This window comes from Crinia signifera, chromosome 8 (assembly GCF_055691185.1).
Source record: "Crinia signifera chromosome 8, ASM5569118v1, whole genome shotgun sequence".
Lineage (NCBI taxonomy): Eukaryota > Metazoa > Chordata > Amphibia > Anura > Myobatrachidae > Crinia > Crinia signifera.
In genome coordinates, this window is record NC_139224.1 from 108,078,512 (window position 1) to 108,213,514 (window position 135,003).

At 43.8% G+C, this 135,003-nt stretch overlaps 1 protein-coding gene across 2 annotated transcripts; it reads right to left on the reverse strand.

The window, feature by feature from the left end:
• Positions 1–16,941: 16,941 nt before the first annotated feature.
• Positions 16,942–93,129, reverse strand: LOC146027067 (ferric reductase 1-like). 2 transcript variants are annotated; one of them, XM_083158068.1, is made up of 16 exons: positions 92,912–93,129; positions 90,425–90,626; positions 78,218–78,354; positions 47,519–47,610; positions 44,414–44,477; positions 44,096–44,284; positions 41,900–41,998; positions 41,267–41,420; positions 38,575–38,685; positions 38,235–38,347; positions 25,363–25,449; positions 22,336–22,433; positions 21,881–21,939; positions 21,642–21,779; positions 20,267–20,292; positions 16,942–17,605 (listed from the first exon to the last, which is right to left on the reverse strand). In XM_083158068.1, the coding sequence occupies exons 2-16, from the start codon at positions 90,618–90,620 to the stop codon at positions 17,516–17,518; spliced, it is 1,653 nt and encodes a 550-aa protein (XP_083014194.1). In that variant the 5' UTR covers positions 90,621–90,626; positions 92,912–93,129; the 3' UTR covers positions 16,942–17,515. The 2 variants fall into 2 exon arrangements, with proteins under 2 accessions (XP_083014194.1, XP_083014195.1); XM_083158069.1 differs by having other exon boundaries at positions 92,830–92,915.
• Between the last annotated feature and the right edge of the window lie 41,874 nt (positions 93,130–135,003).

The following is a 135,003-nucleotide window of genomic DNA, read 5'->3' on the forward strand; positions in this document are numbered from 1 at the left end:
TGTATCGACGAGTCCCTTATACATTTTAAAGGAAGGGTTAAATTCCGCCAGTACCTTCCCAGTAAGAGGGCAAGGTATGGCATAAAAATGTATAAGCTGTGTGAAAGCACTTCAGGGTACACCCACAGGTTTAGGGTATATGAAGGGAAGGATTCAAGAATTGAACCGCCAGAATGCCCCCCCTCCCTCGTAGGTGTTAGTGGAAAAATTGTCTGGGATTTAGTGCACCCCTTCCTGGATAAAGGTTATCACCTCTATGTGGATAACTTTTACACTAGCATCCCCCTGTTTAAGGCCCTTGGTTCAAGAGGTACAGCAGCTTGCGGTACTGTGCGTAAGAACCAAAGAGGCCTCCCAAAAATGCACATTGCCCAAGTAATGAGAAGGGGTGAAAGCAGGGGAATATGCACCGAAAATATGTTGTTGGTCAAATATAAGGACAAGAGGGATGTCCTTATACTGACAACAATTCATGGAGACAGTACCACCTCCGTCCCTGTACGAGGTACCAGTACCCACACCTCAAAACCTAATTGTATCCTAGATTACAATAGGTACATGGGCGGAGTGGATCTTTCAGATCAGGTACTGAAGCCGTACAGTGCCCTGCGGAAAACAAAAATCTGGTACAAGAAGCTGGCCGTGTATATCATCCAGATGGCACTGTATAACGCTTACGTGCTATTCCGTTCTACCAGCCAGAGGGGACATTTATGCACTTTCAAGAGGAAGTCATAAAGGGCCTAATATTTGGGAACCAGCAGGCAGAGGGCCCCAGTACTTCTAGTACTGGCCCCCGTATTGTACCAGGGCAGCATTTTCCTAACGAAATCCCCTCCACTGCAAGAAAGGGCAGGACACAAAAAAAGGTGCAAAGTTTGCTATAAAAAGGGAATAAGAAAGGAAACTATTTTCCACTGTGAAACTTGCCCCGACAAACCCGGCCTATGTATAAAGGAGTGTTTTAAAATATACCACAAATCTATGGATTATTAGGTTCATCATTTCACCGTGCTTCGGGGGTCTTGCTAATGCCACATAGCACCCACCATTCATTCCACCAGAATCTGAGCTGCAAAATCCAAAAATCACTCCTTCCCTTCTGAGTCCTGCCATGCACCCAACTGGTATTTTTTGGTCACATATGAGGCATTGCCATACTCGGGAGAAATAGGGGCACAGATTTTGGGGTGCTTTTTCTCCTTCATACCTTCTGAAAATGAAAAATTTTGAGCCAGAACTGCATTTTTGTGTAAAAAAATGTAATTTTTCATTTTCATTGCCAAGTTGTATCAAAATGGGTGAAACCCCTGGGGGTTTGAAATGTACACTATACCCCTAGATGAATTCCCTGAGGGGTGTAGTTTGCAAAATGGGGTCACTTGTGGGGGGTTCCACTGTATTGGTGTTTTGGGGGTCTTGCTAATGCGACATAGCACCCACCAACATTCCACCAGAATCTGTGCTGCAAAATCCAAATATCACTCCTTCCCTTCTGAGTCCTGGCACTTTTTGGTCACACATGAGGCATTGCCGTACTCGGGAGAAATTGGGGCACAGATTTTGGGGTGCTTTTTCTCCTTCATACCTTCTGAAAATTAAAAATTTTGAGCCAGAACTGCATTTTTGTGTAAAAAAATGTAATTTTTCATTTTCACTGCCCAATTGTATCAAAATTGGTGAAACCCCTGGGGGTTTGAAATGTACACTATACCCCTAGATGAATTCCCTGAGGGGTGTAGTTTGCAAAATGGGGTCACTTGTGGGGGGCTTCCACTGTATTGGTGCTTTGGGGGTCTTGCTAATGCGACATAGCACCCACCAACATTCCACCAGAATCTGTGCTGCAAAATCCAAATATCACTCCTTCCCTTCTGAGTCCTGGCACTTTTTGGTCACACATGAGGCATTGCCGTACTCGGGAGAAATTGGGGCACAGATTTTGGGGTGCTTTTTCTCCTTCATACCTTCTGAAAATGAAAAATTTTGAGCCAGAACTGCATTTTTGTGTAAAAAAATGTAATTTTTCATTTTCACTGCCCAGTTGTATCAAAATTGGTGAAACCCCTGGGGGTTTGAAATGTACACTATACCCCTAGATGAATTCCCTGAGGGGTGTAGTTTGCAAAATGGGGTCACTTGTGGGGGGCTTCCACTGTATTAGTGCTTTGGGGGTCTTGCTAATGCGACATAGCACCCACCAACATTCCACCAGAATCTGAGCTGCAAAATCCAAAAATCACTCCTTCCCTTCTGAGTCCTGCCATGCACCCAAATGGTATTTTTTGGTCACATGTGAGACATTGCCGTACTCGGGAGAAATAGGGGCACAGATTTTGGGGTGCTTTTTCTCCTTCATTCCTTGTGAAAATGAAAAATTTTGAGCCAGAACTGCATTTTTGTGTAAAAAATGTAATTTTTCATTTGCACAGCCCAGTTGTATCAAAATTGGTGAAACCCCTGGGGGTTTGAAATGTACACTATACCCCTAGATGAATTCCCTGAGGGGTGTAGTTTGCAAAATGGGGTCACTTGTGGGGGCTTCCACTGTATTGGTGCTTTGGGGGTCTTGCTAATGCGACATAGCACCCACCAACATTCCACCAGAATCTGAGCTGCAAAATCCAAAAATCACTCCTTCCCTTCTGAGTCCTGCCATGCACCCAAATGGTATTTTTTGGTCACATGTGAGACATTGCCGTACTCGGGAGAAATTGGGGCACAGATTTTGGGGTGCTTTTTCTCCTTCATTCCTTGTGAAAATGAAAAATTTTGAGCCAGAACTGCATTTTTGTGTAAAAAAATTTAATTTTTCATTTGCACAGCCCAGTTGTATCAAAATTGGTGAAACCCCTGGGGGTTTGAAATGTACACTATACCCCTAGATGAATTCCCTGAGGGGTGTAGTTTGCAAAATGGGGTCACTTGTGGGGGGTTCCACTGTATTGGTGCTTGGGGGGTCTTGCTAATGCGACATAGCACCCACCAACATTCCACCAGAATCTGAGCTGCAAAATCCAAAAATCACTCCTTCCCTTCTGAGTCCTGCCATGCACCCAACTGGTATTTTTTGGTCACATGTGAGACATTGCCGTACTCGGGAGAAATTGGGGCACAGATTTTGGGGTGCTTTTTCTCCTTCATTCCTTGTGAAAATGAAAAATTTTGAGCCAGAACTGCATTTTTGTGTAAAAAATGTAATTTTTCATTTGCACAGCCCAGTTGTATCAAAATTGGTGAAACCCCTGGGGGTTTGAAATGTACACTATACCCCTAGATGAATTCCCTGAGGGGTGTAGTTTTCAAAATGGGGTCACTTGTGGGGGGGTTCCACTGTATTGGTGCTTGGGGGGTCTTGCTAATGCGACATAGCACCCACCAACATTCCACCAGAATCTGAGCTGCAAAATCCAAAAATCACTCCTTCCCTTCTGAGTCCTGCCATGCACCCAAATGGTATTTTTTGGTCACATGTGAGGCATTGCCGTACTCGGGAGAAATTGGGGCACAGATTTTGGGGTGCTTTGTCTCCTTCATTCCTTGTGAAAATGAAAAATTTTGAGCCAGAACTGCATTTTTGTGTAAAAAAATTATTTTTTCATTTTCACTGCCCAGTTGTACCACAATTGGTGAAACCCCTGGGGGTTTGAAATGTACACTATACCCCTAGATGAATTCCCTGAGGGGTGTAGTTTGCAAAATGGGGTCACTTGTGGGGGGGTTCCTAAATTTTAGCATCTTATAGTGCCTAGAAACCTACATGGTGCCTAAAAAATAATCTCATAAAAAGGAGGCTCCAAAATCAAGTAGGTGCTCCTTCTATTATGAAGCCTGTGGTTTGGTCAACGTGCACACTAGGGCCACATATAGGATATTTATGAAAACAAAAGAATTGGGGGAATCAATTTTTAGTCACATTTCTCTAGTAAAATCTACTGTGTTCCTTAGAAAAATGTATTAAAATTGCAAATCTGCAAAAAAAATGAAATTTTGAAATTTTACCTACACTTTGTTTTAATTCCTGTGAAACACCTAAAGGGTTAACAAACTTCCAAAATGCTGTTTTGAATACTGTGAGGGGTGCAGTTTTTGAAATGGCATCATTTATGGGGGTGTCTCACATACAAGTCCCTCAAAGTCACATCAGAACTGAACTGGTCCCTAAAAAAATCAGTGTTTGAAATTTTCTTGAAAATTTGAGAATTTGCTATTCATATTGTAAGCCTCCTAGTGTCCAAAAAAATTAAAAGGAAGTTGAAATAATGATGGAAACATAAAGTAGACATATGGTCTATGTTAGTTATTAACTATTTTGAGTGGTATGATTATTTGTCTCACAAGTAGAAAATTTAACATTTTGCAAATTGCTAAATTTTCCATTTTTTTACGACATTTTGGTATTTTTCACAAAAAAACACAGACTGTATCGACCAAAATTTACCACTAATTTGAAGTACAATGTGTCAAGAAAAAACAATCTCAAAATCACTGGGATAAGTAAAAGCAAAAAAAAGTTATCCCCACTTAAGTGATACATGTCAGATTTGAAAAAAAGGGCTCTGTCAGGAAGGCAAAAACTGGCTCTGTCAGGAAGGGGTTAACCTATTTTTATCGTCTTCTTTTATTTCATGTGTACCTTTTTGTGCTTATCTCTCTATCAGAATATATTTTCATTCTATACCTACTAAGTGTTAAATGTGCCTTTATAATGCCGTGTTTTAATCCACGATCCCTATGTGTTATAGAATTTCTCTATACTATTTCTTGAGAGATATACATCCCTCTCGTGTTCCAAAGTACTATTTACTAAATTGATCCATTCTATTCTTAGGGGGGCAAGCTTGGCCATCCACTTTCTCGCGATATTAACTTTGGCGATGGAGCTTATGTTAATGGCCAACTGTCTATTATCGGCGGTGATTCCCCTCACTGGCCATATTCCCATTATCAATGCTAGAGGCGTGATTTCCTGTCGCGGTATTCCCAACTCCACCAATTTATCCCTGACCCCTCCCCAAAATTTTTGCACCTCGTTACATTGCCACATTAAGTGCCAAAAATTACATTTTTCTTGATTGCACTTTGGGCAATTATCTACCCCATTACCCGAAAACTTACTGATTTTTGCTGGTGATAGATACGTTCGATGTAGAATATTGTATTGAATCTGCTGAATTCTAACAGAATTAGTGGAGACTTTAGGTATTGTCATAGCTCTTCCCCAGTTCTCCTCAGTAACCTCTGGGATATCAATCTCCCATTTTTCCCTCAACGATTCTAACTGATCTTTCTGTATCAGATCCATAATTTGTTTGTAAGATTTTGAGATGCCCTTGGCTGGGCCTATTTTTTTTTTTTTTAATTTTTAATGGGTTATCTTCAATTTTAAGGGGGGTCTCTTTTATATATTCCTCCAGTGCACTCCTTACTTGGAGATACCGGAAAAACATGTTCTTAGGGAGATTAAATTCTTCCTGGAGTTGGGAGAACGATTTAATTCTGAATTGAGCCATTAATTGCCCCATATTTTCTACACCCCAAACGTTCCATTGTGCACCTCCTTGTTGTTCTACTAATTTTTTAAAGGGGGGAAGAGAAAAAATGTTGGTTTCGGGGTCCATCCCCGTATATCCCTTTTCCCTGCTTATCCAATTCCAGATTTTAATTGCCTGGTTTAGGATTTGAGGGTATCTCTTTCTACATTTTTTGGTGAGAATGGCTTGTAGGGGTGAGTGGCCTGATAGGGTCCTCTTGACCATATTTAATAATTCTATGGACTGGTCCTGCTCCCGGAGCCATTCGCATAGGTGCACGAGCTGAGCTGCTATATAATAAATTTTAAAGTTTGGGAAGGCCAGTCCCCCCTGTTCTCTTGGTCTCATAAATGTGGCCAGTTTAATTCTGGGGGTTTTATTCCTCCATATAAAGGAAGTTAAGATTCCGTTTAGGCGCTTGAATGTCGGGTCCCTGATATATATGGGGGAGTGTTGTAATATATATAACAGTTTTGGCAAGATTATCATTTTTATAAGATTGACCCTCCCTATAACTGTCAGGGGTAATTTAAGCCAGCTCTTACATTTAGTTTTTATGTCTACTATCAGGGGTTGAATATTATATATTTCATATTGTCTTGGATCGCATGATATCACAACCCCGAGGTAGTTAAGTTTCTCCACTCTCGGGATGAGTTCTGTTTGTACTAACCCTTGGTTTAAATCTCCTATCTTTCCATCTATCAAAATTTGGGATTTCTCCCTGTTTATTGTTAGCCCTGAAAACTCTCCAAAGGCCCGGAGGGTCTCTACTACTCTAGGAAGATCTCTCCTGTAGTTAGCCATACCCACCAGAATATCATCTGCGTATAACGAGACAAGGCTGCCCATCCCCTCCTCATCTGCCCCACTCCCCTCCGCCAAGATACATCTAAGCTTACTCGCGACTGGCTCAATAGCAATTGCGAATAAAATGGGGGAGAGTGGGCAGCCCTGCCTCGTCCCCCGATATAATGGGAACGAATCTGATACATAGCTGTTGATAACAACTCTAGCCCTGGGGTTGTGGTATATTGCGAATATTCTTTTTATACATTGTGGTCCCATTCCAAAACTGACTAAAGCGTTTTTCACATATGCCCACTCAAGGGAATCAAAAGCCTTATTTGCATCAAACGAGGCCACTGCTGTTTCAAATCCACTTATCTTCCCGGTTTGGAGATATGAGAATACCCTACGGAGATTTATAGCTGTTGACTTCCCCCTCATAAAACCAGTCTGATCTGGGTGTACGATCTCATCTATTACCGAGCTTAATCTTTTTGCCAGAATTGTCGAGAATATTTTGGCGTCGACCGTGAGTAGGGAAATTGGTCTATATGAATCGGCCCGCAATGGGTCTATCCCTTTTTTAAGTATAACAGTAATCACCGCCTCTGTCATTGATTGGGATAGGGTGCCCTCAGCCTCCATTTCCTGAAAGAAGTACAATAAACGTGGTGCCAAAGTGTCACCAAATGCCCTATAGATTTCAGCTGGTATGCCATCTATTCCGGGTGCTTTCCCATTTGATAGTGTTTTTATGGCCTCTACTACCTCTGATAATCTAATTGGCTGTTCTAATAATTCCCTAGATTCATCCGAAAATCTTGGTAAGTCTATAGCCCTCAAGTAGTTTGTAGAGTCCAGACTACCAATTCCTATTTTGGATTTATAAATATCTCTCAAATGCGTCACAAATACCTCCGCCACCTGAGGTGTGTCGGTGAGGATTTCCCCCGCATCTGAGGATATTTTGGGAATTATATTCGAAGGTCTATCCACTCTAGCTAGATATGCCATTAATTTACCTGAACGATCTGAATTTAGGTATATTTTATGTGATTCTTTTATTAACCTACATTTAGCCATGCCTTGAAGGTGAGTTACCCAAGCCCGCTGGGCTAGCTGCCATTCCTGTCTACCAGATTCCGTATGTGTGACTTGATATATTTTCTCTAGGTTCAACATATTACTTTCCAAGGACAGCTCTTTTTTTGGAGCATACTTCTGACCTGTATAGTTTTTTTAATCAGTACCCCTCTTAGAAAGGCCTTGAAGGTTTCCCAAACTCCGGTTTGGCCGAATCGAGATTCGTTCCAAAGAAACCATCCATTTCCATGTTTATTCCATTTAGATCCCCAAACTGGGGTAGCCATGATGATTGGAACCTCCAATACTGAGCACCCCGACAGGGGTTGGAGTCAATTTGTACTACCAAGGGTGAATGATCCGAGATGCCTCTAGCTGTATATTGAATAGTTGAAATTTTACTTAATAGGTCTCTCGATACAAACACCATGTCTATTCTCGAGAAGTTATTAAAGGTAGGTGAATAACATGAAAACTGGCGGTTCCCAGGGAACTTCTCTCGCCAAACTTCATACCATCCCATCTCCGAGGTAAACTTGGCAAACCCACTCCTACCGGTTGGTCTACCAATTCTGGGGCGCCATACATCCAAATCATAATTCATAATCATGTTGAAATCCCCTAAACATATCAAGGGGTTGTCTGGACTACTTGCAATAAAGTCTGTCGCCGCTCTAAGTGCCTCATATCCAAATGGCGGAGGAACGTATACTGCGAGTATGCTAATTCTCATCGAGTTAACCACACCCTCCAGAAAAACATAACACCCGTTCTTGTCTATCTGCATATCTATATGTTCATACGTCACAGTTTTTTTAATCAATATCGACACCCCCCGGGAGGCAGATGTAAATGGTGCATGGAAAGCTCTGGCTAGCCAAGGTCGTTTTAATGAAAGCAATTTATCACCACAGAGATGAGTCTCCTGTAGGCAGATTATATCGGCGTCTAGGGCCTTACATTGTTTGAGCACCAATGAGCGCTTGATCTTACAGTTTAGGCCCCGCACATTCCACGTCATCATTTTAACCATCTCCCACTATCGATATACTTTGTTCACAAATATTCTCACTTATATCCTGGGGTTTAGACAAGGGATCTCGCCTAATACTAGCTGTAGTAAAGCCTTGTTTAATTGTTTTTAGAACTTTACAACCATATGGGTTGGAGATTGGGGCTGAAATGCAACATACAAAAAACACATAAATGCACACAACATAAAACAAGTATATTAAGTAATATATATGATAATAAGTTATCACGCCCCAGTTCTTTTTTTAACCATTCTTCAAGGAACTTCTCAGGTTCTCTCCCCTCTGATCTCTCTTCTAGCCCAATGAACCGTATGTTGTTACGTCTTAGTCGACCTTCCATATCCGTGTACTTAGAGCGCAGCTCCCCGAGCTGATTGGTAATATTAGTGACTTGGGCCTGCAGCGGCCCAACTGTGTCCTCTATGGTTGACTGTCTCTTCTCCAGCTCAGTGACCCTGTCCCTGATTTTCTGTGCGTCATCCCTGATTAGCATAATGTCCGACTGGACTTTGTTAATCTGTTCGGATAGCCTCACCTCGCAATTATTCACGGCCTCTAAAACCTGTTGCAGTGTTACCTCCGGAACCATCCCCTGGCTCGGTACTTTGGAGTGTGTAGTTTAGGGTGTAGTGAGCTGGGAATTATTGGCAGCTTGTGTCCTGGCATACTTTTCCAAGCGAGCAGCCGCTGTGGTGGTCTGCCCTGTTTTGCCCATTTTTAACTTTTAGCTTGTTATCCGCCCACTAAGAGGAGATATATCCCACTGTAAGTCCACACTGAGTCCCCAAGGGAAAATCTGAACCACCACCTGGTTATGTTCACCCCCACGATCACTTTTGAAGCTTAGTGCATCTGGCCCATATTGCATGGGCTGTTCTCTCTCTCTTCTCAAATGGACAAAACCATTTGCACTGCAGGGGGGCAGATGTAAAATGTGCAGAGAGAATTAGATTTGGGTGAGTTATTTTGTTTCTGTGCAGGGAAAATACTGACTGCTTTATTTTTACACTGCAATATAAATCTCACTTTAAAGTAAAACCCCACCCAAATCTAATTATCTGCACAAGTAACATCTGCCCCCCCCCCCCCCCCCCCCCCTGCAGTGCACATGGTATTGTCCATTTGAGAAGGAATTTGCCTTTGCGAGTGACCCCGAATAAGGGCCTAAATGTACTGAACAATATATGAACTAATACTACATTGCTTATTATGGGAAGTATAGAACCTCTGATTTCTATGTAAAAAATGTGCTCACATACTATGTGCATCCTAGATGTAGGAGTGGAAATTGGATTTGAGTAATACCTTTTATATATAGACTTTAAATAGCAAATTCTTCTATTGCTGCCAAATCAGTAATTCTAAGTAACAGCTACAGGCTACATATTAAAACAGGATAAGGTCCTTGTGTACTAAGCCTTGGATAGAGATAAAGTGAAGAGAAATAAAACACCAACCAATCAGCTCCTATCATTTTCAAATACAACCTGTGACATGGCAGTTAAGAGCTGATACTTTATCTCCATGTACTGTATCTTTTCATAGGCATAGTACATAGACCCCTTGGTCTGTTGTAATATGTATCCTGTAGCCCACAATAGGCCCCCAACTAAGGTGCACCATCTCTCTGTATTGTATATAAATAGCTGTATTAGGCATGGACAGCTATAATTATACCTTACTGTTTATGCATTTAAACAAGAACTGGCATTGGTATAATAGTGTGCTTATCTACTGTATGTAAATATATGTGCTACCATAGGTGTACTTATTGACACAAGGAGGGTCAATTCAAGTTGGAAGATAAAGTATAACTGTTAGAACTTAGGCGTACATGTTAGCAGGGATGAGAGCAGTTTCTAAAGTTAGAAGGGTTAAATAACATTCTGGGATGTGATAACACATTTAGCCCATAGTTGCCTACCCTCCTGCATTCTGCTGGAGACTCCCTGAAATAGCAGCAATCTCCCTCTCTCCCTCATTAGTCTAGCAATCTCCCTCATGTCACCTAGCCCACATTACACAGTTCCATTTTTGAGGAAAAAAGGAATGAGAGACAGATACATTTACACTGAATCATCAGCACCATCTCCCAGAACTTTACCAAGTATAGTAGCTTTTACAGTACTAACTGCTTTGGGGCTCATCTACATTTGTATATACTGTATGTCATTTTAAAAGATTCCTCTCAGATGTAGCAGTACACACCCAAGCTTCTAGGTGCCACATTCACAATCTCGTTTCACAATCTCTTCATATATGGAACTAGACACGCCCTTTGGGTGGAGCAGGACGATCCCCCTCAATGGGGCACTGTGCAAAATTCTACTACCAACTATAATCTCCCTGAAACTAGTTTTCAAAAGTAGGCAAGTATGATTTAGCCCTAGGTATTACAGAGAGTTTAACCCTTTGAATTCCAACTTCTCTGTGAGAAATGTGCAAAATATTTGCTAAAAAGGCCAGCATCTCTCACATTTATTATATCAATTAAAATAATAATATATTTAAAAAAAATGATAATTCCTATATAAGGTAAATATTAAAGGTCATTATAATGAATAAAAATGTTTGCTTGCCAATTTTCACACCTATTTTGACAAATGCATTTGGCACTTAAAGGGTTAAATTAATTGGCATGTTAGCATTATTCATTTCGGAGGTGAGTGTTATATTGATAATTAAATAACCTGATTCATAGACTATATATCCTTTAGATCTGTAAATGGTATAAAAACTGTTAATATTATCGAATGCATACTTATCTACCGTGCCAGCATCTCCTCCGGGAGAGGGCAGCAGAGCTGGATCATACTCTAGGGAGCCCAGGATACTTTATTTATCTATTAACAGTTTCTTATATAGCGCACACATATTCCGCGGCGCTTTACAGAGAATATTTGAACATTCACATCAGTCTCTGCCCCAGTGAGAGACATTCACTCTAGGGTTAATTTTGCTGGGCGCCAAGTAACCTACCAGTATATTTTTGGATTGTGGAAGGAAACTGGAGTCCCCAGAGAAAACCCATGCAAGCGTGGGGAGAATGTACAAACTCAGCACGGTTAGGGCCATGGTGCGTATCAAACCATCAATGCTGTGAGTCAGTAATGCTAACCATTACACTGTCCGTACTGCCCCAAGATAAGGGGGGTTCCTAAGGACTAAATAAACACACAAGCAAACATACATACATCAAATGCAAGCACACGCATACCTCCCAACAGTCCCTATTTTAGCGGGACAGTCCTGAAAATTTTGGCGCGCATCAGCAGAGTCCCGGTTCCGGCAACCGGAAAGTTGGGAGGTACTGTATGCACACGCATAGCATACTTATACCCAACAAACATATACATATACAGATAGCGCCGGCCTTATGCTTGCTGGCGAATCGCCAGCAGCATGCTGCTGGCGATCCGCCAGCAACACGGCGCGCCATCTGACTGAGACGCGCGTGCGTCCCCCACGCACGCGCGTCTCAGTATCCGGGCGGCCAGGCGGCGAGGCGGACGCAATACTGTCCGCCTCCCGCTCGAGGGGGGCTGGGGGGACCCGAGGAGGCTGTGGGGGGGTGCGGGCGCCCGGTGTGGGCACCGGGCGACCGTCGGAAGGGGACGGCAGCACCGTCGGAAGGGGACGCGCGCGCACCTCGTGCGCGCGCGTCCCCTACCGACACACAGATGGCGCGGGAGCAGGGAATGGCGATGGCATCGCCATCCCCTGCAAAGATGAGCCCGGCCCCATCTGTATGCATATATATATATATATATATATATATATATATATATATATAAGTTTGCGGTCACCTAGTTAATTTCATATTTTAAATGATGTGGCAGAGACAGCATCTCTCGCATATCAGAGTAATGTGGAGGATCCAGACCAGGTTTTGGAGCAGTAGCAGAAGCAAGGTTGTGTAATCAGCAGCACCTGTGATCTCATGATACTGTTTAAGTCTTTTCAGGGCAGAGGGTAAATGCTCTGGGGCCACACTGGGTACAAATGGAGCATTTTGGAAGAGTCTGTATTGTGCTGTAATTGCCTGTGTGTCGCTTGCTGTAACTATGCTTGCCTGTGGAATTGATCTGGTATGCAGTGACCTAAAGATAAAGACCAAATACTTCATTTGAATCCAGTGTATGTGATCCTTTTCACAATGAAAACTAACTTTTATTTATCAAAAAAGTTGCAAAATGAAGTGAGCATGTAGTCAAGATAAGGCTAGAAATAATGATTTTTGTTGAAATAATAATTTTAGCCTTCAAACTTACTTTTACAAACAATTCTCCTTTTGCAGCAATTACAGCATTGCAGCTGCAATACAGTAGCTGTTAAATGTTGAAGTAATCTGAAGAAATTAGTGTGCCCATAGCATGGCGAGCACAGCAAGCCACGCTAGGGGACGCGGTGCTACGTTTCAGTGTCCATGTCGACATTAAGGACAAAAAAGTGAAAAAACCCATGTCAACCATTTGACTGTCGACCTACAGATATTGTGCTTCTCTTCATTGCAGGGACTGGCGGTGGATTCGCCACACGCCAGACTTCAGAAGGGGGCGCGCACGCACGAGACGCGAGCTCCCTCCGCCACCTCGCCGCCGGTCCCTACCACATTCCCTCACCTCCCGATCTCCCCCTCTAACCCTGCCCATCTCCTGAAGTGGAGACAGGCAGGGTTCCTGTACCAAGCCGACGGGAAACTGGGAAGCGCGTCCCAGTCAGATGTAGTGTCCGCTCCCCAGCGGGGGTGGTCTGGCGAGCCCCGGCGCTGGATGAGCAGCGCTACATCTGTAACCCATGTCGACCTAATGACCCCGTCGACCTAATGACCCTGTCGATCTAACCCACGTTGACCTAGACTCATGTGGAGTTAGACTCATGTCGACCTAAATGCATGTCAACCTAAATGCATGTCGACCTAATGACTGTCGACCAACATTGTGGTGACCTAATGATCTATACCCCCCCAGCTCTACTTATCTGGAATCCTGCTCTGCTGCTATCCAGCTTAATGTCTCCCAGCATTAATTTCAGACCGCATAACTGGGTTTGATCCTGTATATGAAAACATTTCCAAAAACGGTTCTGCCAGGTAAAACCCCTTTCACACCGCATCTGCCACAGTGCCGTTTTTTTACATACCTGGCAGACCTGTTTTTGAAATGTTTTCAAATACAAGGTCAAAGTCAGTGGTCTAAGCACGGTTCCCCCGGCGTACCCATTGCCCGATGCACCCCATATACCTGCTTCCCCACCCAGACGCTGCTGCCGGGTGGTTGAGAGGCAGGACGGATGCTGCTGCCGGGAGGGTGGGTTTTAGCGCGGACGCTGCTGCCGAGTGGGTGGGAGGTAGAGCGGACGTTGCTGCCGGGTGGGAGGTAAGGTGGATGCTGCTGGAGGGACGGCACAACAGCGGTCTAAACCCCCCCCTCTCCTACCTGGGCAGCGCATCGCAGGAAAGGGAATGATCGTGCTGTGGGCAGGGGGTACTAGTACTACTAGTTCCCATCTGCTTTAGGGACCCCGTCACTGATCTAACATACACTGCAGGGGCCCCTGCCCCCAGCGCGATTATTCTCTTCCTGTGCTGCCCAAGTTGGGGGGGGGGGGGACCAATAGTGGTCCGGGCATTAGATATGCACAGAGTGGACCACCATTGGCTGGGTCCTAAATACCGTTTCAGACCCGATTTTGTTGCCAAAATACCGGGTCTGAAACGGGTAGGACCCTGCATTTTAACCATTTAGCAAAAATGGCTGTTTTAAACGGTAAATCAGTTCTGCACCTTTCAAACTGCACATATTACCATTTTAAAACGGTTAAAAATCTGCAAAATATCGTTTTTTTAGTGCGGTCTGAAAGGGGCATTACTTGTCCCATTTTAGGAGCAAGTTCTATATTAAACCCGCTAGTTTCTGTCCTCACTAGTCCAGCCCACTAGCAGCTTATTCTCATCCGGGTTCACAACTAACCTTAGCCCTGACAGTACCATTAGTAGTGATGGTTGCTGGAAATGGTCCTCTATACACTATGACAAGGATCGCATACATAGGGATTTAAGTTAAGACTTTGATCTTTATTTTGTATAGCAGATCACAGCATACCAGATGAATTTCACAGGGAAGCGTAGTTACAGGCAGCACCATACAGGTAACAAACTTGCTACTGTTTCAAAACCTGGTCTGGATCCTCCACATTACTCTCATGTGGAGATATGCTGTCTCTGCTACAACACCTATGTAGATAATATTTAAAAAAAACAGACATTTACAGCTACTATTATTATTATAATTTTATTTATAAGGTGCCACAAGTGTTTCGCAGTGCCGTACAAAGGAACAATACAGGGAGACAAAACATGGCATAACATTGAATAAATAACAAAAATAGAGTACAAATAAAAGGCGCCACAGTTCAATACACATTGCAGCTTAAATATAAGTAGTGAGGACTCAATCAACATACTATTAGAGGCTTGAGGCCAGATGAGTATGCAGATGAAGATGGTCACTGAGTGTTTGAGTACAAGAGAGCTGTGAGTGAAATTTGAAGAGAAGTGTGGCTGAGCTTACAATCTAGTAGAAAGGGGAGACAGATTACAAGAGGTGCAAGCTAGTGGGTGGTGACTAGATAGCAGGATATAAACAGACAAGGGGTAGGAGAACCAGCTACTGTAGTTCACGCAGTGGAAGGGTACGCTTTGGTGAAAAGGTGAGTTTTCAGTGCCCATTTGAAGCTTTGCAAGGTCAGGGAGAGTCTAATGGAGCGAGGGAGTGCGTTCCACTGAAGAGGTGCAGCACGGGCAAAGTCCTGTACTCTAGTCCTGTACTATTGTAATTTACCACATGCACAATGTATAGAGTTTATTTCTGATTCATTTAATGTTATCTCTTCTTTGAAAAAACATATTTTCTTTAAAAAATAAGGACATTTCTAAGTGGCCCCAAACTTTTGAACGGTAGTGTATATATGATGAACAGTGCCCATTTATATGACAGAATTCTTTTCTCCCTGCCTCTCATTATGAAGATCGGGATCACAATTGTAAGAACAACCCAATGCTTTTCATCTCGTGCCCAGACTTCTTTAGGGGTACATCTTTGAAAGAACAGAGAGAAAACCATCAATTGTGAATACAGAACATACTGTAATAACACTATGAGACGATTAAAGGATCTTTAGTTCCTTAACAGTATTGTAATAATAACCTGGTTTCTTAATTGAATCAACAAATGTATAAATCAATCAATCATCCAGCATCAGTAAATAAAGTGTAAATGCAGGTCGACGCTTTGGTCTCTGTGGAGAACTTGCTCAAGACCCCAGTTCACCATCTGACTATCCATGCACCCAGCTATGGGCAATATATACTGTATTGTGCAGGCAATAAAGCAGCAGGGCTACTCCTGGAGTAACACATGGACAATGGATAAAAACATTATCTATCAAAATAGAACACACATACCCATTGACACAACTGGACGTTCACATATCAAGAAAGAAAATATAAGTACAAAGTACCCACGTCCATATTCCAGCATTTCCATAATGCCGCTATAGCCTGGCAGTGTCTGTAATCAGTCACACAGCGGAACTCATAGCACTTCCACCGCTCATAGCTCCGCCAGTGTGTTCTCCACCTAGGTGGAATGCAAAGCCCAGCACCATAGTTAATCGTATTGAACTGCCAATCCCATAGAAATGTATAAACTGAAGAGCCTTCTATCACAGGGCATTCCTGTCAAACAATATAAACAGCTGGAGCACAACATGAAACGTCATATTACCTGATCATACCCAAATAATATATACAAAAAGTCCACACTATTAATATTCTAAATCAACATTATAAATATAAATTAGGTATACCAGTGTGATACAGTCAATCTATAGGGCATATGCTTCTTAGATCTACTTTTTATAAAATTTTGGATTTTTTATGTTCTTTTGTTCTTAAATGTTCTTTCATTGTTAAAGCCACATCCCTAGCTTACACCACATATAATACACAACAACCACAAAAAAGAAGAAATGAGCAAAAAAGAAGAATCAACCCATAACGCATCGTAAATGCAGAAGACTCATTGATGGGTGGGGTGTTCAGAGGCTACGCTGTGGACTCACAACATAACTGCGAAGTGTGAGATACAGTAGGTACACTACAAAATACATCTAGAGACGTATAGGAGAACAAAGTACACCAACAGGTGTCACTTCGCGCTTACACAATTGTAATTGTAAGCGCAAAGTGACACCTGTTGGTGTACTTTGTTCTCCTATAAGACTCATCGACCTTAAAAAAAAATACTTAACTTGGGTCTTGTTTATTTAAACCGATGGATCCATTCAGCCTCATGTCGTAGCAGTTTTTGTAAGAATAGGTGTGAAAATTGCCAAGCCAACCTTTTTTATTAACCCTTTGAGTGCCGCTGGCATTTAGGTAAATGAATGGGGGGGGGGGGGGGGGCACCAGATATTCTTTTGGCAGGGGGGGGTGTAACATTTCTAGTATTGCCATCGGATTATGTGCTATTATCTAAAACCCCAACATAAAATATTGACACTTTTTTAATACTGGTACTGCTTTTATTACTTTTGTGTGATGCTGTTTTTGTGGTACAGTATTACATTTTGTATGGTCCCACAAGAAAGGGAGCTAACAGCTAGTCTATTGTTGTAAATATTGTTTAATATAAAAAAAGGTCACAGATGAGGGACAAAAAAAGAATGTGTCATAGGTGTAACATGCCTTGACAATTGTAACCACAGACTGTATGATACGGGAGATGATCTTAAATTAAAACAAAGTAAACACATCAAAAGCACAAACACAATCAAGTGTTGTCAAAATGTAGCCATGTATTCTACATCCCCTTATTCATGCCCAGGAATCAGTCACTTGTAGGAGTTTCACCTGCATCCTGCACAGTAATCTGGTCACATCAGAGATGGACTTTGGCAATTAGCAAATCAATAAAAAATAAAATGTTTTTCAGTAGTTATCTCCTTCCTTAGTCACAGTTATGCCTTTTGCAGGGAAAGGTTGTATTCCCTCCAGTGGGTAAACAGAGTCGATTATGTTTCTCCAATGCCAACCAGTAGGGCTATCAAAAAGGCCAGATTTCCAGGAATGTATAACAAAATTGCCACAGTCTCCACGTTTATCTGTAATAAACAATTATGTTAATTATTTTTTTGCATGTAAATCAAACATGAGTATAATGATTTCATGTTCTGTTACATTTCTGTGCTATATGTGTGTACACTAAAGGTGGCCATACATCAGAAAGATATTGCACCCAAACAATGGATTGTAAAATGGATTGAATGCAGAGTGTGTGCACATCGTGTGTACACAATCATACAATCACAAAATCTCCCGGCCCCTGGAGATTGAAGGATTGGTCCTCTGATCTGACGTGTTGCAGGTCAGATCAGTTGGGATTGGGAGCAGATTGCATGTTTTTAAGCACATGCAATCTGTCTTTAGATGGCTCATACAACCAGAGTCATGTGACACTCCCTCCCTGACTAGCAGAGAAGAGAGGTGCAGCTTCCGGGCTGCTCGTGGCAGTGAAGATGCTGGGAGCTGCAGAAGTTTCCAGTGGCAGATGGGCGGGCAGCCGAAGCAAGCGGTGGACGTCCTTTTGCACAATTCTGTCACCACTCTGAAAACAGTTTTCAGAGGATTGCTGCATTCAGGCTATTTAATAATGGCCTAACACAGCGGATGTGAGCAGATAGGTAGTTGTGGCAACCTGTAAATTAAAAAAATAAATAAAAAAATGGATTTTTGGTACTCCTATCCTTTTGATCCTAGTAGGCCAGCCTCATATTTAAATGAAGTGCAATCATACAATCATGCAGCAGATAGATTGTATGACAGATTGAGATTGTATGATAGATTTTAAGTACATTGTGTGTCCAAAAACCACCAAGGACTGCCGGGGAATTGAAGGGAAATTGGACACAATCATGATTGTAAGACCGGTCTTTCTGATGTATGACCACCTTAAGCAAGATTGCTTGACCATAAGCATCTTTCATTGATATCCAGGATGTGCTTTGGAATGTCAAGAGCACTGTGCAGTTCATCATGTTAATTTCTGAACAAACGGGAAACAAACATTACTTTTGATGATTAACGTAAATAAATTATTCACAATTGTATTAGTTAATAGACTATTTGAGCAAAAGATCCAATTTTTAACTGTTCAGCTCGATAACTGTTTATGGGACCGATGGCACTCCAAAGCCGCCCACCTACTTCCAGCACCCGCTGTGGCATTGACGATGGCATGTGACATTGGGTTCTGGAAAAAGCACACTGGGCATAACAAGATGCGATGGGACATCGCATTGCGATATCCCATCACATCCAAAGGCATATGTGTATGGGCACCATTACTTTTACTTCAGGAAATTAGTGATCCATTCATCTGATTGCTGAGCTCTCTCTGTGACTCTAGTCATAGGCGCCGAAACCGTGGGAGCTCCGGGGCCCGAGCACCCATGGAAGGTGTGGAGCACCCACGGCAGCGGGTTCCCAGCAGCGGATATGCTGTCATCAGCAGGGGTCCCTGCGGCGGATGGGAACTAGCAGCGGTATTAATACCGCTGCTAGTTCCCATCTTCCGCAGGGACCCTGCTGCTGACAGTATATCCGCTGCTGCTGGGACCCCGCTGTGGCGCTGCTGCTCCCGGACCCCGACAGCGAGAAGAGGGTGAGTCTGGGGGTGGTAATGTGGGGGTGGTGGTTTTGGGGGGGCGTGTGGGGGTGTTGGGAGCACCCACTGAAAAAGAGGAAATCGGCACCCCTGACTCCAGTCATATGCTCTGTGATGTAATTTGAGGTGTCATCCTGTAATTTCACAGCATATCAGTTAATAGTAAAGAACAGATGTCCAGGGGTTACCAAAGGAGCATAGCAATCAGCTGACCGGCTGTGCCTCCCCAGATCACATATCGCTGAATGGAGGTAAAGGTGCCCATACATGGTGCAAGCAAGGGTGCTATGCGATGTGCACTCCTGCGCACATCCCTTCACACAACACATAATGGGTTATTCTGGTTCACTTCTTCTGGCAAATTCCTTCTTAGATGGACAAAACCATATGCACTGCAGGGGGGCAGATGTAAAATGTGCAAAGAGAATTAGATTTGGGTGAGTTATTTTGTTTCTGTGCAGGGAAAATACTGACTGCTTTATTTTTACACTGCAATATAGATCTCACTTTGAAGTAAAACCCCACCCAAATCTAATCTCTCTGCACAAGTAACATCTGCCCCACCTGAACATGGTTTTGTCCATCTAAGAAGGAATTTGCTAGGAGCGAATCAGAATAACCCCCACAAAGTCTGTGCAGCCTGTGCTTTTTGAATTACAGTAGCTTTGGATCGCATCACATGCAAATCGCATGCGACTTGCATGTGATGCGATCCTTCTACTACTCCTTAGGCAGGAGAAGGGGCAGAGGAGTAGTAGAAGAAATGGTAGGGGAAGATTCCGCATAAAACCTCAAAAGATGGCATTATTATCACAAGACATTTGAGACGAAAACTTTTACTATTACAACTGCCAATTTGATTGATTACAAAAAAATGCAAAATTAAAATATTGGAGGATAACTGTGCCAATTACTCTTCTGTACATTTAGGTTTTATGAAGATAATGTGAAAAGGGTGTGAAAACATTTATTTTTAAATAGTTTAGTAAAAATAGTATTGACTAATTATGCCTTAAAGTTTTGGTGTATTAATAATGAGGTTATTTAGCAAGACACAATGCAATATAGTAACAACAACAAAAAATATGAAACAGTTTACCTTAAAATTGGTGTTGTCGTATATATCTGAGGATAAAAAGAACATATACATTTTGTGAGTTTTATTGTTATGCACTAGGCTACATAAATATATATTGATGTCCCAGTCGGACAATTATGGCCCTTATTCTGGTTGACTTGCTTGGACACGTATTCGTACGCATCCGACCGTATGGCACCCACTCACACATGGCCAGCAGATGCACGCTTCTAAGCCACACAAACCCATTCGTTCGCATCCAAAGACAAAGGGGAGTGGCGTTACAATACATGCACACTAAAGAGTTCACCCGTAACTCAGCCTCTTCGCTTGGACATCCAGTGGGCATCCAAGGGAATATGGTCTGGGGGCATTTTACACGCCCCAGCAAAAATGGGCTTGCAAGTCATTAACAACCCATTAACCAATTACCCTAATTTCAGTGTTGTTAATGTTTCACTTCCCAAACTAAATGGCAATGTACAGTATGTGTCCCACAAATGTTTTGATAATTAATGTCATTAATATTTTTTTATATTTTTGTTTAATTGTGGCTAAACCCTGATGCTGATCCTGGAATGTTTGGATGTTTGTATGAAAGTTGCACATGTCGACTTGTTATAATTGTGTCTACTATTGGGTAAACATGACAGGCACATTTGTGTGTTAAGGTTTGAGATTTTAAAATGGCACATATAAGCAGGAAATAATACTAGTGCAATTGTGGGTAAAAACATTGAAAGATGTAAGAGATATGAATGTAGAGAAGTGTAAATGTTTAAACTGCAAAAATGATTGTCGATCTGATTCAGATATACTATTTGTACCATAACCCCCTTGTGTGGCTGGCATGTAGTTAGTTAATTGGTTAATGAGAGAAACTTGTATGCTGCATGGATGTGTATTGTGTGCAGGTGCATGTATTTTAGCTATTGTGCATGTTGATTGCCCGTGCGAATGTGGGGCCGAGAAGCCGACTGGCCTGCGAGGTGTAAGACTTACATTTTCAGACTGTATGAATTTCAGCTCAAACAACCGGAGCACTCACACCATGGAGCGAAGCCACCACCCAGCACTTGTATAGTCACCACCCTTGTATATGCCCCGGTTGCCGCCCAGTTTTGTGGCCACACCCATCAATACGCCCACATTACACTTACTCTGCACAAGCTCATTTGGTAGCCCATTTCTACTCGTAAGGTCATGAGTGTGCACGGCTGGCCAAACCTGCACACGCGCCTTGCCTTACTTAGTGCAGTAAATATGTTACAAAAAATTGCAGTAGTAAAATCTGAAGTGTAGATGAACACATCTAGGTATATTAGTACAAAAGTATGTAGTGTTATGTTCTCAATACAGTATATGGGTACAGTACAAATATCATAGAGTTTCTCACCTTTTGATTTTAGTAGCATATTGGTCTCCAGGATAATATAGAACAGAAATTCCCATGAAAAAAATCCCCCCATCGTCTTGGCCATCCATTGATTTGGAGACACGTCCACAAGAATCAGTCCAAGGAAAATAGTAGCCACTGATAGTGGGCGAAAAGGGATAGGTTTAATTAACAGTCTAAACGAAAAACATAACTGCAGACATATATTTAAAAGAGATACACAAATATTCTAGTATTACCTGCTAGTATCTTTATCACTAGTGCGTTGAGTCTATGCCCCCAGTTAAAGATGAACCGCCTGTTGTTGAAATAAATATTCAGATGGTCACATACCTAACTTTCATCTACTTTTACAGTCACAACATTTAAGATTTAAGAGAAACTAGGGGTGAAATGTAATAGGATGAGAGATTCAGAAAATGAGAGATTTGGAAAGAAATCTCCAGGTTTTTTTTTTTTTTTTTAAAGCGGCGATCATTTACACTGCAAAATCAAACTGGTTTTGCAGTGTATATGATTGCAGCTTTAAAAAAAAAAAACTGGAGATTTCTTACCAAATATCTCACTTTCTGAATCTCTCATCCTATTAAATTTCCCCCATGATATTTGTCCTGTTGTTCGGGTTTAGCACAATTGTGTAACCAGGAAAAAGCCACTGTTGTACCTGAACAAAATGTTTCCCTTGAAACTTTACCTGCTGCTGTCTGGGGCTGGACGAAACAGAGCTAGAATGGGTTGGAAGAATGACAGTATCATGACTATACATCCAAGGACTGGATGGGCCCCTGCGCCCTGTGGAGAAATAAAATGCAGTGTGGTTATAGCACCTAACCAGTTCTACAATCACAGTTGTCACTGATTTGTGGCTTTAATCTTAAAAACTCATCCATCCATAGATTTCAGTACCTCTATACTGCATCAGCAAAGTGTTGATGCAATAGCTAATGACGAGTGAGTGGCTGCATTGTGCATTAAAGTTGTTTAGAGAAAGAAACACAGAGAGAAGTACATTTGGTAAGCTTGTACATGTGCAATCAGTAGAGCAGAAGCATCCTGAAGCAGCATCAGGTTAGTAACCAAGAAACAAATTACACACAAGGTATATTGGGCGCAAAAAAAATATATATATGCAAATAAATACTTAATAATTAATTAATAAATAACCACAGCTCCAATTGATTATTGATTAAGAGAGCGCACTGAGTTGATCCAACAAATATTTAATAAAATCAAAATTTTACATATAAAACCATACACATAAATACCAAATTAATAATTATAAAACCAATTAATGTGTCCAGCATCCAACATAATGTACCTTATCCAATTCATCAACTTTTTATTTAGCTCTAACCCACAATATCTAATATCACAGTCTCCGTTATGGTGGGGAGCCTATTGAATATGAATTAGTGTCCAAATATCTACAGATGTTTAGAACGTGACCCAAAAAAGAAAAACTGGGGCAAACTCCTTAGCAGCAGTATTTCTGATAGTGAACTCATGCACTTTTGAGATTCCCAAATCAAAGGGACCGTCTCTTTTAAAAATAGTTACCAGCTCCGCTTTAAGGGTAAGATGACGTCGGTGAGGTATGCTGTAATGCGGGGATAGTAGATGTTGGTCCGCTTCAACAGGAGCGGCTATGTTGGGGTTAGAGCCTACACCGGGAGCAGACTGTCTAACCCGCACTTCTCGCATTCGTCTCAGATACGAGGATGGACGTCGCACTCACCCAGCCAGTTCTAAGCACTGTAGAGATCGCCGCGGGTGAAACAAATGTTGGGTCCAAATGTAGAGAAGCAGTTTGATGGAGTTAAGGGTGATGCAAGGTACACGATTCAGATGCTTGATGCGTTTCTCCATCCAAATAACCTGATGGTCTCCTCAGAAGCCGTCAGGTTATTTGGACGGAGAAACGCACTGGCCATGCACTCACATTGGCGAAAATGGAGGTATGGCCTCAAACAAGTGCTGCAGTCATGGACCACGCCCCAACATTTCGGGTGCCCAGCATTTGCCTCACGGCCTCAGCAGCAAAAGTTGGGAGGTATGCTTTATCCTCGTAAGACCTTATGCGTTACATGACAAGCAATGTAAACCTCAACTCGTCATTGCTTGCTAATTTGCCATCACTGACTGTGGTGCCATTATTAACTGGAAAAAAAAGGCATCACTGGAAAAAACACCAGGGGCCAAATGTAATAGGGTGAGAGTTCCAGAAAGTGAGAGATTTTGGGAGAGTTTTTCCTTTTTTTTTAAAGTGGCAATCATTTACACTGCAAAACCAGATTGATTTTGAAATGTAAATGATTGCTGCTTTAAAAAAAATTGGAAAACTCTCCCAAAATCTCTCACTTTCTGAAACTCTCACCCTATTACATTTGGCCCCCTGGGTTGCATGGAATATCAAAATTTAGGAAACACCATCTGGGTATTAATAATCCAGGAAGGAAAGGCTTTTCTGAAACCAGCACATGCTGCTGTACAGTATGTGGGGCTGCAGTGTGGCCAGGGAGTCACCTCCCACTATAAAGTACATGGGTCATACCAGTCTCTCTAGTGCCCTGATGCTCACTGCTTCTCTGTTGTCCTTATTCATCATCTTCAGTTTATTTATTTATTTTATTGTATTATTATACACCATTCCAGGTGTTTTATTATGACTCCACCCCCACCCCCCCAGCAACAGGATCCGGCATCGGCAAAGTACATACACACTTACCAAAGCCAGCAGCAATTCTACAATGTCAGCATTGCCTTCGCTAGCAATGTCTTCTGTTGGCTGTGCACTGTAGCACCAATGAAGGATGTCACGAACAGTATGTGGGAGGGCACTTAATCAGTGACATATTGTGTACACACTAGGGGTTCTAACATCCAACTCCCTATATTGCCCCTCTCCACCAGGTACCGCATTGTTAATAATCGCATGTGCTCTATCATCTGAGATTATTAATGCAAAGGACAGCTCTTCTGTTCTTTGGGATGAGGCTCTGGCCCTGGACTTCCTGGTCTGAGACCCGGAGTCCCTCTGCACATGCACAGAGTGACGACTTGGCTGCGGGTCATGCTGGGACGGATCCCTCACACAGCCCTTCGGTAAGAAGCCCGTAGGCTTCTATGGGGAATTGCCTGCAAAAGCTGGCGATTTCCTCCACAGCGCTAACCCGGCGGAGGGGCATTAGGGCATATGGGAAAGTGGTAAAAACCCTATAATGGGTGTTTTGCTTGTAACTGGGTCCCACATACTTTCTGTAGACCCACTGGCTACTGCTCATTGCAGGGTGGGTCGAAGCATCAAAGAGTGGTGAGTACCTTGTATCCCTACTGTACCCCTGTACCATCTCTTTGTAGAACGGGGGCCCCTTCAAAATTTTGCAATGGGGCTCCCAAAGTTCTAGTTATGCCTCTGGTTTGCAGTATATGGTAGAGGGTAGAGGGTTGCAGTAGTTTGACATTTTGCTTAGGGTGCTGAGAAGACTTACACCAGACATGCCAAGATTCAGGACTCCAGAGAGGTGAGAATTGAAATCACCCATAAAGTAAAATAAGGATCAGGTGTAAATAGATGGTAAGCCTTGCAATGCTTTTATTTATTTTTGTATTTACAACAGCAATACTTCAGTAAGCATTTATTTACATTCCAGTTTTTAATTATTTAAAATGACTGCATAATATACAGGGAATGAAAGTAAAAGGCAGAAAATACTGTACTTACATAATTCCAGCCAAGCTGTATTACAAATGCCAAGATGAAGGCAATTATTGTCATAATTACAGTCAGTGTCATGAGAAGGATGTGAATCTGTATGAAACAAAACAGACAGATCTATTTTTTGTATTTACAGTGTTTTTATCATCAAAAACATTCATTTCCAATATTTCTAGTCAATTTTGACCACCTCACAGCTTACAATATTGTTCAACAATATTCAACAATATTGGCCAAAAGCTGGAGTAAGCGGTCTGGCAAAACAAAGCCACAGAGAAGCAGCAAAAACACATGGCAGTTACTTTACAAATATAGCACATCTACAAAGCATTGCGGCACAGCAGTAAAAGACAGGATGGCAATGTAATAAACTATACAACCCATACAGTGTTTTAATTAATCAAGAATTACATACTGTAGTTGTCTACCCTGAAATAGCAGCAATCTCCCTCTCTCCCTCATTAGTCTAGCAATCTCCCTCATGTCACCTAGACCACATTACACTGTTAAATTTTTTTGGGAAAAAAGCAATGAGAGATAGATTCATGTACATTTAATCATCAGAACCATTTCCCAGCACTTTACCAAGTATAGTAGCTCTTACTAACTGCTTTGGGGCTCATCTACATTTGGATATAAGTCATTTTAAAAGATTCCTCTCAAATGTAACAGTACACACCCACGCTTCTAGGTGCCACGTTCACAATGTCTTTTCACAGTCTCTTTTCACAATCTCTCCATATATGGAACTAGACACGCCCTTTGGGTGGCACATGACACGTCCCCTGTGCAAAATTCTACTACAAATTATAATCTCCCTGAAACTAGTTATCAAAGGTAAGCAAGTATGTTAAAGATAAGTCCTCTTGTATTTTTGCCCTTGATTAATTTGCATCATAGACTATAAGTTGAGGCATTGCATATAGTGGCGCATATGTAAGCTACTCTGAGCACAAGAAAAGACACAGCCGGCGTGGGTAACGAGGAGCAATGCTTCCGCTACCTGTGCATATAGAGGGAAGGCTGAAGGAGGTCATTAGCGAGGGGAGCAGGAAGCTATGCTTCCACTACACGTAAATAATGCTAATACTGCTGCTGACACCTACCCAGTTAGATGTCACAGTTATGTCATTTATAGTTTGACATGTACAACTTATACACATAGCTGTAGAGCAATGAATTGTCAGTACAATAAGGCCCTCACCCATTCTTTTCACATTAACATGTGCTGCTCCAGGGCCATCTTAACCCTGGGCAAAGCTGTACAGTGGGCCCCCTACCTACACAACCACTCACAGGAATTAAAATATAAATTATCCAAATAATTAAGCTTATAATTATAGGCACCGGCAACAAAATCAGTGTTTAAACATTAAACAAATATGCTGTCTCTTGCCTTCTTCTTCTGTATTCTTCTCTACTGTCTTCTGACTTATTTCGTCGCAGTCTCTGTGCTCCTTATTGATAACATCAGGCGTGATGATGTCACACCTGACATTCAGTGTGACCACTGGAGGAGGACAATGGAAGGATGGATAATGACCAATGCTGGCCAATGCTAACCTTATTTCCATAATCAATGTTTTATTTTTTATTTGCTCTGCCTATGCTCTGGGGCCCCAATTCTTGTGGGCCTCTTGGGCAGTAGTCCACCAAGCCCAGTGGGAAAGATGACCCTGTGCTGCTCCCTACCTCTGGAATTCTCTACCTGTCCTCATCAAAAACTTTCCACCTCTTTACAAAACTTCAAACCCAGCTGTAGCGCATTGTTAACCTATGTTCAGTGCTCACTGTCTTCCCCATCTGTGTCTCTCATGTCTGTCTGCCCCACATCTTTAGAATGTAAGCTCTCATGAGCAGGGCCCTCTTCTATCATGTGCTTTTCCTCCTCTTACCAGGACCTTGTTTTGTTCATTGGTTTATGTACTTTGTTAGGGTCTGAAGAACCCTTGTGGTGCCATATAAAAAAGGTTATTATTAATATTAAGAATAATAATAATAATAATACAATTAATAAAATGGTATTTTGGAGGCACTGAATAACTTTTTGTTTTACTTCTCGACACAGGTGAAGAATTGTTGCTCTGGTAAAATGGAATTCAGATGGAATTTGGATGCAGATGTAATGCTATTTGAGCAATCATGTCTTCAATGATCCAATGTGTAACCTGTCACCATTGATTCCTCTTACAAATACTTGTGTGACAGTCAATTATTGTTTGAAACTACAGTATTAATCTTTTTGGGCCCATTCTGTGACTAGAAGCACCCACAGTAAAATAATAATAATAATAAAAATAAGAAGATGAATAAGAAGGAGACAACAATAAAGAATTATTTTATAGTGCAGAAAGATAAGTGGTATGTGTATCAGGCAGACACCCTGTGGTAGCAAAGACCAGCTAATATAATATTATATAAGCTGTGTCAGTTAAACTTTAAAATACAGAAACAATTGATCAGCTTCAATATTAACCACTTTGGTGGTATGCCTGGAAAATTTCCGGGCATACCTCGATACAGTATGTAGGTACGCGCCAGTGGTGACTCCAGTACTGGCACGCACCTACATACTGTACACACCCTTGCCGCTCACCTGTCCCCTCAGGGCATTCCCCGCCACCGCCTGCAAAAGGTAGTGGCTGCAGCCAGAGCTGGCCTTAACCAATTTGATGCCCTAGGCAAAGTTTGGCTGGTGTCCCCTAGCACCGCCACCGGTTGCACCTCTGAATAAGCACAACGGCAAAAAATGGTACACCCCAGCTAAAAGTAGACGTCTCAATCCATGTACATTTAATTACATGGATATACACTAGGGAAGGACAGTAGTGGCATGAGCAGGTGGCTGGAAATATACGCTGCTGTCGGTGCTTTTGCATTTGACTATAAATCAGGCCCTAAGATACATTATGCCACTTTGAAGTGTCCCAGGTACATATTATACCCCAGCACCAGTAGGCTGCAGGGGAGAGTAGTTTAGGCAACAGGTTACGGGGGTTTGGGGTATTTCACTAGGAAGGGTTAGGCTGCGAGAACGGAGGGTTAGAGGGGAAACAGTGGGAGGGTAACTACCATTACCTGACAAATGTCGAAATGCTCTGCATTGGCATACTGACATTGGCATGACACTTAAATAAAAAAAAGTATATTAAAGATATTATTTATATATATATATATATAAAATATATATATATATATATATATATATTTATCATTTCTGTCTTCATACCTAATAGAAGCCAGCAGAGGAGGGGGGGGATCAGTCACTCCAGCAGTCCATCATGCTTGCAGGTGCAGTCAGTGGTGGATGCCGGACCTCTCCCAAACATAACCAGCCCCGGTCTTTTTGAGCCGGTCCTGGTTGTAAAAATACAGAAAAAAAATGACTGAGGCCCCCCCTGTATTTCATCAACCAGCACCGGGCTCTTATACCGGTCCTGGTTCTAAAGATGTGAGGTAAAATTTAGGGGTCCCCCATCATTTTAAAACCAGCACCAGGCTCCACTAGCCAAGAAGGTAATGCCACTTTTATGTTGTCCCCTATGGTCACTTTTATGTTGGCCCCTATGGCCATAGCAATACCCTGCCATCGCTGAGTTCCCTGGGAGTGATGACCCCTAATATAAAGTGGTCACCTCCAGGGCAACCTAGGACCAGGGCTGAAGCCTAGGGCTATCCCGGCACCCTTGGTCATCAGAATTGAACTAACAAGACAAGTGACAGTGATTTTGCCATATCAGAATCTGGCGAAGCGGCTAACCAACAGCTGCCTCTGTTTCGGGCCACACCACAAGAGGCCGTCCACCCGCAGGGGCCAACAAAACAAGCAAATTAAGGCACAATCCACCACGCACTCTGATTTTTAATCTATCTGACCATGGCAGTATTGAATAGGGGACTTATGTGCCCACAATTTTTTTTGACCAATTCAACTGGAGGTGTGATCAACACAGATTTATGAGATACTTTGCCTGAAAAAGTTCTACCAACATCGTCCTATGCAAGGATCGAAGTGTGACCGAGTGTGTTAGAATGTTTTTTTATCTACTACCTCTGGTTTTAACCTGTTTCCAGCAACCCATCAATCAAGACCTTTGGCCGTCTATTGGATAACTCTGTTAATAAATTTGTAGCCGCACCTAGTAGGGCATCCAAAAATTTGTCTCTGGCCGAACCTAATGCCCTGAAACAATTGGGTGGCTATGAGGACATTAATATTAGGCCTGCAGATAAGGGCAGAACCCTAGCAATTCAAAATACCAGTGATTACTGGACAGAGATCTACTGTATCACCAACTAGATGAGGTTGCTGTCTACTGTATATTACCTGAAAACCCTATGGTCAAATATTTTAGAAGGAACTTTTGGACATACTATCAGCTGCTGTGTCTGGCGATATACCTGCTAAAATCAGTGACCGCATTTACACTGCATCTCCTGTGGTACATGTGTTATACAAACTCCCTAAAATATATAAGGATGCTAAGAAGTCCCCCCAGGCATCCTATCATTGCTGCCAGAAATTCTCTGTATCAGCCCGTGACACAACTTCTTTGTTATTTGCTTCATGCTCTTTTATCCCATAAAAAAGCCTCTCTCAAAGATATGGCCTTGCTTCCTGAAGTTATTGCTAGATGTAGTACACCCTGGGACTTTGATGTGTTGTGTCGATGTGACTAGTCTGTATACATCTATACCCCACATGGGTGGACTTAGTGCTATGCATTATTTTCTTGTTCAACATTTAGATAGTGCTACATTTCATCATTAATTATTCCTCAAATTATTGAGTTTAACCTTGGAGCGTAATTTCTTTTTGTTTGATCACCATTATTTTCAGCTTCGGGGGTGCACAATGGGGTCAGCAGTTGCACCCTAGTATGCCAACATTTACATGTTTCAACAGGAGGAACAGATGTTCCTCGATCGCCAGGCACCTGCTCTTGTACACCAGTTACATATATTTTTTTCATTCTGTGGACGGGTGGACAGGAGCTGTTTGATACCCTCATGGTAGAGGTTAACTCTAGAGAATCGGCCATCCGTTGATGTCAGCTACCCACCCCTGGTGCCCACGTCACCGGGTGATTTTCATGGGAAAGCCCATGAAATGCTGGGTGTTCCCATGGGCGCGTCCCCCGGCCCGCAGCTCAACATCCTCACCGCCCACTCTATAGGGAATAGCAATTATTTTCAAAATTATTCTAGTGAAGCTGTGCTGCTCCCAGAAGTAGCTGGAATACTGGGGTAGAAGATGCAATCAATTTAGAGAGAGCACTAGAGAGAGGTAGATCAGTAATACATTTATTCAATACATATCACAAATAAAAATAATACTATTAAATAAAATAAAACAATACTGTCACTTTAATTTCTCTGATAGCATGATTTTTTTTTTAATTAAAAGGTAAAGGGCGGTATTTAATGCCTTCGGCGAGGGGGTTTGTATGGCGAGGATGTGTTTTCCTCACTGAAAACAAGCCATTCTCGTCGTCAAACCTTCATGTCATCCCCTTTTCCAGCAATGTTTGCAGCATATTAGCGAGTACGCTGCATTTTGTGGCGAGCCCTGCCCTTTTAATGGCCACACTCGCCTTTTCACTTCGCCTCAGGGATCAGGCAAGGTGGAAACAGCGAATGAACGAGAGAGAGTTGAATACTTCTCGCCATCGATAGCTTGCCATCAGCGCATTGAATATACCTCAATGTCTCTAGCGGTATACTCTACCTACTTAAATAATGCCCAGTAAATTAGATATAGCTGTAGTCCATCTGGCTCTTCATAGAGTTGGGATGGGTCTAAAATTACCAAGGATCTCTTTGCTGTTACCCCAAAACCATCTTTTCTGATGTGGATGGTGGATTTGCCAATTGCTTATGAGGAGCTTTCTATGAAGGTGAACCATAGGTGTGGGTAGAAATGTCACTAGGTGTTAGGAGATAACCAGCGTGTGGAGTGATAATTGGTGCAGGTATTACCAAACGAGATAGGGCAACACTCACCACTCACTGTAAAGGTGTAGTCCTGCTGTAGCAGCCGTGATATCTGCCAGGTAGACTCCAGTAACAGTTGTAGGGGCAGTACGGATGGTGTAATGGTTAGCATTACTGCCTTACAGCCCTGAGGTCATGGGTTTGATTCCCACCATGGCCCTAACTGTGTGGAGTTTGCATATTCTTCCTGTGCTTGCATGTGTTTACTCCAGGCACTCCAGTTTCCTCCCACATTCCAAAAATATACTGGTAGGTTATTTGGCTCCTAGCAAAAGTTAACCCTAGAATGAATGAATATGCGTGTACATGTGGTAGGGAAAATGGTACTTGTGTATTATCACTTTGCCCACTAAGCAAATAGCTTAGTGTTCTATTCTGCGTAGGAAAATCGCATCGCGTAGCGTCTATAGTGCTGTGCGATGCGATGCGATATCCATGTTAACTGCGCAGGAGTGCTTATACAATGAAATATCGCATAGGATCGCATGCCACCAAATGCGATGCGATGCGATATTTCATTGGGAAAGCACCCATGCCATGAGATGTGATGGGTGCTTACTATGACATGTGATGCAAGCACCTCTGGCATTGTTTTGTGTCACCCCCAGTATCCACGAGATCCCAAAGCGTGGCGAGTGCAGCGAGTCCCGCGAGGGGCGGCGGAACGCGTCCTCCGACCCTTTCATACCCCCACTATCCCCCACTACGCATGGAGTTGATTTTATATAGTGTGGCGAGCCAGAAGCGTGGCGAGCCCTGCGAGGGGACGCGGAATACATGTAAAGTAATCCTCGTCCCCTCGCGGGGCTCGCTGCGCTCGCCACACCCCAAGTGTACAGGGATTAAATCTTCTATTTACATTGAGAGCCAGACTTTCATCATCTGCAAAGCTACTCTGTCAGTCACTTTATTGGTTACCTGTATTGTACTGTATTCAATACAAAATCCTTTTACTTACACACAAAGCCATAAACCAAACTACACCAACATACATATATTCTCTTATCTCAAAATATCTTTACTTGCTGCTAAATTGTGGATATGGGCAATGTTTGGGCAGATATGCCCCCACAGTGCCACATATATGCCGTCTCTCCTTCCCCTCGCTCACTGGGCTGTCAGCCAATCAGAGGAGCTTGCAGGCCAGCAGCCAATCAGGAGCCAGCCCGCAAGGCATGAATGGCTGACAGCTTCAGGTACACAGTGAAGGGGAAGGAGAGACGCGCGATGCGCGCCCCTCCCCAGCACCACCACCCAGGGCCACAGTGAGTTGTGCTGCTTCTGGCACTGTGGGGGCATATCTGGCGCATTGTGGGGGCATTTCTGGCGCACTGTGGGGGCATATCTGGCACTGTGGGGGCCATATGTTTGGCACTGTGGGGGCCATATGTTTGGCACTGTGGGGGCATATATGTGGCACTGTGGGGCATATCTGGCACTGTGGGGGCATATCTGGCACTGTGGGGGCATATGTTTGGCACTGTGGGGGCATATGTTTGGCACTGTGGGGGCATATATGTGGCACTGTGGGGGCATATATCTGGCACTGGGGGGGCATATCTGGCACTGTGGGGGCATATATGTGGCACTGTGGGGGCATATCTGGCACTGTGGGGGCATATATGTGGCACTGTGGGGGCATATCTGTAGCACTGTGGGGGAATATGTGTGGCACTGTGGGGGAATATGTGTGGCACTGTGGGGGCATATAGGTATGGCACTGTGGGGGCATATCTGGCACTGTGGGGGCATATTAGTAAACGGCATCAGTTGTACGGCAGCGGTGCGTGGGGCATAATGTGTAATAGGCATTACGGTGTGGGGAGTATTGTGTAATTGCCATCACAGTGTGGGGTCTAATGGGCATCATTGTGTGGGACATAATGTGTAATTGTCATCACGATGTGCAACATAATGTGTAATTGTCATCATGGTGTGCGGCGTAATATGTAATTGTCATCACAGTGTGCGGCGTAATGTGTCTGTCATCACAGTGTGCGGCGTAATGTGTAATTGTCATCATGGATAAATAGTGTATAATGATTTAAGTAGTCTGTCATTGTTTGGCCTTGATCTGTGAGGCGTACTAGGTCACTGTGTGGGCCTTTATATTTTTATGTCACTATGTGGCCTTCAGCCCGCCAACTTAAGTGCGGGAGGACAATGACAATTCCTGCGGTAACCAATGTCTGGACAGGTTGCGAAAGTAAGATGTAAGGTAATTTTTTTCCTGCTAGACCACGCCCTTATATTAAGCCACACCCCTTTTTAAAATAACCCACACCCCCTATTGCACTGCTCGCCAATTTCTTTGGGGCAGGAGGAGGGGGGGGGGGGCGCATCTTTATTTCTTTGCCTTGGGAGCTAAATTGTCTAGAAACGGCCCTGATTTCAGGTTACCTAGCAGGTGCACAGGTGCACTCATTATTCAGACAAAATTAAATTGTGATTCTGGGTGGAGAAATGGAAAATGTGCACTGTTGAGGAATATATAGTTAATTATCTGCTTTGATAGGTATCAGTGTGGTTTCAGTATGTATTACAGCAGGTATATTTCTAAAAATTAGCAAACACTGGAAGTTTATAGCACACGCGCACTGCTTGTAGATTAGCTTCTTATATCAAATGATCAATCGCTTCTGTCACCTAACCCTAATAAATTAGTCCTCTCAATTTAAACAAATATGTTATATGAGGATGGGCAGCCGGTGATAGGTTACACAGGGCCGGTGCAAGGCACCAGAGCGCCCCAGGCAAGTCGGGGTGGGGGCGCCCCGGTGTCTGCCACCCGGGTACCTGTCCTGCGGCCCTGTAAAGCTGGCGGCGGCAGCAGGGGGTCCCTGCAGTCAATAAGAAATAACGAGCGCTATCCGCCAGGCTATGCGGAAGCGCTTCTGTTTTGGAAACACTGGCCGCACGGCGCACGCTGTTTGGCTGAATCTCAGCCAATCAGCGTGCGGCCAGTGTTTCCAAAACAGAAGCGCTTCCGCATAGCCCGGCGGATAGCGCTCGTTATTTCTTATTGACTGCAGGGACCCCCCGCTGCCGCCGCCGCCAGCTTTTATGCACATATACGCCGCAGGACAGGTACCCGGGCGGCTAAATACCGCCCTCCAGTGGCCGGCGCCCTAGGCAAATGCCTAGATTTGCCTAGTGGTGGCGCCGGCCCTGAGGTTACAGCATAGGGCAGTACGGATGGTGTAATGGTTAGCATTACTGTCTCACAGTGCTGAGGTCATGGGTTTGATTCCCACCATGGCCCTAACTGTGCAGAGTTTGTATATTCTCCCCGTGCTTGCACGGGTTTCCTCCAGGTACTCCGGTTTCCTCCCACAATCCAAAAATATACTGGTAGGTTAATTGGCTCCCAACAAAATTAACCCTAGAATGTCTGTGTGTGCGTGTACATGTGGTTGGGAATATAGATTGTAAGCTCCACTGGGGCAGGGACTGATGTGAATGTTCAACTATACTATGTAAAGCACTGCGTAATATGTATGTGCTATATAAGAAACTGTTAATAAATAAATATATCATATATGACATTAAATGAACATAGCACACACATCAACACCGATGTGTTTCACATTGCAGTTTTACCAAGGTGTCAGGAGCGATTGATGAGTTGATATAAGAATCTACAGATGGAGTAGATCTAATCAGAGCGCCTCCCGGTGTGCCGACTGCCATCTGCTGAATGGGGTGCACGCACTTTGAGATGCTTGTGTGCCCCATTCTCGGCAATGGACGTGCAAGCATGTAAGACCCTGGGTATCCCCAAGTGAACGCAGATGACAACACATACTGTTTATTTGTGAAATATTCTTTCCATACATTGTATCAAAAATTGGAGACTGATAGGGACATGGTTCCCACGCTAATGAAATATATGTAAGATACAGTATCCAGGCTCATCACTTGACACACCATACTTATTAGTAGAGACAGGATTATATGCATTTGCGTATTTGCATATGCATTTGCATATTTTGCCCATTCTCACTGGTTATTGCATATTTTACCTAAAATCTAGTAATAGTGCATATTTTGGCCCCACCTCCTTTCCATCCATGAGTCACAGCACTGCTTTGCCCTGCTGCTGCTGCTGGCCAGGTAGTGGTAGAGTGTGCAGGCTGGGGCAATATGTGCATAGTGTGGGGAACCTTGGATGTACGCTATGCCTGACACTGCTCTAGGTTGCCAATCCATGTTGATAAAAGTCAGTCGGGCGGATGACATTACGAAGCTCCTGAACCGTTGCCTGCCCCTGGCCTGGGACTTTACACCAAGAATATGTGCTGGTACCAAGGGAGGTAAAGGGAGAAAAAGAAAAACCCTTTTTGGGGCACTCTTCAATCACAGACCCATAGTGTATGGGTTGATACTGAATATAAGAACAATTTTTAATAGATATGCATTAAAAAGATATATGGAATCCAAGCAGCTTAGATGGTTAACTTAAAAGGCTATTTGCAAAAATATGTGAAGTAATGTTTGGAGATGATGTTCCCTCAGTGTACCCAAATAGTGATCCTCATTTATGTTTTTGTACCAATGTATAGGTAATTTTGGTTTATGTAAAATCATAGGTCACTTGGTACCATGGGGGAACCTTTTACTCTCCACGCAGGGAAGGTAAATATGGATGGCAGTAATATACAAGAAATCAGAAAATAGTATACATAGGTCGCAGTGTATAAGTTGATGTCTGTACTGTCATATTACCAGTCAGGAGTGTTTATGTAATGATAGCGCTATTAAGGAATTGTGCAGTAGGAACAATTGGGAAGCTATGTCCTGTCCTACAATGCGTGATGTCAGAAATGTCAGTGGCACCCCATAGTCAGGATAGCTGGTGCCATCAGACTGAAAACACAGTGCGGATTTGGTATGGATGATACAGAAAGCCGCTGGACAAGTCCAGCGGTTACCTCAGCGGCGTGTGTAGAGCGCCCTGGTAAGTAGTATGAATCCAGCCGTCTGTGTGTGGATGCGCTATAGCTCCTGCGTCTTCCTCGCCTGCTGGAAGCCGGTCGCGTCGGTGCACCACGTGCAATGCTATTTTCGCATTGGAAGGTGATTTTTTGTGTCAGAAAGCAAATCACCCTATTCAACGTGCACTTTTCACCGTCTGGGAACAGTGAATGATGGACAATTCGCTGTCTGATAGTCTCTGCAATTCGCTGTGGTTTTTCAATGGGTTTTTCAATGTGATTCGCCGTGAGTGTATTCAATGAGAAGATGGCGAATTGCTTTCTAAGTGATTTTCGCCGTGTGTCACCGTGTAGCAAACGCCATCTTTTTATGGTGAACTGGAATGTGAACTTTTAAAATAAAGGTTTTTTTTTTTATTTGGTGTAAAAAAATCAGGAATTTTATTATCTGAACGGGCATGCTATTTTTATTAATATGCTTAAAGCACATGAATATATATTTAATTTTTTACACATAACAGCCAGCAGGGGGCCGGGAGCCGAGAGCCGCTCATTACATATTCATATATTCACTGCTCCCGATCATTACATATGCACGATCGGGAGCAGTGCATACCCGGTCCCCTGCTGGCCTCCTGCGGGCTAACACTTCACCTCTAACAGCCACGTTTGTGGGGCCAAATTAGGAACAGCCCAAACCAGTGCCGCCAGGTCTTATGAGGTACAAGGCTGCTTACAAGAGACTTTGGAATTCTGCAATAACCAGTTACTGAGAACCCAGATGTGGGAACAGAACCACAAATGCGACAATGAACAGATGTACCCTGGGTATGAGCCCAAAACCAAAATAGCAGGTGCAACAATGCATAGACGATGGCACAAATCACTAAACCCTATTTACCTGCACCAGGAGGGAGTAACCCTTAACAGACCAAGTCTGACTCCTGTGCAGGTAACTGCAACACTGAAGAGATGGTAATGTAACAAAATAAAAGAAGAAAACACTGCAGGCTTATCTGAAGATGGTACAAAGCAGGCTCAGGCAAAGGGACACTGCAGCAGGACATAAGACACAGAGCTGGAGCAAGGCTGGAACCAGGAACATGCTGACAGAGTAGTACAATGCTATAACCAGCGTCAAACAGTTGGTCTGGCCGGGATTTATTAAAAAAGCCTGCCCCGCTGAATGGTGACATCAGCGGCTGCAGCAGGGAGGAGGACAGAAGCTCGGGGCATTGCCTAGCAATGTCCCAAATGCTTCCTGGCAGGGAGCCGGGCTAAGATGGCCCCCGCTGACCTCCGTTCCTGAGCCTCCAGCACAGTGAGTATCACCGGAGCTTGGGGACAGAGAGGGGAGGCGGCGGTAGCCACACGGCCGCATAACACTCTCTTTCTGTCTCCCTGACACACTCTCTCTCCCCATTTCTCTTCTTGACACCCTTTCTCCCTCTATTTCTCTAACCCCCTTTCTCTCCATTATGGGGCCTACACACATAGCGATGTGTGTAGGAGATCATTCTGCTAGATTGCTCTGATTGTTTAGCACACAGCGCTGCACAGAAACAAAATAGATGACCCCAATCTAACTTCTGCTTACATTTGCCACATCTGCAGTGCAGCATGGTTTCAGGGCTGGCGCCACCACTAGGCAAATCAGCGTGCTGCCAGTGTTTTCACACTAGAAGCGCTTCCGCATAGCCCGGCGGATAGCGCTCGTGATTTCTAATGGACTGCAGGGACCCCCGCTGCCTCCGCCGCCAGATTTAAATACACAGCGCCGCAGCAGGACAGGTACACCCCCCCCCCCCGCACCGGGGCGCCCCCACCCCGACTCGCCTGGGGCGCTCCGGTGCCTTGCGCCGGCCCTGCATGGTTTTGCCCATTTTGAGCACAAATTAGTCCTGCAATCAGGACTCAATTAGGCCCATAGATTCCCCCATCTGATCTCACCTGGAACCAAACAGCCTTCCCAAGGAATGGTTTTCCAGCTGCACTCTTCATGTAACGAGCCATAATCATCCCAATACTACCAGTAGTCATCCAGGCAATCAGCATCAGGGAACCTGAGGAACAGATGATCAATTACTTTAGAATGTGGAGTCTCTATGTGTGCGTTCCAAGTAATATGTAATAAAAGCAGATTGCCGTTTTAGCATCAGGAATTCTAAACATCATTAACAGTTTAAGAATAATACAAAAAAAGAACAAGCTCTTTGGGTATTATTTTGTTGTTGTGCTTATTACTTTCAGATATTACTAAAGGATAAAGTAGATCATTACACATACTCACCGTGAGCAATTGTTAAAGAGTTTTGTTCAGTCAGTGACAAGCCTTGCTGAAAATTTGAAAGGTCAACACTACTGTTGGACATGGTTGTCTTATTGTATTCTGCCATAGTGTCTGGAAAATGAAAGAACATATCTAAATGACAGCAGTGAGTTCTAGCACCCTTTTACAAATGACTTGTTTCAATATCAGTTAAAAAAATGCAAAGTAAATGATCAGATGGGAAATCTAAATCAAATCAATATTTGGTGTAAAAACCCTTTGCCTTCAAAGTGCAACATTTCTTCTAGGTACAATTGTAGTCAGGGATTTTGTAGTATTAAAGAGGCTGATTCAGACCGGGTTGCAGTCCTCGCAAAAATACAGCCCATGGTGGCACTTGTTAAGTCACCGATCTGTTCGCACGGACTGAGGTGGCCCGGGGGCATGGGCCGGCAGAGTCAGGTGTCACTCATGGGTACGCCTAGCATTTTGTGGGCGTACCCAGGGGTGTAACTACATCTTTGTGGGCCCCATAGCTAAACTTTGAAAGGGCCCCCAGCACTTCACCAGAATGAGGGCAGTGGGGGATGGAGGTCAAAATAGCAAAGGGGGATGGATATGATGCAGTACAAGGCATATTTGGCATAAGCACAGGACAATAGGCACAGCACAGGACAAAAGGGAAAGGACAATAGAGACAAGATAGGATATAGTATTCATAAGCAAAGAACAAAAGGTACAGGCAGGACAATTGGGTTAGTCGGGAAAGTAAAGAACAATAGGCACAGAACAGGACAATAGAGACAGGAGAGGACATTAGGCATAAGCACAGGACAATAGGCACAGGGACAGATCAGCTCTTAACTCACCAATGGATCCAGGCCTCGCTGGGAATGCCACTCATACTCTCCAGCATGCAGGCAAGTGCTTTTTCTCCCAGCTGGATCTCCTGCTGATTTGCATGAGGGAAAGGGGGGAGAAGCCCCGGCAAGTGCTGTTCCCCCACTGAGTCTCTCTCCTGCTCACTTGTGCTGGGTGGACGGAGACAGTGCGCTTGGTCTCCCCCTCACACACACACTGGGGGGGTGGAGGGAGACAGGAGGCGCCGGCAAGTGCTAATCCCCTCTGGGTCTCCCCCGCTCACATACACTGAGTGGGCGGAGACAGGACAAAGGAGGTGCAGGTAGCTGCTTATCCCCTTCACACACGTTGTTGGGGGGGGGGGGAGACAGGGGGTGCCAGCAAGTGCTGCTTCCCGCTGGACTTCCCCCACTCACATTAGCCAGAGCAGGAAAAGGCAGGGGAGTGCTTGCTGTCCATTTGCCCTCCTCAGCCGCCGGGCCCCATAGCAGCTGCACCCCCTGCACCCTTGGTAGTTCCACCACTGGGCGTCCCCATAAAATCAAGGTGTTCCCATGGGATTGCAGGCAGGAGGTCACATGACGCCAGCCACCCGCCCTGTCTTTGGCCGAAAGCTCACAACTAGAAGTCAGTCTCTGCTGAATATGCATGATCTGGAGATATCATTCGATGGTCAGTGACCATCAAATGATTTTTCCGGCAGCGGGACATGTGTCTTCATGAGTTTTTTTTAATAATTTACTACCCAAGTGGGCATAGAGTGAGAAAATAATAGTGCACAGGTTCTCAAAGTTGGTCCTCTGGACCCCACACAGTGCATGTTTTGCAGGTCTCCTCAAAGAATCAAGTGAAATAATTAGCTCCACCTGTGGATCTTTTCAAATGTGTCAGTCAGTAAGGAATACCTGAGGACCGAGTTTGAGAACCACTGCAATTGTGTGCCGAGTCCACGTCAAAATAGGTCAACAAAGACACCAAAAAACATAAAAATGTATGTCGACTTTATTCGTTGACGATTTCAAAATAAAGTGTGTGTCGACCTTCTGCCAGTGTCCTAGGTATAGACCTAGTCATTGTCGACCAATAGTGGTCAACCTAGTGACTGTCGAGCAAGACTTTGTCTACCATCTATACCATAACCAGATGGAAGAGCTATTCAGAAGAAAAAAAAGTATAGTATTAAGTGACCCTTTTCCAAATACAGTTGACCGCCGTTGTCACACAAATTCATTGGGGTTGGCTAGAACAACCATTTAGTTGGTTGCTGTTATTTTCTAACCTACAGTAGGAAACTAGAATCTGATTGGGGATATATAGGATATGCCAACAGTCAGGATAGATCCACCCCGGCATCCTCATAAAGAGAATCCCCACAGGGCTCTGTAGGTAAGCTAACCCTCTACCCCTTCCCCTTTAACCTTACCCTTCCTTGCAGCAACCTAACCCTAACCATCCCTAACCCTCTCTGCTAGTGCCTAACCCCTACCCTCACTCCATGCCACCTACACCTAACCTCAGATTCTTAGTGCCTAACCCCACCCCCCCCTCCCCCACCCTGACTGCATGCTAATTTGCACAGACCTTTATCTGATGTCAGGTCAGATACTTAACAACCAGGTTACAATAATCTAATTTAATAGCCATTATCCAAAACATGTGTCCAATGATCCATCATAAGATAGGAAGATAGTAGGGAAAGGAATTTAGTTTGATGGAAAACTGTATGGTGATCACTTTAAGGGATTGAACATGGCATAGTAAGGGTTAATGCATTTATTTAAACCAAATAAAATCTCAAATTGTGTGATAACAACAACTTCTCATTTTTAATTTCTATGTCTACATCACTCACCATTTGCTGTAGCTGAGCCACTTGCAAGAAACACGTAGTAGCTGGGTTTGGCACTGGATCGTTGTTGGGAAGGTAGAATGATATCGCTTTGTGTGATGAATGAACATTTTAACACCCCATTTACGTAAGATGTTACTATAGAGCCTGCAGTGCTCTGCAAAATAAAAATAAGTTAGATGTTTGTTAAAGACCTGTTTACAGTCAATAGAAAATGACAGCGTAATACATATAAAAGGCTTAGGGGCACATTTATCATACAATATTTGCAGCTAAATCCCTGAAAAGACCAGTTTTTGGGGATTAGCTGCAAATTTTAAGTATCGCTGTAATGGATAAGGAGGGACCGCAGCAGGAATCTCCGTTCCCTGCTGCGATCCCTCCGTCACCGCCGCCAGCCGCTTCCCCCATATGTTACTATGGGGGATGCGAAGTTGCCCGATGTATCAGCATCGCATCCCTGAGCTACCACCATTCTGAGATGGCGGTATTCCATTGTAGCCTATGGGCTACAAACAGCACTGCTGCCGGGGCAGTGTGGTCAGCGAGAAATGCTATAGGTAGAGGCACATGAAGTAATATGAGGCATAATGTTAGATAGACTGCATATAACTGTTTGCAGGCTATATTACTCACAGTATTGGTAATAATAGGAACAGCTTCTCCCGTGGTATATGCTCGTTGTACTTTAATAAGTCCAGAAGACTTGATGCAAACATAAACATCAGCATTTCCCTGGAAGATACAATCTGATTAGATATAACATGCTGTCATAATTATATGACACAAATGTATTTGTCATGCAAATTTGAGAAATAGGAAACTGGGTACAGTGGCGTAGATAGACAATTTCTCCCCCCCAGCCAAAAAAAAAACTTCAGGCTCCCCCCTTCCCCAAGAAGGGGCTACGGGCACCGCTGGCTGAGCTGACAGACGACCCAGGCAGCAGTGAGTGCTAAGCTGGTCCCGCTACATGCATATCTAATAAGTGGGGACCCAGTGCAGTGCATATTTAATGAGTGGGTCCCCTCCCTGTGCATATGTAATGAGCAGGACCCACTCATTACATATGCATGGGGTGGGGACCCGCTCATTCAATATGCACTTCACTGGGTCCCCACTCATTAGATATGCACAGAGCTGGACCAGCTCAGCACTCACTGCTGCCTGGGTTGCCTGTAAGTTCAGCCATCGGCGCCCACCACAGGCCCCACTGGCACCTCTCCCCCAAGCCGCCACGGGGTCTGCCAAATATGTAGGTATTCCACTGACTGGATAAGTAGTCTCCATGTCAGCAAGCACGATGTTGACCGTCAAAAGTAAACATCATTATGATCAAATGGTTTAAATATTCAACACCTGCAAAATGTCGACATACAGTATGCAATGACAAAAAAGAAAGTGTGGCCTAGGTATAGTGTTGGTCAGGGTCAAGAGGATGTTCCATTCCAAATTGTAAATGTTGATAAAACATACCATAAAGTAATAAATAAAAAAAGAGTAAAGCATGGATTAACATGCCCAGGAATGCAAATTAAAATTAGCAGACATTCACGGCGGGATGTATCAACATACATCTCCGCCCTTCGCACGGCAGCCGCCGCGATGCTACCGCATATGTACTAACATATGCGGCCAGCATCGGGCTGCGGTAACGGAGACCCCCGCGATACCTGTGATGTTGGCTGCGGGGGTCTCCGTCACCTACCGGCGGCTGCCAGCGTCCCCCTGTGTCTCCTCCTCCCCCCTGAAGCCGGATGTCCTGCCGGCTGTGACACCAGGGGGAGGAGATGATCACAGGAGGACGGGAGGGGGTGGGCGCACGGACGGCTTACGGCGGGCGGCGAAAGAAGCCCATAGGCTTCTATAGGGTATCGCCACCCAGAGGGCAAAGCGAAAACGCTGCGGACGTTTATTGATACATAGGAAAATGCCGTATAACGGGGGTTTTACGGCATTTTCCCTTTAGTAAATCTCGCCATCAGTGAACATTGGTGCTATGTAATACAGTTTACAATATTTCTAAATGGATCTGCATTTTTAAAAAGAAATGTATTTCTTCTAGTAGTTTCTTAACAAAATGAAGTTGTGTACACTTTTTGCGATTTTGACTTAGAATTTTGACTAGATAGTCAAAATCGTATAGTAAGTTAGCCTACATTTCACAGTGTTATCCCTGTATGCAATACCGATACGTGGCCCCGTGTAGTCGGTATCGCAAGTAGAGATAGACTGTGCAGGCAAGGCATTTTTGAATGTCAACAGAATGTGTACAGTGAATTTGGTCATAGGCCAAATAGCACATAATAAAAATTGGGAAGGTAGTAGAAAGTGACTCAGTGATTATAGTGCGCACAACAATCTTAAAAGCAGCTAAACAATCAGATTAAAAGGTGCCACTCAAAAACACCTAACAACAGATAAAAAGAAACAATGGTAAAATGATTTAAAGTGCTAATAAGGTTCCCAAAACAAAGTGGTGGATACCAAATAAGTGTGACTATGGTAAAAAAAGTCACCGCATATGTTCATCCAGTTATGGAATGTTAAAATGGCTATTCCTTAATGGTATATTCCTCCTCCAATGGTCAGATATGGAATGAACAGATCCAGCTCCAGAACTGGTGGTGCTGTTCAAGGTGACAAATGAGCCTGCGGTCCCAATGGGTATAAGCAATCAAACAGAAAAGATAAGGAACACCAAACGCGTTTCGGATCCTAAGATCCTTCTTCAGTAGCGTAGCATCCAAAACGCATTTGGAATGCCTTGCCACTTCAGGTGTACACACCTTTAGTTCAACAGAACAAACTTAAATGAAAACACTTGCTTACCAGTTTTGTATCATTTGAGAAACCAATGGCCACATAACCTGATGTTGCGCCGCTCATTTCAAATACGTAACCACTGCTAGAGGGAACTGCTGACATAAACAGACAATTGCTGTCACTGGGACTGCAGTTCTCTGGACTAGTTAGGCAATACTTCTGAGAACCACATGTGGTATTAGACATCTGTTGTAGCTGTAAGTAGAACATTGCAATTAGATTTTGACTTACACAGTGCAAATCACATTTTTATGCTTGAAATGTAATTTTACATAGAACAAGCCATGACAACTCAACCATGTATTACTGTATTAATATACTTACTGTAACTATAATTTCACTCTTCACACCAGTCCAGAAGGAGGAGTAACTACTCAAAATAGTGGCTCTGAAAATAAAGAAAGTGCTTTACGGTAATTTTTTCTGTATTATTTTTATTTATGAGTTGCTACAAATTGTATTCAGCAAAATACATATTATGCAGCATTAAGTTATGTTATGTTATATGTTAATATTGTTAGACATTGTTGTTCTTTAGCAATGGTTCTCAAATGCAGACCCATGGACCCCAAACCGATAACATTTTCCAGGTAACCAAGCAGGAGCACAGGTGCATTCATAACTCACTGACACATTTTTAAAGATCCACAGGTGGAGCTAATTATTTCACTTGTGATCCTCTAAAGAGACCTGGAAAACATGTTTGGAGTCCTGAGGACCAGGTATAAGAACGTATTTTCTACTATTTCATGTGTTCTTAATCTCAGTCCAGATAGTTCACCATTTCATTTCATGAATGGCTTGTCACAGGGCAAAAGGGACTGGTCAAAATACCTGTATGTCTCTGAAAAGTGCTCTGTAATATACAATCCTGTTTTCACAGTGACATCTATGACGGCATTCTAGGAACGGAACATTGCTTAATGTTGGACTGTCAATTTTTATGGTCTGTGTCCACCTTGTTTTATTCCATTTGATATCTTGTTTTTATTAATTAGAATATTTTATGATCATTCAATCTAATTGTTTAATAAACTGATTGTTTAAATTTCCTAGCGCCTTTAGTGTGGGACTAACCATCCTTCAAGTGGCTCCTCTTGACAACCCACCCCCGACAGTGCCCACTTACGCTATTCCTTTTGTCCTGGGTTCATTGGCCTGAATGTTAGTCGGTATGGTGTTAGTGATGTCACAGAAGTATGTTGGCAGGGGCAGAAAAAAAAAAAAAACAACAACTATATATATATATATATATATATATATATATATATATATATATATATATATATATATATATATATATATATACACACAGCAATGCGGTCCGGCACTCACTCCTCTGGAACAACTGCCCCGGTGCCCGTCAGGTAAGGGCAATGTAGAATGAAACAGGCTGGCACTCGAGGGTCTTTGCAAAAAATCAGTGTATTCACAGCAGGTGAAATCCAACGTTTCGGGGCTGTGCCCCTTTGTCAAGGTGTGTGATCACACACCTTGACAAAGGGGCGCAGCCCCGAAACGTTGGATTTCACCTGCTGTGAATACACTGATTTTCTGCAAAGACCCTCGAGTGCCAGCCTGTTTCTTTCTATATATATATATATATATATATATATATATATATATATATATATATATATAGCAGCAGAAGAATAGGCGCCACTCCGGGTCTTGCATAGCAAACAAAAGTGGGTTTATTATGTGCTTAACGCTATACACTGTTTCGGGCATCCGCCCTTCGTCAGGGCCAAACAACATGTTTGGTCCTGATGAAGGGCGGATGCCCGAAATGGCATAGACCGTTAAGCACATAATAAACTCACATTTGTTTGCTATGCAAGACCCGGAGTGATGCCTATTCTTCTGCTGCTATCTATGGGTGAAACATTGCTCACCAAGGAGGGCACCTGGGCAAGGTATTAAGTGAGTGCGAGGAGTGCTGGACACACAGTGAAAAAAAATATATAGGGATCCAACTACACTGCACAACACCTTCCAAAATAATGTCCGTGCCCGGTCAAAAATATAATAATTTGTACATCCAAGAAAGACTCCTCCTCCCTATGGATAAAACCAACACAGGACTCCAGATTTTTAAATGTTCAAGAAGAAATGTATTTGGTCATGGCAGACCAGTAGATCACATGGCATGGCAATTCAAATGACAACAAGACAGCGTACCATACTTTAGGCAATAAACAGCATAATTAATGTATGGGGCTTCCTTAGCCAGCGTCCCTGACAGCTGCCGTTTCGGTGCCGTGCACCTTTGCCATAGTCAATAGTGGAGTATGACTATTTAATAGATCTCTCGCTGACTATTTACTGCACATTCCATTTTGACAAAGGTGCACGGCACCGAAACGGCAGCCGTCAGCGACGCTGGCTAAGGAAGCCTCATACAGTAATTATGCTGTTTATTGCCTAAAGTATGGTCTTGTTGTCATTAAAGTATGGTCTTGTTGTCATTTGAATTGTCATGCCATGTGATCTACTGGTCCGCCATGACCAAATACATTTCTTCTTGAACATTTAAAAATCTGAAGTCCTGTGCTGGTTTTATCCATATGGAGGAGGAGTCTTTCTTGGATGTACAAATTATTATATATATATATATATATATATATATATATATATATATATATATATATATATATATATATATATATATATATATATATATATATCCAGAGGTAGGGATCACACTCTCCTCCAACCACAGTCGACTGCCGGGGTGTCAGCTCAGGAAATCCTGGACAAATCCAGTCCACTAGTATAGCCACAAAGAATGAGGACACTCACCGGTCTTCTTGAAAATAGACAATTTTTTCTTTATTTAGTCCATCTCACCAGAATAAAGTGCAAAGTGCATGACAGTGGGCCAAGGGCCAACGTTTCGGTCCGCCACCAGACCTTTATCAAGCCCCCCACTGCACTTTAGAAAGAGATAGTGGCGGCCTTGATAAAGGTCTGGTGGCGGACCGAAACGTTGGCCCTTGGCCCACTGTCATGCACTTTGCACTTTATTCTGGTGAGATGGACTAAATAAAGAAAAAATTGTCTATTTTCAAGAAGACCGGTGAGTGTCCTCATTCTTTGTGGCTATATATATATATATATATATATATATATATATATATATATATATATATATATAAAACACTTTATTTATTTATTACGAAAAACATGCTATGCCAATTCAACTCTGCCTACTTATCATTCAGTTGGGAAAGAGCAAACTTCACCTGAGCGATTAGTTGGAGACAATATTGCATGCATAATGAAACATTCTTTTCTGATAATTAAAAAAAATAGTATGCAAGATAAAAAAAGAATAGTTGGGTAGTATATTGGAGAATATTCAACAGAGGAAATAAAAATGCATAATATTCTTATTAGGAAACGCAGTTCGAATTTCGATATACATACTGGAAGCGTACAGGTCCTTCCCCTTCAGTAGCCGTCCATGAAGCAGTGATAGATGATTTCAAATTACTATTTGTGTGGCTGACAGCCGAGTTCTACATAGGAGAAAATATGATGATTATGTTTCAGCAAATCTTGTGATTTTATTCTACTAATATCTTTATTTTTAATATACATAAACATAAGCCTGGCTGATTTATACAGAATGCCCCTGCTGGTGAGCCGGCACTCCATCTGATGCACGTGCGTCGCAGTTACCGTGCAGGCTGGGACACAAACCCTGCCCGTCTCTGCTTCAGGGAGACAGACAGGGGGTTAAGGGGGGGGGGGGGAAAGCGGGGAGGTGGGAGACCGCTTTGGGAGCCGAGGCAGTTCCCCGGAGCTCTGGTTGAAGGGGATGCGCGTGCGTCTCGTGTACGCGCATCCTCTTCCAGCGGCCGGATGGGGCTGGTGATCCGACCGCCAGCCCCTGCAAAGATTAGGGGCGCTCCATCTGTAGTTGGGAGCAGAATTTGTAACAGAGCAAATCAAGTGTCTCCTCTTTTAGCATGTGGGGCAGATACTGTGAGCCAGAGCCAGATTTAGGCCTTTTCACCCTGTCTGGGTGGTGACTAACTGATCGCAGGCCTCTGAAACTTGGTCCAGCAGTGATGAGGTCTGAATTAGGCCCTTTGTGCAGTTACCATTGGGACGCATGCACAGTATGATTCAGATACATTTGTAGACTTAAATCAATGACCACTTGTGTCCAATGCTACTACACCTCTGAATCAGACCCTTTATATATTGCTCAGCTACCTCCCAACACTACATCCCAGAACATTATCTTTTTTTTTAATTCAATATTCTTTATTTCATTTTCTTACATTTATACATTAACCCCTTCCTGACAGAGCCAGTTTTTGCGTTCCTGACAGAGCCCTTTTTTTCAAATCTGACATGTATCACTTAAGTGGGGATAACTTTTTTTTGCTTTTACTTATCCCAGTGATTTTGAGATTGTTTTTTCGTGACACATTGTACTTCAAGATAGTGGTAAATTTGGGTCGATACAGTCTGTGGTTTTTTGTGAAAAATACCAAAATGTCGTAAAAAAATGGAAAATTTAGCAATTTGCAAAATGTTAAATTTTCTGCTTGTGAGACAAATAATCATACCACTCAAAATAGTTAATAACTAACATAGACCATATGTCTACTTTATGTTTCCATCATTATTTCAACTTCCTTTTAATTTTTTTGGACACTAGGAGGCTTACAATATGAATAGCAAATTCTCAAATTTTCAAGAAAATTTCAAACACTGATTTTTTTAGGGACCAGTTCAGTTCTGATGTGACTTTGAGGGACTTGTATGTGAGACACCCCCATAAATGATACCATTTCAAAAACTGCACCCCTCACAGTATTCAAAACAGCATTTTGGAAGTTTGTTAACCCTTTAGGTGTTTCACAGGAATTAAAACAAAGTGTAGGTGAAATTTCAAAATTTCATTTTTTTTGCAGATTTGCAATTTTAATACATTTTTCTAAGGAACACAGTACATTTTACTAGAGAAATGTGACTAAAAATTGATTCCATCAATTCTTTTGTTTTCATAAATATCCTATATGTGGCCCTAGTGTGCACGTTGACCAAACCACAGGCTTCATAATAGAAGGAGCACCTACTTGATTTTGGAGCCTCCTTTTTATGAGATTATTTTTTAGGCACCATGTAGGTTTCTAGGCACCATAAGATGCTAAAATTTAGGAACCCCCCCACAAGTGACCCCATTTTGCAAACTACACCCCTCAGGGAATTCATCTAGGGGTATAGTGTACATTTCAAACCCCCAGGGGTTTCACCAATTGTGGTACAACTGGGCAGTGAAAATGAAAAATTAATTTTTTTACACAAAAATGCAGTTCTGGCTCCAAATTTTTCATTTTCACAAGGAATGAAGGAGAAAAAGCACCCCAAAATCTGTGCCCCAATTTCTCCCGAGTACGGCAATGCCTCACATGTGACCAAAAAATACCATTTGGGTGCATGGCAGGACTCAGAAGGGAAGGAGTGATTTTTGGATTTTGCAGCTCAGATTCTGGTGGAATGTTGGTGGGTGCTATGTTGCATTAGCAAGACCCCCCAAGCACCAATACAGTGGAACCCCCCCACAAGTGACCCCATTTTGCAAACTACACCCCTCAGGGAATTCATCTAGGGGTATAGTGTACATTTCAAACCCCCAGGGGTTTCACCAATTTTGATACAACTGGGCAGTGAAAATGAAAAATTACATTTTTTTACACAAAAATGCAGTTCTGGCTCAAAATTTTTCATTTTCAGAAGGTATGAAGGAGAAAAAGCACCCCAAAATCTGTGCCCCAATTTCTCCCGAGTATGGCAATGCCTCATATGTGACCAAAAAATACCAGTTGGGTGCATGGCAGGACTCAGAAGGGAAGGAGTGATTTTTGGATTTTGCAGCTCAGATTCTGGTGGAATTTTGGTGGGTGCTATGTCGCATTAGCAAGACCCCCCAAGCACCAATACAGTGGAACCCCCCCACAAGTGACCCCATTTTGCAAACTACACCCCTCAGGGAATTCATCTAGGGGTATAGTGTACATTTCAAACCCCCAGGGGTTTCACCAATTTTGATACAACTGGGCTGTGCAAATGAAAAATTACATTTTTTACACAAAAATGCAGTTCTGGCTCAAAATTTTTCATTTTCACAAGGAATGAAGGAGACAAAGCACCCCAAAATCTGTGCCCCAATTTCTCCCGAGTACGGCAATGCCTCACATGTGACCAAAAAATACCATTTGGGTGCATGGCAGGACTCAGAAGGGAAGGAGTGATTTTTGGATTTTGCAGCACAGATTCTGGTGGAATGTTGGTGGGTGCTATGTTGCATTAGCAAGACCCCCCAAGCACCAATACAGTGGAACCCCCCCACAAGTGAACACATTTTGCAAACTACACCCCTCAGGGAATTCATCTAGGGGTATAGTGTACATTTCAAACCCCCAGGGGTTTCACCAATTTTGATACAACTGGGCAGTGAAAATGAAAAATTACATTTTTTTACACAAAAATGCAGTTCTGGCTCAAAATTTTTCATTTTCAGAAGGTATGAAGGAGAAAAAGCACCCCAAAATCTGTGCCCCAATTTCTCCCGAGTACGGCAATGCCTCACATGTGACCAAAAAATACCATTTGGGTGCATGGCAGGACTCAGAAGGGAAGGAGTGATTTTTGGATTTTGCAGCTCAGATTCTGGTGGAATTTTGGTGGGTGCTATGTCGCATTAGCAAGACCCCCCAAGCACCAATACAGTGGAACCCCCCCACAAGTTACCCCATTTTGCAAACTACACCCCTCAGGGAATTCATCTAGGGGTATAGTGTACATTTCAAACCCCCAGGGGTTTCACCAATTTTGATACAACTGGGCTGTGCAAATGAAAAATTACATTTTTTACACAAAAATGCAGTTCTGGCTCAAAATTTTTCATTTTCACAAGGAATGAAGGAGACAAAGCACCCCAAAATCTGTGCCCCAATTTCTCCCGAGTACGGCAATGCCTCACATGTGACCAAAAAATACCATTTGGGTGCATGGCAGGACTCAGAAGGGAAGGAGTGATTTTTGGATTTTGCAGCTCAGATTCTGGTGGAATTTTGGTGGGTGCTATGTCGCATTAGCAAGACCCCCCAAGCACCAATACAGTGGAACCCCCCCACAAGTGACCCCATTTTGCAAACTACACCCCTCAGGGAATTCATCTAGGGGTATAGTGTACATTTCAAACCCCCAGGGGTTTCACCAATTTTGATACAACTGGGCAGTGAAAATGAAAAATTACATTTTTTTACACAAAAATGCAGTTCTGGCTCAAAATTTTTCATTTTCATAAGGTATGAAGGAGAAAAAGCACCCCAAAATCTGTGCCCCAATTTCTCCCGAGTATGGCAATGCCTCATATGTGACCAAAAAATACCAGTTGGGTGCATGGCAGGACTCAGAAGGGAAGGAGTGATTTTTGGTGGTGGAATGTTGGTGGGTGCTATGTCGCATTAGCAAGACCCCCAAAGCATCAATACAGTGGAACCCCCCCACAAGTGACCCCATTTTGCAAACTACACCCCTCAGGGAATTCATCTAGGGGTATAGTGTACATTTCAAACCCCCAGGGGTTTCACCAATTTTGATACAAGTGGGCAGTGAAAATGAAAAATTACATTTTTTTACACAAAAATGCAGTTCTGGCTCAAAATTTTTCATTTTCAGAAGGTATGAAGGAGACAAAGCACCCCAAAATCTGTGCCCCAATTTCTCCCGAGTACGGCAATGCCTCATGTGTGACCAAAAAGTGGCAGGACTCAGAAGGGAAGGAGTGATATTTGGATTTTGCAGCACAAATTCTGGTGGAATGATGGTGGGTGCTATGTCGCATTAGCAAGACCCCCAAAGCACCAATACAGTGGAACCCCCCCACAAGTGACCCCATTTTGCAAACTACACCCCTCAGGGAATTCATCTAGGGGTATAGTGTACATTTCAAACCCCCAGGGGTTTCACCAATTTTGATATAAGTGGGCAGTGAAAATGAAGAATTACATTTTTTTACACAAAAATGCAGTTCTGGCTCAAAATTTTTCATTTTCAGAAGGTATGAAGGAGAAAAAGCACCCCAAAATCTGTGCCCCAATTTCTCCCGAGTACGGCAATGCCTCACATGTGACCAAAAAATACCAGTTGGGTGCATGGCAGGACTCAGAAGGGAAGGAGTGATTTTTGGATTTTGCGGCTCAGATTCTGGTGGAATGAATGGTGGGTGCTATGTGGCATTAGCAAGACCCCCGAAGCACGGTGAAATGATGAACCTAATAATCCATAGATGTGTGGTATATTTTAAAACACTCCTTTATACATAGGCCGGGTTTGTCGGGGCAAGTGTCACACTGGAAAATAGTTTGCTTTCTTATTCCCTTTTTATAGCAAACTTTGCACCTTTTTTGTGTCCTGCCCTTTTTTCCAGTGGAGGGGATTTCATCAGGAAACTGCTGCCCTGGTACAATACGGGGGCCAGTACTAGAAGTACTGGGGCCCTCTGCCTGCTGGTTCCCAAATATTAGGCCCTTTATGACTTCCTCTTGAAAGTGCATAAATGTCCCCCTCTGGCCGGTAGAACGGAATAGCACGTAAGCGTTATACAGTGCCATCTGGATGATATACACGGCCAGCTTCTTGTACCAGATTTTTGTTTTCCGCAGGGCACTGTACGGCTTCAGTACCTGATCTGAAAGATCCACTCCGCCCATGTACCTATTGTAATCCAGGATACAATTAGGTTTTGAGGTGTGGGTACTGGTACCTCGTACAGGGACGGAGGTGGTACTGTCTCCGTGAATTGTTGTCAGTATAAGGACATCCCTCTTGTCCTTATATTTGACCAACAACATATTTTCGGTGCATATTCCCCTGCTTTCACCCCTTCTCATTACTTGGGCAATGTGCGTTTTTGGGAGGCCTCTTTGGTTCTTGCGCACAGTACCGCAAGCTGCTGTACCTCTTGAACCAAGGGCCTTAAACAGGGGGATGCTAGTGTAAAAGTTATCCACATAGAGGTGATAACCTTTATCCAGGAAGGGGTGCACTAAATCCCAGACAATTTTTCCACTAACACCTACGAGGGAGGGGGGGCATTCTGGCGGTTCAATTCTTGAATCCTTCCCTTCATATACCCTAAACCTGTGAGTGTACCCTGAGGTGCTTTCACACAGCTTATACATTTTTATGCCATACCTTGCCCTCTTACTGGGAAGGTACTGGCGGAATTTAACCCTTCCTTTAAAATGTATAAGGGACTCGTCTATGCAAATGAATTTATCTGGGATGTACATGTCTTCAAATTTGGCACTGAAATGATCAATGACCGGCCTGACTTTGAATAGCCGGTCAAAGGTGGGATCATCTCTGGGTGGGCACTGTGCATTATCGTTGTAATGCAAAAATTTAAGGATCGTCTCAAATCGAGCCCGGGGCATGGCCATACGGTAAAATGGGGTGCTGTACAGAACATCTGTACTCCAATATTGCCTAATTTCTGGCTTTTTTACTATGCCCATATGAAACACCAGACCCCAAAACGTCATCATCTCTACTGCATCTACAGGGGTCCACCTAGCAAATGATGACGTGGGGTTTTGAGCAATAAACTGCTGGGCATATAAATTACTTTGGTCCACCATTAAATTTATAAAATCATCAGAGAAAAATAATTTGAAAAAGTCAATTTCTCTGAGACCTGTGGAATCAAATTGGATTCCTGGCATGGCCAAAAACTCAGGAACCTGGGGCTCAAAATTGTCTGGTGGTGGGGTCCATACGAGATCAATTATTGGGGGGGGGGGTCTCAGCTGCTCTACGGGGGCGTCTTTGAGGGGGTCCCTCATCACCAGAGGAGGAAGAGGTGCTTAAGACGAATCCTTCAAATTCCCCGCTTGCCTCACTGGCTGTGTCAGAGTCAGAGGCAAGCATGGCATATGCCTCCTCCACTGAATACATTCTTCTGGATGACTGGGATGACATTTGGGATGACATTTGGGATGCCATTTTTATTTTTGTGTTACTGGTAGTGAAATGTTTCAACACGTGTATAGTGTAGGGGGGGGGTACAAACTTTATTTCAACCCGGGGGGTATGTAGTGTGTAGTGTGTATGTAGTGCAGAAAAAAAAATACTTTATACAAAAAAAAAAAAAAAAATTGAAGGGGTTAAAAAAAATTGAAGGGGTTAAAAAAAATAAAAATTGAAGGGGTTAAAAAAAAACAAAAAAAAAGGTCCTGCGCCAAAAATTGAGCACAGATGTTGGTCAGTAACGTCCGTCACTGAACAGCGCTCAAAGGCAACAGGAATTTGATAAAAAAAAAAAATAGATTAACCCTGTGCCGAAAAAGCTGATCAGTGATGTACGTCACTGATCAGCGCACAGTGGCCACAGGACACCCACAAAATCACAGTGTGTGTAAAAAAAAAAATTAAAAAAAGACCCCACAGCACCCACAAAAAAAAAAAAGGTGATCAGTGATGCGACACTGATTACCAGTGAGGGGCAGCAGGTGCACAACCTTTGGTGCAACTGACAGTGCAACTGGCAGCAACTGACAGGTATATATAAAAAAAAAACCTCTGCACCCCCAAAAAGTTGCTGATCACCTCAGATATAGTGATCAGCACAAAAGGCGGGGGCAGCAGACACACAATTTAGCACTCTCTATCACTCTCTGTCACTATCTCTCTCTATCTCTCACTATCTATCACTATGACACTGCAGCAGCAGCAGTGACAGGAATATATATATATAAAAAAAACCCTGCGCCCCCAAAAAGTTGCTGATCAGTTAATTTATACTGATCAGCACAAAAGGGGGGGCAGCAGTCAGTTATATAAAAAATATATAGCACAATCTGTCACTATCTCTATCTCTCTCTCTCTATCTCTCTCTATCTCTCTATCTATAACTATCACACTGCAGCAGCACAAAATATAGCACTCTCTGTCACTAGGCCTCTCTATCTCTCTCTATCTCTCTCTCTCTATCTCTCTCTATCTCTCTCTCTCTATCTCTCTCTATCTCTAACTATATCACACTGCAGCAGCACAAAATATAGCACTCTCTGACACTATCTCTCTCTATCTCTATCTCTCTATCTCTCTCTATCTAACGCTATTACACTGCAGCAGCACAAGTTCACAACACAGGAAGTCACAAGTAACAGGATCCAGGAAGCATCCAGCACACTACAAGCAGGATCCAGGAAGCATCCAGCACACTACAAGCAGTGATCAGGCAAGGTATTTGCAAGGATCAGGTAAGTATTTGGCAAGGTTCAGGTCAGTATACTGCGGCAGCTAGGCACGGTGACCGCACTGCACGCAATTCCAGACCGGAATGGCGTCTGCAGTGCAGTCACCGTTAGTTTAAATCCCCCTCCTTGGCTGTGATTGGTCCGTCGGTCCGACGAACCAATCACGGCCTTTGGGGGCGGGCGGGGTGAGGTGGGGTGACACCAGTGTCACCCTTACACCCCGCGGTGATTGGTGCTGTACTTTACAGCACCAATCACCTCCGATCCCGTGTCACCGGCGAACGTTATTCGCCGGTGACGCAGGAAAACGCTGTGAATGGCTGTTCACACTGAACAGCCAATCACAGCGATCGCCGACGGGAAGGCGGCATCGCAGCCCCCCCTGGGCATGCACGGACATGTCTGCTGTCAGGGACAGCAGACATGTTGAAACTGTCACCGCGTCTATAGACGCGGTGACAGTTACAAACCATGACGTACATTTACGCCATGTGTCAGGAAGTACTTCCCGACCATGACGTAAATGTACGTCAATTGTCGGGAAGGGGTTAAACATACAAAAGAGACCAATAAAAACCGATGCTGTTACTTCACAAAAACAGTATAGCATTCAAGAGTAGAACATTACATACATTTAAATTGACAATATTATATATATTCACGCCACCCAATTCCCTACCCACTGCACATACCCAAATGAGGTATAGGTCGTTGCATTATGGCATATCTTACGAAACAACAAAGTAAAATCTTCCCAGGATGTGGGCGTGTTTAGGTGCAATCAAGACTTATTATTGTAGTTGATAATAAAGGAGAGAAAAAAAAAAAAAAGGGGGGGGGAGGGGGAGAAGAAGGGCAGAAACAAGTGAGGAAAATCATTACAAATATCCTTAACACCTATTTGTTGCTCCTTGCTTTTATATCAATGAGCAGGTCTTAATACGTGACACATTTAAATCGTGACTATCTTTATTTTAGTATATTCATGTGTATCTATGAAGAGGAGAAAGAGAAAAGAAAAAAAAAATATATCTTTCCCTCTCTCCTCTCTCCTCTCTCCTCTCCTCATATCTCCATAGTGCTTCTATGTGTTCCTATATTAATATTTTATATATTTATACCTTCTTACCATGTGACCTATAAACACAGTTTACCTCTACCTAAAATATATATTTAATACTTATTTATTACTTCTTATTTTTATGTCTTTAGACTACTCTTAGTGCACACTGTGTTTAACCCCTTCCCGACAATTGACGTACATTTACGTCATGGTCGGGAAGTACTTCCCGACACATGGCGTAAATGTACGTCATGGCATTTAACTGTCACCGCGTCTATAGACGCGGTGACAGTTTCAACATGTCTGCTGTCCCTGACAGCAGACATGTCCGTGCATGCCCAGGGGGGGCTGCGATGCCGCCCCCCCGTCGGCGATCGCTGTGATTGGCTGTTCAGTGTGAACAGCCAATTACAGCGTTTTCCTGTGTCACCGGCGAATAACGTTCGCCGGTGACACGGGATCAGAGGTGATTAGTGCAGTACAGTACAGCACCAATCACCGCGGGGTGTAAGGGTGACACTGGTGTCACCCCACCGCACCCCGCCCGCCCCCAAAGGCCGTGATTGGTTCGTCGGACCGACGGACCAATCACAGCCAAGGAGGGGGATTTAAACTAACGGTGACTGCACTGCAGACGCCATTCCGGTCTGGAATAGCGTGCAGTGCGGTCACCGTACCTCCCTGCCGCCATACTGACCAGAACCTTGCTCCATAGCTTGCTCCATACTTACCTGATCGCTGCTTCATCACTGCTTCCTGGATCCTGTTACTACTTGTGCCTTCCTGTGAAATTGTGCTGCTGCAGTGTACTAGCTAGATAGAGAGAGAGATAGAGAGAGAGATAGATAGAGAGATAGAGAGAGATAGAGAGAGATAGAGAGAGATAGAGAGAGATAGAGAGAGATAGAGAGAGAGATAGTGTCAGAGAGTGCTATATTTTGTGCTGCTGCAGTGTGATATAGTTATAGATAGAGAGAGAGAGATAGAGAGAGAGAGATAGATAGAGAGGCCTAGTGACAGAGTGCTATATTTTGTGCTGCTGCAGTGTGATAGTTATAGAGAGATAGAGAGAGATAGAGAGAGATAGTGTCAGAGAGTGCTATATTTTGTGCTGCTGCAGTGTGATATAGTTATAGATAGAGAGAGATAGAGAGAGAGAGATAGATAGATAGAGAGGCCTAGTGACAGAGTGCTATATTTTGTGCTGCTGCAGTGTGATAGTTATAGAGAGATAGAGAGAGATAGAGAGAGAGAGATAGAGAGAGATAGTGACAGATTGTGCTATATATTTTTGATATAACTGACTGCTGCCCCCTCCTTTTGTGCTGATCAGTATAAATTAACTGATCAGCAACTTTTTGGGGGGCGCAGGTTTTTTTTTATATATAGATATACCTGTCACTGCTGCTGCTGCAGTGTCATAGAGTGATAGATAGTGAGAGATAGAGAGATAGAGAGAGATAGTGACAGAGAGTGATAGAGAGTGCTAAATTTTGTGTCTGCTGCCCCCGCCTTTTGTGCTGATCACTATATCTGAGGTGATCAGCAACTTTTTTGGGGGTACAGAGGTTTTTTTTTTTTTATATATACCTGTCAGTTGCACCAAAGGTTGTGCACCTGCTGCACCTCACTGGTAATCAGTGTCGCATCACTGATCATCTTTTTCGGCACAGGGTTGATCTATATATTTTTTTTTTTGATCAAATTCCTGTTGCCTTTGAGCGCTGTTCAGTGACAGACGTTACTGACCAACATCTGTGCTCAATTTTTGGCGCAGGACCTTTTTTTTTTTTTAACCCCTTAAATTTTTTATTTTTAACCCCTTCATTTTTTTTTTTTTTATTGGTATAAAGTATTTTTTTTTTCTGCACCACATACACACTACACACTACATACCCCCCGGATTGAAATAAAGTTTGTACCCCCCCCTACACTATACACGTGTTGAAACATTTCACTACCAGTAACACAAAAATAAAAATGGCATCCCAAATGTCCTCCCAAATGTCCTCCCAAATGTCCTCCCAGTCATCCAGGAGAATGTATTCAGCGGAGGAGGCATATGCCCTGCTTGCTTCTGACTCTGACACAGCCAGTGATGCAAGCGGGGAATTTGAAGGATTCGCCTTAAGCTCCTCTTCCTCCTCTGGTGATGAGGGACCCCCTCAAAGACGCCCCCGTAGAGCAGCTGAGACCCCCCCCCCAATAATTGATCTCGTATGGACCCCACCACCAGACAATTTTGAGCCCCAGGTTCCTGAGTTTTTGGCCATGCCAGGAATCCAATTTGATTCCACAGGTCTCAGAGAAATTGACTTTTTCAAATTATTTTTCTCTGATGATTTTATAAATTTAATGGTGGACCAAACTAATTTATATGCCCAGCAGTTTATTGCTCAAAACCCCACGTCATCATTTGCTAGGTGGACCCCTGTAGATGCAGTAGAGATGATGACGTTTTGGGGTCTGGTGTTTCATATGGGCATAGTAAAAAAGCCAGAAATTAGGCAATATTGGAGTACAGATGTTCTGTACAGTACTCCATTTTACCGTATGGCCATGCCCCGGGCTCGATTTGAGACGATCCTTAAATTTATACATTACACCGATAATGCACAGTGCCCACCCAGAGATGATCCCACCTTTGACCGGCTATTCAAAGTCAGGCCGGTCATTGATCATTTCAGTGCCAAATTTGAAGAGGTGTACATCCCTGAAAAATTTATTTGTATCGACGAGTCCCTTATACATTTTAAAGGAAGGGTTAAATTCCGCCAGTACCTTCCCAGTAAGAGGGCAAGGTATGGCATAAAAATGTACAAACTGTGTGAAAGCACCTCAGGGTACACCCACAGGTTTAGGGTTTATGAAGGGAAGGATTCAAGAATTGAACCGCCAGAATGCCCCCCCTCCCTCGTAGGTGTTAGTGGGAAAATTGTCTGGGATTTAGTGCACCCCTTCCTGGATAAAGGTTATCACCTCTATGTGGATAACTTTTACACCAGCATCCCCCTGTTTAAGGCCCTTGGTTCAAGAGGTACAGCAGCTTGCGGTACTGTGCGCAAGAACCAAAGAGGCCTCCCAAAAACGCACATTGCCCAAGTAATGAGAAGGGGTGAAAGCAGGGGAATATGCACCGAAAATATGTTGTTGGTCAAATATAAGGACAAGAGGGATGTCCTTATACTGACAACAATTCACGGAGACAGTACCACCTCCGTCCCTGTACGAGGTACCAGTACCCACACCTCAAAACCTAATTGTATCCTGGATTACAATAGGTACATGGGCGGAGTGGATCTTTCAGATCAGGTACTGAAGCCGTACAGTGCCCTGCGGAAAACAAAAATCTGGTACAAGAAGGTGGCCGTGTATATCATCCAGATGGCACTGTATAACGCTTACGTGCTATTCCGTTCTACCGGCCAGAGGGGGACATTTATGCACTTTCAAGAGGAAGTCATAAAGGGCCTAATATTTGGGAACCAGCAGGCAGAGGGCCCCAGTACTTCTAGTACTGGCCCCCGTATTGTACCAGGGCAGCATTTTCCTGATGAAATCCCCTCCACTGGAAAAAAGGGCAGGACACAAAAAAGGTGCAAAGTTTGCTATAAAAAGGGAATAAGAAAGCAAACTATTTTCCAGTGTGACACTTGCCCCGACAAACCCGGCCTATGTATAAAGGAGTGTTTTAAAATATACCACACATCTATGGAATATTAGGTTCATAATTTCACCGTGCTTCGGGGGTCTTGCTAATGCCACATAGCACCCACCATTCATTCCACCAGAATCTGAGCCGCAAAATCCAAAAATCACTCCTTCCCTTCTGAGTCCTGCCATGCACCCAACTGGTATTTTTTGGTCACATGTGAGGCATTGCCGTACTCGGGAGAAATTGGGGCACATATTTTGGGGTGCTTTGTCTCCTTCATTCCTTGTGAAAATGAAAAATTTTGAGCCAGAACTGCATTTTTGTGTAAAAAAATGTAATTTTTCATGTTCACTGCCCACTTGTATCAAAATTGGTGAAACCCCTGGGGGTTTGAAATGTACACTATACCCCTAGATGAATTCCCTGAGGGGTGTAGTTTGCAAAATGGGGTCACTTGTGGGGGGGTTCCACTGTATTGGTGCTTTGGGGGTCTTGCTAATGCGACATAGCACCCACCATCATTCCACCAGAATTTGTGCTGCAAAATCCAAATATCACTCCTTCCCTTCTGAGTCCTGCCACTTTTTGGTCACACATGAGGCATTGCCGTACTCGGGAGAAATTGGGGCACAGATTTTGGGGTGCTTTGTCTCCTTCATTCCTTCTGAAAATGAAAAATTTTGAGCCAGAACTGCATTTTTGTGTAAAAAAATGTAATTTTTCATTTTCACTGCCCACTTGTATCAAAATTGGTGAAACCCCTGGGGGTTTTAAATGTACACTATACCCCTAGATTAATTCCCTGAGGGGTGTACTTTGCAAAATGGGGTGACTTGTGGGGGGGTTCCACTGTATTGGTGCAACATAGCACCCACCATTCATTCCACCAGAATCTGTGCTGAAAAATCCAAAAATCACTCCTTCCCTTCTGAGTCCTGCCATGCACCCAACTGGTATTTTTTGGTCACATGTGAGGCATTGCCGTACTCGGGAGAAATTGGGGCACAGATTTTGGGGTGCTTTTTCTCCTTCATACCTTCTGAAAATGAAAAATTTTGAGCCAGAACTGCATTTTTGTGTAAAAAAATGTAATTTTTCATTTTCACTGCCCACTTGTATCAAAATTGGTGAAACCCCTGGGGGTTTGAAATGTACACTATACCCCTAGATGAATTCCCTGAGGGGTGTAGTTTTCAAAATGGGGTGACTTGTGGGGGGGGTTCCACTGTATTGGTGCTTGGGGGGTCTTGCTAATGCGACATAGCACCCACCAAAATTCCACCAGAATCTGAGCCGCAAAATCCAAAAATCACTCCTTCCGTTCTGAGTCCTGCCATGCACCCAACTGGTATTTTTTGGTCACATGTGAGGCATTTCCGTACTCGGGAGAAATTGGGGCACATATTTTGGGGTGCTTTTTCTCCTTCATACCTTCTGAAAATGAAAAATTTTGAGCCAGAACTGCATTTTTGTGTAAAAAAATGTAATTTTTCATTTTCACTGCCCACTTGTATCAAAATTGGTGAAACCCCTGGGGGTTTGAAATGTACACTATACCCCTAGATGAATTCCCTGAGGGGTGTACTTTGCAAAATGGGGTGACTTGTGGGGGGGTTCCACTGTATTGGTGCAACATAGCACCCACCATTCATTCCACCAGAATCTGTGCTGCAAAATCCAAAAATCACTCCTTCCCTTCTGAGTCCTGCCATGCACCCAACTGGTATTTTTTGGTCACATGTGAGGCATTGCCGTACTCGGGAGAAATTGGGGCACAGATTTTGGGGTGCTTTTTCTCCTTCATACCTTCTGAAAATGAAAAATTTTGAGCCAGAACTGCATTTTTGTGTAAAAAAATGTAATTTTTCATTTTCACTGCCCACTTGTATCAAAATTGGTGAAACCCCTGGGGGTTTGAAATGTACACTATACCCCTAGATGAATTCCCTGAGGGGTGTAGTTTTCAAAATGGGGTGACTTGTGGGGGGGTTTCACTGTATTGGTGCTTGGGGGGTCTTGCTAATGCGACATAGCACCCACCAAAATTCCACCAGAATCTGAGCTGCAAAATCCAAAAATCACTCCTTCCGTTTTGAGTCCTGCCATGCACCCAACTGGTATTTTTTGGTCACATGTGAGGCATTGCCGTACTCGGGAGAAATTGGGGCACAGATTTTGGGGTGCTTTTTCTCCTTCATACCTTCTGAAAATGAAAAATTTCGAGCCAGAACTGCATTTTTGTGTAAAAAATGTAATTTTTCAATTTCACTGCCCACTTGTATCAAAATTGGTGAAACCCCTGGGGGTTTGAAATGTACACTATACCCCTAGATGAATTCCCTGAGGGGTGTAGTTTTCAAAATGGGGTGACTTGTGGGGGGGTTCCACTGTATTGGTGCTTGGGGGGTCTTGCTAATGCGACATAGCACCCACCAAAATTCCACCAGAATCTGAGCCGCAAAATCCAAAAATCACTCCTTCCGTTCTGAGTCCTGCCATGCACCCAACTGGTATTTTTTGGTCACATGTGAGGCATTTCCGTACTCGGGAGAAATTGGGGCACATATTTTGGGGTGCTTTTTCTCCTTCATACCTTCTGAAAATGAAAAATTATGAGCCAGAACTGCATTTTTGTGTAAAAAAATGTAATTTTTCATTTTCACTGCCCACTTGTATCAAAATTGGTGAAACCCCTGGGGGTTTGAAATGTACACTATACCCCTAGATGAATTCCCTGAGGGGTGTACTTTGCAAAATGGGGTGACTTGTGGGGGGGTTCCACTGTATTGGTGCAACATAGCACCCACCATTCATTCCACCAGAATCTGTGCTGCATAATCCAAAAATCACTCCTTCCCTTCTGAGTCCTGCCATGCACCCAACTGGTATTTTTTGGTCACATGTGAGGCATTGCCGTACTCGGGAGAAATTGGGGCACAGATTTTGGGGTGCTTTTTCTCCTTCATACCTTCTGAAAATGAAAAATTTTGAGCCAGAACTGCATTTTTGTGTAAAAAAATGTAATTTTTCATTTTCACTGCCCACTTGTATCAAAATTGGTGAAACCCCTGGGGGTTTGAAATGTACACTATACCCCTAGATGAATTCCCTGAGGGGTGTAGTTTGCAAAATGGGGTGACTTGTGGGGGGGTTCCACTGTATTGGTGCTTGGGGGGTCTTGCTAATGCGACATAGCACCCACCAAAATTCCACCAGAATCTGAGCTGCAAAATCCAAAAATCACTCCTTCCGTTCTGAGTCCTGCCATGCACCCAACTGGTATTTTTTGGTCACATGTGAGGCATTGCCGTACTCAGGAGAAATTGGGGCACAGATTTTGGGGTGCTTTGTCTCCTTCATACCTTCTGAAAATGACAAATTTGGAGCCAGAACTGCATTTTTGTGTAAAAAAAATAATTTTTCATTTTCACTGCCCAGTTGTACCACAATTGGTGAAACCCCTGGGGGTTTGAAATGTACACTATACCCCTAGATGAATTCCCTGAGGGGTGTAGTTTGCAAAATGGGGTCACTTGTGGGGGGGTTCCTAACTTTTAGCATCTTATGGTGCCTTGAAACCTACATGGTGCCTAAAAAATAATCTCATAAAAAGGAGGCTCCAAAATCAAGTAGGTGCTCCTTCTATTATGAAGCCTGTGGTTTGGTCACCGTGCACACTAGGGCCACATATAGGATATTTATGAAAACAAAAGAATTGGGGGAATCAATTTTTAGTCACATTTCTCTAGTAAAATGTACTGTGTTCCTTATAAAAATGTATTAAATTTGCAAATCTGCAAAAAAAAAGAAATTTTGAAATTTCACCTACACTTTGTTTTAATTCCTGTGAAACACCTAAAGGGTTAACAAACTTCCAAAATGCTGTTTTGAATACTGTGAGGGGTGCAGTTTTTGAAATGGCATCATTTATGGGGGTGTCTCACATACAAGTCCCTCAAAGTTACATCAGAACTGAACTGGTCCCTAAAAAAATCAGTGTTTGAAATTTTCTTGAAAATTTGAGAATTTGCTATTCATATTGTAAGCCTCCTAGTGTCCCAAAAAATTAAAAGGAAGTTGAAATAATGATGTCAACATAAAGTAGACATATGGTCTATGTTAGTTATTCACTATTTTGAGTGGTAAGATTATTTGTCTCACAAGCAGAAAATTTAACATTTTGCAAATCGCTAAATTTTCCATTTTTTCACGATATTTTGGTATTTTTCACAAAAAAACACAGACTGTATCGACCCAAATTTACCACTAATTTGAAGTACAATGTGTCACGAAAAAACAATCTCAAAATCACTGGGATAAGTAAAAGCAAAAAAAAGTTATCCCCACTTAAGTGAGACATGTCAGATTTGAAAAAAAGGGCTCTGTCAGGAACGCAAAAACTGGCTCTGTCAGGAAGGGGTTAAGGAGTGACTACAGTTATTTTAATATATTCCTATTGCAGGTGACCTACAGGCTTATGTTTACAAGTGTTTCTGTGTATACATGAAGTAATACTTTATAAATTTGTATCTACTTACGGTGTAATCTATACCATCGGAGAACCCCAAAAAAAAAAAAAAAGGGGGAAAGGGTGAGGGAGTTCTTTGTCTTCTACTGCCCAGATTGCACTTTACAAGCCCCCATCCACACAAGGATCGTACATTGCTGAACGACACCATGGATCCCATTTGGCGTGGTATTTAGCCATATTTTTCTGTTCCCTATACATGAATTTCTCATGTCTATGCACTTCATTAACTAGTGCTCTCCATTGCATTAGTTCTGGATACTTGGCTGAGAACCATACTCGAGCTATCAGCACCTTTGCTAAAGTGCATAGGCACATAAGGCAAGAGTATGTGTCTCTGGAGCATAATTCCAGCACCCCAGTTCCAAACATACAGACCCTTGGACTAAATTGTACATTGATAGGGACTATATGCTCAATATCACACCAAACTTTCCTCCAAAAGCGCTGTATCTCTGGGCACTCCCAAAGTAAGTGCCAGAACCCTGCTTTGTCCTCCCCACATCTTGGACAATTATCGTTAGTTCGTAGTTTGTGTTGGTGCATTCTTGCCGGCGACCAATAAACCCTATGCAAAATATAAAAATGAATTTGTTGAAACCTAACGTTTGCAGTAGCAGTTTTTATCGAGGCCTTTGCTTGGTCCCATTGTTCTATTGTGAGGGGACCTAAGTCCTGTTCCCATTTCTCCTTCAAGTGGCCTAATTGATCCTCCTGGCACCTGTTATTAATATTGGCGTACAAGTGGGATATTTGCCCTCTTTTGTGTAGATTACTCAACTTCGTCTTTATTGGGGACACATAAGTTTCCAGCATAAGTCCCCCAAATTGGGCGGTGATAGCATGTCGCAGCTGTAGATATCTATAGAATTCTTTACTTGGTACATCCCACTCCCTTTGAAGCTGTTCAATGTTTTTAAAATACCTTCGTTATACAATTGGCCTATTTTAGTGACCCCCTGTTTTTCCACATATTATCTCTGGAAATCTTATGTAGTTCGGGGTAATTATTAGTGTACCAGAGTGGCGAGTCGCCTTCTATGCCCCTACAGTTATATAAAACATGTACTTGTCTCCAAATCAAGATTGCTTGGCGAATTATCGCTGGAAGTCTGCCTATTTTATCCCCTGAGAGCAGCAGTTGTAAGGGCAGATCTATCTGAGGGCATTGCTCCCTCACAAAAGCCTGCAGGGTGTGCTCCCCATTAGCAACCCAAACCTTCAGGTTAGCTAACTGTGAGGCTAAATAGTAGTTTCTAAAATCTGGAAGAGATAGTCCTCCCTGCTCCTTTTGTCGACACAAGGTTTTCAGTGCGACCCGTGGGGGGCTATTCTTCCAGATAAATGAAACCACCATAGAGTTAATAGATGAGAAGACCTTTTTTGGGATATAGACTGGCGAATTCTGCCAAACGTACAGGTACTTCGGCTGAACTATCATTTTTAACATATTTATGCGTCCTGTGACCGATATAGGGAGCCTCTTCCAGACATTAGACCTCGTTCTGAATTCTTCCGTGATTGGATCTACATTAAGTGATATAAATTCTCCCACATTCGGGGTAATCCATATCCCAAGATATTTAAATTTTAGGGACCATTTTAGTTGATGATTATTTTGGTGAGCTAGAGGGATCAATCCTGAGAGGGGAGTTATGTTGGATTTTTCCCAATTTATTTTGAGACCCGTATATAAACCAAATTCATTCACCACCTCCAATAATGTCTGCAGAGACTCATCCGCATCTGCCAAGAATAAAAGCGTGTCGTCCGCATAAAGGGCTATTTTGTCCTCATGGTCCATTATTTTGATCCCTTTTATCTGGTTATTTGAGCGTATCAGAGAGGCTAAGGGCTCTATTGCCATTGCAAACAGGGTCGGCGATAGAGGGCAGCCCTGTCTGGTTCCTCTACAGAGCTTAAAGTTGTCCGAGCAGAACCCGTTCACAGAGATTTTAGCTATTGGTGTGTCATAAAGTAGTTTTAGCCAGGCAACAAATCTTGGCCCAAATGCATATCTCTCCAAAACAGCCCAGAGATACTGCCACTCCACTGTATCGAAAGCCTTTGCTGCGTCAAGAGACACAACAAAGGCTTCCGAGACCTTACCCTGTTCCCTCTGCAGATGGTAAAACAGTCTACGGAGATTATGGCTGGTGGAGCACCCCGGCATAAACCCCGTTTGGTCCGGGTGAATTATTAAGTTTATTATAGAGTTCAGCCTTAGTGCGAGAATTTTGGCCATTACTTTAACATCGGTATTTAAGAGAGATATCGGCCTATATGATTCAGGGAGCAGTTTGTCCTTATCTTTTTTCGGTATCACTATTATTGTAGATTCCATCATTGATGGGGGGAGAAAACCCCATTCTAGTAGTGAATTAAACAAGTCCTTTAAGTAAGGCACAAAAAAATCTGCATATTGCTTATATACTTCTATCGGGATCCCGTCGCAGCCTGGAGTTTTAGATGCCGGTAGTGACGAAATTGCATTCGCCACTTCCTGTAGCGTGAAGGGTGCTTCTAATTTTGCAGCTTCCTCCCCTGTTAATGATCGCAAATGCATTTGGCTTAAGTATCGCTGCATTTCCCCGTCTGTTTGACCACTCCGGGATTCATATAAACCTTTGTAGTAGGTAGCAAAGACCCCCACAATATCCTTACCACTATAGCATGTTTCACCGTTAGGTTTAGATATTGCTGCTATTGTTTCTTGATTATGTGAGACCTTGGACAGAAAAGCCAGTTGTTTACCCCCCATTTCTGACAAGTAGTATTGTTGATGTCTAGAGAACATTAACTTCCTTTTTGTTTTGCTGAATAAATAGTCAGCCCATTCTTCTTGGGCTTTCAGCATGTCCCCTCTGTCCCTGACCAATTGTGAGTTAACATATTCCGACTCAGTCCGTCGGACTTTGTCTTCTAACTCTCGCTCTTTGGTTTTACTAGACTTCTTTACTTCGTTAATTGTTTTAATAAATGTACCACGTATTACTGCTTTAAAAGCATCGTGACGTATACCAACATTCTCATAGCCTTCATTATTTATCAAATATTCCTGCCAGGGTTCAACTATCCCCTTATTTTCCCCCATCACCTTTAACCAGTAGGGGTTTAATTTCCATGTACCCAAGCCTTTATCTGGATTAATATCAAGTACCATAATGACAGGGGAGTGGTCCGATATACCCCTCGATAAATATTCAATGTTTTTAACTATCGGAGCCAAACCTTGGGAGATCAAGATCATGTCGATCCTTGACAGGGTATTATGGGTTGCCGAAAAACAGGAGTATTGGAAGGTGCAGGGGTTTCTCACTCTCCATATATCTATAAACCCAAGCTCCCCTGTCATTTTGGAAAAAGAGGTTGGTTCTGGGTTAACTGTTCTTATCCTTAAATTGGTGGATTCTTTCCACCTATCAAGCTCTGAGTTCATAACATTATTAAAGTCGCCCATACAAATAATTGGTATGTCAGGGTCAGTAGAAACATACAAAGCCACCTTCCGTAAAATTTCATTATTGTATGGGGGAGGTATATACACTGCAAGGATAAAGAAGAGTTGCTGGTAAATTTTTGCTTTTAAAAAAAATATATCTACCATAGGGGTCTATTTTGCTCTCTACTAATTCAAATTGTATCCCCTTCCTGATCAGAACTGCAACCCCCCGAGCCCATTGTGTAAATGTGGAGTGAAACGTATTTGCCACCCACATCTTCTTCAAGGTTTGTATCCTATCATCAGTTAGGTGGGTTTCTGTCATACAAATTATATCTGATCTTTTAATTCTGTCGTTTAATCCGCGAACGTTCCAGCATAGACAGCTTAACCCATTTTTACTTATTTTATCTTGGCCCAATCTTGCCATACTTGCTTTTTAATCTTTGTCCCCTTACTAGGTCAGAGATACAATAATATGTATACCACATTTTGTCTGGGGCGTCTAACCCAACTTTGAATAGGGCTAAGTAGCATTGAATCAAAGTATGTCATCATATTACAGCAACAATCTACACAATTACATTGCAGTACAGCATCGATAATTAACAACAAATACATACACCCATTCCCCCCCTCCCCCCTCCCCCCTCCCCGTATAACCTCTAGAGCTAGGGGCATACCTATTACCCTGAAAAAGAAGAAAAAAAGAAAAAACAAGACAAATAAAAACACCCCTACACCAGATAACAATTCCCACAATACTTCTTTTTTTTACCCCCAGGGGTGCAGATACCTTTCACCTCATGTAGGGAAACCTATCCACAGCTTCCTGCAGCAGCTAGAGGACTCCCACTTTAAGTTGAATCTTTACTCCCTATGGCGAGGAGAAAAAAAAAAAAAAAAAAGGGGGGGGGGGGGGGGGGGGGGGGGGAAGGGAGGTTGAAGTTACCAGGGCTTAGCCCTGGTCACGTAATTACTTATTATCATTATTTTGTTTTTTTACTTTTCTTTTTCCCCTCTTCCCCCCTTCACATTATTTCATACCAGGCTGGTGATCCAGCCAGTCAGTTGCTTCTTTAGGGCTCATGAAGAAACGGGTACTATTCTCAAAAATGACTCTCAGGCGTGCTGGGTAAAGAATTGAGTATTGAATATTTCTCTCCCTCAGCCTTCGCCTAACGTGTGTAAAGTTCGCTCGCTCCTTTTGCACTTCAGGTGCAAAGTCTGGGTAAAATGAGACTGGTTGAGAGTCATAGAGGATTGGGCCCTTTGTTCTTGCCAATTGCAATATTGTGTCTCTGTCCCTGTAATGCAACAGTCTAAATATAAATGTGCGCGGAGGGGCTCCAGGTTTTGAAACTTGTGAAGACACTCTGTGGGCCCGCTCCACTGTAAATTGTTGCGTAAATACTTCTTTTGTGAACAGGCGCACAAGCCAGTCCTCAATGAACTTTACAGCGTTGGGGCCCTCGGTCCGCTCTGGAAGACCAATCAAACGGATGTTGTTGCGTCTATTTCTTCCTTCCATTTCCGTCATTTTAGTTTTAATCAGGGTTACTTGTGTCGACAATTCCTCAATTTTTTTCACCAACGGTAGAGAGACATCCTCTAGTTGAGATATACGCTGTTCTGTTTCTTTTACTCTATCGCGGATTTTCTGTACATCTTGTCTGAGGAGGGATACATCAATTTGCATTTGGTCAATCTTTTCGGTTACTCTGTGCTCTGAATCTGTTATTGCTTTTAATATCTGCTGTGTTGACTGAGTTGGTTCATTTACGGATGTCTCCATGTCTGCAGCTGAGGATGGTGAGCTTGGCACACTCTGTGTAGTTGATTTGGATGCATGTGCTGATCTATACTTTTCAAGCTTTGCAGCCGCAGCTGTAGCCTGCGTAGTTTTGCCCATTGCGACAAGGGGTCTTCACTTCGTGCAGTATATCAAAGCCCAAATTAAACAAATAAAAAAAAAAAAGGGGGGGGGAGGGGAGAAGGTCTGTGCAGATTTATTTTCTGTATTTCACTGCTTACGCCTGTCAGAGCAATTCACAGGCTTTATGCGAGCCGGGTACCTACAGGAGGAGTTTGTTCACAGCACTTGTAGCACTTTATAGCAAAAAAAAAAAAAAAGGGAACCCCTCCTGGGCGCTATCACAAGATTAGAGTGCTTTTATTGCACATACAGGTATATTGCAGCCAACAGCAGGAAGAGAAATCTTCATCAATTATTGTCTTCAGCGCTTGTATTTGATGTCTGTGCAAACACTTTTTTTTTTCCCCTTTAATTCACAGTGGGCCGTCCCCGACAGCTGTGTATGGGGGAAAAGTTTGTGTATATTTGTTTTCTGTATTACACTGTCTATGTTGGTCCAAATGTCAGGGCAGTACACAAGTTTTGTGTCAGCCCTAAGCAAGTTAAGTGCACACAGGAGGAGTTTTATAACAAGATTTTATGCCAACCTTCCGTCACCGTACAGGCCTGTACTGGATGATTTCCCATATAGATGTATGTAGGCAGCACTGCCCAAGAATCTAGGCCTTCACCTGTGCTTTCAAAAGTACCATAGGACATTAACCAGGGCTCAATAGCGGGTGTATGACGCTGTTTAAGTTATATGTCCTACCGGATTCTCCTCCCTCAGCGTGTAGTTTTGCTGATCGGGTCCTTCACCGGCTGCGTAGATCACCTCCCTCCTTTCTTTCATATGCCGTCAGGGCCCAGGGTCCGTGCACACTGCCTCCAGTCAGATGGTATCCGGCACAGACAGCGCTCTGCCGCCGGCTGGAGTTTCGCGTGTGTCGAGCGGGGAGGCTGAGTAGCGTGTCTGCACACGTCAGAAGAAGCGACGGAGGCAACCGCATCAAAGCGCGGCTTCACTCGTATGTCTCACGCCGCGATGCTGCAGGTCTCTCCCTCTCTGCTAATGCCACAGTTCATCCAGCGCGGCCCGGTAATCCAGACACGCAAATGTCGCAGATACCCCCTTGTAGAAAGGGTTTTAGCAAGCCATAGGAAGCCGAATGGAGATCAGGATTAATGCAGTGGGAGCAGCAGCTTAGCTCACTGCTGCCGCCTCAGTGCTACATCCGGCCACGCCCCTCCTCCATCCCAGAACATTATCACTGCACTCCCTAGGCTACATTCCCCTACATGTGATCCTTTGGGCACTGCTCACTAGTGGCTTTACAGTTGACAATGGAGGGCAGAGGCACAGATTGGCGAGAGGGGTGGAGGAACAAGTGGTGAAGGTGGTAAAGACAAATGTGGTGAAGGGGCAAGGTACAGATGATGAGGGGGGCAGAAAATAATTGGGAATGAAGCAAAGCCAAATTAAGGGGGGATACTGTACCTCTGAACACTCTCGGTTGGTGGCCCCCATACAGGGAACAGTGACATACTGTAACTAGCTCTTCTGTTTCCTCTCCCATGGGCAGATACTACATAGTTACATAGTAGGTAAGGCTGAAAAAAGACTTGCGTCCATCTAGTTCAACCTGGTATAGATATCCATTGCTGATTTGGTAGGTTCTGGTATTTTACAGACAGATTATATTTCTAATTTGTACCCATGGATGTTTTTCTCCAGTAAATGTTTGTCCAACTTTGCCTTGAACGCATTTAATGAGCCAGCCGTTACCACCTCTCTGGGAAGAGAGTTCCAGAGTTTGACTGTTCTGACCGTAAAGAAATTCTTTCTACTAGCTGAATGAAATCTTTTTTCTTCTAATCTATACTCATGCCCTCGTGTCCTAGATTCCTTTCTAGTAGAAAAGAGGGTGTGTGACAGTTCCTTATATTGGCCCTTGATATACTTGTACATGTTGAGCATGTCCCCCCTTAAACGTCTCTTTTCCAATGTAAATAGTCCCAAATTGCTTAATCTCTCCCCGTAGCTTAAATTCTCCATTCCCCTAATAAGCTTTGTTGCTCGCCTTTGGATTTTTTTCTAATTCTATGATGTCCTTTTTATAGTGTGGGGCCCAGAACTGCACTCTGTACTCGAGGTGAGGTCTCACCAATGCTTTATACAGTGGCATAATTACCCTTGAGTCCCTAATTTCCATTCCCCTCTTAATACATGCCAGAATTTTGTTGGCCTTTTTTGTAGCTACATTACAATGGGCACTACACCCCAGTTTGCTGTCTATTTGGACTCCTAGATCCTATTCAAGTATGGAATTACCCAGTTCCTCTCCGCTAAGGTCGTAACTTGCACACTCAGGGCCGGCGCCACCACTAGGCAGGACTAGGCATTTGCCTAGGGCGCCGGCCGCTGGAGGGCGGTACTGAGCCGCTGAGGTACCATAAAGAGGTACCCGAAAGCAGGGAGCAGGTAAGTCTGTGTGATCCATCCTCCCTCTCCCCTCTCCTTTCCCGCCTGTGGCATGGTCCCTGCTCCCCCCGCGCCGCCCGCTCCCCGCTGGGGGGATTTCAGTGCGGCACCACCTATGCTCGGGGGGAGGGGTAGTATCGCCCGCCGCAGTATCGCCCGCCGCACCCCCTCCCCCCCCGTGCCGCAGTATCGTCCGCACCGTGCCCCCCCCCCGGCGGGCGGACGGGCGGCGTGGGTTTTTTTGCCTGGGGCGGGCGGGGGGCTTGCACCGGCCCTGTGCACACTGGTTGTGTCTCCCAAGGTGCATAACCTTACATTTATCTACATTGAACCTCATCTTCTATTTTTTTGCCCACTCATCTAGAATTGCAAGATCATTTTGAAGCAGGGTGACATCTTCTGATGATTTGATGACTTTGCGAAGTTTTGTATCGTCCGCAAAGATGGATTTATTGCTGAGTAACCCTATCCCAATATCGTTAATAAAAATGTTAAACAGAATGGGCCCCAAAACCGAACCCTGGGGCACTCCACTTAGTACCGGTATCGTATCTGATACTGCACCATTCACAACCACTCTTTGTTCTCTATTACATAGCCAATTCCCTACCCATCTGCAGATATTTTCACCCAATCCTAGGTTCTCCATTTTATTAATCAATCTCTTGTGTGGGACAGTATCAAATGCTTTAGCGAAATCTAGGAAAATCACATCTACAGCATTCCCATTATCAAGGTTTTTGCTAACCTCTTCATAGAACCCTAGTAGATTAGTTTGGCATGAACGATTTTTCACGAACCCATGTTGGTTAGTACTGAGTAGACAGTGATGGTCTAAATATTCCTGGATACCATCCCTTAAAAATCCTTCAAATAGTTTACCCACAATTGATGTTAAACTAACGGGTCTGTAATTAGCGGGATCTTCCTTTTTTCCTTTTTTGAATATTGGCACTTCCTCTGCTATACTCCAATCTTTTGGTACTATACCTGACTATAGTGACTTGCTAAAGATATAATGTAGGGGGGTAGCTAGTTCATCCCTTATTTCCATTAATACCCTCGGATGAATACCATCTGGCCCTGGTGATTTATTTGTTTTGAGTTTGCTTAGCCTCAGTACTATTTCTTTCGGCGTGAAATCCACAATGAGATCTGGCTTATTTGTCCCGTTTGTAGTAAATGTTCGTTCCACAGTCTGCTCTCCCTTAGTAAATACTGATGAGAAGAACTCATTTAACAGTTTTGCTTTTCCCTTGTCCTCAGTAACACTTTTTCCACTAGTATCAGTTAGTGGGCCTATGTTTTCCTTAATTAAACGTTTACTATTTTTTATGTATTTAAAGAACTTCTTTGGGGTTAGTTTTGCTTCCAGTGGCTATGCGCTCTTCATATAATCTTTTAGCTGCTTTGATTACCCCTTTACAAGTTTTGTTTGATTGTTTGTATTTTGCGAACGCCTCCTCATCCAAGTTATTTTTATAGAATTTAAATGCTTTGTTTTATTGTTGATAGCTGACCTTACTTTTTTGTCCAACCATGGTGGCTTTTTTTTTATTGAATTGACCTTTATTTACTTTAGGAATGTATTCAATAGTTAGTGAATCAAGCACCTTTTTTAGAATATCCCACATTTCCTCTGCGTTTTTTCCCTCCATAACCGTTTCCCACCCAATTCCTGTTAGGGCTTCCCTGAATAATTCAAAGTTCGCTTTTCTGAAGTTTAGTATTTTTGCAGATCCTTTTTTATGTAATTTACTGAAGTTGATTTATTTAAGTTGTATATCAAGCTTCAAAAAGTGATAAAGTGGAGAGTGATAAACAACCAACCAATCAGCTCCAATCTGTCATTTTTCAAACCCAACCTGTAACATGGCAGCTAATATGTCTAGTGAAGAGGGTTAGGGTAAAGGCCACCATACATTGTCCTAAGGACAACCGATTTCCCCTGAGCTCCCTGGGAGAGCTAATTAAAGCTGCCCATACATCTACAGATCGATTGTCAGATTGGGCTGGTTGGAACAATAACCTGGTAATATCTGAATTGATAGTTTTGCAACATTTCAAAGCAAATGGTCAACTGTCATTTGCTCTCATCCATTACCAGGTTTTTGTTCCAACCAGCCCAATCTGACAATAAATCTGTAGATGTATGGGCAGCTTTAGATTTGGCACTTGATGTGACTTTTTTACATGTGATAAATTGCATGCAATTTATCACATGTAAGCCTGGGGAGCTGAAGCTAAGGAGCGTCATAATTAACAAATCCTATTCAAAAGACTGGGCGGTTGCTGATTGGTTGAGAGAGCTCTGTTGTGTGCTGTACATAGACCTATGGTCTGACATGTGTCAGCTTAACAATCAATAGGTCAACCAATATTGGATGACATTGATTAGAAGAACATGGAAAATATGTCAACACAAATCAGGGATGCCGACAGCTCAGCACACAGCACTGATCAGCGTGTGCTGGGCTGGGGAAAGAGATTGTGCTGCAGCGGCAACCTGTCCACTCTCTCCCACTGCCCATCTCTATGCAACAGGGGAGGGTGTAGCGTGCATCGGGCCCCTCCACCAGATCGGGGCCCATGTAAAGTGTACCCGCCTCCCCCCCTTGGACACAACTAAAATGTTGACATGGTAATGGCCGATGCAATTAAAGGTCAGTGTTAGTTTTTCACAGTTCTATAGACAGGATGCACTTATTTAACCAGCAATAGGTATACCGGCTGCAGGAACCCTGATGCTGGAATGCCAATTTCCAGCAGAACAATTTTGCCGGAACTTTGAAATGGATCAGGATGCCGTTGCCAGAATTTTAGAGTCATGCTGGGATGGGGAACCTTCGGCCCTCCAGCTGTTGTTGAACTACATATCCCAGAATGCTTTGCTACAGTTTTAGCATGGCCAAATACCAAACATGTAGCAGTGCATGCTGGGAGGGATGTGTAGTTCAGGAACAGCTGGAGGGCCAAAGGTTCCCCATCCCTGCCCTACAGGCATTTACTGACATCATATAAATCATGGACAATGAAATACTAACCTCTGGCTTCAGTATGCTACTGTTATATATTGTTATGCATTCATATCTATCTATCTATCTATCTAGCCAGAACTGTCAGTCTGTGATTGTGTATAATGCTGGGTGGAGTCATCGGCTGAGTTATACACACAGTCACAGACTCCAGCCCCACACAAACACTATAGCTCAGCTCCTGCAAGGAACTGAAAAAGTTCCATCATGTGTACACATTCCCACAGCCCACACACTTTATGCAGTGATGTGGAGGCACCGGAATAGCCACATACCTCCCAACTTCTTCAGTGTATGAAGCGGGACCCTCGCGGCAAAAAGGGGCGTGATATACGCAAAATTAAGGTGGGACAAATGCAAATTATGTCCCACCGGGACATGGCACTTTTCATCCTCTGCATTGCTGAATAGACGCTGTGCGCAAGTGCACAGCGTCTATTTCTCATGCTGGGGGGACTCCCAACTGCCCCTCCTCCCCGCACACACTGCTCACAGCCTCACCCCCCCTTCAATCCTTAACTTAACTGGCACAGTGCCAGTATGTGTGTGCAGGCTGGCAGAGGGCTTCAGAGAGGGTCTCTCCCTCCCCGCACATGTGTCTACTCTCTGCTGCGCCGGCCCCTGAATGTATGACAAGTCAGGCAATCCTGGCCTGATTAAAGGGAGCAGAAGAGGACACAAGCAGGGTGCCTGCCACTGGACCAGAAGAAATGTGATAGAAGGGTGAACAGAAGGGAAAAGCAGCCTACAGTGAACCTGGAAGTAGAGGTCCCCATAGGATGCAATAGTTAATTGGTCCGGCGTGTCACACAAATCCTTTTAAGCCCAGGTTAGTAACCACACACACATTCAGACATACCCTAACTCTACCTATACACCCCCTTCCCTGCAACCCTAACTCTATACAGTACACCTCTGTAAGCCTCACTACATTGAATACACATCCCCCTCCCCGCAAGCCTAACTATCTTGCAGAACACCCACCCCTACCACTGTACACTGTCACCCACCTGCAGCCACTCCACGTACCCCACTTCCCCAACTGCACTACTAATGCACAAACCCTCACCACCCCAAAACCCAAACATCCTAACCCCCCTAGACCCCCACAACACTCTACCTGCCCATAACCCTACCACATTACCAACGCGCCCATCTGTCCCACACCACCACCGCCCCCACACCAATAAGCACCCTCCCCCACCCACCACCCACACCACTACAATATGCACGCAACACCACCGCACCCGCCCCTCCAGCACCCACAGGAACCCTGCATCCACTTGCACAACCACAACAACCACCCCTCCCACACCTACACTACACTCCCCCCATCTACCTGCCAAAACACTGCACCTGCCCCTCCTGGCATGAATACACCAACACACGCCACACCTCCAGCCCAAATTCCTTAACTCAAAGTATCCATGCACCCACCCATGGCAACACCATACCCGCCCATCCCCCACCTACACTGCCGATGCACCCATGCCTCACCAAAACACACTACACCACAGACGCCCATCATCTGTAAGCACTGTTCATACCAACAAAATAACCTACACCCTCTTCACAATCAAATGCCCTTTTCATCTTAAAAATTAAACCTCTAACTATAGTACAAATACAGGTAATCCTCCATATAATACAAACCAGATTTCACACACTAAAGGCGTTCACATGTTTAGTGGGCGGAGCCCATAACGATGTTGTGAAGAGCGCCCGTATATATATATATATATATATATATATATATATATATGTCAAAAGAGAAGACAGGAGTGATGCTCCATAGTGCATGAATGACAATTTTAATTTAAGGACAGATAAAAACTGATCCACAATAGAGCCACAATTGCTCGTACCGAGCGAAAGAACACTGTGGGCTGGGTACCACAAGATTTTATGTACAATCCGCCAGGCAACCTCCTACCAGCATTCCAGGGCACCGTCGCAGAACACGATCTCCCGCTGGGGCCACCAAGGTGAGAACAGCTGCAGGCTTAAATGCATTGATCAATTCATGAACCAAATCTCCACTATTTATTATCAGTTAATTTAGTGTGCGCAGAGCCCCTACAATGTTTGTTTAAAAAAGGTGAGTGCCGATGTTTAGTGTGTATATATATATATATATATATATATATATATATATATGTCTAGTGTCCATGTGACTTCAAAACACTGTCATCTGTCAGCAGCTAGTGAAAATGCACTTAGTAGTGTAAGCCAGCTCTAAGCATTTGTTTTGAGCGGGCTTACACTGCCATCTGTTGGCAGCAAGTGAAACCGCATCTACGAGCGGGCTCACTAGTACCACAGATGCTTCATTCTTGGCAGTCCCCATAAACCATGGTTAATTGCATTGATTAAAAGAAAAAGAAAAAAGTAAACAAATTCATAAGATTGTGTTATCTTTCCACGTTGTTTTATTTATTTAATCTGGCCTGTGTCTAAAAAGCATTTCGTCAACATTTATTATGTGAAGTAGGCTGCCTTGGAAACAGAATAGATGGTGGCTACAATGAATAAGGTGATAAGCTTCTGTGCCTGTGCGCATGCAATCCGAAGATTAGGGTGCACAATTATTCCATCACTATCCTTTAACTATATATGTTAACCATGCACATTAGTTTAGCACAGCTCTTTAATATTTCTGCATGAATAATAAAAATAAAACCAATTGTTATATGCTGCCGGCGTAGGTAAAATGATACTAAATAGAATAGTAAAAATAATCAAGTCATCCCATCTGTGTACAATAAATGTGATTAACTTACGGGTCCCGCACTGCAGGTCAGTGTTTGAGCGTTGCCATCTGTGGTGGAAAAGCTGCCAGTAATCCTGTCCCCTCCCACCGATCGAGCCTCAAGGAGGAATCCTTTAAAATAATTTCCAGGTGTGGACTGTATGGTAACTAAAGTAGAAATGAATAGAAAGATTAGTGGGCAATATGACATGCCATTTATTAATTACAAGAAGCAAAATCTTGGATTGTCATGTACAGTAGGTTTCGGAGTAATGTGGTTCTGTCCTTAGGAGAATATTCATATTTTGTCTCCTGTAAAGGATTTGTGTGTGAAGTAGAATTAATATGCTTTCATGGACAAATGTAAATAAATGTCCTACTTATTATCAGTGGAAAAGCCCATCTATTTACCAATGAACACAAACATGCAGTTTATAGGTTAATTCTTACTTGCCTACTGTACCTTTTATAACACCTCTCCTGGAGAAGCCATAGTGGTGATGAAACAGGGTTCCTCAGAAGCGGGGCCAGACCCACTCCCTCCTTGAGAACCCGATATTCCCAGTTTTGTCAGTTTCTCCTATCTGCTTTCCTAGGATGCAGGTGGGATGCTGGAGGATTACCTACTCTTTTGGGTTTGCTTGAGACTTCCCCAAAAAAACTCCTGCAACTTCCAGGAGAGTAGGTAAGTATTGGTTAATTACTTAATTTATATTCATATATGTCTATTCTCACACTGATATATAGTTATCAGTTACTGATGGATTTACTACACCCGATATTGGTGTGTCGACCAGATGATTGTAATATTTACCTGGGAAACCGATCAGAAAATATTGATCAATTGGTCATGCCTGAAGTTGAAAGTTTAGAGTATATATTTATTAACAGTTTCTTTATATAGTGCATACATATACATACTCTGCAGTGCTTTACAGAGTGTGGGCGGGGTGCTCTAATGAAAAATACGATAAAAACATTTTGGTATGCAGGAAAACTCGCAAGCCGGGTTTTCACTGTGGGGGGTACCCCACAGAAGCCTATGGGCTTCTTCACGCGACTCACCCTGTCCGCACCGACCCACGCCGACCCCCCCCATGGACCCTTGATGACCCCCCCCCTCACCTGTGTCCGGGCCGCACGGTGCTGTGCTGCCCACACCATTGACCTCCTTCCTGCAGTGTACATCCTTTTCCGGGTGCAGGAAAGAAGAGGTGGAGCCCACCCGCAGCAGTCGGGTAAGGGAGGGAGGGGTAGCCACTGGGGACCCGCTTACCCTCTGCCGGCTTCTTCGCAAGGGGCAGCTCTTATCACAAGAGCTGCCCGTTGCTATACTAATCACATATGTTAAAGCATTGCGGTAGGTGGCGGAGGCGGGCAGTAACTGGCGGCGTGGGTTAGAGCATACTGCCCTGTAGTTGAACATTCACATCAGTCCCTGCCCCAGTGGAGCTTACAATCTATATTCCCTATCACATGTCCACGCACGAACAAACATTCTAAAGTATTTTTTTTGTTGGAAGCCAATTGACCTACGAGTATATTTTTGGATTGTGGGAGGAATCCGGAGTACCCCGAGTAAACCCACGCAAACACGGGGAGAATACACAAACTCGGCACATTTAGCTCTGCGCTGTGAGGCAGAATTGGTAACCATTAAACCATTCCTAGCAGCCGGTTACTCACATACAGTATATTCTGCAAAGGACTCTATTTGAGCTCCAATTTGCATTGTAGGTTTGCCATTAACCTTTTATTTGCCATTTAGAGGAGTATTGGACCCTAGCCATGCTATGAGTATTCCATCAGCCAGGAGCAGGGCCGGCAACAGAAATCTTGGGGCCCTGTACAATGATATTTCTGGGGCCCCCCACCTATTCCCAAATCCACACAACGCTCTTCTGCATGAGCCTTAACCTTGTGCTGCTCCAGATCCTGCTTTCAGGTGCGGACTTCTCTCATTCTCAGTCCTACTGGCTTGGCTCCTGCTGCTGCTTCCTGCTGGCTCCAGCTGCTGCTGGCCTGTCACTTTCACAAAAGAATGCTGAGCACTATGAGCAGGCAGGGCAGGTCTTTCGCAGAGTGCCGAACAGACGACCCGCGCAGTAAAAGTACAGGAGCCAGATACTGAGGCCACTGCACCAGCGGTGGGTAAGGCTGTGAGCCTGCGGCACCAGGCCGTGCACACACACAGAGTAGATGGCTCTGAGTGCCAAGTGGCAGGGTGCACACACAGTAGACGGCAGTGGCACACAGTGAGTCAGTCAGACTCAGCCACACACAGATGGTGCACAGTAGACGGCCGGCCCGCAAGGGTCACTGACAGGCCAGCTAGTACAGGCAGTGGCCGTGGCCAGGCATGGAAGCTCTGGGGTCCTACATATCTCTTGGGCCCGTCACACTTGTCCCCCTTGACCCCCCCTGTCGCCTGCCCTGGCCAGGAGAGGGGTGAATTTGCTAGCTAACAGCAGATGGCGAACACTTCGCAAGTTGCAGTGGGAAAACTATCAGTGGTGTGCAGTTGTTACGAGCCACCTCCGGTGGGTCAGTGTTTATGCAGCAGTCACTATGTTCTGTGTGGAGTTTTGTGTGTTCACTCAAGGTTTTGGCTGATCCATCTTGCCTTGTTTTCATGCATACCTTAGTCTTCTGGGTGTTGCTGCCTCCTAAGCTACTGGGTAATTAGGTATGCTCTCAGCATTCAGAACCTGCCAGTTATAGTCTTGTTAGAGTCCTGTTACAGTCCTGTATAGATCTGTTTAGTCATGTTAATCATTTATATATGTATATTCCTGATTCCTGGTGATTGCTATGTTCCCAGTGATTCTTAGCGTTCCTAACTACCACTGTCTGAGATTACTCCAGAGTTCAGTTTGTTCCAGGCTGTGTCTAAGTATTCCAGCAAGCACTCCTGTTGGGTGTCCTGTGAAATCCTGCCTGTGTTAGAGAACCACTGCTTCCAGTGTGTAAGATCTTGGGCAGTATTCAATGCTGGGGGCTGTGACAGCAAGAGGGGTTGCCTGTTTGCTGTCACAGCTCGCAGGGTCAGTATTCAACAGACCCCCTGCATACGCTGTTTCCTCCTCGCTATGTTTTTGGAGCAAAGGGGAAATGGCGTATGAGGCCACTAAAACAGTGAGACTCGCATCTAAATGCAGTGGGCTGCCTGCATTAGCCCCGAGCCTCGTTGTTTGAGGGAATCCTCGCCATCCTCTGACAGCGAGGATTCCCCTAGATTGTTGAATAGGGTGAGTGGCCAGCACAGGGGTTAAACAGCGAGGATCACTTATTTTTGGCAATCCCCGCCATTAAACCCCCTCACCGGCCACATTAAATAAACCGACATGTCTGTTTCCAGTTTCTGTGAGTACCAGCGGCTTCCGCACACATTGTGGTTGGTATTCTCACAGCGCCAGCTGGAGCCATATCTCTTGTTCTGAGACAGAGTCATGGAGGCAATTAGGGTGCAGGCCTAATTGCATGCTGACTTGTCTCATGTATGTTTCTTGTTTGTTTGTCTCACAGCAGAGGCCAGAGGCATTGGTCCAGCCTGGCGACTGTGTTGCTGAGGCGGTTAGGTGGTATTCCTATCTGCAATACCTTGGTTATAGTTTTGTTTGGTTTAATGCGATGGATTCACATTATAGCGATAAAGGCCGCAAATCCTGTGTTCAGTTCCTGTTTCCAAGGCTGCATACTCTAATTTATGTTGCTGTGCAGAGCCTAGTTATCTTTTGGTATTTAGTCAGTTTATCCTCTAACTAGTACCCTGACTCGGTTGGGACTTTGTGTCACCGCGAAAGACCAGGTGTGAAATGTAATAGGATGAGAGGTTAGGAAAGTGAGAGATTTGGTAAGAAATCTCCAGGTTTTTTTTTAAAGCGGCAATCATTTACACTGCAAAATCAGTTTTATTTTGCCGTGTAAATGATTGCCGCTTTAAAAAAAACACAAAAAAAATCTGGAGATTTCTTACCAAATCTCTAATTTTCTGAATCTCTTATCCTATTACATTTCACCGATGGTGGCATCTGAGTACAGAGTGGAGCTAGTCTGCCCTGGAAAGGTGGCTATTAGTTGCAAAGTCTAATGCTGTGTACACACGGTCCGATTTCCTTTCCGATGTTGACGATATAGTCAACAACAGATCGGCATCGGATGCAGATCGCAAGGGTTTTAACCCTTGCGATCCCGATGCGCGTTCACGTATCGGAAGCCAGAAAGTCTTGGCTGCCTTGTCTATATAGTGCAGATCTGCACTTTATAGTCAAGGTAGGATGCAAATCGGATGTGCCTTAAGATCCTATCCACGATCCTATCTGATCAGATCGTGGATAGGATCTTAAGGCACATCTAACGTGTGTACACACCATAAGACCAGCGCAAGTGCCAGCCGACTCAGGGTATAGTGAGAGAGGCAGGGTCAGGCTCAAGTACTGCTGTGGCTTCACCACCTCAGCCACAGGAGTACAAATCAGGCTGTAATCAAGATTTTGCAGTCCTGTCAGTCACTGTAAGGGTTAACTCTGAGTATACCCCAGACAAATCTTAAAAGCAGTTGTAGCTGCCTAACAATATACAGATGGAGCCAGCCTTGTTATCGCCACTAGCGTGCCAGACACTCCGATCTGGCAGGTGGTGTGCTAGTGCACGTGGACATGATAGTGTCTCGGATGCTCGCATGCTTATTGCCTGCGTCGGGGGCTTTCAAAGCTACAGAGACGCATGCCAGAATACCTGGCGCACCATGGCGATTGGTGCACCGGGGATGGAATGAATAAGGCTGGTTCCATCTGTACTGCATTTGGCACTGATACATTGAATAAGAGGGTGCCAGGAGCAGGTAATTTTAAAAAACACATGGTCACACACACACTGCTTACAATATTCAAGATGGACAATTTAGAAAAAGGCAGTAAGGCATCCATATAAAAGACACATGCATTTGCAGTGGCATAACTACAAGTTTTGCACTTCACTGCCAAAAAAAGTTTATGACCCACGTCAGGCTGTCAGATAAAATGCCTATAATTCTGGCAGGAATGTTATCTGGCCAGCCAGGTATACCCAGCTTTATTCTCCTCAGTGAAACCTCAGCCATTGTATATTATGTAGAAATATTTCGATGAATGATACAGATATCTCTGTTTTAGACTGGAATCTACATTACTATTGCTATGTGCTCTGCATTTTATCCCACTTTATTACTAAAAGATTTGCTGGAGCTGCAGTTTTATGATATTACAGCCTCAGTTTACCTTCTACATCTGTAACAATAACCTTTTTCTGTTGTAATACAAAAACAGAAGGAAATGTAGATCTCTACCGATTACCCGTGTTAACGTTTTGAACGCCAACATCTTTGTGAGAGATGTGTAAAACATCAGCAAAAAATGACAGGGTCGCTCGCATTTGTTGTATAAATTCAAATGAAAAATGTTGATTATATTTCCAATATAAGGTAAACATTACAGGTCATTTTGATGAATAAAAATGTTTTCACACCTATTTTGACTATTTCACTTGGCAGTCAAAGGGTTAAAGTCTCATTATAAATGATCCGCATACACAAACCTGAAGCCAGCTGTCTCCTTCTAACAAGGTGTTTTTCAGTCTGTAATCTCTCTGCAGAAATGTTTAGTTTATCTAGGATTAGACTCTGGGTAGCAAGGGACAGAAGCCTGTAATCAATTAAATATTTCATTGGCTTCTACGGTTTAAAAAGTAACTGACAAAGTTACAATTTTTTCATTGAAGTAAATTGAATTGTTTAAAACCCATGGTTGCCTACCTGACCCTCTCTTTCAGTGAGAAAATGCTCTGTTCCTGGATTTCCCTGGTAAACGTGAACTGAGGACCGAGTTTGAGAACCACTGATCTAGCTAATTGCTTGAGGACATGGCTGGCTGCAAGGAGGGGCGACAGGGGTGGTAGTCCCGGGGCCTCCACACATTAGGGGCTCAAAGTTTACATGCATCTCAGAAAATTACAATCAGTCTCATGATCCCGCTACTCTGCCTCCGTGTCACGCACAGTGGTAAACCGGCTCTGGCTGTATAATCAGAACTCTCTGCACTCAGGGATGCAGTGCCTGACATCAGTGCGTCTAGCTAGAATTTATATATCAGCATACCTCCCAACATGACCCTCTCCAGAAGGGACACAATGCTCTGTTCCTGGACTTTCCTCTTAATTTATTATTGCCATCACCTGTGGTGAAAAACCTTCCTTATCAATGACCCTGTTTAAAACAGGTGATGGCAATCATACATTACCAGGAAAGTCCAGAAACAGAGCATTGTGTCCTTCCTGGAATAGGTTATGTTGTGAGGTATGTATCAGGGTTGCCTACCTGACCCTCTCCTTCAGGGAGAAAATGCTCTGTTCCTGGACGTCCCTGGTAATGCATGATTACCATCACCTGTGGGGAGCTGGTTAATTGATAAGAAAGGGGTTTCACCACAGGTGCTGGCAATCATACATTACCAGGGAAGTCCAGGAACACAGCATTTTCTCCCTGAAGGAGGGGGGCAGGTAGGCAACCCTGTTATATAGTAAACTGATTTTAATAGTTTACTCACTGAGTGCACCCACCATTTCTTCTACATGTTCACTGTTGAGCAGGTGGTTACAGCTTACTGAAGGAGGCTGCACAAATCATCTCTACTCAGGAGCACTTTTATGATAGGGGCCCCCACAAGTTTGTTGACAAGGACCCCCACAGACCTTAAACCTGCCCTGCTTGCAGATTTTTTTGCAATCGATTAGGGGGTTAGAGCTGGCAACTTACCTGTTTAAAGCTAATTTAATTCACCTCAATCTTTTTTTGGGGGGGGGGGTTAAATGCAATCTAATTTGTGAAATATTACATTTGTATGTTGTATATTGAAGACATTGTGTAAGCATGTAAGCATTACTTGGGAAAGTACAAACATGGGTGCCATTTCAGATATTTCCCATTTCCACTTGTAGCATTTTTTGTTGTGTTTTTTTTTAAAGAAATACATAGTGAATTTTCTAAGTAAGTAATGACAAGAGAGCAGTCCAGGGCTTTATTAAACAATTTGCAGCATTGCCAAAGGAGACAGGCTACAATGACAGTGCATTGAGAATCTAATCACTACACTATTCACTACACTATTTCAATACAAATTTGCTGTCAAAACCGTTCTTATTGGAACACCAGCAGTGCATGTTTTCCAGATGTTTTAATTGACTAACACAATTGGTGGTACTAATTATTCCCGAGGATAACTTGAATAAACATATTCCATCTATTTGGCAATAATCTGTGATCTACATGTTGTGTAGTGGGCCAGCCTGATCATTTTGGTGATAAAACTGTAAAGAAAAACAACCAAAAATGCTCCCCTTTGAATAGATACAAAGGGGGGTTGAGTACAATCGCACCAGACCGTGTATCTTACACTTGTGTTTGGTAGATGTTAAGGCCCCCATACATTATGCGATTTGGGCCCGATTTCACCCGATTCGGATGAATCGGGCCGTGAAATCGTCCCAAATCGCATGGTTTGACACCCTATCCGACCCGATGCGCGGTCCCGTGTGCATCGGATCGGAGTCGGGCAGTCGCACCGGCTGCACATAAGATTTCCTAAATCTTATGTGCAGTCTCCGGGCAGGGTCAGCAGGCGGGGGACGCCGGGGAACTGCAGGGAACAGCCGGCGGGGGACGCCGGGCATGGGGCGAGGCTGGCAGCGGCAGCTTACACATAGGCAACGGGCGGGGGGACGCCGGTGAAGGTGAACCAGCGAGGGGAACACTGCTGGGCAGGAGGACCAGGCAGCCGCAGCTTCAATACAAACGAATGGGGAGGCAGTGATTGGCTGAGAGCTCTCTCAGCAATTGGCTGAGAGAGCTCTCAGCCAATCACTGGCTCCCCATTCATTTGTATTGTGTTTTTCTTCCTTGCAGTTGCGGCTGCCGCCCTGGTTCTCCTGCCCAGCACGTGAGGCGCTGTTCCCCTCGCCGGTTCACCTGAGTCCCCCCGCCCGCTGCCTATGTGTAAGCTGCCCCTGCCAGCCTCTCCCCATGCCCGGATGACAGTGTCCCCCGCCTGCTGACTATTTGTCAGCTTACCCTGCAGCTCCCCAGCGTCCCCCACCCGGCTCTCCCCCTGAAGCTCCTCGGGGACTGCATATGATAAATCCATGAGATTTATCATATGCAAAATTTGGCACATCAAGTGCCTTATCGTGTGTCCCCCTCCTGGGGAGCTGCAAGGGAAATCATGTCCGACTTGTCCCTAGGAAAAGTCGGACTAATGTATGGGGCCTTAAGAGTGGCCCCCTGTCCGTAGTTATAGCAGCCTTGTTGCTTGTATAATCCAGGGTTGTGCTACCACTGACAAATAGTACAATTCACATAGAAAAGAGAGAAAGAAGATTTGTCTTGGTGTGGTGCACCAGTAGAAGAAAATGAGTCCTAAAATCTAACTTTTATTGTTTTAATTGTAAAACAAGCGAAAAATAAAAAAAACACATATGAAACCTACAGATGGGGAAGGTGTTTATAAAAATGCACGTGCGATCGTGCCGCCTGTGCTGAAATTAATTATTATTATGTTCGACAAATATGAAGCCAGCCTCCTATTACAAAAAATGAACAATCAAGGTATAGCTTAATTCCTGCAGTTTCACTGCTAAGTATTTGTGTCAATTTGTAACAGGGACAAAATGTGTTACCATTTGTACAGGATGTTACTATGGGCCTTATTCTAGTTCACTCTTTCTGACAAAATCCTTCCTAGAAGGACAAAACCATGTGCACTGCAGGGGGGGCAGATGTAACATGTGCAGAGAGAATTAGAATTGGGTGAGTTATTTTGTTTCTGTGCAGGGTAAATACTGGCTGCTTTATTTTTAAACTGCAATATAGATCTCACTTTGAAGTAAAACCCCACCTAAATCTAATTGTCTCTGCACAAGTTACATCTGCCCCACCTGCAGTGCACATGATTTTGTCCATCTAAGAAGGATTTTGTCAGAAAGCGTGAACTAGAATAAGGCCCTTTGTATCTTTCATCCAAAGAGAATGAAAGTGCATGTTTTGCAAGCACCTCTGAGTCTTCAGTCCTTATACACCTCTTAGCTAAATTTGCATAAGAGGGAACTGAGACCTTATTGCGTATTCTATCAATCACAGGATCACACACAGTCAGCGCATAGGCTCAACTTTATTCTCTTTCTTATACACAGGTCAAAGTTCAATACTGATTATACTTGCTGCAAGAGCTAATATTATCCCGCAGCAAGTGAGTAGATAATACAAATATGTCAGCAGTAACAATAGTTGTATGCGATATTGGTATATTTCTCAGGGTGTTAGCATATATATATATTTTTTTTTCTCCTGCGGTTAAGGCTGAGCTCAGGGAGTATCACAGAGCGCTGATGTGTAGTTTATTAATAACTGACAAATTGTCTTAACATATCGGGACAGAAATATCTCCTGGTCAGCGTCCCTGATTACTGTATCTAAGCCCAGAGATCAGATATTATTTATCACTTGTGTCTCTGTTGTATTACACAGTGAGGCATCTACATTCAGTGAGCAGCAGGCAAAGGGTTATCCTATTGGACTATTCATACGGCAAACTGACATGCTTATCTGTAGCTAGATAAAGCATACCTCCCAACATGACCCTCTCCATTGATAAGAAAGGTGGAAACACCTTTCTTATCAATTAACCAGGTTCAATACAGGTGATGGCAAGCATACATTCAGGGGGAAGTCCAGAAACAGAGCATTGTGTCCCTCCTGGAGAGGGTCATGTTGGGAGGTATGGATAAAGTACAAATGGTTAGCCCTAAAAAGGGCTAAGTCTGGCCGGATTGTCAACATGTAGTATATTATCGCATAACATATGTAACAAATGTAGCAACACGCGGTAAGCAGACGCTCGCACGGCTAGAGTGCCGATTGCGCGTTTTCACTTATACGCTTCTTCAGGGCAAGCCGCCCTGCAGTTTCCGGAAGGTTTATAAAGGTGATCATGTTGCGGGCATCAGCCAGTCTAATTCCGTGGGCGGTAAGTCCCACACTGCTGCTGCCTGGTGATTGGTCTTTTGCTCCTATCATTCTCCTGTGGAGGTTCGCATAGGGTGATTACAAGTTATCTGTAGTTTACTGTAGTTTGGTTTTACTTAGTGTTCAAGTGATATCTTATTGCCAATTGCTCTGATATTGATATACTAATGATCATTGGCTAATTACCTCTTTTCATTTTAATGACGACTAGTAATATGGTATTGGAAGCCTGATGTAGCACTAAATTATTTGTGGTACTTGTTTCCTAGCACGGCCACAACGATCATGATCGTGGGCATCGTGAGTAAAAATTGGGGGCATCGCGGCCATCGCATGCACTAAAAAATCGGGTGCGATGGTACCGACGCGATGCCTGCGATTTCCCATAGGGAACAATGTTAAATGCCTCAATTTACCCGCGATGCCCCCGATTTCCCATAGGAAACAATGTTAAATGGCTCAATTTACCCAAATCATCATAGGGAACAATGGTAAATGGGCCAGAAACCCCCCCAAAACACCCCTGAACAGTGAAATGTCCCCCCAAAAGTAGTGTACGCCACCCCACAATCAACGCGAACCCGAAGCGTGGCGAGCACAGCGAGCCCGCGAGGGGCGGCGGTACGCGTCCTGCGACCTTTTCATACCCCCACTATCCACGTCGGTGTGGAGTTGAGAATAGAATAGTGTGGCGAGCGCAGCGAGCCACCGAGCCCGAAGCGTGGCGAGCGGACGCGGATACCTGTGAAGCCCGCGAAGGGACGCGTTTACCTGTGAAGGTATCCGCGTGCGCTCGCCACGCTTCAGGCTCGGTGGCTCGCTGCGCTCGCCACACTATTCTATTCTCAACTCCACGCCGACGTGGATAGTGGGGGTATGAAAAGGTCAGAGGACGCGTACCGCCGCCCCTCGCGGGCTCGCTGCGCTCGCCACGCTTCAGGTTCGCGTTGATCGTGTGGTGGCGTAAACTACTTTTGGGGGGACATTTCACTGTTCAGGGGTGTTTTTGGGGGTTTCTGGCCCATTTACCATTGTTCCCTATGATGATTTGGTGAAATTGAGGCATTTAACATTGTTTCCTATGGGAAATCGGGTGCATCGCGGGTAAATTGAGGCATTTAACATTGTTTCCTGTGGGAAATCGGGGGCATCGCGTCTGGACCATTTAAGCCTTTTTTAGCCGCATACGACGCGACCAACGTGATTTTGACTTTTTTCAATGCATTTTAATGGGAAAATCGGGGGCATCGCGTCGGGCGCGTCGCAGACCACTAAAAATTCCACCCGATGCCCGCGATTGTGGCCGTGCTATGTATTTCCTATTAATTTTATTTTGTGTATTTAATTGATTTCCGGACCAATTCTTATTTTGACTATGTAGTCATACTTGTCTTTTCTTCTGGGGAATATGTTGCCGAGCAATTAAACAGGATGATAATAAATTCTTATTATATGACTGGTGTATAGTAACCAGACTGAGAAGATGAAGTAAGAGACATAAGGGATATTTGTTTGTATTAGTACATTAAATAATGTCGGATTTGTGTGTTAAAGGACCAGACAATCAGCTTCTAACTTCCATTTCTCAAAAATAGCCTGTAACATGAGAGTTAGGAGCTGATTGGCTGGTCCTTTATCACTCTCCAGAGGCAGATATACAGGTACATTACACCAGGAACTCTGAGGACTGATACGCCTACTGCTGCCCCAGTCAACTTCTTTCTGTCACCCACTGTTTTTCCCTGTGACACTCTGACTCCCCCTGCTTCTCCATGTCACCCTCTGCCTCTCCCTGTCACTCACTGCCATGTTGCAGATTGTGAACTTGGGTTGTAGTGGAGTAGGGGGGCCCAAATTATATTTTTGCACCTGGGAAAATCACTCACAAGTTCCGCCACTACTCTCCACTTCATCACTTGTTATTGATTTATACATTTTGCCCATGGCATCTTGTAATAATTGTTGAACGACTTCTATAAGTTGCATGTTTCGAGACTGGCCTGATTCTGCAGTGGATATTATCTAATCAGCAAATTTCATGCAAATCAGTTAGAAGAATCAGTGTATTAATTCTATTAAAGATGCTAAAAAAGAACTCCAAGATGTACCGTTATCAGATACCATTGACTGAGCACAAATCTATCTGTTTTATATATTTTATAGAAGTTTAATACATAAATTCCTTACCTGTTACAATGTCACCAGCATTAAATGAAGTTTTAGAAACTATGATGTTGTAAGGAGCCACAGATGATTGGGGGGTACTAACTCCATGTGTTGGAAGCATGGTGTTGCATGAAGCACTTATTTGTCCACTTGGATAGCTTGAGACAGCCACCAAATATCCAGTAACACAAATGAACAGCACTAAGAGATTCTCCATTTCTACCTGAAGAGACACAAAGAGAAAGTGATGTGGTCGCCAGAGCAATAACTAGACTTTTGATGCCCTGTGCCAGAAAGAGAATTGGTCCTTCCCCATTTTTCAAATTGGGACATACAGTAAGGCACATGTCCACATATGTTATACATTATTATACATACACATTACTTGTTGCATTCCAGTCGAACACCCTATTCATTGAGCTATGTGATCCTGCATAAGAATTCTGAGAGATGTCCTACTATATGAAGCCACACGCACTATAGAAAAAAAAATCAGCATTGCAACTGAGCAAATCTATGTAATGTGTAGCCACATATCCAATCGCTTGCAGCTAGATACGATGCGATCTAGTACTAAAAGTACGGGCTGCACAGATTTTCTGTGAAGTGCGATGTGATGTCACTCATTGGATTGCACCCAAAAAACGTAACGTGTATAGGCACCTTACGGGTTCCAGCTGCCCTAGGTTAATACAGAAGTGCTTATGTAATGTACTTCTTAGATAAGTATAATTTCAATAATGTACCACTTGTTTTGTCAATAGATTATTTTATGAAGGGTAATATATTTATATTAAGAGTAAGAGATAACATATATTTTAACACCGTTACAATGCAAGGAATTGTACTCCATCACAACACAGGTTTTATTATACTAGAATGAATCTACCTTCTCATTGGTTACATCTGATGCCAGTATAACCTGAAATAAAAGGGTTAACCCACTCTGCACAGTAAGGACAATATGTGCAGATACAAAGTCACACGTTAAATGCTTTCAGTTACTGTAACCACATTTATTAAACTGCTAAAATTTTCAGAGTAAAACAATTAATAGTCCCTAAACACAGTACGGGGTTTCTGCAATAATCTTTGCATTCAAGTTTTCTTAAAAAGGTCCTCTAAGAGAATAAATAATAAGATTATAGAAATAGTCCCTGTTTGTACGATTCCGATAAAACATTTCCTAAGTTTCCTAGACAGTGTAGTTAGTCTGTAGTTTTTCCGTTGCGTGCACGTTTGTAAGACTTCCGGTGGGGAAAAAGTCAGTTATACTCGTAGTAATTCAGCTGTATGCCAATCTGGTTACAGGTTAAAATAAATATCTCTAAACAAATCAGTGGCTGCTGGGTAAACTTTAATGTGACTTCCCTTATACAATCCTCACTAATTGTAGAAGAGCTGAGGTGATTAGTTCATAAAAGGTGCCTCTGTGGAAAACTCTTAATTCTTTATGCCAGGCACAAAGCTGTTTTCTGTCTTTGGCCAATATTACATACTTTGCTTCAGACACTAAGGGGGGTATTCAATGTCATTCGAGCTCCCGCAGCCATCTCCCGACGGGCGAGATGGCTGTGGGGCCCTATTCAATGCTGTCTTCCCCGACAGCATTGAACAGGGGTTTTGCGCAGAACAAGCCCGACATCACAAGCTGTCGGGCTCGTTCTGCCGAGAAAAGCCGGAAATAGGCGAGCTCCTGGCCGGAGCTCGTCTATTGTTGTCATCAACTCGCGGCCACGCCCCCTTCTCGCCCCCTTCTCGCCGCTCGGCGTCCGGGACATTGAATCTCGACTGCCGAGCTCCAGGCGAGCTGACCGAGAACGGGACAGGGGCACGGCTGTCGCGCTAGCTCGACAGTCGTGCCACTGACATTGAATACCCCCCTAAATGTTATTTTCAATTAAGCACTGACTGTACTGTTCCTATAGAAGCAACTCTGGCTTTGAGAATATTGTCATACCTCCCAACTTTGCGAGTTCAGGAGGCGGGACGCTACTGCTGCGCGCCACAGGCGTGCCGAAATTTTCGGGGGGGGGCTAATTCAGGGGCGTGGCCTATACTCGCTGCTCTCCCGCGAGGCCACGCCCCCATTTTGCCGCTATGGGGGCATGACCCAGAGGCTCTGTGAGCCTCTAGCCATGCCCCCAGCCCCCTGGCTGCGGGAATAGACGCTGTGCGCATGCGCACAGCGTTTATTCCCCGCTGCTTAGCAGCTGACAGGGGGGACTCCCAACAGCCCCCCCACACCGTGGGACACTGCCGCCCATGGGTGGGACAGCGGGACAGGCCCTGATAATCGGGACTGTCCCGCTAAAATCGGGACTTTTGGGAGGTATGTATTGTACATATTTGTTTCCGCTAAAGCTCAGTTCAGTATTTAATGTAGCTGTCTGACACTGTAAAAACCTACGGCTTGCAGGTGATACCTTTTTCCTGACATCTGTGCAGGGTATCTACAGACTGCAGCTATGCCCGCCTTCTCTCTTTATAAGGATATCCAGGTTTTACCTCATAACCTGCCTTCTTTCACTGTCGGTTGCTGGAGGCCTTATGGTGCTGTCCATATTGCTCCTTCTGCCTCTGTCAGTCTCTGTACTACTCAAGGTGGATGCTGATATTGAAGACTACCTCACTCTCACTGCATGTCTTTCAGCGCTGGGGGCTCCCTGGGATGTGGCCCCACACAGCCTCCATTGGTGGTTACACAACTGCACCTACTCTCACTGGTCTCATCATCACACCCGCCCCGACTGCCCTGCCCAACTCCTGCTCACTATAAACTGTCATCCTTTGACCCTGATCATGTGACCAGCTCCTGACCTCTGCAACAGTTGCAGAGGCTGCTGGGAATTGTCTACCTGAGAAATTAACAGACATGTGTGTAACAAAGCATCATGTCAGACATACAGTAAAACATCGCAGGAGTAGGGTATTAAACTAATACTGGAGATTTGCATCGGACACTTTTAATGTTTTGTGTTTTGGATCTGGATCTCCCTTCATGTTTTGGATCTGGATTGGTTTGGCCAAAACCACCCTTTTTGCTTAGCTTATTCAACTAGCTACCTCAGTGAAACCTTTTTGCCCAAAAACAATATTGTGAGCTGTGAGGTGTTCAGAATAGACTGGGAATTGGTGGAGATGAAAGTTTTTGAGGTTTATATTACTGTAGGAACAAAAAAAAAATTCTATAATGTTATGCTGTTTTTATGATTTTCAAAACTAAAATAAAAAATACAGATCCAAAAAATAATCATAAAACCAGCTAAAATCACCGATCTGTATCAACACACACCACCGTCAGACTTATATACAGCAGCACAGGACAGCACCACTGGATTTATATAAGGCCACACAGAGCAGCACTACTGGGCTTATATACGACAGCACAGGACAGCACAATTGCACTTATATATGGCCACACAGGACAGCACTACTGGATATATATTCAGCAGCACAAGACCGCACTACTGGACATACAGTATATATGGCTGCATTGATCCGCTCTACTGGACTAATATACAGCAGCACAACTGGACTTATATACAGCAGCACAGGGCAGCACTACTAGACTAATATACAGCAGCCTAGGACTGATAGGGCAGATAGGCAGCACACGATTATAAGGCAAACAGACAGCACCCAGGTATATGGCAGACTGGGCACCCCTGGACTGAGAGAGAGTAGAGCACACAGGGAGTACGACAGCAGACCCACCCAACACCACCTCCCACAGAGATGGTCATATTCCCCACAGATGCAGCCATATTCAGCTTTGGCACATTGACAATAAATGTGCCCCTGAATGGCTGCATGCATGTGTAAATGTATGGCGTGATCGCTGGGTTTGACTAGTCTTGGAAAGTCGCTCTTGCGATGTGTGTGCACGTGGCTGCACATCATGGGATGTATCAGCAGTTTTACATCTCTACCTCCTTTTGTATGATTGCTTGCATAGCGTTCCTCATTATCAGTGCGCACACTCTCACTTGATCTACTGTATCTCGGATGTCAAATATTAGTATAAAAAATGTGTTTACACTATACAGATAAAGTCAAGGCTTCAGACAGATTAATAATCAATTAACAGGGTGTGATAATAGTAGTGCACCTGAAAGGTATGCCGATCCTCTATGGGAAAATAAAAATTACAGATTTAGGTGGCACTTACAGTATACACACAACGACTCATAATATATTCTAATAAAAAATATTGTTTACTCAATTACCACATTAATAGTTCTCAGTAGTGAGTCAATAGAAAAGCAACTTGTCACAAGTAATAACATAGGGCCTGTTCAGAGCCCAGCGCATAGATACATGATTTCCCCCCTGCTCGCAGCGCTGAAGAAATCTAGATGGCCATAGGGCGAAGGAGGCTGATGATGATGATGTCAGTGACCCTCCCTTCCACCGACCGGCAATGCCTGCATTTTTTGGGACAACCCCAGAAAATGCTGGCATTCTGCCCCCAAATGACCGGAGCCTGTCAATCACCTTGCGTACGGTGAGCGAAGGATGGAAAGAGCATGCACACTCACGGGCTGTAGTGTGCATGCGCGGTAGTTCCATTATTGGACAGGCTGCGAATTCCTAGCCTTCTGAATCAGCCCCATACTGTGAAACTGTAGGTATAAATTGCTCAATCATTAAACACACGCTTTGTCCATATATTCAGTGGTGTAACAATAGCCCTGCAGACCCCGCGGTGGTGGGGAGGCACTGAGTAAGTGTGGGCGCCGGAGGTCTAAAATACCACCACACCTTGTGGTCTGCCCAAAACTTCTCGAACTTGGAAGCCAAGCATTGAAGGGCCAGGACAGTATCCAGGTGGGAGAACACCTGGCGTGGTATAAAGGGTGTACTATAACATAAAATAATTGCACTGGAAACGCCCACTGTGTGAGGAATATTTTAGTATTTAATACCTGTACCACCGCTGCTGTGGCAACTAATCCCACAGTAATTGTATAGCAGCACATTTAACTTTGTATTAAACAAGGGATTAAAATCATTAGTTTTGCCTATGGTCACATTGCATAATTATCAATGATGACAAGACGTAGAATGAAAATTAACATGTGATCGATATTGTAGATCGATTGAGCCAATCAAGCAATATTTATTCATTTATATGTTTTTCATGCCTTTATTATTAGCTCGTTACCCATTTTTAGAAAGTCTAAATAAAAGTTACGTTTTTAAATTAATTTCATATATACAACATAAATAGTGCGCCCACAAAGTGTTTTTTTGTCTTTGGTTTGCACCTTTGCAAGCAAATCCTATTATTTGGTAATGGTACTGAATGCTGTGCGTTCCACCAATCAATGACTACAAGAATCATTCATTAAGTAGTTCTCTATATTGGTTTCTTACAATTTCAAGAATCTATATTTACAGTCTGTGCGGACCCTACCACACTCGTTAAGTTTGACTGTTGTCAATATCAGATTTTTGTTCCCAATGGACAGATTGGACAGATAAGTATGTAGGTGTGTATCCAGCATTACTTGGTTTAATCAGCACAGATAGAAGGGACAAATGCTCTCTATCCAGAGTTCCCTCTTAATATAGGATTGACATTTTGTCCCTCATGAAACAAGTCATGTTGGGAGGTATATAGGCAGGGCCAGCGCCACCACTAGGCAGCTTTAGGCATTTGCCTGGGGGTGCAGGCCACTGGAGGGTGGCACTTGGGAGCAGATCAGCAGCGGCGACACAAGGTGACAAGGTGAGTGGTGCCTGCACCCCCACAAAACCCCCCACAATGCCAATTGAGTCCCATCGCTCACCACACCACAGGGAGCAGTCGTGGACTTGCGGCAGCAGAACGATCCCCCCCCCCCCCCCCCCGTGGTGTGGATGGGTGAGCAGTGGGGTGGCTGCACCCCTCCCCCCCCTCTGTGGAGCGACTCAGTGGTGGCTGCATCTACCCCCCACTTGGGACGTTGAGGTGCCTTGCACTGGCCCTGGACATAGGAATGAATTATATTTCACTTACCATTGGTATACAGAAACAATATTGGGGAGTGTTGGTGCTCTGGGGTTAATATGGGATCGGTGGGTTAAAGTAAATGTTTTGTAGTGGAGGTGAACTGATGTTGGGGAGCTGGGAGCAATAACTGTAGGCTGGGTGTTAAAATTATGTTAAAATGATGTGTAGACTGGGAGCAATAACTGTTGGCTGAATGTTGATGGTGGTAATCAGGAGAAGAATTGCCGACTGTGGGTGATAATATAGTAACCTGTCCCACGGTGTGGCAATGCCTGATGTCTGGTGGGCTTAGAACGGGGGTTCGGTAACCTGGTTCCCTCACATCAAACCCTGGAATGGGTGCATGTACCTCCAAAGACAATAGCAGGAATCAGGATATGCAAGTGATGTGCAGAGAAAGGTAGTAGTAGCTTACCGTTTGGTATCAATGTATCAGCGAGTCTCACTCTGTGGTTGAAGTATTCATGCAGTTCAAGTAGGTGGACATATGAAGGGAGATGACTCAAAAATTACTGACTACTGATGCTTTGAAATAAAAGCACAGTTTATTTCACATATACAATATATAGATAAGCAGTAAAGGTCGGTAAAGAAGCAATGATGGCTTATATAGGGGGTGGGGTGACTGGCCAAACACGTTTTGTCCTAATACAGGACTTTTTCAATGGTGGGGTGCATGGGGCGAATATACCTGCTTAATAGTATTTACCATGATTTTTAAAGTTTTGGGATTTTTTTTTTCATACTTACCTGGGCCCCCTGATGGTCCCACGGCATCCCCCGAGGTCCACAGCAGCCTTCAGGATCTTCTTCAGCGGTCCCAGGGGTGCATTGCACCCGCTCAATGCACTCCTGGGACCACTGAAAATGCTGAAGAAGATCCTGAAGGCCACCGTGGACATCAGGGGATTAAAAAAAAAAACATGTTTTTGGAATATTTTGGATAAGAGATCTCTGGATACTAGAGACTCTACCTGTACCAGGTTTAAAGAAATCACTCTCTGATCTACATAGGTGTGTACACATTAAGGGGGACAGTTACCAATATGAAAAACCTAGTTATTGGTATTTCCCCTACGGCTGCATACGACTGTTTTAGTCGTATGCAAAGTCGTGTTCCGGAGGGGAAATTATATACGACTGCTTTGTAACCCTCCGATGGTGTAACAATTCGTATTAGCGGCACATATATACGGCCGCTAATACGAATGTTTCTAGCAGTCTGCACGGATCAGTCAGATCCGTGCAGGCTGCAGAGTGTAAAAAAAAATAGAAAAATTAAATAAATAAAAAAAAAAAATCGGCGTGGGGTCCCGCCCACAGCCGAAACCAGCACCAGGCTGACGGAGCCTGGAGCCGGTAATTAAAAATCAGGGAACCCGACAAATAGGGGTTCCCTGATTTTTAACAACCAGCCCCAGGCTCCTGCTCTGGGGCTGGTTCCCAAAATACGGGGGACAAAATGACTAGGGGTCCCCCGTATTTTAAGAACCAGCCTCAGGCAAAACCAGCCAGCAGGGTAATGCCACAGCCGGGGGGAGACTTTTTATACAAGTCCCCCCGGCCAAAGCATTCATCCCTACCGACCAGTCAGCCTGGCCAGGGGCCCTGGGGGAGTGGGGACCCCCCCAATGAAGGGGTCCCCCCCCTCCAGGACTTACCTGACCAGGCTGAAGCCTGGTACTGTCCCCCATGCCCCTGGGCGGTGGGCATCGGGCTGATTAAAGTGTAAACACACGGGTTCAGTGTGTCTGGTGTGGTGTTCCCCCCTTATCCAGGTGCCCATGTGCACAGCACACACTGCACCTATTGTAGATAAGCTAATTACTGGAATATAGATCAGCATTGGTATGCGCAGCACATTTCATTAGGGGTGCACAGTCCTAGTGGGCGTGTCTAACACCGCCAATCAGGCGTGTCTACCATCTATTGGCACTCTCTACAATATAAAATGTCCCTCAGCCACACCATAATGTCCTGCCTGTTGCAGTTTTAATCCTAACATATATGGATGACACAGGTATGTAGTGATATGACAGTGGTCTAGTTCCAGTAACAATGCAAAACACACATTGTACACCAGACACACTGAACCCGTGTGTTTATACTTAAGGAAAGACACATTTTTGATCAGTGATGCTTATACAGTACATTCAATCTTATGAATAGCGACACTGAATACTGACTTTCCAGTTTTGCTACATAAGTGAATAATTAGCCTTACAAAGAGACTGACCTCAATATTTGTGATCAGAGCGAAGCACATAGGGCAGGGGTTCCCAAACATTTTTGAATCATGGCGCCCTAGAGCATCAAAATATTTTCAAGGCACCCCTAGGCCAAATGCTTCTTATCGAGAATTTTTTTTAAAAAAATATTAAATTAAGTGCATTGTGTTTATATGTCACAGTTATCTGGTGAGGGACAGGATTTGCTTCTGTTTGCCAGCATATATTTTGATTGGCAGCCACCAGCACTGGTTTTGCCTGGACATTGACCATAAATAATATGAATTGATCCTGGTCCACCAACCCAAGGCACCCCTGCAAGTGTCCTGAGGCACCCCAGGGTGCCTAGGCACACAGTTTGGGAACCACTGACATAGGGGCAGATGTATTAAGCCTTAACAAGAGATAAATGAGAGAGGTGATAAGGAGAGATAAACGTTCAGCCAATCAGCTCCTTATTTCACTTCAACTTATTTCAAACACAGCCTATAACATGGCAGTTAGCAGGTGATTGGCTGGACGTTTATCTCTCCTTTTCACCCTTGGATTTATCTCTTGTTAAAGCTTAATACTATCACAGTAATGGAAAATGTTGGACAAATTATCACTCAGACATCATTATCTTTGATTGTGTTTATTTTAATCTTTTTAAATATTCCTGGATGATAAATATTGACCATTTAACAAAAAGCCTGATAAAATATAGATATGAACTTTTAGTACATGAGCTCACCATGACAGCGTGTTTTAAACACTACTATCTTTTTACATATTTCAGATTGACTTCTTGGATGTAAACCTTTTAAATAAAAGTAATAAAGGATATATTTTAATTATTATACATCAGAAAATGAAAACACTTTTCTTATTCTTTTCTGCAGAGTGCAAAACATGCAAAATGCATCAACAAAAATAACTTGCATTTTATTTTGCATCAGCCCCATAATAAAACAGCACAGTTATTAGTTGTAGCATACTGTATATTAGGAGAAACATTGGTAATTGCTGTACAGTCAGCCCTGCATCAGTGCCATATCTATTAGTGCCTATACTGTATGTATATATATATATATATATATATATATATATATATATATATATATTATATAGAGGGGCCAGGTTTATGGGTTTACCCACCACGTCTAGGTAACTTCATTGGGCAAGACCCTAACATTCTAAGTCTAAGAGTTCAAGTCTAGGGCATGGGACACCTAGGCTGACCACTAGTGGAGTATGTGAAGTGTTAAATAGTGTTAGAAAGATAAGAACAACCATTGTATGTGTAAGGAGTATTACAGAGGTGAAAGATAATTGTAAGAAAAATGTAACATACTGTATATAAAAAAATAGGATTGCTATACAGTACTAATTAACAATGCAACCACATTTTATATATATATATATATATATATATATATATATATATATATATATATATATATATATAATATTGTGACAATGAAGCATGAACATTGGATCAGATGAAGTCTTGGGGTGAGATTTAATAGGATGAGAGATTCAGAAAGTGAGAGATTTGGTGAGAAATCTCCAGTTTTTTTAAAGCAGCAATCCTTTACACGGCAAAACCAGTTTGATTTTGAATTGTAAATGATTGTCGCTTTAAAAAAACTGGAGATTTCTCACCAAATCTCTCACTTTCTGAACCTCTCATCCTATTAAATCTCACCCCTGGGGTGAGATTTAATAGGATGAGAGATTCAGAAAGTGAGAGATTTGGTGAGAAATCTCCAGTTTTTTTAAAGCGGCAATCATTTACACTGCTAAACCAGTTTGATTTTGCAGTATAAATGATTGCCGCTTTAAAAAAACTGGAGATTTCTCACCAAATCTCTCACTTTCTGAAAATCTCATCCTATTAAATCTCACCCTTGGTCTTTATTAGCTGGAGAATAGCATACCAGGTAAATCAGCACAGCAAGAATGGTTGCAGCATACAGGTGTCACAGCATAGTACAAACAAGCTCCAGTGGTCCCTACCGTAGCCCACACGCCGGCCTATCACTTGGGCAGTTATTCCACCATTGAGAGCAATGACCCTCTACCCTGGAAACCTTTATATCAGGAGAGCACATGAGCTCTTTAATCAGCCGAACCCTGATCACATAAGTTAGGAAACCTGGACTGGATCTAATTTTCCTACCGCTGCTGTTGATCTAAAATCTGGCCTGGATTTTCCACATTATCCTCATGTGGAAATATGCTCTATCTGCCACAATATATATACAATCAAGTTCAGTAAAGATGAGCACTCACCATTTAAGGTATACGGTTGTTAAGTCTACACTATTATGGTCAACATACATATGGTCGACCACTGAAGGTCGACAGGCCTAAGGTCGATACAAGCATTAGATCGACTTTGGGAAGGTCGACAGTCAAAAGGTCGATATGAGTTTTTCACATTTTTTGAGCCGACAGGTGGTATTTCATGCCCTACCATCCACTAGGGCGTGGAGCGAGAATACAGTATGTGTGCCGAGGGTAGTGAGCCATATAAGGGGACATGGTGCACTGATACGGCATCCATGTCGACTATGTTAACATTCAGGGCAAAAAATGGGAAAAACCCATGTTGACGTTTTGACTGTCGACCTAATGCTTGTGTAAAACTTTTGACCCCGTTGACTTCAGTGGTATGTTGACCTTAATTTGGTCGACCCAATGACCCATAGCCCCATTTAATGCAAGAAAAGTCAGTCACCAACATAAGGTGCATAGTACATGTAGCAACCAGAAGAAGACATGTAAAATGTATTGTATCACCTATCTCTTACATATTTAGCCACATCTGTCAATCATCACCTGTGTGTATAATGCTGGGCGGAGTTGTGTATAACGCTGGGTGGAGTTACACGGGTTATTGACAGGCACCCCGGCCAGCGTTATACTCACAAAGTTATGACCCCCCGCCCAGTGTTATACACACTCCACACCCCCCACCCCCCCCCCCCGGCCAGCGTTATACACACACACAGCATATCCCCCATAGCCAAAAGTGAACCTGTATATATATATATATATATATATATATATATATATATATATATACAGAATTGGTGGTTTGACTCTGAATTGCGCTAAATGTTATATGCAGCACCACCAAAATTCCTCCTGTTAGTGAAGAACAACAGACAAATACAACAGAAAGAGTGATTGGGGTGCGCAACCTAATACATAAAATGTACCTCCCAGTTAGTATTAAATTAAAATCAGAAATACATTCTGGAGATCATTTCCATGTGTCCAATGTTGGGTGTATTCGCAATGATTATGCACAGTCCGTTTTAAGATGAATAATCTTTTTATTGCACAAAATACCCAACTCGTTTCGTCACTACGACTTGATCAGGGGTAAAACTGGGAATAGTACAGAAAGGAAAAAAGGGGGACTTGTAAATTAATATATAAAATACATATTGTTTAAAAAAACATTTGTTCATTGGTGTATTATGTTACATACCCGATATGAACAGTGATCCTAACAAGAATCCTTGCTAATCAATGTGATTTTTTGTTCCACATTTAAAAAAAATCATCTAGAACAATGATAGTAAAAATTAGTCTATAGTAAAATAAAATGAAATGGGGAGCTAGCCAATAGGAAGTCAGATGAGATTAAATTTTGCTAACCAATATGGTATTGTGGATTTAGTCAACCAGTTTGGAATAATTCTGGTTGTTATGGGCATGGCTTTATGAGTTAGTCAATTCAGTGTAACTTTAAAGAATGCCCATCAAATAAATGACTTAATGTTGACATGGGTTAGGTCGACAGGTTTAGATCGACACAAGCATTAGGTTGACATGGGGAATGTTGACAGTCAAAAGGTTGACATGGGGTTTTTCATTTTTTTATTTGAGCAGATATGTGCCGACAGGTGGTATTTCATGCCCTACCATCCACAAGGGCATGCTGGGAGATTAAAATAGTGTGTTGAGCATAGCGAGGCACCGTGCCCGAACCATGGCAAGTGCAGCGAGCCATGCAAAGGGATGCGGTGCTACATTTCAGTGTCCATGTCGACTGTGTCGAATTTTGTGACAAAAAAGTGAGAAACCCCATGTCGACCTTTTGACTGTCGACCTTCCCATGTCTACTTAATGCTTGTGTCGACCTAATGACCTGTCGATCTAACCCATGTAGACATTTATTCATGTCGACATTCATGCATGTCAACCTTCATGCAAGTCGACCTAGTGTTGTCAACCTAGTTACTGTCTATCCAATGATCCCATTCCCTCTATGTATAAAGCCCTTTCTGCTATGTATACAAGTCTCAATTATTTGAATATTATTATGACTACAGGCAACAATGTTTTATCTGTACTCAAAAACTATCCTGACCATTTGTTAACCGACTGAGTAGCTGTGCTGATAAGATGAGCGGGTCCGGATCTCCGGGATCCGACAGATCCGAATATCGCGATCCGAGTCTGGATCCGAGCCGGCTCGGGAGTTCCCGCCTAAATTCAGGACCGAAAACGAGGCAAAACGTCATCATCGCGTTGTCGGATTCTCGCGGGATCTGAATTTTATATAAGACGCACGCGCGCCCCGCCATCTTTACTCCAGCATAGGAGAGGGAAGAGGGTGGTTGTGCTCTGTGCTGTGTGCTATAATAATAATATATTATTTTGCTGCTGCTCACTCGATTAGGGTCTGCAGGGGCTGCTGTACACAAGTCCAGTGTACAGGGTCTGCAGTGGCCAGTGTACAAGGGGCTGTAAAGGGGCTGAGTTCAGTGTGACAGGGCTTGTGTCCAGTGTGACAGGGCCTGTGTACAGTGTGACAGGGTCTGTGTCCAGTATACAGGGTTTGTGTCCAGTGTACAGGGGTTGTGTCCAGTGTACAGGGGCTGTGTCCAGTGTACAGGGGTTGTGTCCAGTGTACAGGAGCTGTGTACAGGAGCTGTGTCCAGTGTCCAGGGGCTGTGTCCAGGGGCAGTGTCCAGTGTACAGGAGCTGTGTACAGGGGTTGTGTCCAGTGTGACAGGGCCTGTGTCCAGTGTGACAGGGGCTGTGTACAGGGGTTGTGTCCAGTGTACAGGAGCTGTGTACAGTAGCTGTGTCCAGTGTCCAAGGGCTGTGTCCAGGGGCAGTGTTCAGTGTGACGGCTGTGTCCAGTGTACAGGAGCTGTGTCGCGGGGCGGTGTCCAGAGGCTGTGTCCATTGTCCAGGGGCTGTGTCCAGGGGCTGTGTCCAGGGTAACGGGCTGTGTCCATTGTCCAGGGGCTGTGTCCAGGGTGACGGGCTGTGTCCAGTGTCCAGGGGCAGTGTCCAGTGTGAAGGCGGTGTCCAGTGTACAGGAGCTGTGTCCAGGGGCGGTGTCCAGAGGCTGTGTCCAGTGTGACGGCTGTGTCCAGTGTACAGGAGCTGTGTCCAGAGGCTGTGTCCATTGTCCAGGGGCTGTGTCCAGTTTGAAGGCTGTGTCCAGTGTACAGGAGCTGTGTCCAGAGGCTGTGTCCATTGTCCAGGGGCTGTGTCCAGGGTGACGGTCTGTGTCTAGTGTCCAGGGGCAGTGTCCAGGGGCAGTGTCCTGTGTCCAGTGTGACAGGCTGTGTCCAGTGTAAAGTAAGAAAAATAAATAAAAGTAATAAATAAAATAAAAACACATTTTTGGAGGATGATGGAGGACGAAATAGTGGGAGATCAGCAACCTGATAGAAGTGCTGAAGCTGCTACCACCAGTCATGACAAGGCCGATACCTCTTTGTATTTGCTCTTTGGAGCATTTCTCTTTTTTTGGGATAGTTTATTAAACTGCCACCCTGTCTGCCCCTGCAGTGCTGCTCTGCTTCCAAGATGTGCCAGGTTGGAAGTGTAAGGTCCACATGTAGTAGTAGTAGTAGTACGTTTATTTATAAACGTACGTATGTGATGCCCACTGTTGTCGCTTAGCTTAGTCATCCAGCTACCTCGGTATACCCTTTTGGCCCAACTACAGTAAATGAAAACAATTTTGTAAGCTGTGAAGTGATCAAAATTGACTAGAAATGAGTGGAAACTAATGTTATTGAGGTCAATAATACTTTAGGGGCCAAATTCTGTTATTTTAGCCATTTTTAGCATTTTTTCATAAAAATCCAGATCCAAAACCAAAACCCACAAGGGTGGTTTTGCCAAAACCAATCCAGATCCAAAACACGAAGGGAGATCCAGATCCAAAACCAAAACCCGAAAAAGTGGCAGCTGCACATCTCTAGTTTAAATGGTACAATACAGCAGATAATATAGCCTATAGGTCAATCGTAGCTCCTTACATAAGGATCTATCTGGGAAGGAATATATAATATCTCTCCCATAAGTATATTATCTCTCATCTAAGTAATGCTGTGTACACACGGGGGCGATAGGGGCTGAAATCACTGGAAATATGGTCGCTGGCGACCATATTGCCAGTGATTGGGAGTGTGCCCCGGCGATAAATCGCCGGGTGCGCGCTCCCGTTTTCAGCCCCTTTCCAATCGCTGGTCGCAGGAGCTTGCTCCTGCGACCAGCTAATTACCTCTGCGGCAGCGCTAGCAGAGGTTCCTTTTCATCAGCGACCATCTTTGGTCGCTGATGCAAAGGAGACACTGGGCAATATATTGCTCAGCAATATATTGCTAGCAATATATTGCTGAGCAATATATCTCCCCCCGTGTGTACGGGGCTTATAAGTTGTTGAGCAGTGATATTTGTGGTGGGTTCACTCTATATCCAGGGTCCTGGTATATTACATGTGAGCTATTGGCTTCCTAACAATTTATACCATTTCTAATATCTATATTCAGGGAAATGCGGGGCGACAGTATGTTCCTGTTAATACCTCCCCAGTTCTCTAATCAAGACATGTAGTTTTATATGAGTATATTGAGAGCCCATATTATGACATATCAGCCACCAGTTATTGATAATATGTCTATTAGTTTCTGTGCTTTAGGTAGCCGAATGTTACACATATAATTTTCGCTGTACCTGGAAGGTCCCCTAAAAGTGTAGGACTCAAATTGCATTCAGTATTCATGCAGAAAAGAAACATTTAATATGTGGACCTGGTACATTTAATGTTAGCCACCAGTGGTGCACGCAGGGGGGGGGTTCTGGTTGCACAACCCCCCCCCCCCCGCGCGCCGGTGGGGGTTGGGTAGCGAGCAGGGTCTCTCAGTGTAGCAGGGGCTGTGAGAGCCGCTGGAGGCCGCAGGATGAGTGGCAGTGGCTGGAGGATAGGACGGTTCCCAGCTACCGCGGGAGCTAAGGTAGGGACCCGCTGCCACCAGACAGCAGCCTCAGGGGAAGAGGAGCAGTGGCGTCACTAGGGTTGGTGTCACCCGGTGTAGGAACTCATGGTGTCACCCCCCCCCCCCTTCCACCAACTGTTTCTGGAAGACGGAGATCGGATGCTTGTGCGCGCCTGAGGCGCGCCCAAAATTGGGGGTGTGGTCTATCAGAAGGGGGCGTGGTCTGTACCATGATTGTTTTGTGTACCTGCAGATTGCACATTTTAGCGAACTATACCCATTGCACATGACGTAATGCCAATTACACATAATGCCGCACACGTGATGCCAGTTACACGCCCCACACCGCAATGCTAATTACACGATACACCACACTCTGTGATGTCCATTAAACATATGCCACCACAGTGCCAGATACACATATGCCCCCACAGTGCTAGAGACACATAAGCCCCCACAGTGCCAGATATTCCATCACAGTGCCAAATACACATATGCCCCCATAGTTCCAGATATGCCCCCACAGTGCCAGAAACACATGTCCCACAGTGCCAGAATTTCTCACCAGCAACTCACCATTGTTGCTGTCTCCATCTGCTGCTGCTGCTGGGTAGGGGGGTACATGCTCCTCCTGCCCACACCCCAGTCCGGTGTCCCCCTGGCCTGCTGTCCTGTCTCCTGCAGCCGCCACGCCACTTCAGAGGGGAGGGGAGCGCTCAGCGCAGGGCGCATATCTCCTTCCCCCTCACTGTGTCTATGAGTCTTTCCCTGTCAGCCAATATCTTGCGGGCTGGCTCTTGATTGGCTGCCGGCCCGCAAGCTCTGATTGGCTGACGGCCCAGACAGAGACATACTCATAGACATAATGAAGGGGAAGGACTAGGAAATATGCGCCCCGTGCTGAGCACTCTTCTCCCCTCCCCTCTGAAGCGGAGAATAGTGAGGGGAAGAAGAGATGCCATAGGCGTGCGAAGGCCATCTTATTTGAGGGTGCACAATTTGAGGGGCGTGTTTATTTCTGCCTACTGGGCATGTATATCACTGGCCACTTATGTATGCATTTTAAATTATATATATATATATATATATATATATATATATATATATATATATATATATATATATATATATATATATATATATATATATATGGTATAGATGGGGCAGCACTTCCAAACACAAACGCAAGTGCTCTGGTGCCAAGCTAGATGATACCGCAGTATCCAATGATAGAGGAATGACAAGCGGCACCCGGAGGCTGTTTTAATAAGTCAAAGCAGACAGAGCTGGATCAAACGTTTTCATCAGGATGAAGAAGTATTAAACTTCGAAAACGTTTGATCCAGCTCTGTCTGCTTTGACTTATTGAAACAGCCTCCGGGTGCCGCTTGTCATTCCTCTATATATATATATATATATATATATATATATATATGTTTGTCGAGGGGGCAGCAACATTCATCTTTCCTCCGGGGACCCCCCCTGGCCCTCTATCCCCTAACATGCTGCCTGCAGCAGACACTCAGTTACTGCTGCAGCAGCTCCCGCCCACCGGCCACCACTGTAAAGTTAAGTGACAGACATTTTAACTTAGGAATACCTGGTGACCACTCAGTTGATTGCAGCCCGCAGACACAAACAGTGAGTGATCACAGTGAGAAGTCAGGAAGTCACAGCTGTGAGGTACGGTCACTCTGAGCGAAGGGGGCGGGCACGCCGTGTGCTGCGCAGGGATGTGAGGATAGAGGTGAGGGAAGAAAGGGCAGCAAAGGATCCTTTGCTGCCCTTTCTTCCCTCACCTCTATCCTCACATCCCTGCGCAGCACACGGCGCACCCGACCCCTTCGCTGCAGCACCCTGCACAGACCCAGCCGCGATGGCGCTGTGTGATGGGCTGGAGGCGGCAGGCAAGCACTGGCCAGAAAGGGCACTGTGGATGTATTTAGCAGCGTGCAAGCGTGAGGGAGGTGCCAGATCATTAGAAGGTGCCTGTGCACACCCGGCACTCCCGTGCGCACGCCTATGAGAGATGCCTCTTCATGGAAGCGGCAGCGGGTGCGGCAGCACGGCTGATGTTGGTGTCACCTCACTAACTGGTGACACCCGGTGCGGGCCGCATCCCTCGCACCTGCCTACTGACGCCACTGAAGAGGAGACAAAGGCAGAGCAGCAGTGGGGAGGCGCCGGGTTGTCTACTGACTGGTGTTGAGGGTAAGTGTGGGTGGGTGTGTGTGTATTGAGACAGGGTGTGTGTATACAGTGTGTGCATTGAGGCACAGAGTATGTGTGTGTGTATACAGTGTGATTATATGCATCACAATGTGTGTGGGGTCACACAGAGCCGGCCCTAAGCATTTTAGGCATTTGCCTAGGGCGGCAGCCTATGCCTAGGGGCAGCAGCCAGGGCAAAGCATTACTGGTGCTGCCAGAAGTGGCTGGGTGACAGCAGCCATCAGCTGGGAACTAAGGTTCCGCCACACAAGACTCATCTGACTGCCACCTGCCACGGAGAGGGGGAGACGTGCAGGAGTTGGAGGTGGACTGCAACCTCCAAATCAGTACAACTAGGTATAGCCACTTCCCTAGATACAGACTCACAGTCACACTGCCGGATACATGACTGACACAGCCCACATGCAGTCAGCTCACAGCCGCCCCTGACTCCCCTTTATAACTTCCAGGACCTGCATTTGAAATATGTAACCTCTGTCTCACCTCCCCTCCACTGCTACATGCACCCTGTGTACTGGTGTCATATAGATTTAGTGCAGCTTCAGTAGGGGTTGTCCTGCTGGAAGCAGAATGTCTGTAAAATACAAATCAGCAGAGACAGACACTTAACCCCTGCTGCATCTGGCTGTGGACATGATGACTATAGGGACCTTATTCAGGTCCATGCGCATGGACCCCCTCGTTTGTTTTGCTTCTGCACATGCACAGGGTCATTTCTGCGCATGTTCAGATGCTGGGTGCGGGTGCCCACGGCTAACAAACTGTTAGCTGGGTGCACGCACCCATCCTTTGCGGGCGGAGGGCACGGGGCGGTCCATTAGCATATCGGAATGCCCAGTGTTTCATGCGAATGGTGGGCCGGTGTACCACCATTTGCAAGGTGGGGTTAAGTTGACTCACAAGGCTGCAAATTCACAGCCAATAAATATGATGATACTTATTTGATCATTATAAAAAGAATTGTTTGTGTAAGTGTGTTCTTCCATGGTGCTTGATATTTAATAATTAGCGCAGCTATCCAATCTTTTTTCTTTTATCAAATTGGATAAGGCCGGCTCTGGGGTCACTGTGTGTGTATACAGTGCCCAAATAATTTTCTGCTTAAGGTACTGAGATGGTCTAAGGTTATTGTTGGAAATGTAGCACAGTGTAGTAATAAAGGGCCTTATTCTAGTTCACTCTTATGGAGCCCACACACGCACCGATGCCGGCGGTGCGATGCTATGCGATGGGGTGCGTGCTCCCGCGGCACCTCATCGCACAGTACAAAAAGTATGTGCTGCACATACTTTTTGTACTAGCTTTTTATAGCATCGCATCGCATGCACATCGAATGCACAAGGCATACAATGCGATGCTATGTGTGCTAGTTAAGCCCACAACGCATGCCGGGATCGGTGCGTGTGTGGGCTCCTTTAGAGACAAATTCCTTCTCAAATGGACAAAACCATGTGCATTGCAGGTGGGGTACTACTTGTGTAGAGAGAATTAGATTTGGGTGGGGTTTTTCTTCAGATCTATATTGCAGTGTAAAAATAAAGCAGTCAGTATTTTCCGTGCACAGAAAAAAATAACTCACCCAAATCTAAATCTATATGCACCTGTTACAGCTGCCCCCCTGCAGTGCACATGGTTTTGTCCATCTAAGAAGGAATTTGCTTTTAAGAGTGAACAAGAATAAGGCCCATAGTGTGTAGGGTCACATAGTGTAGCATATAGGGCCTTATAATATAATGATGCAGGGTATAGAGGGATGTAGTGTAGTGATGCAGTCCATGTTATAGGGGATATAGTGTAGTGATGCAGTGCAGGGTATAGGGGGATGTAGTGTAATGATGGAGTGCAGGGTATAGGGGGATGAAGTGTAGTGATCCAGTGCGGGGTATAGGGGGATATAGAGTAGTAATGCAGTCCATGTTATAGGGGATGTAATGTAGTGATGCAGTGCAGGGTATAGGGGAATGTAGTGTAGTGATGTAGTGCAGTTTATAGGGCGGTGTAGAGCAGTGATGTAGTGTATTTATGTAGTGCAGTATTTGGTGACATACAGTAAGGCATATGGGGGAAATGCTATGAGGGGGCAATGTGAAAGATGCTTAGGGTATTTGGGCTCACAGTTAGGCATTTAGGGAAAATGTTATTGTGTATATGTATGAATAATATTTATAAATCCTGCGTTTGTCACTGGCCATGGGTAATAGGGGGGTGAGTCCCCTTCCATGCAGATGACACTCATTTGCATGCAACTAGATCCTGACATCTGTGGTCACTAAGCGGCTACCTGTCTCACAGGCACGGCTCATGGTTGCTGCCATCACTTGGTGGTGCCATCAGCAGCCACCAATGCGCATTTTGCTCAAACAGCTCGAAAAGGCAAATTCCTTCTCAAATGGACAAAACAATGTGCACTGCAGGAGGGTTAGATGTAACATGTGCAGAGAGATTTAGATTTGGGTGGTTTATTTTGTTTCTGTGCAGGAAAAATACAGGCTGTTTTATTTTTACACTGCAATATATAAAGTAAAACCCCACCCAAATCTAACTCCCTCTGCACAAGTTACATCTGCCCCCCCCTGTTGTGAACATGGTTTTGTCCATTTGATAAGGAGTGTGCCTCTGTGAGTGAACCAGAATAAGGTCCACTCTCTTTAACTAACCAATCATTTCAGCAACGCGGTCTGCCATACATGGCTGAAATGATTGGTTTGTTTGAACAAAAAAAGAAGCAATTCATCTCTCCCTGTACAAACTGGCTCTACAGAGGGATACAACAGGACCAAGGGATTTATATCAATGACCTAGCCACAGTTTCTGAACTAAACAGTGACTTGAATGAGCTTCAGGTGACGTACAGTATAATGATGGATGTCCCTAGGTGATCAACGGCCTAACCCCTGCTTATTACATAAGCTACATATGGCAAGACAATTGTTGTCTGGATCTACTGTAGATAAAATAATTACAGACCAAAGAGGTCAATTTTTTGGTCTTCTGCCCAGGCATGAAGATGGTCTTTTTCATCCCAAGGACAACAACTGTTTCACCCGGTGCCTCATTTAAGCAAACCACATCACCATCAGTGTCCTCCTTGTCAACTTCCTCCTCAGTGCCAGCTACATCAATATCCTCCTCCTGGTGTACTTCAACAGTGATACCTTCAATATCAGGAACTGGACTGTGGGTGCTCCTTCCAGCATATGCAGAGAGCATTCAATTGTTGGAAGGAGCCACCTTTTCCCATACAGTAATGGGAAGGTCAGGCATTGCAACCACCAACACATTGGACTGTCCTTGGGGATTTGTGATACCATCTTAGATCCACAGTTGTTTGCTGTGCTTTTGAAAGCTTAACTCTCTTAAAATTTCTACTGGGGGGAGGAGGAGGGCTTAGATCGGCATGTGAAGCTGACCCACTAGTCATGAACATAGGCCAGAGCCTTAGCCGTTCCTTGCCACTCTGTCATAAATTGTATATTGGCAAGCTTATGTTTCTCCTCAAACAATTTACATTTATTTTTTTTCTTCATGTTACTGAACTTTGGCATTTTGGATATTACATGCCCTCTACAATGACATTTGGGCATTGGCCTTGGCCAATGACGTTGATGGCATTTCATTGTCTATGTCATGACTAGTGGCAGCTGCTTCAGCAGTAGGAGGATGTGGTTCTTGTTCTTTCACTATTTGATCCTCCAAATTTTTGTTGTCCATTATCTTTCTGGAGTATCAGTGGACTGGTCTTATGCAGCAGAATCACTGGACTGGACTTATGTAGCAATATCACTGGACAGGAATTATGTGGGAATACCAATGGACTTGGTACTCCTAATGGCACTCACACTGGACTACACTTACTGTATACAGCAGTATCAGTGAACTGAACTTATGCAGTAGAATCACTGGACTGGACTTATGCAGCAGTATCACTGGACTGGACTTATGCAGCAGCATCACTGGACTGGACTTATGCAGCAGTACCAATGGATTTTAATGGCAGTATCACTGGACTAGACTTATGTAGCAGTATCAATGGACTTTTGTAGCAGTATCAATGGACTGGACTGGACTTATGCAACAGTATCACTGGACTGGACTTATGCAGCAGTGGCAACTTATGTAGCAGAATCACTATACTGGAATTATGAAGCACTATCACTAGAATGGACTTATGCAGCTGTATCACTGGACTGGACTTATGCAGGAGTACCAATGGACTTTAACGGTAGTACCAATGGACTAGTCATTTACAGCAGTATCACTGGACTAGACTTATGCAGCAGTATCATTGGACTGGATTTATGCAGCAGTATCACTGGACTTTAACAGCAGTATCACTGGACTAGACTTACACAGCAGTATCACTGGACTAACGCAGCAGTACTAATGCACTGGACTTATGCAGTAGTATCACTAGACTACATTTATGTAGAAGTACCAATAGACTTTAACGACAGTACCAATGGACTTGACTTATACAGCAGTATCACTGGACTTGACTTATACAGCAGTATCATTGGACTTTTTCAGCAGTATCACTGGACTAGATTTACACAGCAGTATCACTGGATTTTATTAGCAGTATCACTGGACTAGGCTTATGCAGCAGTATCACTGGACTTAACTCATACAGCAGTATCACTTGTCTGGATTTATGCAACAGTATCACTGGACTGGATTTATACAGCAGTACCAAAGGACTAGACTTATGCAGCAGTACCAATGGACTGGACTTATGCAGCGGAATCACTGGACTTTAACAGCAGTATCACTGGACTAGACTTACACAGCAGTATCACTGGACTAACACAGCAGTACTAATGCACTGGACTTATGCAGTAGTATCACTAGACTACATTTATGCAGAAGTACCAATGGACTTTAACGACAGTACCAATGGACTGGACTTATACAGTAGTATCACTGGACTTTTTCAGCAGTATCACTGGACTAGACTTATACAGCAGTATCACTGGATTTTATTAGCAGTATCACTGGACTAGGCTTATGCAGCAGTATCACTGGACTTAACTCATACAGCAGTATCACTTGTCTGGATTTATGCAACAGTATCACTGGACTGGATTTATGCAGCAAAACCAAAGGACTGGACTTATGCAGCAGTACCAATGGACTGGACTTATGCAGCGGAATCACTGGACTTTTACAGCAGTATCACTGGACTAGTGTGGAAGTCTAGGTACACACACGCCATTTTGTGATAGTATGGCCGCCATTTTGGTTCGCAGAGTTGCGCAAATAAAGTTCCATACCCGAGTATGTGTGACAATGTGGACCAGAAGAGTAGACATACTATCACACATAAATTCATAATAACACACTTACACGAAAGGAAATATAGTTAAAAGGTTTAGAACGCCACACATAGCTTAGTTAGCCCTGCACACAGCTGTCTGTATCGTGTTTAGTACCGTTCCGCTCAGCTCATCATGCAAAGTATTCCGGTCATTGCGAATATTTCGCAATGTACACTGTCCGATAGTTATGGACTAAATCCATATTCCAGAGACAGTTTCTGTTGTAAGTAGTTAACAAAGGAAACTAGCTCAAACCGGTTCTTATCCTTGCTGACGCCGAAACCACCAAACAAAGGACTCTTAAAGTTCACTCCCCTGCACCTGGTCAGACCAGGTACAGCGTCTAACCTCCAATTGCAGTGGACCGGACATATGATCTCTGGCCAATGAGAATGGCCTTTGACCTCCCCCTTCTGACCCTATAAGATAGGCGACACAGAGCAGCCAGGGTCTTTTCGGCACAACTACTTTCCCTGGACCTTCCTACCGGACTATCGCTCATTCCTGAACGATAGTGAGCTCTGACCGGACTGCTTTTCACATACTAGATGACCACGGTAAACGGTTGCATTTATCACGGTATTTATCCTTGTAGTTATTGTTGGCTGATTGTGTCTTGTATTTGTATTCTTTCCCCTTAGCAGAGAGTGTTTAGTATTCATTGTTATTGTATTGTATCACTTGTTATACCTGTTTATTCTTAATTCTGTAACCCCCTTTTGTCCATTAGGGACTTTAATACAATCTTTTTATGGAGTTCTAACCTCCTTATTTCTATTCCGTGGTCGTGTCTAGTTATTCGCATAATAGCGATAAGGTACATTAAGGACTCTGTCCTTACATTGCGGACTCTGTCCTTTAAGGTATATTCGCACAATTGGAGACAAAGTCCTGCGAAAGGATCTCTTATTAAGGTATCGGTTCTTGGTGTATAACATACAATAGACTGTACGCTGCGCTGCGCTACGTTTTGTTCGCACGCAGTTAGGTATAAAGGGTAAGCAGGTTACGGACACATTACGTAACCTGCGCTTTCCACTTATTGTCTCCTTGGTCATATCATATCAACATTAACAATTGAGGGCTCGTCCGTCCGCTCCACAGTCCAGAACTCAGTACCAGGCGTGCGAGTCGACCTATACCAGCAAAAGGGTGGAAGTATTTATTTGTTTCCATTGCTGGATAGGCCGATTCCACGGCGGTGCGGGGTTCGGGAAGTGCTAGCGCTGAACCCGGAGTACAATAAGTGAAAGCCACGTGTTTTAAAGCATATCATACCTAAGTGTTTAGCAAACTGTACTTCTGCCTGCCACAAGTAGTTTAACGGGGTATAGTGTCTTGGGCTGCTTGTTTATTATAGTATATGTATCACGTGCGATAAGGTTCGCACACGTGGAATCTGTGTTTATTATAGTACATAGAGGATCCCCTCTGTGCAAAACTATAATTGTTTATTGTTAGCTACCGCAAAAACAGGGACTCCGCCATGTGGCGACAAGTCCTGGGCCTTTTGCAGTAACGTAAAGCGTCTATTGTGTATTACGCAAGGTGCGCGCGCACGTGCCCACATCGGGAAAGTTTCGCATCTTTGTACGTGGTTTACGGATTAAGTACGGGATTTATTTCGCATCTTGATACGTAACTCTCGGACAGAGTTAAGGGATTTATTCCACATTTAGGCGCAATTACTGCGTATAGCGAAACCCGAGCGCAACCTTGCAAATACACTATAGAACACGTGGGTGGCCGATTCATCGGCGGCCTGTGAACAACGCACGTACACACGTGGCTGTTCATTGGTACTGCACATGCAGCACACATAGGAATTAAGAGGTGAACAGTAATAAACCACTAGCTTTATTTAAACAGTATAGTAATATACTGCGAATGAAGCGGTGATTAATAAAAGAAAATAAGTTTTTTTTCTTTTTGTTCATTTTCTCATAAGCAAGCAACTCAAGCATTATTTTAATAGATTCCTATAGTTTATTATAAGGGATTTATACCTGCATAAGAATCTAGTGAAAAGCTACCGGCCTGGGAAAATTTTCTGTACAGAAATATTTCAAAAATTAGCATAAGACCAAGGTGTAACTAGCGCCCAGTGTGAAAAATAACTGAGGCGAACGGGTGTGTGACGGCACGACTCAGCGCAGTGTAGTCCAGTGTAGGACAGTCCAGTTAGGACCGGGTTCACGTGACGACGTGCCCATAGGAACTGCCCCTTCAGTGGAATTAATTCCGCTAGGAGGGTACAAGAAGATATATCGGAACGCACTTGTTTCCGATTAGCTACTTTAGAAATCCGATTTTTGGGGGTATAGGAAAGCAAGTTTGTTATACCCTGGAAAAATTGTGCCGCATCAAGCAAGTTGGCTAGAAGTTCGCTGCTAGTTGAGAGCTTGGTGATTGAGTATCATACCTCGCATTGTGGGCTCTTCGCTTGATTGCGTCGAAGTGTCGCTGTGTGGAGAAGTGAGTGTTTGGGGAGCTCTCAGATAATTAATAACCCACCGATTATCTATTAAGCTGTGAACGTTTATTCCTGTAACTATGGGTAATAACGGGTCACGCTGTGATAACGTGCAGGATAGTGAGGAAGCAAGCCGGCCAAGAGGATCGGCTGCTTTTATTAAAATGACACAAGGCAGCAAGTTAGAATTTCCCAGTGTTGGTAGCTTCGATCCAGAAATCTTATCGGCAGTAAAAGATGAAATATGCCTACTCTCCAGTCGTAAGGAGAGAGTGAAGCATATAGATATTCTTAAATTGTGGCAGAAGGAAGGACAGGAACAATGGGGAATCAAAGGTCTGGCAATACCGGACACAATCAGCCACAATAAAAATGCAACCGTTGCCGCAATAGAATCAGCTCCCCCACCCCCATATGTGCCGAAGGGGTTGATGTCTCATAAGAAAGACCTAAGTAATAATGCAACAGTTACTAACTTGTATCCTGTTTTATCCCCTTATAAGGAAACCCGAGAGGAAAACGAGCAGCTGTTGGCACTGGCCGTCTCCCATGCACTTAATATGCTTGAGGGTAAAGCTCAACCCACTGCTGGGGCTCCAGCACAGGAGGAGGAGGCAGCTGGTGCCAACGGCATAGAAGTGGACTCAGGTAAGGATGCACTACACAGCACAGACACAGACGACTCCCAAGCAGGTCCCAGTAATGCAGAGGTGGTACAAACATACCCTGTACGCACACTGGAGGTTCCCTATGGTAAGGCAGACAGAGAGGGTGTGATACCTACCAGAAAGATGACCATGCTAAACCCATGGACACGGTTAGAGCTGCGGTCCATCATTACAGATTTCCCTGATCCTAGGAAAAATCTGGCTCTGTGCCGGAAATTTGTAAGGGATCTGGGAAACTCTGATGAGCCCACCAACAAGGATTGGAGAATCATGTTGAGGGCCTGTCTCCCCACTCACATTGACATCCTGAAATTCATTCAGGATAGTGGATTGAAAGTGGACAAGGAGATAAATGATGACATCAACCAGGAAAATATACGCCAAATCAACTTACAGTTGGGAGTGTATTTTCCTGCAGCAGTGGAATATAGCAAGATATTCACTATCAAACAAAAAGATGGTGAAGTAGCTAGCGAATATTTCAACCGGAGTTTGATGGCGGTATCAAAATACACTGGTGTCTATAAACCTAAGGACGACCCCCACTTGAGGGAGCTGATTGTGTCTGTGCTGGTGGAAGGGCTTAACGAAAACCTGAGAGCCAGAGTCCAAACTTCCTTTCCAAATTGGCGTGGAATGACAGTAGACGCCCTACGGGAATCTGCTGTGGACCACGACCGCAACATTAAGAAGCACAGGGAACTGCAAACTGACAAACTGATGATGGTTAGCATCCAAGCCCTTACTAATGCCCCAAACAAAGCTGCCTACCAACGAAACACCAGGGACACAGGTAGAAAGCCAATTATCTGTTACAACTGCAATAGGAAAGGTCATTACTCAGCTCATTGTAGGTCAGGAAACCCCAGGAGTTATCAAGACACATAAGCGAGAATGGGAATCTCACAAAGGTGAGACACGGAGATACCCAGCCCCTAGACAATGGGAGGAGACAGACAGGTCACGCAACATGCCTCCTCCCCATCTGATGACTGACACTGTGCTGAAGGCAACCCAGGTCAGACAATAGGAAGCAGGTCATACCTGCATCCTACAACCAGTTAGACTAATTCAATACCTTAGGGAGGAGCCTCAGATATGGGTAAGTGGAATAGTTTAAATATAAAGTTTTTTGTACCTAACCCGTTAACAACATTCCCTCCTGGTCTAGGTTGTGTCAAGCAATTAGTAGCAGCAATTGGGGTAACAGGAAAAATACAGCATTACCCACTGACGAAACCAGCAGATGTTACAAGCGGGCCTCTGCATACCAAACACTCTTTTCTGTTGGCTGCAGCGGCCCGACTAACCTCCTGGGTAGAGATTTACTATGTAAAATGGGATGTGTCATCTATTGCACCCCTGATGGGGTATTTCTGGACACTCCTAGAAATCTTACACAAGAAGTGCAAGATATGCTGGACAGTCCTCAGAGGCTAATGTTGTATTCCACTGTTATAGAGTCAAATCCATCTAAGGTAGCTAAAAACTACAGCACAAATACCGAGTTCCCTTTGAACTAAAGATGGACAAGGAAAACCAGTGACTCTGAGAACATGCCAAACTGTCAGGACAGAGATAGCCCATGGCCTGACTTGTCTTGACAGGGAAGGTATGTGGAAAAAATTAGTCCGAAATTACTGGTGTGGCCACAGACAGGTAAGACGACAGAATCATGCCTTACTTGTCTGGAGGAAAGAAACTGCAACGGCTGTTCCCACAGAGCCATCTCCACATCCCTCCTCCAGCAGGATCCTCTGCAGGTAATACAAAAATTGGCTTTGCACAGTCCACTCTAGAATCATTATAGTTATTTATTTATTATTAGTTTTTTATGTATATATATATGTAGGTGTTGACGTTTGTGTGTATAGATATGGCAGCCCAGAAGCACCCTTGAGTATGCAAATATATATATAAAAGGTTTAAGTCATGTGTGAACCTTTAGGGACTGATGGTACACCCCATAAAACTCCTTTTGTAATAGTAGAATCACTCTCAGAACCCCACCAAAATTTGTCCCCATCGAAACATTGCTTGGCGGGCAGCCACAGGTTATGGTAATCCCACAAGAAGATCCTAGACCACAAATGCAAGTGATGTATCCACACCTGGAAAACTGCAGCAAAAGGACTTTGTTGACACCTGTTGTGAACTGTCATAACCATGAACCAGGAGATGTTGTTGTTGTTTCCCCTGCTTTGCCATATACAGGTTGCTTGATAGACCTTTGGAAAGAACCACCCCAAAATCTTGTTGACCAGCACTACCTCAATAACAAAGTCGCAGAGAGAGAGATTCGGGTACGTTCGTCCTACTGCCAAAGGAACTGAAAACCAGAAGGTCCTTACACTCGAGGGCGAAAGAAAGAAATCGCTAAGAGGCACCATTTCGGGAGGACTGGAGAGCAGCTAAGGTCAAGCAACCTGTACAAGCTACAAAAGGGACTGTGACACACCCCACTGGTAACAGGTTGAAAGGATCACTAACAAAATTTTTCCTTTCTCAGTTTTCTCTACTGTTGTGGGTCCTATTCTTGTCTTTCCCCCCCCACTATCCGTTCTCATCTTCCAAATCAAGGATACCGCCGCCGCCCTGCTGCCAGGCATTGGACGGACGATACAGAGTTCTGAGAGTGTGTTACCCATCCCAGCTTAGGTCAAGGTAGAATCTATAAACTTGACACCTTACCCAGGACCGGATGTTTTAATACCATCATACTTAAAAGCATATCAAAAAGAGAGACAACAAAGAGTTCAAGAGTCTGTTGTCACAAACAATACCTACCAAAGGATGCCATATCTGAAGAACGTGTATATGTTGTAACCACCCCTGTTTTTATTTTTATCCCAAAAAATTGTACATTATCCTTCGTGACCCTGAGTAGATTGTTCGATAAATGCGGCCCATCGTTTATCCATGATCCTGGATCGGCCGAGAGCAGATGGTTTACTCCCCTTATATGTTTATTTCATGTATCCCAATTTCTCTGTTAGGATTATGAATTTCTGTCTTGTCGTGTGAAATATTTTGTAATGTAACAGTTTTATATTTACTGTTAAAGGGTGGACTGTGGAAGTCTAGGTACACACACGCCATTTTGTGATAGTATGGCCGCCATTTTGGTTCGCAGAGTTGCGCAAATAAAGTTCCATACCCGAGTATGTGTGACAATGTGGACCAGAAGAGTAGACATACTATCACACATAAATTCATAATAACACACTTACACGAAAGGAAATATAGTTAAAAGGTTTAGAACGCCACACATAGCTTAGTTAGCCCTGCACACAGCTGTCTGTATCGTGTTTAGTACCGTTCCGCTCAGCTCATCATGCAAAGTATTCCGGTCATTGCGAATATTTCGCAATGTACACTGTCCGATAGTTATGGACTAAATCCATATTCCAGAGACAGTTTCTGTTGTAAGTAGTTAACAAAGGAAACTAGCTCAAACCGGTTCTTATCCTTGCTGACGCCGAAACCACCAAACAAAGGACTCTTAAAGTTCACTCCCCTGCACCTGGTCAGACCAGGTACAGCGTCTAACCTCCAATTGCAGTGGACCGGACATATGATCTCTGGCCAATGAGAATGGCCTTTGACCTCCCCCTTCTGACCCTATAAGATAGGCGACACAGAGCAGCCAGGGTCTTTTCGGCACAACTACTTTCCCTGGACCTTCCTACCGGACTATCGCTCATTCCTGAACGATAGTGAGCTCTGACCGGACTGCTTTTCACATACTAGATGACCACGGTAAACGGTTGCATTTATCACGGTATTTATCCTTGTAGTTATTGTTGGCTGATTGTGTCTTGTATTTGTATTCTTTCCCCTTAGCAGAGAGTGTTTAGTATTCATTGTTATTGTATTGTATCACTTGTTATACCTGTTTATTCTTAATTCTGTAACCCCCTTTTGTCCATTAGGGACTTTAATACAATCTTTTTATGGAGTTCTAACCTCCTTATTTCTATTCCGTGGTCGTGTCTAGTTATTCGCATAATAGCGATAAGGTACATTAAGGACTCTGTCCTTACATTGCGGACTCTGTCCTTTAAGGTATATTCGCACAATTGGAGACAAAGTCCTGCGAAAGGATCTCTTATTAAGGTATCGGTTCTTGGTGTATAACATACAATAGACTGTACGCTGCGCTGCGCTACGTTTTGTTCGCACGCAGTTAGGTATAAAGGGTAAGCAGGTTACGGACACATTACGTAACCTGCGCTTTCCACTTATTGTCTCCTTGGTCATATCATATCAACATTAACACTAGACTTATGCAGCAGTATCATTGGACTGGACATACGCAGCATTACTAATGGACTGGACTTATGCAGCAGTATCACTGGACTGACTTATGCAGCAGTACCAATGGATTTTAACGGCAGTACCAATGGATATGACTTATACAGCAGTATCACTGGACTTGACTTATACAGCAGTATTAGTGGACAGGACTTATGTAGCAGTATCACTGGACTTTAACAGCAATATCACTGGAATAGACTTATGCAGCAGTTTCACTGGCCTGGACTTATGTAGCAGTATCACTAGACTTTAACTGCAGTATCACTGGACTAGACTTACGCAGCAGTATCACTGGACTTACACAGCAGAACCAATGCACTAGACTTATGCAGTAGTATCACTGGACTAGATTTATGCAGAAGTACCAATGGACTTTAACGGCAGTACCAATGGACTGGACTTATACAGCAGTACCACTGGACTGGACTTATTCAGCAGTATAACTGAACTGGACTTACACAGTAGTATTACTTGACTTTAACAGCAGTATCACTGGGCCAGACATATGCAGCAGTATCACTGGACTAGACTTATTCAGCAGTCTCAGTGGACTGGACTAATACAGTAGTATCACTGGACTGTACTTATGCAGCAGTATCACTGGACTAGACTTACACAGCAGTATCACTGGACTTATACAGCATTACTCCATGCACTGGACTTCTGCTGGACTTACGCAGCAGTATTCCATGCACTGGAATTCTGCATAAATCTAGTCCAGTGATACTACTTCATAAGTACCTATGAACTTTAACGGCAGTACCAATAAACTGGACTTATACAGCAGTATCACTGGACTAGACTTATACAGCAGTATCACTGGACTAGAATTATGTAGTAGTATCACTGGACTTGACTTATACAGCAGTATCACTGGACTAGACTTATGCAGCAGAATCCCTGTACTGGACTTATGCAGCAGTACCAATGGATTGGACTTATACAGCAGTACCAATGGACTGGATTTATGTAGCAGTACCAACGGACTTTACCGGCAGTACCACTGGACTGGACTTATGCAGCAGTATCACTGAACTGGATTTATGCAGCAGTATCACTGAACTGGATTTATGCAGCAGTATCACTGGACTGGAGTTATGCAGCAGTACCAACTGACTTTACCGGGAGTACCACTGGACTGGACATGCAGCAGTATCACTGAACTGGACTTACAGTATGCACTGGATGACTGAGGCACACTATTACAATTAACACATTATGATGGTGTGCATTTCACATTTGAATAATTCCTTTACATTATTTCATGATTAAATGTGCTTATGCAGCAGTACCAATGGATTTTAACGGCAGTACCAATGGATATGACTTATACAGCAGTATCACTGGACTTGACTTATACAGCAGTATTAGTGGACAGGACTTATGTAGCAGTATCACTAGACTTTAACTGCAGTATCACTGGACTAGTCTTACGCAGCAGTATCACTGGACTTACACAGCAGAACCAATGCACTAGACTTATGCTGTAGTATCACTGGACTAGATTTATGCAGAAGTACCAATGGACTTTAACGGCAGTACCAACTGACTTTACCGGGAGTACCACTGGACTGGACATGCAGCAGTATCACTGAACTGGACTTACAGTATGCACTGGATGACTGAGGCACACTATTACAATTAACACATTATGATGGTGTGCATTTCACATTTGCATAATTCCTTTACATTATTTCATGATTAAATGTGCTTAATTTTATTACATGGTCTTTCCTGAATAAGCCACATCTGGTATTATAATAAAATAATAATAATAATAATAATAATAATAATAATAATAGCCATTTAAAAAAAATCTGCTTTTGATATCTAAACCACAAACACACAATAAAAATAACACATGATCTTGTACCACTTACTTGACTTAAGCCTTGACAACTGTACGCTGCACACTCCAGCACAGAGAAGCACAGGGAAAGGGATGATGTGTTGCTGTTATATAGTCTGCAGCTGCAATCGTTTCCTAATCACAGGTGTCAGGTATGATAAGGGAGACTACTGTGCTACTTTTTATCCTCCACCTCCGAGGGTGTGGATTATGTATATAAAGCTGTAGTGGGAAACTGCTCTCTAGGGGGTAAGTTTACTAAAGCTTTTCAAAATTAAAAAAAGGTAATGTTAGTGAGAAAGGTGATGTTACCCATAGCAAATAAACATATTCTGTCTATCATTTCTCTATTGCATCCTAGAAAATGACAGACAGAATCTGATTGGTTCCTAAAAGGCTGCTGATTAACTGGATCAGGAGCTCTTAAAGATGACATCATCTCCAAGTTGCCTGTGTGAGCTATGGTGATACGGGTCCCAGTGGCGTTTGGAATGGGTTACAACCAGTGTTCCCTCTAAGCTGTGCGCACGTGCGCACGTGCGCACACACCTTGACGAGCGTGCGCACAGATATTACAACTGAGCGCACAAAGCAGCAGTGGTCCCTATTTGCAGTTGTGGACTCAATTAATGTGTGTTTCACCCATTAACTACATTGTGTACTGTATTTTGAATGTTTAATATTATTTTGAAGTAAAGTTAACACAATTGCTGAACGTCATTTTCCAGTTATATATAAGTGACGCACAAAAATTTAAATTTCATTCCAAAGTTGCACAGCCAAAATCTTTAGCCACACACAGCCTTCATAAAATTAGAGGGAACATTGGTTACAACAATAAGTATATTTGAAGCCCCCAGCTCTACCCTATGTTCAGTAGTCTGGGTCAGACATGGGTCGAAACCTGTGCTTCAATGTGAAAAAGGTAGAACTGTGTTTTGGAAATTGAAAGGAGCTGATTTGCTAATACATTTTCTCTACATTTCATCTCTCTGCAAGATTTGATAAATCTGCCTAGATTATAAATTTAAATTTGCCACCCTGCATGACATAGGGCCTGATTCAGACCCAATCGCTGGGCTGCGAATCCAAAGCTTGAGTGATTATTGATCCAATGAGCATGCGCATGGATAGCATAGCGAGCATACACGAGGCCATCCTGCAATGAAAGATGAAAACCAGCAACGGCTTTTCATCGCTGGCCGTAGGCAGGCTGTTTGACAGGCGATGTTTGAAGAGGGTACTCTGCCGTTTCCTGGGACTAGGTACTTGAAGGGAGGACCTCTGATGTGAGCTCCAGCCCCCGATCTGCCAGGATCTTCACACCGCTGATTAACTACTCACCTACTGCACAAACAGGAATCAATAGATGGGGAGTGGATGAAAATGGGTTTGCAGGAATCCGCACAGCTTTAATGCCCTTCACAGCTGTGCAAATGGGCAGTATTACACTTTTGGCGGGAGGCACTTACCTTATTGCTGGGGTTCAAATATTACCAGCCCATCAATCAGGGCTGAATCAGGCCCATAGTGTCTATGAACTATTAAAACAGTGTTTACAGTTAAGCTCCAAAAAGGTTCATTGTCTTTATGGGCAGATTCAATTGATGGCAGGAAATGTAAAAAGAAAAAAAGAAAAGGAGCAGGGTTTCACGGAATTCACAGCTGTTTGGAGAGGGAGCGGGGCTAAAATGGCGCATATTGCATAATTTTAGTCCCTCCCCCTTCTCCAGTTTGTGTGGAATGGTCCTCCCCATCCCACTGAAATGCAGCAAAGGTTCTCCTCTTCTGGCTTCTCCCGAAGATGCACAATTAAAAGTTGGTAAGTATTCGCTAAGTTTTGCTAATTCTGTTTCTAAACTGAAAATGGAAAGTATTGATTTCTATAGAAACCACAGGGTCTTTTTCTCGCACCTACAGAGATAATCTGTTGCTGTTGCTGTGGCATCCCAGAGGCACATCTACCCTGAGGTCAAATGATCCAATTTGAAGTTTCCAATTAGCTTAATTAGTCAGTAATTACTCACCTTCCAAAACAGTGTCTTCTGCATCCAGCATCAGGAGCAGAATCCTCTGCAGCAGGTTGAATATATATATATATATATATATATATATACATATATATATGTATATATATATATATATAGTAGCGTCTTGACCCGGCACTGTGTAAATAAATCTGCTGCGTCCGGTGCCCCCACATCCAATAGAGGAAAAATATAGCAGGCTTCAGCGTGGCACTCCAGACAGTAGTAAAAGAATTTTCAGACGGACACAAACTGTAGTCAACTACAGTTTGTGTCCGTCTGAAAATTCTTTTACTACTGTCTGGAGTGCCACGCTGAAGCCTGCTATATATATATATATATATATATATTTAGGGGGTGAGTGTTTGCAAGTACAGATTGAGTATCCCTTATGCAGATATCCGTTATCCAAATTATTCCAAAAACCATTGTTTCCAGAATGCACTTATTTCAATCCCGGGGTTTGGGATTGAAAAACTGTCAATCCCGGGATTCCCAGGATCCCGGGATTGGCCTCCTGATATGTGAGGGAATGTTTTAAAGGGCTGGGGTACCCATTGAAGCCGGTCAATACCTATTGACTGCGGGCAGCCGTGCCCTGTACACAGCAGAGGGCGAGGTAGGAGGCGCGGAGACTCTGGGCAGATGCATCAGTGGAGGAGAAGACGAGGTGACCTGTACATAGCAGCGGGCGGGGGAGGACACAAAGTGGTCTTCAAGGAGATGTGGTGGCATTGGGAGGAGGCCAGGTGAATTTGGCCAGAAGCAGCAGGGCCGGGCCAGTGATTGGCTGCACAGCATGACCTCTAACACCACGCTGCACAGCCACACAACCAGTGGAGTAATTATTACATCTGAGCCCCCTGCTGAAAATGTTGGCAGCGCCCCCGCCCCCCCCCAGCAGAGTTAAAAACTCCCACCCAACCCTTTCTTATCATGCCCGCATCCACCACCGGTCTTCTCTGCAGTCCCGGGTCTCCTCCTGGCTCCGACTTGCTGCTAATGAAAGCAGACACTCACAAAATGGCTGCCCCATACAGCAGAAAATTTTTAAGCATGCTAGAGGAGGCCATAGCTGCCTCTAACATCCTTAAAAACTGTCTGCTGTATGGAAGCAGCCATATTGTGAGTGTCTGTTTTCATTAGCAGCAAGTCAGAGTCAGGAGGAGAGCCGGGACCGCAGCCACAGAATCTGCAGGTCCCGGCAGGCGGCAGCGGCATAACAATAGCCCTGCAGACCCCTGGGCTTTTCTGCACACAACCTTGTTGCCGGGCAGCGCCTGAGTCGTCCACTGCTGGTGCTCAGTGCTGCCCAGGTGAAAGGGATAAAATGCGCATGCACATTTCAATACTAAAATCCTGGTGCTTGTTTGCTTGTTTGCACTGCCATTTCAGATGCGGCAGCCATTTGTGGGATCAGGGGTTGTTTGGGTTCTATTCACCATTCCATGTCCCCTGTCCCATTTTATTCTTTGGTGGTGCCTGTTTCATTCCCCTTTACCTTAGGCAAATCGACAGAGTTTGCCTTGACACCTTCTCCCCCTGCCCTTTGTTGTGCTTTGCCTGGGGCAACTCCCTGAGCTGGAGTAAGGCTTTGGAGGGCCTGGGGTATATAAACAGGGGGCCCTTAAGGGGCATATACACTGGGAAATTGTTTCTGTTTTCTAAACAATCTGTCTAGATCGTATAGAAATTAAGCACAAATCACTCTGTGTGTACACCCCATAGCGATGGTGATTCCGTTAGTGTGGTTGTATAGCGCTTTGCTCTTCCGGCTGTTGAGATGCATGTTATTTCCTGTTTGCATATCTCACATAACAGAGGTGGCGGACCACATTGAAACTTTGTGTAATAAGAATCAAGATTATATACGCAGATTATATACACATTGAAACGTCTTATAATAAGAATCAAGATTATATACAAAGGGGTTTAAATCAGTATATATTATATATTAAAAGAAAAATGAAAGCACAAAAAGGTATCAATAAAGACAGCTAATTTCGTCAAGTGCTTACAAAAGTGAAGAAAGTATTCCTATTGGCACAGTTCCGTCATGTGGGACACAGTGAGAACAACTCAGCTACGTCACATGGGACGCACATGCACTCCAAAATAAAGTTACTGTAATGTTCACATTAGACAATTAAATATCAGTTTATGCGCTAAATATATACATATCTCATGCCAGAATTATGTCACTTCGTCTTACATTCCAACATCAGAATATGGAAGATTTTATATTTCTTCTTAGATATAATTTGGTATAAATAACCTTAGGTACCAATTACAACCATTTATATAATTATCAATGGGTGCCTAAATTAACTTTAATGATGGAGGGCTTCCATGATAATATAAAATATAAGTTTGTTCAAGAGGCACTAAATTGTTTCAATAATTTATCATTATTAGCAATAAACAAAAATACACATAAATATTATATATGAAATATACATAAAAAAATATATAAAAAATATATAAAAATTGTAGGGGAAGGGAGCGGAAGGGGGAACCCATGGTCACAATAGTGGTATTAGTATATAAGGGATATTTAGAAGATTCTGATGAATTTGGAGTACTGTATGATTATTATAGACAAACTTTCAACTCGACCTGGTCATTTAAATCCTCTGGGTAGATTGAGTTCATTTTATACCCCATGGAGCATGTCAATTTGCCGAAGCATACTTTATTTATTTGATGCATGACATTTTTTTGTGATTTACTGTAAGTGATCTGCGCAATAACTTTTTTCCTGGTGGCAAGGCTCCAAGATTTGATGCTATGCCAATAGAGGTATGTAAAAAGGTATAGGTCCCTGGCTGGACAATGTCTAGGTCAACAGTGCCTAGGTTGACCACTAATGGTCGACAGTGACTAAATCAAAGCTTGGAAATGGTCGACGTACCATAGGTCGGCATTGACAGAATGTCAACACAATCGTAAGGTCGACAGGGCCATGGTTGACGCTCAAATGGTTGACACAAGTTTAAAAAAAAAAATTGGTGTAGACCGACTTTGTTGAAACTTTACTATACAAATGGGCATAGAGTGAGATTATAATAGGGTGCAGAGCACAGTGAAGCACCGCTCCCAGAGTGCAGTGCAGTTCACTTATGCAGTGTCCATGTTGACATATGTTGACATAGACATCGACCTTTTGAGTATCGACCATGTACATGTCGACCTTAAGCTTTTGTCGACCTGGCAATTTTGACTTATGGTGTGTCGACCTAGTCACTATCGACCATTAGGTCTCCGGTAAAGTGGGCATGGCCCAGTGCAGTGACACCCATTTAATTCATTTTTGTATGGTGTGATAGTTTGCATGGCATGCAGATGAGGGGTCGGGGCCAGCTTACACTAACGTAAAAACAGGTGTCACCTATACAATTACACATACACAAAGGGGACAGTGCAAGTTTACACTAACACACACACAAAGAGGTCACCTATACACACATTCACACACACTTAATCCCATAGAAGTCACCTATACACACACACAAAGGGGACAGTGCCAGTTTACACTAACACACACACACACACGTCCACACAAAGGGGATAGTGCCATTTTACACACACACACACACGCACAGTGCTTTGACACTTGTATCTGTGTATGCATTAAGTTCTTGATAAAGGTCTAACCGACCGAAACGTTGGACTTGAACCCCACAGTGGTCTGACTCTTGTTATTTGAAGTCCCTTTGAGTGCCGCCATACCTACCTGCTATATATATACTGTGTATATATATATATATATATATATATATATATATATTGATATATTGATATATTGATATATTGATATATAGATAAATGGACTCAAGTTCAGAACATGGAATCCATGGGCTAATAGCTTCACTATCCACGTGGACATCTAATGTGAATAGTAACCTGTGGGTGCAAATCAGGTCACCATGCCCAAAGCAAGCCCACAAGGGTTCTGAACAAGTTTAATGATTTCCTGAAGTAGTTGAGTTATGCTAATCAGAGGCAAATAGACTCAATATTGTATTAGTGTACAGTACTACATGGTAATCAGGATATTATTTAGCATTATGTACATTTGTTTACATGCACCATAGTTACACAGCTCGGTAGCCTCTGCCGTCTGATTGTGATGTCATTCTTCAGTGCCACATCTGTGTTGTGGGCACTGTCCCGCTTTTGCCCCTCGGATTATGTTTCTTTATTTTGGAGACATTATTGAAGTTAAGATTACTATTTTATTCAGTCTAATGTTTGCGTGCTTTGGACTGGAAAAAAAGCTATGTCTTGTGGGCATTCTTGGGATTTTTCAAAGTTTACCCGGGTTTAGTGTAAATGGCTCCGACACGTGTATAACACGGGTCTATGTGCAGTGTGAACAGTGTTTTTACCCATGTCTTACACGGGTATGACCCGTGTTCAAAAACCTGTGTTTAACACGGGTTTCAGATGGAAAAGGGGTATTACATAACATCAAAGATCTGAATGAATGAAATATTCTTATTAAATACTTTGGGTGTGATTTAATAGGATGAGAGATTCAGAAAGTGAGAGATTTGGTAAGAAATCTTCAGTTTTTTAAAAGTGGTAATCATTTACACTGCAAAACCAGTTTGATTTTGAAGTGCAAATGATTGCCACTTTAAAAAAAACTGGAGAATTCTCTCATTTTCTGAATCTCTCATCCTATTAAATCTCACCCTCTGTTCTTTATAGAGTCGAATGTGCTGACAACAAAATCACACAAAAATGATCAATGGAAATCAAATTTATTAACCCATGGCAGTCTGGATTTGGAGTCACACTCAAAATCAAAGTGGAAAAACACACTACAGGCTGATCCAACTTTGATGTAATGCAAAGTCAAAATGTCAGTAGTGTGTCAGTAGTGTGTGCGGCCTCCACGTGCCTGTATGACCTACCTACAATGCCTGGGTATGCTCCTGATGAGGTGGTGGATGGTCTCCTGAGGGATCTCCTCCCAGACCTGGATTAAAGCATCCGCCAACTCCTGGACAGTCTGTGGTGCAACGTGGTGTTGGTGGATGGAGCGAGACATGATGTCCCAGATGTACTCAATTGGATTCAGGTCTGACACACTCCAGCCACATGAGGTCTACAGTAGCGCACGCAGGGGTGGTTTCTGAGTACCCAGAAACCCCCCCAGGAATCTGAGGGCCCTAATCTGAAAGCTGAGGGTCCCCTCTTTCCATGGGTACAAGAATTTTAAAAATCGGCCCTGGGGAACCAGAGATATCTGACTTCAAAGCAGTGGTCCCCATCCAAGCCTGTTAATTGCTCTCCCCAGTCAGATATTTCAGTTTCTGTCTGAGTTAGAGTTTTTATGAGGATATATTCCAAAAGCTGGGACTCTCCCCCTTTGATGGACACTAGAAGCTGGTCTCTACTGTGCCCAGAACCAGAGATATCAGCCTTCAAGCAGCTGGTTACTGATCCAGCTCCACACACCTGGTATGTAGTTTAATATCCTCGTTGGCGAATTGCTCTGCCTTCTGAACTCTGATCCCCTAGTCCCCAATACCATTTGGTAGGTGGGATTCTCTAGTTTTTAATTCCATTAAAAGTTAAGAAATCTAGTTCCAGGAACTGGAGATATCTGCAGTCAAGTAAGCTGTCCTCCCACCAGAAAATTATGAATAATAAGCCCACTCCACTATACACCCCTTCTCTGCATATTAAACATTCTCTACCACCCTGGAAGTTATGTATTGGGGGACCCCTTCATTCAGCCCAATGCCCCCTTCTCCCACCTCATCTCCCACCATATGTGCAGTAAAGGGGTAATTAGTGGAAATTACTGAGCCCTACATGCTGAGCGGTTGATATAATACCCCCTACCACCCGCGGGACAGCAAAGCTTCCGCTCATTGCACCCCCTACTGCTGGAGGATAGGTAGGGGCCCCAATACATTGCTATGCCCAGGGGTCTACACTGCTGTCATGTATATATGTACAGTGTATATATATATATATATATATATATATATATATATATATATATATATATATATATATATATATATGTTGAGTATCCGCTATCCGGACATCCCTTATCCGAATTATTCCAAAAACCGTGGTTTTTGGAATCATTCGAATTATTATTATTATTTTTTTTAACCCCCCCTAACCCTCTTTTCATACTTACCAAGTCCCCGGGCGTCCACAGCAGGCCTCCGGCATCTTCTCCAGGGTCTCCAGCGGTCCCAGGAATGCATTGCGCGACTGTGCGCGCGCGCCGGTGACGTCACCGGTGCGCGCGCACACTTGCGCAATGCATTCCTGGGACCGCTGGAGATCCGGAGAAGATGCCGGAGGCTTGCTGTGGACGCCCAGGGACTGCGTGGACGCAGAGGGACCACCGGACACCATCAGGGGACAGGTAAGTATGCTTTAAAAAAAATATTCTGAAAACCGCAATATTCCCCTATCCGGAATGCTCGTGGTCCCGAGCATTTCGGATAGGGGATATTCAACCTGTATTATTATTATTATTATTATTATTTATATACATTTGGTCTATCTATAATACTTTAACTGACCCGGCATATACTGGGTCACCTAAGTGTCCATCTCCGTGCTTTGCTCCGCCCCTCTGGAAACCCCCTTCTGAAAATCCTGCGTTTGCCCCTGGTCTAGCATTGTCTTGCATTAGGAGGAACCCAGGGCCAACTGCACCAGCATATGGTCTGACAAGGGGTCTGAGGATCTCATCTCAGTACCTAATGGAAGTCAGGCTACCTCTGGAGAGCACATGGAAGGCTGTACAGCCCCCCAAAGAAATGCAACTCCACACCATTACTGACCCACTGCCAAACCGGTCATGCTGGAGGATGTTGCAGACAGCAGAATGTTCCCCATGGCATCTCCAGACTCTGTCACATGTGATCAGTGTGAACCTGCTTTAATCTGTGAAGAGCACAGGGCACCAGTGGCAAATTTGCCAATCTTGGTATTCTCTGGCAAATGCCAAACGTCCTGCATGGAGTTTGGCTATAAGCTCAATCCCCACCTGTGGATGTTGAGCCCTCATTCCACCCTCATGGAGTCTGTTTCTGACCATTTGAGTAGACACATGGACATTTGTGTCCTGCTGGATGTCATTTTGCAGGGCTCTGGATGTGCTCCTACTGTTTCTCCTTACACAAAGGTGGAGGTGGCGGTCCTGCTGCTGGGTTGTTGCCTTCCTACGGCCTCATCCATGTCTCGTGATGTACTGGCCTGTCTCCTGGTAGCGCCTCCATGCTCTGGACACTACGCTGACAGACACAGCAAACCTTCTTGCCACAGTTCGCATTGATGTGCCATCCTGGATGAGCTGCACTACCTGAGCCACTTGTGTGGGTTGTAGACTCCGTCTCATGCTACCACTAGAGTGAAAGCAGCGCCAGGTTTCAAAAGTGACCAAAACATCAGCCAGAAAGCATAGAAGCTGAGAAGTGGTCTGTGGTCACCACCTGCAGAACACTCCTTTATTGGGGTTGTCTTGGTAATTGCGTATAATTTCCACCTGTTGTCAATTCCATTTTCACAGCAGCATGCAAAATTGATTATCAATCAGTGTTGCTTCCTAAGTGGACAGTTAGATTTCACAGAAGTATGACTGACTTGGAGTTACATTGTGTTGTTTAAGTGTTCCCTCAATTTTTTAGAGCAGTGTATATATACATATATATATATATATATATATATATATATATATATATATATATATATATATATATATATACAATACCAACACCAGTGGCACTCGGGTGTATCCAATAATGACAACACACAGCGGTGTTCAACGATGTTTCATTTCTCTAAACGGAAATTTCATCAGGTTACAAACAATGTGCATACAGGTGCTTACCTTATACCCCTCCGGTGGTCGCACAGGCAGCATCATTCGGGGCGTCATCCAGCCTCTCCGGTAACGTGCGTCGCCAGTATGACGTCACCGCGTTCCCTGCACGCAGCGGGGCTAGTCACAAACCTCCGCTAGGCTCTGGGTCCTTTTCTGATGACGTCATCACGCTTCCTTCACGCACCCTGGAGTTGATTGGACCCTGCACCCGACGTGCTGTTTACCCTGTCGCCATGGAGACAAAAATACATATAATAAACATACAATACACAACAAACAATGATGCAGTGCTGCAAATTAATATAATGCATAAAGAAAAACACACTTAAGGAATATATATAACGCAAACTGCACAAAGATAAATCGAGTTGACAGCGCAACATCACATCCCACTACAATGGAATGCGATGATGCCGCTGAGTTTCTGGAACTGTACTAATGCAACAAATCACCAATATAAAGTCTTGTTAAAAGAGGTATTGTCTTTAGCAAAAGAGACATATACATATACTTAATGGTTCCCTAGTCAAAGGCAAAACAGATTGGTATTTAAATAGATCAGAAAAAACAAGATAGTGGAACCATATCATTTAAACCAGGCTTGTCCAACCTGCGGCCCTCCAGATGTGCTAAAACTACACATCCCAGTATGCCTTGCCACAATTTGGCTATTAGGGAATGCTAGAATGATGGCAATGCATGCTGGGATGTGTAGTTTTAGCACATCTGGAGGGCCGCAGGTTGGACATGCCTGATTTAAACCCTTTGGATGTAGCACGTTAAGGCGATGGATCCAACGTGCCTCGCATCTCAAAAGGGCCGCACCTCTATCGCCACCTCGAATTGATCGTTCGATGTGGTCGATCATGCGGTACCTAAGGCTGGTTAAATTGTGTCTCGCTTGGGCAAAGTGGCGGGCAACAGGTTGCTCACTACTGCCCGAAAGGAGAGCAGCCTTAATGGCAGAGCGATGCCCTGCCATACGCTCTTTGAACTTCCTTGTGGTCTTCCCTATGTAGGTAAGACCACAAGGACAAATGATTTGATACACTACGTGGCTGCTTTCGCAAGTCAAGTGGTGTCTGATCTGGTAGACATTTCCATCATGAGGATGATGAAATTTGTCCCCAGTGATCAAAAATTTGCATGTAGTACATGCACACTTAAAACAACCCCATCTTTTCTGTAAGAAGTTCCTTGATGGAGGTACTCCTTTCCCGGCTATGTCAGATTTTACTAGAATGTCTTTCAAGTTTTTTGGCCTGGAAAAACATGGCATCAGCCTTGTCTGTTCCAGACCTAAATGTGGATCCGACTGTATGATCTTCCAATTAGCTTTAGCAGTCTTATTCAGCTTCTCAGTAAGCATGTTGTATTGACAGACCCATGGTATAATTTTTGATTTTAGATCTTCATTTCTGTTACTTGTTAAGAGTTGTTCACGGGTCTTAGATAATGCCTTGTTCTTTGTATTTAACAAATCTCGCCAGTGATAACCCCGTTCAATGAATCTGGAGATCAAGTCATCGATTTGTTGGGTAGCCGTGATGATGTTAGTATTAATACGGATTATCCTTAACATCTGGGAGTAGGGCAGACTGGATTTAAATTTTGTAGGATGGAAGCTCCTGTTGTGTAAGAAGGTATTTCGGTCGGTGTCCTTTGAGAACACCGTTGTCTCAATTCCTTCTGCACCTAAAGAAATCCGTACGTCCAGGAAATCGATGTATTGTTGATGCATCTGGAACGTGAATTTTACTGGACTGGTGCTGTTGTTATGAGCTTCTATGATGGATTCAAAATGTTCCTTTGTGCCACTCCAGAAGATCAACAGGTCGTCGATATAACGGGTGAAAAAAATTATGTTACTGGAAATATTGCTGTCAGAAAAGAAAAGTTCCTCCTCGACCCCAAACATAAAAATATTTGCGTAGGTCGGTGCTACTGATGACCCCATAGCACAGCCTCTTGACTGAAGGTAAAACTCATTATCAAACAGAAATTTTTTTTTTGTTAGAATTAATTCTAGAAGATGTAAGAGGATGTTGATAGATTCTGACGGAAAGCTGCTGGAAGAAGTTAACAGGCGGTGCACTGCCGCTAGACCTTCTACATGTGGTATTATAGTGTAGAGGCTTGAAACATCGGCGGTAATGAGCCAGAGATTATCAGGAAGATTAGTTAATTTCTGTAATTTTTGTAGTAATGAAGTTGTGTCCAGTAAAAAATTTGGATGGGTTTGAATTAGGGGTTGTAGTACAGAGTCCAGAAACACAGATGATGGTTGAAACAGGGATCCACGGGCTGATATTATAGGCCTGCCTGGTGGTGGCAGGCCTTTGTGGACCTTCGGAAGAGTATAAATTAATGGTACCAGAGGAAATTGAG

Coding starts and splice junctions, on each gene's coding strand:
- LOC146027067 (XM_083158068.1), bottom strand. CDS start 90,620: ATGGAGAATCTCTTAGTGCTGTTCATTTGTGTTACTGGATATTTGGTG. Junction 78,355..90,424: donor TGCTGGTGACATTGTAACAG/GTAAGGAATTTA, acceptor TTTCTACTTTAG/TTACCATACAGTCCACACCT. Junction 25,450..38,234: donor GGAAGGCTGTTTGGTTCCAG/GTGAGATCAGAT, acceptor TGTTTCATACAG/ATTCACATCCTTCTCATGAC.